General features: G+C 45.2%; 1 protein-coding gene across 1 annotated transcript; it reads right to left on the reverse strand.

Moving 5' to 3' along the window:
- Positions 1-16,733: 16,733 nt before the first annotated feature.
- LOC143940040 (vomeronasal type-2 receptor 26-like) lies at positions 16,734-101,568 on the reverse strand. Its single transcript, XM_077461088.1, has 6 exons — positions 101,231-101,568; positions 91,635-91,926; positions 84,508-85,290; positions 38,741-38,974; positions 27,438-27,561; positions 16,734-17,869 (listed from the first exon to the last, which is right to left on the reverse strand). Exons 1-6 carry the CDS (start codon positions 101,443-101,445, stop codon positions 16,953-16,955), a joined length of 2,565 nt encoding a protein of 854 aa, XP_077317214.1. The 5' UTR covers positions 101,446-101,568; the 3' UTR covers positions 16,734-16,952.
- Between the last annotated feature and the right edge of the window lie 42,611 nt (positions 101,569-144,179).

Genomic DNA, 144,179 nt, shown 5'->3' on the forward strand with positions numbered 1-144,179 from the left:
CCAGACAGTGTTCCTGCTGTGCCACCCATCACACAGTAAGAGGATGAGGAGGAGGAGGAGGAGGAGGAGGAAGAGGATGATTGTGTTAGCATGGAGGTGGATGCTGACACTCAGCATCAGCAGCAGTAGCAGTCTTGTAGGGATGATTTACAGTCCCAAGAAACCCGCAGACTTGTATGTGGCTGGGAGGAGGTAGCTGCGGATCATGTTGTCCTTAGTGACCCAGAGGACTCCGGACCGTATGCATCAGCTAACCTATGCTGCATGGCCTCCCTGATCCTGCAAAGCCTGCGGAAGGATCTTCGTATTCTTCGGATCAAGGAGAGGGTCCATTACTGGCTGGCCACTCTCCTTGATCCACGGTACAAGGGTAAGGTTGCCGACCTTGTCTTGCCATCACAGAGGGAGCAGAGGATGAGACATCTCTGGGAGGCATTGCAGAAAGGTCTGTGCAACGCGTTCCCAGAGACTGGGAGGTTACAAACTCGGTCAGAAGGAGCGGTGGAGAAGGTGGCCGTCTGACCGATGCTTTCAGGCAATTTTTTAGTCCGCAGCCCCAAGGTATGATCGGTTCCAGCAACCATTGCCAGCGTCTGATTTACATGGTGCAGGAATACCTAGGGGCAAGGTCAGACTTGGACACCTTTCCCATCGAAAATCCTCTGGCTTACTGGGTCTTGAGGATGGATCACTGGCCTGAGCTTGCACAGTATGCAATTGAGCTACTGGCCTGTCCTGCATCCAGCGTTCTTTCGGAACGCACCTTCAGTGCTGCTGGTGGCTTTGTTACCGATCACAGGGTGTGCCTGTCCACCGACTCAGTTGATTGACTGACCTTCATCAAGATGAATCAGTCTTGGATCACCCACAGCTACCAAGCACCTGAAGCTGATGTAACCGAATAATTTGTTTTAGAAATATCACATTCCTTCAAGACTGCCTATGCTGATGCTGAGTAACTGTCCTGTTATGTTGATTGTCTATCCTCTTCCTCCTCTGCTGATATGTTGGAAGAACATTTTTGGTTCTGGGTGATGCCACCAGCCCAATTTTTCTGCCCCTGTTTAACAGGGGCATTTAATTACAATGTTGATGCAATGCTTTGCAGCAGGGCTAATACCTGCACTACAACTAGAGTATATGGGAGAGGTTGCAGTGTCGTGGCACCGGCACCAGTGCCTAAGGCCCAATTTTTCTGCCCCTTTTGACAGGGGCGTTTAATTACAATTTTTGATGCAATGCTTTGCAGCAGGGCTCATTCCTGCACTACAACTAGAGTATATGGGAGAGGTTGCAGTGTCGTGGCACCAGCACCAGTGTCTAAGGCCCAATTTTTCTGCCCCTGTTTAACAGGGGCGTTTAATTACAATTTTTGATGCAATGCTTTGCAGCAGGGCTCATTCTTGCACTACAACTAGAGTATATGGGAGAGGTTGCAGTGTCGTGGCAACAGCACCAGTGCCTAAGGCCCAATTTTTCTGCCCTTGTTTAACAGGGGCATTTAATTACAATTTTTGATGCAATGCTTTGCAGCAGGGCTCATTCCTGCACTACAACTAGAGTATATAGGAGAGGTTGCAGTGTTGTGGCACCAGCACCAGTACCAGCAGCCCAATTTTTCAGCCCCTGTTTAACAGGGGTATGTAATTACAATTCTTGATATAATATTCCTGTGCCCACCCAGAGTAACTGTGAGGACTTATAGTGTTGTGGCACCAGCACCACAACCACCAAAGGTCAATTTTTCTACCACTGTTCAACAATGGCATGTAATTACAATTCTTGATATAATCGTTCACAGCAGGGTGCTCCAGCGCCCACCAAGAGTCACTTTGAGGGCTTACAATGTTGTGGAAAAACCAACACCTTGTTCCGCCATTTCTGCAGAGCATATAGGGCAGGCCCCTACTTTCAAACATCCAACTTACAAACATCTCCTACTTGCAAACGGAAGGAGACAACAGCAAGTGAGATGAAAAAAGACGGACGGCAAAACAAATTATACAGGGGTGATAACCCTTCCCTATGTTTTCCAAAAAGCTTAAAAATTGTTTTTTTGACTGGAGCTACACTTTAAAAATGTACAAGTTGAAAATTACAAACAGATTCTACTTAACACAACAAACCTACACAGTCCCTGTCTTGTTTGCACTGCCTGTATACTGCTGTTCTGAGTTTATAGGGCCTGGAGGCCACACGTATTTCCTTTTTTTAATATGGGTATGGGGTTCCCCTTAATATCCGTACAAGACCCAAAGGGGCTGGTAATGGGCAGGGGGGCTACCAATGCCATTTTTCTCAATGATTTTCAACCATATTGCAGGAACCAGATATAACATTAAAACTGCAAGCAGTTTTAAATGACGTTATTTCCGTTAATTGTCATTTTGTGCAGGGAGTGTTCTAAACACGGGAAACACATCACACTTCACAGGCATACTATAGACACCCCCCAGGCATGATATTGAAAAGAATATTTCAATTTTTTTTCACTTTAATCGTCATTAAAATCAGTGCTCCCGCCAAAACGGCCATTTTTAAAAACATTTTAGGCATTGACCCATGTCCCCTGGGGCAGGAGCCAGGTCCCCAAACCCTTTTTAGGACAGTATCTTGCACATTAGCCATTAAAATTAGCACTTTTAATTTCGAACGTTCGAGTCCCATAGACTTCAATGGGGTTCTAACGTTTGTACGAATTCGGGGTCCGTTCGAAAGTTCTGGTGCGAACTGAACCTGGGGGTGTTCGGCTCATCCCTAGTGAGGAGGATTATTGATGGGTAGAATGTGTAGAATCTATGGAGGTTCTATAATTTCATTGAAGTCTCCACAGATAATGATAAAGCAGACTCTCTAAGGTTGAAGTTTATGGATCAAAGATTTGTAAAACGTTTTCTGGTGAGTGTTGTGAGTGCATAGATATTCATGATTCTAATAGGACACAGAGAGAAAAAAGTGACCATTGGGATCCTCTTCTAAGACATGGAGTTGGATGGCAACAATGTCTCCAATAGCTATCATCACTCCTTTGCGCTTGGTTTCTGCATTAGAAAATTAGAGGTTGGAGAATTTTGGGTAGGCACAAGTGGGTGGTTTAGACGCTGCAAAATAGGTCTCTTTGACTCAGAGAATGTCACATTTAGAGGCTAAAGCCTCTTTCCAAATAAGCAATCTTTTATAAGGACTATTAAGCCCTTTAGCATTGAGAGAAAGATTTTAAGAGCCATGGAGTAGGGACATCAATGTATGAAAGTATGCTCATATGACATGTACAGTGAAAAAGACTAAACCCTCTGCAAATATGTACCACAGTGTAATCCCATCACAACTCCTAGCATTGCACTGGCTACAAAAAGTATGTCAAGTGTTATAATGGCTAGTAAAAGGAGAGAAGGATGGAATCAGAGATGAAAGTAAAAGGAAGTCAAGAATAAGAACAAGCACGCCTGTGTTCACTTCAGGGAGGATAGAAAAAAACCTGTACATATAGAGAACCAGTGGTAACATTTAGCCATACATAAAGGAACATTGTTAACAGCAGGTTATGGCCATAAAGGTATGAAAACTAGAACTATCAAGTGTTATCCACTACATGCCAATCTTCGGTGCCATGCCTGGTGGAGCCCTTTGCAGAGTTTCTGCATCTGGAGATGGAGCAAGTCCCCAGTTGTGTAGATGCCTCAGCCCTTGTTTCAAGTGAGGAATGGTCTTGGTTTTACCTTGAAAGGTTGCCAGAAGCTTTGTAGGGAACTCCCATTTGTATGTAATTTTGTTTTCCTATAGGATTTTGGTAACAGGCCCAAATTTCTTTCTCTTCTGTACTGTGGTGGCTGAGATATCTGCATATATTGAAAAGGATGAATATGGTTCTGTAAAGAATTGCATGTTTATGGCAGCAAGCAGGATGTGATTTTTAGCTTGCTAGAAGTACAGGCATGCTAGTACATCATGCTGCTTATCTGCAGTGATATACGGTCGCTTAAAAATTCAGTAGGCACAATCTAGAGGGAACAGCAACGGAATCAATGCCCAAAAAGAATTGCTGTAAATACTGAATTAAGCCGGGAGGTCTCTAATCGACTCTGGAATGCCTCTAATTTTGATATTTGTCTGACAACAACGGTCCTCAAGATTTGCAAGCTTATCCTTAATCAACTGCAAGTCTTCTGAATGATCTTTATGATCATCCACTAGCTCATTATAAGCATCTGTAAAGTCAATGAACTGACTTCCATCCTGTTGGTCTCCTAAATGATCAATTCATGTTTGGAGACGGTTAACTGAGTTTATATATATATATATATATATATATATATATATATATATATATATATATATATATATAGGGCCAGATTAACATAGGGGCTATTGGACCTGCAGCACCAGACCCCTACCATAAAATAGGCCATGTCTGGCCAGAATCACTGTCACTACTTTCTGTAACTTGTAAACACAGAAGCATGGCTTTGCGCTGCACTCAGTGGCATTGGGAGGGGTCAGGGCTATAGCCCTGAGTGGGCCCCCCAAAAGCCCCAGCCTCAGCCTTTATACTGACAATTATTAGCCCCGCATTCCAAGGCCTGGGTTTGGCCAGGAACTCTGGGCTATTGCCTCTGAAGCCAGGGAAGGGGAGGGCACCGCCAGTTTACAGAGCGGGAATCTCCATCTTCCACTTACCCGGTGTGGCAGAGTGACAAATGAGGTCCACCTCCTGGAGCTGTCCATCATAGGAGCTGACCCAGCCAGGAGGTGGGACTCAGTGTGACACTGAATGCGCTGGGTAAGTGGGAGATCCCCAGGGCTTGCTATGTGTAAACTGGATGTGGGCTGCTGCGGCTCTGCTTGATGCCTGGGCACAACCAGATAAGGCTGATGGGATGTGACCAAGTACTGTTGATGAGGCAGCATTAATGGGCACTGATGGCTGGGAACTAATGAAGCTGCATTAATGGGCACTGATGGTATTAATGGTTATTGATGCATTGTTATGTTTTAAATCTTGTTCCTGATCCCCGGGTGCTCTAATCTCCATATGCCATTTATTGAGTGGGTCCAATCTCCAATGGATAGATGTTTACTTACTTCTTCTTTTCTGCCCCATTTCCCCTTTACCCCTAACATCCTCCCCTCCCCCTCCCTTTCCCATCTCTCCCCCCCTTTCCCCTTCAACCTCCCCCCTTTCCCCTCACTCCGATTGCGATTATATAGACCCAAATATATATTTGTTATATATAATTTTAAACATTTTTTTCAGTTACTGCATTGTTTCAGTGTCCCCTTTGTTTGCTGCAGGAGGATTACCCTTTCAAGGTGCCTCAAACTGTGGCACCTGTGATCCTCATTTTGGGCTCCCATTGGTAAGCAATGCCAGACTATAAATTCTCCAAAGTACCAGTCTACTTATTTTGATGTTTAGCATACCCCACTTTCATTATGTGTGACTGTTTAACTTTAAGATTTTATCTCTTTATAGATGTTTAAGGTCAACTTCTCCTGAAGAAGCAAATCATTTTGAGGATCATGCTTTGGACCTACATATTTTGAGGCTCCACTATATTGTGGGGATCAGACTGTTTAGTCTATACTATTTTGTCATAGTACATTGCTTGCATTTATGTGTTTAAATTTTTGTTCTTTATAATAAATGTATATTTTTATACTCAATTGTCCATTCCCTGAGTACCGAGATAGTCCATAAATAATTCCTAATTGTAGTGAGGCATCATTTGGAGTAGCTCCTGACAACCCCTATTCCTTCATCACTTTAGAGCCCCTTTCACACTGGGGCGGTTTTCAGGCACTACATCGCTAAAAATAGCCCTGTGTAGCACCTGAAAAAAACAGCCCCTTTCACTCCAGTGTGAAAGCCGGAGGGCTTCCACACTGGAGCAGTGCGCTAGCAGGACGGTGAAAAAAGTCCTGATAGCGGCATCTTTGGAGCGGGAAGGAGCGGTGAATTCACCACTCCTAAACTACTCCTAAACCTATTCTACCCATTGAAATCAATGGGGCAGCACGGATAAACTGTCGGTAAAGCGCCACTTTGCGGGAGGTTTCAACCCTTTTTGGGCAGCTAGCGGGTTTTAAAACCTCCCTTGAGGTATTACGTTACAGTAAATTTTTTTGTGTCCTGTGAGTACTTTTCACTTCTGGAGGATGATTGACAACCCTAGTCGGGGGGGGGGGGGTCCATACATATGAATATATCATCTCCTGCGCTTGGGAATAATTGGAAAATGTTCTTCCATATTAAAATATAAATAGATTTGTATATGAACATTTGCAGAAAAAATCTTGTTGTTTTATTTTATACTGCCATCAAAAACTTGACAAATGTCGCTCAAAAATACTTCAACATTTAAATTTCTTTTAACATTTGCTTATTAAAACGGAAACCAAAATCATTATTAGAATTTTATTTGTTTGGAGAAAATATGTCCAACCTTTTCCTTTGATTTTTTTTTTTTATTTCTACAGTAAAAAATCTATTTGACTCCATTTACTACTAGAACATTCACTGAACATTCCAAAATCTATTTTTTTACGAAAAGACACTTTGGGTTTAGTATGGGCACATTTCAGAGGCAGGTTTTGTAAGGGGAGGAGAACTTTGACAAAAGGTTACTGGGGGTTAGGGATGAGCAGAACACCCCCCGGTTCGGTTCGCACCAGAACATTCGAACGGACCCCAAATTCATACGAACTTTAGAACCCCATTGAAGTCTATGGGACTTGAGCGTTCGAAATTAAAAGTGCTAATTTTAACAGCTAATATGCAAGATACTGTCCTAAAAAGGGTTTGGGGACCTGGCTTCTGCCCCGGGGGACATGGGTCAATGCCTAAAATGTTTTTAAAAATGGCCGTTTTGGCGGGAGCACTGATTTTAATGACGATTAAAGTGAAAAAAAAGTGAAATATTCCTTTAAATATGGTACCTGGGGGGTGTCTGTAGTATGCCTGTGAAGTGCCACGTGTTTCCCGTGTTTAGAACAGTCCCTGCACAAAATGACATTAAACGGAAATAACATCATTTAAAACTGCTTGCGGTTTTAATGTTATATCTGGTTCCTGCAATATGGTTGAAAATCATTGAGAAAAATGGCATGGGTAGCCCTCCCTGCCCATTACCAGCCCCTTTGGGTCTTGTACGCATATTAAGGGGAACCCCATACCCATATTAAAAAAAGGAAATGCGTGTGGCCTCCAGGCCCTATATACTCAGAACAGCAGTATACAGGCGGTGCAAACAAGACAGGGACTGTGTAGGTTTGTTGTGTTAAGTTGAATATGTTTGTAATTTTCAACTGGTACATTTTTAAAGTGTAGCTCCAGTCAAAAAAACAATTTTTAAGCTTTTTGGAAAACATAGGGAAGGGTTATCACCCCTGTATAATTTGTTTTGTCGTACATCTTTTTTCATCTCACTTGCTGTTGTCTCCTTCCGTTTGCAAGTAGGAGATGTTTGTAAGTTGGATGTTTGAAAGTAGGGGCCTGCCCTATATGCTCTGCAGAAATGGCGGAACAAGGTGTTGGTTTTTCCACAACATTGTAAGCCCTCAAAGTGACTCTTGGTGGGCGCTGGAGCACCCTGCTGTGAACGATTATATCAAGAATTGTAATTACATGCCATTGTTGAACAGTGGTAGAAAAATTTACCTTTGGTGGTTGTGGTGCTGGTGCCACAACACTATAAGTCCTCACAGTTACTCTGGGTGGGCACAGGAACGGGCTTTCCTGTGAAATATTATATCAAGAATTGTAATTACATGTCCCTGTTAAACAGGGGCAGAAAAATTGGGCCTTAGGCACTGGTGCTGGTGCCACGACACTGCAACCTCTCCCATATACTCTAGTTTTATTGCAGGAATTAGCCCTGCTGCAAAGCATTGCATCAAAAATAGTACTTAAATGCCCCTGTTAAACAGGGGCAGAAAAATTGGGCCTTAGGCACTGGTGCTGGTGCCACCACACTGCAACCTCTCCCATATACTCTAGTTTTATTGCAGGAATTAGCCCTGCTGCAAAGCATTGCATCAAAAATTGTAATTAAACGCCCCTGTTAAACAGGGGCAAAAAAATTGGACCTTAGGCACTGGTGCTGGTGCCACGACACTGCAACCTCTCCCATGTACTCTATTTTTATTGCAGGAATTAGCCCTGCTGCAAAGCATTGCATCAAAAATTGTAATTAAATGCCCCTGTTAAACAGGGGCAGAAAAATTGGGCTGATGGCATCACCCAGAACCAGAAATGTTCTTCCAACATATCAGCGGAGGAGGAAGAGGATAGACAATCAACATAACAGGACAGTCACTCAGCATCAGCATAGGCAGTCTTGAAGGGATGTGATATTTCAAAAAAAATTATTCGGTTACATCAGCTTCAGGTGCTTGGTAGCTGTGGGTGATCCAGGACTGATTCATCTTGATGAAGGTCAGTCGATCAACTGATTCGGTGGACAGGTGCACCCTGTGATTGGTAACAAAGTCACCAGTAAGCCAGAGGATTTTTGGTGGGAAAGTTGTCCAAGTCTGACCTTGCCCCTAGGTATTCCTGCACCATGTAAATCAGACGCTGGCGATGGTTGCTGGAACCGATCATACCTTGGGGCTGCGGACTAAAAAATTGTCTGAAAGCATCAGTCAGACTGCCACCTTCTCCACCGCTCCTTCTGACCGATGCCTCAGCAACACGTTGTCCAAGACCAGGAGTTTGTAACCTCCCAGTCTCTGTGAACGCTTTGCACAGACCTTTCTGCAAGGCCTCCCGGAGATGTCTCATCCTCTGCTCCCTCTGCGATGGCAAGATAAGGTCGGCAACCTTACCCTTGTACCGTGGATCAAGGAGAGTGGCCAGCCAGTAATGGTCCCTCTCCTTGATCCGGAGAATACGAGGATCCATCCGCAGGCTTTGCAGGATCAGGGAGGCCATGCAGCGTAGGTTAGCTGGGCCATTCGGTCCGGAGTCCTCTGGGTCACTAAGGACATGATCCGCAGCTACCTCCTCCCAGCCACGTACAAGTCCACAGGTTTCTTGGGACTGTAAATCATTCCTACAAGACTGCTGCTGCTGCTGATGCTGAGTGCCAGCCTCCAACTCCATGCTGACACAATCATCCTCCTCCTCCTCTTCCTCCTCCTCATCCTCTTCCTGTGTGATGGATGGCACAGCAGGAACACTGTCTGGATAAAGGGGGCCTTGAGAGGCAAGGAAGTCCTCCTCTTCTTGCCTCTGTTCTGCCTCAAGTGCCCTGTCCATTATTCCACGCAGCGTATGCTCCAAGAGGTGGACAAGAGGTACAGTGTCACTGATGCATGCACTGTCACTGCTCACCATCCTTGTGGCCTCCTCAAACAGTGACAGGACAGTGCATGCATCCCTGATCATGCCCCACTGGCGTAATGAGAAAAAACCGAGCTCCCCTGACCCTGTCCTGGTGCCGTAGTCGCACAGGTACTCATTGATGGCCCTCTGCTGCGTGTGCAGCCTCTTCAGCATGGCCAACGTTGAGTTCCACCTGGTGGGCATGTCACATATAAGCCGGTTCTTGGGCAGGTTCAACTCCTTTTGGAGCTCAGCCAGCTGAGCACAGGCATTAAATGATCGGCGGAAATGCACACAGACTTTCCTGGCCTGCTTCAGGACATCCTGTAAGCCCGGGTACCTGCCCAAAAACCGCTGCACCACCAGGTTAAGGACGTGAGCTAAAAAGGGCACATGGGTCAGTTGTCCCTGTCGGAGGGCGGAGAGGAGGTTGATGCCATTTTCGCAAACCACCATTCCTGGCTTAAGCTGGCGTGGCGTCAACCACCTCTCGGCCTGCCCCTGCAGAGCTGACAAAACATCTGCCCCAGTGTGGCTCCTGTCCCCCAAACAAACCAGCGCAAGCACGGCATGGCATCGTTTTGCCTGCGTACTTGCGTAGCCCCTGGAACGCCTACAGAGCACCACTGGTTCTGAGGACAGAGCACTGGAAGAGGCCATGGAGGAAGAAGAAGAGGAGGGGGTGGAGGAGAGAGGTGTGTCACAATCAATAGTAACATTTTGTAGGCGTGGTGGCGGAACAACCTCCAACACTACTGCACCTTGTCCTGCATCCTTCCCAGCTGCCAGAAGAGTGACCCAATGAGCCGTGAAAGACAGGTAACGTCCTTGTCCATGCCTGCTGGACCACGAGTCAGCGGTAATATGCACCTTACCGCTGACCGCCCTGTCCAGCGAGGCAAGGACATTGCCTTCCACATGCCGGTAGAGAGCCGGAATCGCCTTCCGTGAGAAAAAGTGGCGTTTGGGGACCTGCCACTGAGGAACCACACATTGTACAAACTCACGGAAGGGGGCCGAGTCTACCAACTGAAAAGGCAGCAGTTGAAGTGCTAGCAATTTAGCCAAGCTAGCATTCAACCGCTGGGCATGTGGATGGCTGGGAGTGAACTTCTTTCGCCGGTCCAGCAGCTGGGGCAGGGACATTTGCCTGCTATAATCGGACGTGGGTGTACTGCTAGCAGAGTGCCCGGAAGCACTTGGCTGTGATACACCTAATTCTACACCTTCATTCCTCTCAGAGCAGGTTTCAGAGAGGACTGAAGGTCTAGTGGGGTTGGAGATGCCAGCTGATGAGGAGTAAGGAGAGGTCCACTTTGTTCTTTGGTGTGGGTCTTTGAGGTACGCTTGCCAACGAGCTGCATGGCAGGTCAACATATGTCTGGTCAAGCATGTGGTGCCCAAGCGGCTGATGTTTTGGCCACGCGAGATACGCTTGAGACATATGTTGCAAATAGCAGCGGTGCGATCTGATGCACTCGTCTCAAAAAAGGCCCACACCAAAGAACTTTTAGAATAACGCGCAGAGGCAGCGCCCTGCACAGGCGGAGCTCTGCGGTGTGATTCAGACGGTGTGCTGCCCCTAAGCTGGCCCCCGGAGGGCATCCTGCCTCGTTGGACATGTGTCTCCTCCTCCTCCTCTTCCTCCTCCTCCTCCTCCTCTCTCCTACCAGGCACCCACGTGGAGTCAGTGCCCTCATCATCCCCTCCCTCTTCATCACTGTAGCGAACCTGGCAATATGCTGCAGCTTGTGGAACATGACTGCCAGATTGCTGTCCTTCTTGAGCATCCCCTCTCTCTGCATTCACGCTACTGCCTTCCTCTAGCTGAGTGTCATCATCAGAGCCTACAAAACACTGGGCATCCTCCTGGAGCATGTACCCAACACTGTGCTCAAAGAGTTCAGGAGACTCCTCAGGAGGACGTGGTGGGTCTAGGGAAGGAGTCGCTGATGATGACATTGAGAGGAGGGAAGACGATGCGTTGGCAGCTGCTTTGCTAGTACCCTGAGACTGGGTGAGAGAGGATGAGGAGGATGAAGAGGGCTTGGTCATCCACTCTACCAAGTCGTTGGCATGTTGCGGTTCAACATGTCCAGCTGCCGAAAAGAAGGACAAGCGTGTCCCATGGCCACGTGCTGATGACAATGCACCGCGTCCACGACCAGCACTGTTGTCTCTTGACACAGAGCCTGCTTGCACTCTTTTATCAGCTCGTGCCTGTCTGCCTCTCCTTGCTGGCCTTCCAGAAATGGTAATGGCCTGAAGGGAGTTGGTTAAAACAGCAGTTGGGTAGTGTATATTGTGCTGGAGGCACACAACACCCACTAACTCCTGCAGATGCCTTTATTATAGAACACCAGAGATAAAAGGGTATACTGTACTGGAGGCACACAACACCAACTAAGCCCTGCAGATGTCTCTATAGGAGAACAGCAATAAAGGGTAGATACAGGTGTATATTGTGCTGGAGGCACACAACACCCACTAACTCCTGCAGATGCCTTTATTATAGAACACCAGAGATAAAGGGGTATACTGTAATGGGGTCACACAACACCCACTAAGCCCTGCAGATGGCTCTATTAGAGAACAGCAATAAAGGGTAGATACAGGTGTATATTGTGCTGGAGGCACAAAACACCCACTAACTCCTGCAGATGCCTTTGTTATAGAACACCAGAGATAAAGGGGTATATACAGATGTATACTGTGCTGTGCTGTAGGCACACACAACTTCCAATAACTCCTGCAGATGGCAAGTGGGCTCAAATAGAGAAGAGCTATGTAGGTGGATATAGCGGTGTGTACTGGGTACAGAGCACGCAGACAGCACGCACAAGCTCCTAACACTACTGACTGCAAGCTCTATTATAAAAGATAGATCACTAGCTATATAGGTGAGGTGAATATAGCGGTGTATACTGCGGTCAGGGCACACAGACAACAACCACTACAGAAGAGCAAGATCGAAAATCGGCCGATAGCGATCGGTGTATACTGTGTTGAAGGTACACAGAACACCCACTAACTGCTTCAGATGCCAACACACTACACAAGGCCGCCGCGCTGGCGGCCTTATATAGTGTGGGGTGTGTACTACACAGCCTGAGCTATGATTGGCCACAGGCATCCTGCAATGCACTGCGATGACGCAGTGCATTTGGGCCGTGAGCGCGACGCGAATTTGGCGCGAACGGCCCATAACATTCAGAATTCGCCAAACGGGCAAACAGCCGATGTTCGAGTCGAACGTATGTTCGACTCGAACATGAAGCTCATCCCTACTGGAGGGTTTATTCAAAAATCTTAATCTGAATATTGTCACACTAAATAGTTTAAGTCCGATATGAGGTTTATTTCAAATATTTAATGGGTAAATACAAAAAAGCAAAACACTGCGCTACTAAAATAAGACTAGCAGCTGATACTCAAACAAACAAAGTTATAATAAATGTCAAAAAACAAAAGCATAGCGCTGATAAAATAGGTCTGAAAACCTAAAAAATGGGCTAACAACAGTTCGTCAGTTTATGCATGGGTCCACTTAAATGGAGAGAGGGTAACAGATCTTCTCCTATGAACTTTAGATCAAGATAACATAGAGACAACCACGACAATCTTTTTGTCTGTAGAGATATCTGTAGATGCAACAATCTGGAATTTATAAGATGAATACTCTTACCAGAACAGTTGGACCCGCATGCCCTAACCTCTTGCTTACTGGGCACTTAAACCCCCCTCCTGCCCAGACCAATTTTCGGCTTTCAGCGCTGATGCACTTTGAATGACAATTGCGCGACCATACAACACTGTACCCAAATTAAATTTTTATCATTTTTTTCCCACAAATAGAACTTTCATTTGGTGGTATTTAATTACAGTTGGGAGTTTTATTTTTTGCTAAACAAACAAAGAAAGATGCAAAAAAAAAAAAAAAATCATGTTTAATAGTTTGTTATAAAATTTTGCAAACAGGTCATTTTTCTCCTTCGTTGAAATGCACTGATGAGGCAGTGCTGGTGGGCACTGATAGGCACAGTTAAGGTGGCACTAATAGGCACAGATAAGGTGGCACCGGTAGGCACAGATAAGGCAGTACTGATGGGCATAGATAAGGCGGCACTGATGGGTGGCACTGATGGGTGGCACGAATGGGTGGCACGGATGGGCACTGATAGGTACCACTGATAGATGGGACTTATGAGCACTGATAGGTGGCACTGATAGTTGGCACTGATGGGCATCACTGATGGGCACTGATGGGCACTGGTAGATGACACTGATGGGCACGGATATGTGGCCCTGAGGTGCAGCACTGTTGAGGCAGATTGTGGGCACTGATAGGTGGCACTGTTGGCACTGATGGGTGGCACTGTGGGCACTGATGGGTGGCACTGATGGGTGTTACTTTTAGCCAATCTTTAGGTGGCACTGGCAGGGGCCAGGTGGGCACTGATGCGCTGGCCTCAGCTCGCCGTGATCGGGACTGAAGTCCCTCTCACGGCCGCTGGTGATCGGCTTTTTTTATAGCTGAATAGCGGGTCTGTTGTGTCACATGATCAGCTGTCATTGGCTGACAGCTGATCACGTGGTAGGGGTCGGGATCAACCCCTTGCTCCGATCTGTGATCAGGCAAGTCTCATAGACTCGCTGATCACAGAGTGCGCTGGGGGCGTGCAGGAACATGGAACAACGTCGTCCGGCATAGCAGGTCCACGCTATAGCCATCATTCGACTATAGCGCGGATCTCAAGCGGTTAATACAAGAAAGGACTTTGCTCACTTAGGAAATCGCAGCTTGGCATTGCATGCTATTATTGAGCTTATGATCTACCAAAACCCCCAGATCCTTCTCCACTATGGATCCCCCCAGTTGTATCCCACTAGTATGTATGATACATGCATATTCTTAACCCCTAAGTGCATAACTTTATATTTATCAACATTAAACCTCATCTGCCACATAGTTGCCCAATTAGACAGTGTATTGAGGTCAGCTTGTAAATTGGAGACATCCTGTAAGGACATTATTCCACTGCATAGCTTGGTGTCATCTGCAAAGATGGAAATGTTACTTTTGATCCCAGACCCAATATCATTTATAAAGATATTAAAAAGTAAGGGTCCCAGCACTGAATCTTGGGGTACACCACTGATAACCTTAGACCATTCAGAGTAAGAAACATTAACCACTACTCTCTGAATTCTGTCTTTTAGCCAGTTTTCTATCCATTTACAAACTAATATTTCCAAACCTGTAGACTTTACCTTACACATGAGCCGTGTGTGCGGAACTGTATTGAATGCTTTTGCAAAATCCAAGTATACCACGTCCACCGCCACCCCTCTGTCCAAGGTTTTACTTACCTCCTCATAAAAAGAAATCAGGTTTGTTTGACAACTTCTGTCTTTCATGAATCCATGCTGTCTGTTGCTTAAAATATTTTATTCTTGCAAGAACTCGTCTATGTGGTCTTTTATTAATCTCTCCAGTATCTTCCCAACTATAGAAGTTAAACTAACAGGTCCATAGTCACTTTGTTCCCTTTTTAAATATAGGCACCACATTGGCCCTGCTCCAATTCAGTGGTACTATTTCTGTCATTAATGAGTCCCTAAAAATTAGAATTGGCTTTGAAATTACAGAGCTCAATTCTTTTAGGATCCGTGGGTGGATGCAATCAGGTCCAGGTTCTTTATCCACCTTAATTCTGTCCGAATATTTCTGGACCATATCACTTTTGAGCTATTGTGGATTTGAGGCTGTGTCACTACCCCCCCCCCCCCCCCCATTATGGACATGAGCTCCCCCATGCTCCTTTATATACACAGAGCTGAAGAAAGTATTTAATAAATTAGCCTTCTCTTTGTCCCCGGTCGCCCACTCTAGCTTATTTTGTAGAGGACCTATATGCTCAGACTTGACCTTTTTATTATTAATATATTTGAAGAAATTTGAGGAATTTGTCCTACTATCTTTTGCAATCTGTCCTTCATTTAGAATTTTTGCATCCTTGATTTCCCTTTTACATATTCTGTTATATTCTTTGTAATATTTAAATGACACTAGTGTTCCTTCATTTTTATATTTTTAAAAAGCTCTTTTTCTTATAGTTTATAGCTTTTTTAACTTTGGCAGTGAGCCGCATAGGTTTTATATTTAGCCTTTTAAACTTATTGCCCATGGGAATATACTTTGCAGTGTGTTCACAAACAGTCTTTTTGAAGTATTCCCATTTCTGTTCTGTGTCCATTGATGCCAATATTCTCTCCCAGTCTTGGAGAGCAGCCCTCATCCTTGGAAAATTGCTCTCTTGAAATTAAGTGTTTTTATCTTTCCCGTATGTGATTTTTGCTTACAGCTAACATCACATGATTATGTAAATGGTTGACCCCACCCCCTCTGACAACACGGTTAAAGCCCCATGCGTCAGAGGGGGAGGGAGTTACCGGGTGGCCCCGCCCTCCATTATATAAGAACTGTCAGCTGAAAAGAAGCGTCACACAGCTAAAGACTCCAACAGAGGAAGATCCTGCAGAGGATGAAGCGGAGAAGAAGCTGGAGGAAGATGCCAGACGAGAAGACTGAAGGAAGATAGAGGAAGAAGCGGGGGGAAGAAGAAGATGGAGGAAGAAGAAGAACACTGAAGTAAGAAAAGAAGATGGAAGAAGAAGTGGGGAAAGAAGAAGAAATTAATAAAGGAATTGTCAAAAACTGTCTTTTGTCTTTTTTAACATTTTTGACACTTTTTTGTCAAATGGCAGGGGTACACTTGTACCCCATCACCAATTCACACAGGGGATATAGGGGTCCCCTTGTCAAAGGGGACTTCCAGATTTCAATAAGCCCCTGCCCACAGACCCCCACAACCACCGGGCAAGGGTTGTGGGGATGAAGCCCTTCTCTCCATCAACATGGGGACAAGGTGCACCCACCCAATGCTGTCAGACTGTTCTAAACACGGGAAACATGCGCCACTTTACAGGCATACTATAGACACCCCTCAGGTATGAAATTTAAAGGAATATTACACTTTTATTGTTTTTTATTGTCACTTTTTTCACATTATTAAAATCACTGCTCCCGAAAAAATGGCTGTTTTCAAAACTTTTTTTGCATTGATACAAGTCCCCCCTGGGGCAGGACCCGGGTCCCCCAGCACTTTTTATGAAAATAACTTGCATATAAGCCTTTAAAGTTAGCACTTTTGATTTTTCATGTTTGTGTCCCATAGACTTTAACAGTGTTCGAACAAAGTTTTTGCCTGTTCGCATGTTTTGGATGCGAACTGAACGGGGGGGGGGGGGGATTTCAGCTCATTCCACACATATTAATTCATCAGTACCTAATTAATCTTGAAAAAAAAGTCATTTTGGACATGCTTGGCTTTCAGAAGCTGCCTATTTACTAATCAAATGCCCTACAAGGAACAAACCAACATAACAATGACATTAATTTGAAAACCACCCATTTCCAGCCCTAGGTTTCATCTCTATCTACATTGAAAATAAAAAATTGCACAAGGTTTACACAACTTTGACCGAGGATTAACAACATTTGAAATTCATTAGATTTGAGTGAAAGCTATTTGATTCTTGTGTGAAAACATTTCTAAACAAATTCCTAGAAGTAGTTATTCATGTCTATTTTTGCTATCAAAGATGATTGTGTATTTAATTCAGGTTTAAATAAGATAATGAAACATTTTGGAAAAAATATACAGCTTAGAAGTCCAGCACTTGAGACCAATATGGCAAATATCTCCACAGCCACCATGTATTTCCCTTTAGTGCTCAGATAGGCCGGGATCATGGCAATCCAGACACTGCAGAAAACCAGCATGCTGAAGGTGATGTATTTGGCCTCATTAAAACTGTCCGGTAATGTCCTCACCATGAAAGCCAGAACAAAACTCACAGCTGCCAGAAACCCCATATAACCCAACACAGAGTAGAACCCGATCACGGACCCTTCATTACACTGAATAATGATCTTGTCCTGATAAGAGTGAGTGTCAATTGCCTTAAAAGGGGGAGAAGAGAACAACCAAATAATACATATTATCACTTGAATGGATGAACACACTGATACTATGGAATTGGCCAGTTTGCTTCCAAGCCATTTCCTCCAGTAGCTGCCAGGTTTGGTGGCTTTGAAAGCGATATAAACCATGATTGTTTTAGCAAGAAGAGAGGAGACCGCTATGGAGAAGATGACTCCAAATGTCACGACACGCAATATACAGGTTATATCCAGTGGCTGACCAAGGAACAAGAACACACAGAGGAAGCTCAACAAAATGGAGACAAGAAGAACAAAACTCAGATTTCTGTTATTAGCTTTGATGATCGGGGTGTTCAGATAGGTAATAAAAATCCCCTTTATTAAAACAGTCACAATGCAGAGTACAGCAGAAACTGTTAAGAATACTTTAGAAATGCCATCATTGTAGGAAAGGAATTCAAGGTGTTTTGGAATACACCGATCTTTCTTCTCATTGGGCCATTCTTCCTCTGGACAATTCATACAGTTCTCACTGTCTGCCAAGAGTAATACATATAACACAGATTAATTTTTATTCTAATTAATTAAACAGTCATTTTTGGAGGCGCAGTGGGGATGTAATTTGTACATATGCAGCACACTACTGAAGGAGCTACTGAGTGGATAAGCCCCCTGAGACTAATCTGGTGGATGGACTATTCATATTATCAATTTAACCACTCTGCCACACTCCTGACAATGAGTTAGAAGACACCAACTTGAGCTGGATCTGTAGTTATATTACCACCAACCACTCAGATCAGCTTAACCGCTTGCCGACCACCTCATGTAGGAGTATGACAGCCCAGTGGCGCTCCTGCACTGGATCACATTATTATATACGTAATCCAGCACTTCCGGGTAGGGGCCGTGCGAGCGCATCACAGCCGTGCCGGTTATTCTGTCATTAGTCACAGCACAAGCTGATCAGTGGGTCCCGGCCAATGGATGACATTTGGCACCTGCTGATTGGAGAAGAAGATGACAGGACAGAGCTCTCTGACTGTGAGCATTACAGAGCTCTGTCCTGTCAGTGGGGATGTGCCAGTTTTTGTTTCTCTGCAAAGCAGGGAATTAAAACCGGCACATCCTTTAGTAAAAGCATCTCAAAGTGAATGTACCAAGGTCTGTTAGGCAAATGTTTAACCCTATGATTGCCCTATATGTTAATCCCTATCCAGCCAGTGTCATTAGTGCAGTGTCAGTGTATATTTTTTAGCACTGATTACTGTATTAGTGTTACTGGTTTTCACAAAGTGTCAGTGTCTGACTGCCCACCATACTATCACAGTCCTGGTATAAGTTGCTGATCACCACCATTACTAGTATTACAAGTTTAAAAAAAAAAATGCTGCATATATACTATTGTTTTAGACGCTATAATGTACGCGCAAAACAATCAATATATGCTTATATATAAAAGACAAATTCCCAGAGAATGAGGGAGAAAAGAATTTAAATTTTGACAGCTTGGTTGGAGCCCTTCTGGTGGTACACAATGATCCTTACCTGTTTAAAGTCAGTAATTGTAGAAGAAGTATCTGGAGGGGTTTAACTCAAATCAGTCACGGAGCTACAATATGTTTGGGACTGGAGGGGAAATTAGCAAAGGAGTAGTATTGTAGGAAGAAGTGAAGCCTTAGGGTGTTAGGACAATAGCTTTGAGAATGGTCTAGATAAGATGGATGACACCCAAAAGGTGGTAGGTAAGGTGATAATGAACTGGAGTGTCAGTGTTTGCTATACAGTACAAGGATGGGGGTAAACAACCCTCTTACCAAACTCAGATGTAGGTACATACACTAATGTGATGACTCTGGAGAACCCAATTGGCCCTTTTGGAACAGCTGGGGCAAACTGGTGACCTAGTTCTGTGTCTATGGGACACAGAGGATGGGCTGGCGATCCTGCTCTGTGTTCCTTGAATGCTGAATGTTAGACTGGTGGTTCCCGTGTCTGTGGTACAGCTGAGGGTGGACTGGCAACTCTGTTCTGTGTTTCTGGAATCGCTGAGGATAGACTAGCAATTCCACTCTGTGTCTATGGAATAGCTTGTGCTGGCAGACAGCACTCTGTCCCAACATTCCTTCCCCGGTCTGGTGCCAAGTGCCCTGGATCTTTCCAGGCAGTTTTGTAAAAGTTTTCTCTTCCACTCCTCCACAGTTTCGGGGAGCTGTTGTTTTTTCCTCAACAGAGAGCAGTCCCACCTAACGGTGATGGAACTACACATCCAGCATGGACATTCTGCAACAGTTTTGTGTAGGTTAGTTAGTTTTTACTTGTAGAGTCTTACATTAACATTTACTGGTGTTTTTCAGTACTGAGTTTGGTTCTCTTTGTTGATTATATAGGGTAAAACAGTTATTTTCATTGCACCATAACAACCAATAATGATCTAGGGCAGTAGGTTTGTAGATCTGATGTGAAGAGGGGCTTTTGATGTGAAATTAATTAATCAAGGTGAGTGACTGCAACATCACAGGCTTGGGTTCCCCATTGATAAGCAACGCATGCATTTTTTACATACTAGATTGGGGTGCCTTGGGATTTTGCATACTTTTAAACAAGGGTGCCATGTCTGCAAAATTTTGAGAAACACTGGGCCAAATGTATTCTCCTGAGGCTGCCCAGTTGTCCACCAACAAGAGGAGAGTCTGCATAAACCCATAAAGGTTAACTGCATATATCTACCCTTTCTTTCATTTTCAATTTTTTTTAAAGATGTTTTTATTGATTATGAAGACAAACTTACATACAGACATAAAGAAAACTGAATGAGGTGGTTATTACAACCAAAGAGTACTAAAGCTACCAGGTAGACCCTTGAGTAAGAGTCAGAGGGCTGGCTATCCATCTGCCCCAAATTGTGGTAGAGAGTCCTTAATTCGTTTCAACCATGTGGATCTTGTTGAGGATTGTGATCCCTTCCATGATAATAATATGGACTTTGCATAAAAGTATAAGATGCAGAGTAGTTTCTTAGCATGAGTGGGAATAGACAGGTCACCAAAAATGCCTAGAAGGCAGTTCTTGGGATTCGGGATATAGGGCAGGCCCAGTGTGGAGGAAATAAAGGAACCAATGTCTGCCCAAAAATGGGGCAGGTCTAGAAGCAGTGTATGAAATCACCAGTTTGGCCACATCCTCTGAAACATTCTGCGGAGGGGGAAACCCCATTTTATACAACTTGGCAGGAGTAATGTGAGAATGATGAAAATTTTTAAGCTGAATAATGCAGTCTCTAGAGGATATATATCTTAACTGAGGATTTATCCCCTTTCTTTAATTTAGATAGACATCTTTGGGAAGTTTGCTATAACTTTAAGTTACTAGATTATCTTGTTATTAACAGATTCAATTTATCATTATTATAATACCCACAGTGGAGTGGACTATCTCATCTCCCGTAGCCCCCATCCAGACAGTTGAAATTTTGCACATAGGAGCGGTGTTAATGGTTTTATTGTATTGGCTGTGGCTTATTGCAAGGCTATACATGTAAACTTTACCATCATATTAAATTAATGTTTTTCATCTTCATGTTTCTTTTTTCTATTAATGTATTGTATGATTGTACAAATACTGTGCTCTCACGAAAAAGTAGGTTCTTGGTTCATGTTGAGAGTTTATTGTATTCCTTTCATTGATCCACACAGTGATAGTATATATTGAGGTAAAAAAATATTGTACAGCTTGTTTTTGAATAATAGGGTACACATGGAGGTATCATAGAATATAGAACGTTAACATACATCAGTCTTTTTACAGGGTTTTATTATGATCTGATAATACAATTTTAGCAATGACACTTGTTTGTACCTGTAAAGTCCCATTTGTTTGTTTTGCTTTTTCTTTTTTTTCTTTTTAGACAATATACCATGAGGGAAAATCTATGGAATCCACGCATAATGAATTTCTTTGTAATCTCAGAAAATGCACTGGGCTTATTTACTAAAACAGTATCAGGTGCAGCCCCCACAAAGAAACCAATCAGCTTCTAGGTTTTGTTTAACCACTTGCCAACCAGCCGCCGTCGTTATACGGCAGAAGGACGGCTGTCCTGCACACATCGCTGTACCTGTAGGGCGGCTCGCGCAGGCGCAAATGCGGGTGGCAGGCTCTCGCTCCCACTGCATGCTGCGGGAGCATGCCCGCAGGTCGGGTGAACTTAAAGTCAGCCAGCGACCCGTGATCACCTAGTACTGAGGCACAACGGGGATCTGCCTTTGTAAACAAGGCGCATGTCCGTTCTGATAGAGGACATGTCAGAGATCTTCTGTTCCCTTTGATCAGGGAAAGTGATCTCTGTCATGTCCCAGTGAGCCCATCCCCCCTACAGTTAGAACACGCTGAGGGGACATAGTTAAACCCTTGATCACCCCCTAATGTTAACCCCTTCCCTGCCAGTGTCATTTATACATTTTATTATTATATATATTTATTGATCAATGTAATAATGTCACCGGTCCCCAAAAGTGTCATTTTGGGTCAGATTTGTCCACCGCAATGTCACAGTCCCACAAAAAATCGCTGAAAGTATTTTTCAAGATAAACGTACTGCATATCTTAAGTCTTGAGCCTTTCCAAGCTGCTTACATACTGTCTAGCCACTGTACAACACGTGATCAGTGGAAGTGGATGCACACGCAGTTGAAATGGAGGATGCACATGCATCTGTCAATGGTTCTGCATGGGGATAGCATTAATAGACCCTCTGAATGAGCGCCAATGCAGAATACAGTGTTGCTGGTCATACCCAAGAAAGCTGTAGTGTTTCATAACATTATATACAGCTTAAAGGCATCTCTCAAGCATTTAGTCCCCATGTCCCCAGTTACAGTGCCCAGCCACCCATGCCTTTTTTTTTTACAACATATTAGCCTATTAACCTACAAAATAGGCAGAATGTAGTATCAAGAATGACCCCCCCCCCCCCCCCCCCCTAGACTTCAGTGAGATCAAATACTGTAATATGTGCAAGTGTATGGAATTCACAGATTCTCCCCTGTAAATCAAATGTGCATTGGAAGCCCTGATTGGCTGAAGGAAATAGAAGGCTTTGCCCAATCAGGGCTCACAGCACTATTAAAGCCATAATTGGACACAGTCATGATGACTCTCTGCAATCATGGCTCATTACTCATAGACCCGCCACTTCCCAGAGCAGCCATTTGCAGCATGATATTGAAGTAGTGAAGTGGAGAGAGATAGAACAGGGCTCTGTTCATTGCTACTAGCGAGTTAGTGTGCTATAGTGTGCTATTGTGATTCTATTACAAGTTTAAAAATCTTTTCTATTCAAATTCAAATTCATTCTATTCGAAATTTGAATTTCATATAAAATAAATTTGAATTTGAATAGAAAAGATTAGAATTATATGAGTCCAGCTGCTCCCAACCCCACAAGCATCTGAGAGAAACATGGTCCCACATACGCCTGATCTGGTGGTGTACCCAGGAGCGGAGGGAACCTTTCAAACGAGCCCCAGAATCAACAGGGGAACCCATTGCCATAGGCAAAGCCATCATACTTGACCCTCTTTGTTCCTATCTGTCTTGGCGTGGGTCGGTGAGTCGACCCCTAAGGCCCTTATCCCTACCCTTCTTCCCCTCCCCCCGCTTCCCCCAACACACCTCCCCTTGTTTCCCCCCCCTCCCCATTTCCCTTTCCCCTTCCTATTTCACCCCAGACACCCCTACAGTTGCCCTCTTGCCCTATGACATGATGCGAAGACGCATAACCCCCATACCCACAGACAGACGACCCCCCTTCCTTGCTTACCGCCAAAAAAAATGTCTACCCTGTACACTAGATGTTCAGAAGAGACCACCCTGCAACACAGGGTTGACCAGACTGAACCCCAACCACACAGACCACCACTTCCTCTTGAATGGGCCTTGTTACAGCATGAATGTTGACCTCAGACAGAGCTCTCAGGTTAAGGGGACTCTTCCCAACGATGTTTACTGATTGATCCAAAGTTATAAGCCTAAGAACATGATTGTTACAAGGTTATTAATGATTGATAATTTAAAATGCACCCCCCCCCCATCCCTATCTGTATAAATATAATCATCTCTTGGGAGAAGCATTTGCAAGGAGCACATTTGCAAATGGGGCTCTTTCTCAAAGTGGGGCTATTTCTATAAGTGAGATCACTTCTGACTCTGCACTTCAGCGAATGCACAAAGCAAATGAACACAAGAAAATGCTTGAAAATACGTGAAAAACACCACCCAGACATCAGGTGACCTTGTTTACCCCTTCACCTCTTTCTCCTTGTAACATGCTCTCTCTTCCACTCCTTTCCTCTATCCTTAAATTAACTCTCTTCACCCCCCCCCACAGCATATATATATATATATATATCTCACCCTCACTTTTGTCCTCTCCTTATTACTGAACCCACCAACTCCTGCTAATTCTAAATCCACACACACAAAAAATCTCCAGGACCCTGGGCCAAATCTCTTCATATAAATCCCACTTCCATGTTGCTTCCCTCACCCTCCTGCTTCTCCTAACCTCTGGAGATATATCCCCAAACCCCGGGCCTCCATCATTTAACTGCACCCCATGCACTCATCATCCTGCACCCTCTGGCAGCAGCTGCAATCAACACAATTTAGTTATCAATTCTATTCTTCCCTAGACCAGACTCTTGTACTCTTTGGAATTCCTGCTCTGTCTGTAACAAACTCACCTCTCTCCATGACCTCTTTATCGCTAACTCATTTAATCTACTCGCCTTTACCGAAATATGGCTTCATGAATCCGACACTGTGTCTTTTGCTGCCCTATCCCATGGTGATCTTCTCTGGACTCACTCCCCCAGATCCAGTGGACATAAGGGAGGAGGTGTCAGAATCCTTCTAGCCCCACGTAGCACCTTTCAGGTACTTCATCCACCTCCCTCTCTGTCCCTCTCTTTCAAAGCACACTGCATTTGTCTCTTCACTCCAGTATTTCTAAGGATAGCTGTGATCTACAGGCCTCCTGGAGCAGTATCAACCTTTCTTGTTGACTTCTGTGCCTGGCTACCCTACTTTCTTTCTTCTGAAATCCCCACAATCATTCTAGGTGACTTCAACATCCCTATTACCACTAACACTCCTGCCACTTCCAAACATCTCAGCCTTTGACCTGAAGCAGTAGATATACGCTCCTACTCACTCTGAAGGCAATATCCTTGACCTTGTTTTCTCTCACCTTTGCACTCCATGCAACCTCTCTATCCAACTATCCATTTCCTCTCTCTAATCCATACCTTATTAGTTTCACTCTCTCTATCTCCACCTCCTCTCCCTACAAGCCCCTAAAAGTTACCTGCAGAAACCTGTGTCATCTCAACCCTTCTCTTCTCTACTCTGCTACCGACAACCTCTATGACAAAATCTCATATCCTATCCTGCACCAACCTAGCCCCTTTTGTCTAGAACGCTTCACTTCTAGCCTCACTGGACTCACTGGCCCCCTCACTACACACAGAATCAGGCCCCGACCCCTTCAACCTTGGCAAACAGATGATACTAGAAGTCTGAAAAAAAACATAGTCGTGCTCACGAGCGCCTGTGGTGTAAGACTAAGTCTTCGAAAGATTTCAACCAATATAAATCTGCCCTCCAAAAATACAATTCCAGCCTCCTCACTACCAAGGAGACCTATTTTAGCACTCTTATTATCAACTTATCATTCCGTCCCATCAACTCTTCTCTACCTTCAACTCTCTACTTCCTCCTCCACTGCCTCCACCGGCCAACTCACTCCCTGCCCAGGAGATCGCCAATCACTTCAAACAGTAAATTGATACAATTCGCGAGGAGATCTCTACTGTTCAGATACCCTCCACACTTCACACTTCATGCCACAGGTACAATCATTACTTCTCTCTTTCAACCCCACCACTATAGATGAGGTTGCTAAACTACTTGATACAGTCCACCTTACCACATGTCCTCTGGATCCCGTTCCCTTGCAAATGCTATGTTCACCCTCTGGCTCTATGCTACACTCTCTAACCCACATCTTCAATCTCTCCATCTCTTCTGGCATCTTCCCCAACTCTCTAAAACATGCACTTGTCAGACCCATACTTAAGAAGCCCTCTCAGGACCCATCCAATCTTAACAACCTATACCCCATTGCTCCCCTTCTTATCCAAAATCCTTGAACGTCTGGTCTACAACCGACTGAGCATCCACCTTCCTGATAATAGCCTTCTTGATCCCCTTCAGTCTGGATTTCATCTTCAACACTCCACAGAATCTGCTCTCCTAAAACTAACAATCAATCTACTAATAGCCAAAACCAATTGACACTTTTCTTTACTCCTACTCCTGGACCTCTCTGCTGCCTTTGATACTGTTGACAACCCCCTCCTCCTCAAAAAACGCCATGCCTTTGGTCTCCGTGACTGTGCTCTTTGCTGGTTCTCTCCCTACTTATCCAACCACACCTTTAGCGTTTCTTACAACTCTACTTCCTCCTCCCCTCTTCCTTTCTCTGTTGGGGTCACCCAAGGTTCTGTTCTTGGACCTCTCCTATTTTCAATCTACACCTCCTCCCCGGGTCAGCTCCCATGGCTTCCAATCAATACCAGCTTTACGCTGATGACACCCAAATCTATTTCTCTACCCCTCAGCTCACTCCCTCCTGTCTCCTCACGTATCACTAATTTACTATCAGATATATCAGTTTGGATGTCACACCACTTCCTCAAAATCAATCTTTTCAAAACCGAACTTATAATTTTTCCTCCCCCATATGCCCCTTTCACTTCCCCTGCTCTCTTTTTTAAAATCGATGGCACAACTATAAGCCCAACCCTGCATGCCAAGGTTCTAGGCGTAGTCCTAGACTCTGAACTCTCCTTTAAGCACCACGTCCAATTATTGTCAAAATCTTGCCACCTCAACCTCCGCAACATCTCCAAAATACGCCCCTTTCTAACCAATGACATAACAAAGCTTTTAATTCACTTGCTGGTCATCTCTTGCCTCGACTACTGCAAATCCCTTCTCATTGGCTTACCTCTACATAGTCTATCACCTCTTCAATCCATCATGAATGCTGTCATCCACTTTACCAATCGCTCTGTGTCCGCTACCCCTCTCTGCCAATCCCTCCTCTGGCTTAAGCCGCGTACACACGTAGCGGTATGTCCGACGTACTTAGTCTGGCGGACTTCCCGCCAGACCGTCCGTCAGACTTTCTGAACGGGCTACTTGCCCACACACGGCACTATCCGCCCTACTTTTGAAATGAACGGACTCGCCCACACACGCAGAGGAAAGTCCGCTTATTTCAAGCGCGTCTCCAGGTAGGTGGGGCCCGCGAAGGAGACGTCGCTGGCCCCGCCGCCTGGTATGGACTTAAAGGGGAACCCCAACGCCGAAAAAAATCGGCGTGGGGGTCCCCCCCAAGTCCACAACAGACCCTTGTCCGAGCACGCTACCCGGCCGGCCAGGAAAGGGGGGGCGAGCGAGCGCCCCCCCCCCCTCCTGAGCCGTACCAACATGCCCTCAACATGGGGGGTGCCTTGGGGCGCGCCCCCCCACCCCAAAGCACCTTGTCCCCATGTTGATGAGGACAAGGGCCTCTTCCCGACAACCCTGGCCATTGGTTGTCGGGGTCTGCGGGCGGGGGGCTTATCGGAATCCGGGAGCCCCCTTTAATAAGGGGGCCCCCGGATACCGGCCCCCCACCCTATGTGAATGAGTATGTGTACCCCTACCCATTCACCTGTAAAATAAAAGTACAAATAAAAGTACAAAAAAAACACAACACACGAGATAAAATACTTTATTGCACAGCTCCGGGGGTCTTCCGTCTTCCGCAAACTGTTGGCACCTGTATAATATATATATATATATATATATATATATATATATATATATATATATATATATATATATCATACCTATACAGTATACTATATATATATGTTACAGCTTTTGCACGTCTATGAATTTCATGTTAAAGTTAAAAACAATTAATATTAAAAACATAGTATATGTATATATATACTGTATATACAGTATGTATATAAAAAATATAAGGTATACCAGTCATATTGGATATCTGCCCTTCTGAACATGGGACACAGTCATAGCAGCAAGAGTGGATTGATGATCCTGGCTTTTTTCTGTATCCGGGCAAACAAGAGTCCACACACCGAGACTCCAGCTTCTAAAAGGAAGTGCAAAAAAAAAAAAATTGACTTGTGTGAAATAACATTGGAGATTAACCCCCCTGACGGTAGTCTGGCTCTGGGTGGAATTTTTATACCAAAAGCGGTAACCCCAAGCCAGACTCGGGACCGCATCGCTGGATCCAGGAGGATGTTTACTTACCTTCTCCCTCAGATCCAGCAATGTCCCCCCCGCTGTACGAGCGAGCCGTGTCTCGCTCGATCTATCACATAACCGATCTCCGTGCCCTGCGAGCATTGCGACGGCGCCAAATTCAAAAAGTAAAACACACACATTACATACAGTATAATGTAATCTTACAGATTACATTGCTGTATGTAATTATTTCACATCCCCTTTGTCCCTAGTGGTCTGCCCAGTGTCCTGCATGCAGTTTTATATTATAACAACTGTTCTTTATGCCTGGAAACTGGAGATTGTCCATAGCAACCAAAACTGTCCCTTTACATCAAAAATGGTTTTAGACCAGCTAGAAAACAGCGATAATAAATTGGAATCACTCGCAGAATTGAGTGATAGCGATTTGTGGGGAGATCCGTCATCAAATACTGAAAAGTAATGACAGTGACAATTCTGCAACTGAGCAAATTTCAGTGTTTTTGATTTGATGACATTATTGAATAATTTTTATTATTGATTACTTGGTACAATTATTTATAATTATTTATTATATTATAATTTATGATTTCATTTTTCAAACTTTATCATACCCGGGATGACTCTGACTCTGACACCTGACTAGGGTTTGGACAGATTTAAGTGAATTATTCCTAAGAATTACAGGACTACAATATAAAACACCAAATTTTCATGCAAAATAATTGTACCGCTTTTAGCACCTAAAATCCTAAATAATCATACCGCCAGCTAGGTTAAATAAGAGTGTGTTGAAAACTGTTTCTGTCTTTCCTTATATGTGTCTTCCATTGCATATTTCTATTTTTCAGTAGAGCTGCCAGCAAGTCTCTCAGTGTATAGACTGGAGATCCTGCCAGGAATAAGACCCCTTTCACACTGGAGGCGTTTTTCAGGCACTACAGCACTAAAAATAGCACCTGCATAGCACCTAAAAAAAGCGGCTCCGTTCACTCCAGTGTGAAAGCCCGAGGACTTTCACACTGGAGCAGTGCGCTGGGAGGACGTCAGAAAAAGTCCCGCCAGCTGCTTCTTTGGAGCAGTGAAGGTGCGGTGAACTCACCGCTCCTCCACTGCTGCTCCCCATTGAAATCAATGGGGCAGCGCTGTGATACCGCTCCGACTGCGTTTTGCGGGCAGATTTAACCCCTTTTCGCCCGCTAGTGGGGGTTAAAACTGTCCCAAAAGTGGCTGAATAGCGTCGCTAAAACTACGGTAAAGAGTCACTAAAAATAGCGCCGCTTTACCACTGACACCCTAGGCAGCGCAGTGTGAAAGGGATCTTACTTTTCTTATTTCAGGCTGACAAGACTGAGCCACCGCCTCACACTGGAGGAGACTTACAATGTTGATGATAATATTGAGGAAGTTGATTAGAGTTGTCAGCCTGCTATAGGAAGTGCTGCTACTGGTGTGATCTCCGGGTAAGAAACTGCAAAGGATTCCCAAAAAAATGAAAACCGAAAACCGTGATATAGTGATGCCTAACATATTGAAAATAATAAATGAAAAAAAAAAAAAAAAAAAATATATATATATATATATATATATATATATATATATATATATATTGTGACAGAGCGAGGCTCTGTCCCTATGAAATTGGAGGAAAACGAGACGCAGACACAGAGTTTGCATATCTCCAGCCCTGTGTCTGGGTCTTGATGTTAACGAGCAGGGTGTGTGCCCAGCTGCATATAAGCCATATAAATGAAGGGCTGTTGGTGTGGAAGGTGGAGGAGTGTGAACAGCTTGCTGCTGGCTGAAGAGTGGTTTGCCCTGTGGGAGACTGTAGTCCGTGTAAGGGACTGGGAAAGGCTGACAACCTTGAGAGTCAGGAAGACTAAGGAATAGTGATGGCCGAACGGTTCGCCCGGCGGTCGTTTCGCGGCGAATTTCCGACATTCGCGGTCCGCACGTTCGAACGCCTTTTTCCGTCGTTCGCCGCGGCGGACTTACGTGTTTAATGTATACAAGAACTTTAACCTTTGGTGACACGTTTATCATGTGATACAGGACAGCCAATTGAGACATGACAGCACATGGACACTTGTACATTCCCCCTAACCTATAAATACACCCGATCCGGTGGCCATTTTACATTCTTTCTTCTGTTACGATAGGGACAGGTTCCTGTGTGGAGTAGGGAGAGATAAACCACTAGCTATTTGGTACACAAAAGTTCTTTTCAGGACTGGTATAGGTGTTAGGTGTTGATAGGTTTGCTGTGCTGCTGATTCTTGCAGCAGCCTGAGTGTCTTTTGTTAGTTTAGAGAAAGGGAAAGGACGGTGTATGCTACAGGGACAGCCAGATTAGTCTTTCATCATCATCATCATCATCATCATCATTAGCTGTTACTATCAAGGTCCACAAAAGAGCTGTTCCAGTAACCACTAATCGTTCTCTTTTTTTGCCAATTTGTATAGGGACAGGAAGGAAGCAGTGTTGTCAGGCAGTGAGGGTAATTTTAAAGACTTGCTGTTATTATTAGTTCCACAAAGGTTCTTTTCAGGACTGGTATCAGTGGTACAGTAATAGGCTTGTACATGTATAATATTCTTTCTTCCAAATATAGAAAGGATATTATACTTGACTGCTGCCCTTCTGCTGCAGTCTGCTAAACATTCACAACTCACTTGTTCCACAAAAGTTCTTATAAGGACTGGTAACTTGGTATAGGGTGCTACGGTACATAGGCTTGAGTGCGGTACAGTCTGCTGTTCTGTAAGGACCGCTATCGGTCCACAATAGATAGGGTTGACGTGCACCACTGCTGACCGCTCACCTATACTGCAGCAGTCCTTCAGCGGTATAGGGACTGACGTACAGTCTGCTAATCACTAACACACAACCTGCTTGTTCCACAAAAGTTCTTATAAGGACTGGTAACTTGGTATAGGGTGCTACGGTACATAGGCTTGAGTGCGGTACAGTCTGCTGTTCTGTAAGGACCGCTATCGGTCCACAATAGATAGGGTTGACGTGCACCACTGCTGACCGCTGCCCTATACTGCAGCAGTCCTTCAGCGGTATAGGGACTGACGTACAGTCTGCTAAACACTAATACACAACCTGCTTGGTCCACAAAAGTTCTTATAAGGACTGGTAACTTGGTATAGGGTGCTACGGTACATAGGCTTGAGTGCGGTACAGTCTGCTGTTCTGTAAGGACCGCTATAGGTCCACAATAGATAGGGTTGACGTGCACCACTGCTGACCGCTCACCTATACTGCAGCAGTCCTTCAGCGGTATAGGGACTGACGTACAGTCTGCTAATCACTAACACACAACCTGCTTGTTCCACAAAAGTTCTTATAAGGACTGGTAACTTGGTATAGGGTGCTACGGTACATAGGCTTGAGTGCGGTACAGTCTGCTGTTCTGTAAGGACCGCTATCGGTCCACAATAGATAGGGTTGACGTGCACCACTGCTGACCGCTGCCCTATACTGCAGCAGTCCTTCAGCGGTATAGGGACTGACGTACAGTCTGCTAAACACTAATACACAACCTGCTTGGTCCACAAAAGTTCTTATAAGGACTGGTAACTTGGTATAGGGTGCTACGGTACATAGGCTTGAGTGCGGTACAGTCTGCTGTTCTGTAAGGACCGCTATCGGTCCACAATAGATAGGGTTGACGTGCACCACTGCTGACCGCTCACCTATACTGCAGCAGTCCTTCAGCGGTATAGGGACTGACGTACAGTCTGCTAATCACTAACACACAACCTGCTTGTTCCACAAAAGTTCTTATAAGGACTGGTAACTTGGTATAGGGTGCTACGGTACATAGGCTTGAGTGCGGTACAGTCTGCTGTTCTGTAAGGACCGCTATCGGTCCACAATAGATAGGGTTGACGTGCACCACTGCTGACCGCTGCCCTATACTGCAGCAGTCCTTCAGCGGTATAGGGACTGACGTACAGTCTGCTAATCACTAACACACAACCTGCTTGTTCCACAAAAGTTCTTATAAGGACTGGTAACTTGGTATAGGGTGCTACGGTACATAGGCTTGAGTGCGGTACAGTCTGCTGTTCTGTAAGGACCGCTATCGGTCCACAATAGATAGGGTTGACGTGCACCACTGCTGACCGCTGCCCTATACTGCAGCAGTCCTTCAGCGGTATAGGGACTGACGTACAGTCTGCTAAACACTAATACACAACCTGCTTGGTCCACAAAAGTTCTTATAAGGACTGGTAACTTGGTATAGGGTGCTACGGTACATAGGCTTGAGTGCGGTACAGTCTGCTGTTCTGTAAGGACCGCTATAGGTCCACAATAGATAGGGTTGACGTGCACCACTGCTGACCGCTCACCTATACTGCAGCAGTCCTTCAGCGGTATAGGGACTGACGTACAGTCTGCTAATCACTAACACACAACCTGCTTGTTCCACAAAAGTTCTTATAAGGACTGGTAACTTGGTATAGGGTGCTACGGTACATAGGCTTGAGTGCGGTACAGTCTGCTGTTCTGTAAGGACCGCTATCGGTCCACAATAGATAGGGTTGACGTGCACCACTGCTGACCGCTGCCCTATACTGCAGCAGTCCTTCATCGGTATAGGGACTAAGAGTTTTGTCACAGGGTCATTTAAAAAATGACAGGCAGAGGAAGAGGCAGGCCCTTCCGCAGGGGTGGTAGGGGTAGGGCAGGAGCAACAGGCTTGAGCCAAAGTGGGAAGTTGCAGAAGGTGCGTTCAATTACTTTAAAGGATGCACCAGACTTGGTTGAGTGGCTCGCTCAGCCTTACTCTTCTGCACCCTCCTCATCCTCTCGATCTGCACCCTCTTCTTCACTCTCTGCTATGTGCACCCCCAAAGACACTACCACCAACAACACGACCACCACCACCACCACCACATACCTTCCGCTTGAGTCACTGGAATTATTTTCCGATCCATATCAAGAGGACATTTCTGATGCGCAGCCACTCTTGGTATTGGATCAGGAAGAGGAGGTAGCAACAAGCGCTACTCAGCAGTCTGACGCCAGTACCCAGATCAGCCCAAGGAGGAGGTTGGTCCCCGGTGTTGCTGCCTACTCCGAGATCTCTACTTATAGCGGTGGGGAAGGTGACGTTGATGATGACGTGTCTAGTGATGTCACGTGGGTGCCCACAAGAGAGGAAGAGGAGGGGAGTTCAGAGGGAGATATGGACCAGCAGATAGGGAGGAGAAGCAGCAATGACTTACATTGCACAGCAGGGACAAAGCAGACTGCAAATGTATCAGGAGCGAGTCATCGACCATGTACGGTCACATCTGGCGCTCCCAGGACACCGGCACATGGCTCCGCAGTGTGGGCTTTTTTTAACGTGTCCGCTGCTGACAATAGCGTTGCCATCTGCAATCTTTGCAGTCAACGCGTTAGTCGCGGTAAGCCCAATACTCACCTAGGGACGACCGCCTTAAGAAGGCACATGAGCAGCCATCACCGAGCCCAGTGGGAGCAACGGAACACACAAAGCCACACTGCAGGCTCTCACCGTCCAGCCTCGTCTTCTACTTCTCCTTCTCCTCTCTCCTCACAATTGTCCTCCACTCCACCTTCCATCACGCCAAGCTCACATTTTTCTGCAAAAAGGCAGGCTTCCGTGGGCCTAATGTTTGAGCGTAAAAAAATGATGACGCCGGATAACCCTCTTGCCCAACGGTTGGCGGCTGGCTTGTCAGAACTCATAGCCCGCCAACTACTGCCATATAAACTGGTGGACTCGGAGGCCTTTCGCAAATTTGTGGCCATTGGAACACCACAATGGAAGGTCCCAGGAAGGAAGTATTTCTCAGAGAAGGGCATCCCAGAGCTATATGGCCATGTTCAGCGGCAAGTGAATGTATCTCTGGCACACAGTGTCGGTGCCAAGATACATCTGACCACAGACACGTGGTCTAGCAAACACGGGCAGGGAAGGTATATCAGTTTTACTGCCCACTGGGTGAACCTTCTGACGGCCGTCAAGCATGTAACCCGTGGCACCCGTGTAGATTTGGTTTTACCGCCACGGATTGCATGCAGGCCTGACTCTTCTTCTCCTCCTCCTACTCCATCCTCCTCCCTCTCCTCCTCAGCTGCCTCCTCCTTTTCCGCTGCTAGCGTCTCTTCCACTGCACCGCCCAAGCTCCCCAGAACCTATTCCACATGCCAGGTGAGACGTTGCCATGCCGTGCTGCGTCTGTTGTGCCTGGAAGCAAAGAGCCACACTGGCCCGGCACTCCTTTCAGCTTTGCGTTCACAGGCAGATGAGTGGCTAACACCGCTCAATTTGACAGTTGGTAAAGTGGTGTGTGACAACGGTGCCAATCTGCTTAGCGCATTGAAACAGGGCAAAATCACGCACGTGCCGTGCATGGCACACGTCTTAAACTTGGTCGTGCAGCGATTCCTTGTCAAATACCCTGGGGTCCAGGACATCTTGCGGCAGGCAAGGAAAATCTCGGCCCATTTCAGAAGATCTTACACGGCCATGGCTCGCCTTGCTGACATTCAGCGGCGACACCATCTGCCGGTCAGACGTCTTATTTGCGATTGCCCGACGCGATGGAACTCAACCTTCTATATGCTTGATAGGCTGCTCCAGCAGAAACGTGCAGTTAACGTCTACCTGTATGAACTCTGCGAAAGAAACGGTTCTGGGGAGCTGGGTTTTTTTTCACCGCGCCAGTGGCTGCTCATGCGCGACACATGCAGACTTCTGCGGCCATTTGAGGAGATCACCAAACTGGTCAGTCGCAGCCATGGCGCCATCAGTGACATGGTACCTTATGCCTTCTTTCTGGAGCGTGCATTGCGTCGTGTCATTGATCAGGCTGTGGAGGAGCAGGAGCGGGAAGATGAGGAAGTCGCAATGCTGGATGAATTCCCAGGGGGGGCTACTCTATCTGAGACAAGTCAACAACAGGAGTCTGATGAGGAGTCAGAGGAGGATGGTGCCGGGGCGGATGAGCAGGAGCAAGAAGAGCATGCTTTAAACCTTTCTGGGATCCCTGTTGTGCGAGGATGGGGAGAGGAGAATGAAGAGGACGACATTATCCTGGATGATGAGCAGGAGCCAGGCCACCACACCGCTTCCACTTTAGTGCAAATGGGGGCCTTCATGCTCCAGTGTTTTAATAGGGACCCCCGTATAAAAAGCATGAGGGTCAAGGACCAGTACTGGGTGGCAACGTACTTAGACCCCCGGTACAAACACAAAATGGCGGAAATGTTACCGCCGTCGCAGAGGGCTGTCAGAATGCAGCACTTCCAGGCCTTGCTTCGAGAAATGCTGCATTCTGCTTTTGCGTGCGCTGGCAGAGGAGCAATTCCCACTCCCAGAGAAGGATTTGCGGGTACCAATCCAACAGCGCCTGCAAGAAGAGGCCGGTTTGAAGATGTGTTGGTGACTTCGGATATGAGGTCATTCTTTCAGCCGACCCATCGACAGGTGTCATCCGGATCCAGCATCAGGGAACGCCTAGACCGTCAGGTGTCCGACTACATTGGGTTAACGGCCGATGTGGACGCTCTGAGGAGTGATGAACCCCTAGACTACTGGGTGGGCAGGCTTGACCTCTGGCCAGAGCTTGCCCAATTTGCAATCGAACTGTTGGCTTGCCCCTCATCCAGTGTCCTGTCCGAAAGGACGTTCAGCGCAGCAGGGGGGATTGTGACCGATAAGCGTACTCGCCTAGCTCACCACAGTGTTAACTACCTCACATTTCTAAAAATGAATGAGGCATGGATCTCGGAGGAATTCAACACATGTGACCAGTAGACCATGTATATGTCTATAAACTATTTTTTTAATCAAGCACACAGACCTTCTTAATTCATTTGGCTCACTTCCTTGACCCAAAAAAGCACACCGTACTATATGCCCCTACCCTCCTCTTTGAAGAGGTTGAGCGGTGTCATATTTCTACTGGGGCTGCTTATGATATCCCTGTGCTGTGCTGACTTCCTCCTGGGGGTTCTTATTATGAAGGGATCACACTATCCCTGTGCTGTGCTGACTTCCTCCTGGGGGTTCTTATTATGAGGGGGTCACACCATCCCTGTGCTGTGCTGACTTCCTCCTGGGGCTGCTTACGGTGCTGCTGTCAGTGCTGTATGTCACGGTGCTGCTGTCAGCGCTGTATGTCACGGTGCTGCTGTCAGCGCTGTATGTCACGGTGCTGCTGTCAGCGCTGTATGTCACGGTGCTGCTGTCAGCGCTGTATGTCACGGTGCTGCTGTCAGCGCTGTATGTCACGGTGCTGCTGTCAGCGCTGTATGTCACGGTGCTGCTGTCAGCGCTGTATGTCACGGTGCTGCTGTCAGCGCTGTATGTCACGGTGCTGCTGTCAGCGCTGTATGTCACGGTGCTGCTGTCAGCGCTGTATGTCACGGTGCTGCTGTCAGTGCTCTGTATTACGGTGCTGCTGTCAGATGCCTCTATCACGGTGCATGTGTCATTCCGGTATGTCACGCTGCTGGTGATCATCTCCTGCACCCTCTTCTTTGCCTACCCTGGTCCCTGACCTTCCCTCTCCTCCATTGCCTTCATTAGCTCCATAGTCCTGAATTGTTAGAACAATTTCCCAAATAAAATAAAAATGCTTGTAGTTATCGATCCCAAATTCACCTCATACATGTATTATGTCATTGTCCAGATGGTGGGACTACGTTTTACCCCCTAATAATTACCACGTGGCCGCAAATTCGACATGAAGGTTTGCAAAGTTCGCCTCCCATTGAAGTCAATGGGGCCCGCGGCGAACGTTCGGTTTCGCGAACGTTTGGGTCCGTTCGCATTTCGCGTTCGCGAAACGTCCCGTCGGAAGTTCGTCCATCACTACTAAGGAAGTCGGTGAGTCCAGGGGGCTGGAAAGAGTTGACAAATCTGTTGGGAGCAAGCAGAGGAACTGTTGACAATTGAGAGCCAGGTGGCTTGGTATGTTCATTTGTGTGCTGAATGAATTTAAACCCCTGCGTGGGATTACTGGATGAACTAAATATTTTTGTTTTCTTATAATAAACGTGGGCTACCAGGCCCTTAACCATAAAACGCCTGCCTGATGTAGACTAAAACGTGCATCTACCAATTGTGCTTAATCACCCCAACATTACAATATATATATATATATATTTCAGGTTTACTTGCACTTGAAATATTTTTTTTCTGTAGACTGGTGTCAGCCTTGCCCTATTTTTTATTTTGTAATTTGAACAGGTATAACAAAATGCTTGTAATTGTATATTTAATAGAGCAAGAGAATTTCACTCTTACGGTTTACAAACATGTTAATTATTTTAACCTGGGGGGACAGAAGTCATTCCCCATGGGGAACCCCATAGTCCATGAGTAAGAGTAAGAAATAATCCCGAAAAATACTTTACTTTCTTTTTTTAACCACATCCTGCCCACACTATAGATGACTACAGCGCAGGATTACTTTGCTGGGAGGTCATCCATGGACAACCTCCTGGGATTGTCCTATTTGATCACTGAGTCCATGGGACTGAGATGATCAAAGATCGGGGTAAAGGGCCAATCACAGTGGCCCTTTTCCAAGTGATCACCTGTGTTCAATGACAGCTGATCACAGGATGTAAACACAAGCTGGTTATGGGCTTTTCTTTCCTCACGCTGACATTGTGAAGAGAGTAGAAGAGAGCCAATAACTGGCTTGTGTTAAAGGGGCATCAGCACTGGTAATCAGGGATGCCAATTAGTGCCCAACAGTGCTGCCAATCAATGCTCATGAGTGCTGCTAATCACTGCCCATCAGTGTTGCCAATCAGTGCCCATCAGTGCTGTCAATCAGTGCTGTCAGTCAGTGCCCATCAGTGTCTCCTCATCAGTGTCACTAATCAGTGCTGCCTATCAGTGCCCATCCGTGCTGCCAATCAGAGCCAATCAGTGCCTCCTCTTCATTGTCACTTATCAGTGCTGCCAATCAGTGTCCATCAGTCCTGCCAATCAGTGCCTCCTCATCGTTGTCACGTATCAGTGCTACCTATCAGTGCCCATTAGTGCCGCCTTATCAGTGCCCATCAGTGTTGCCTATCAGTGCCCATCAGTGCCTCCTCATCATTGTCACTTATCAGTGCCACCTCATCAGTGCCCATCAGTGCTGCATATTAGTGCCCATCAGTGCTTCCTCATCAGTGTCACTTATCAGTGCCACCTCATCAGTGCCCATCAGTGCTGCTTACCAGTGCTGCTATATCAGTGTCCATCAGTGCCACCCATCAGTGCCCATCAGTGCACATCAGTGATGGAGTAAAATTACCTGTTTGCAAACATTTTTCCTAAAAAGAAAAAATGTTTTTGTTTATTTAGCAATCAGTGCCCATCAATGCTGTCTATCAGTGCCGACTCATCAGTGCTGCCTATCAGTGCCCATCAGTGTCTCCTCATCATTGTCACTTATCAGTGCCACCTCATCAGTGCCCATCAGTGCTGCCTATTAGTGCCCATCAGTGCTTCCTCATCAGTGTCACTTATCAGTGCCACCTCATCAGTGCCCATCAGTGCTGCTTACCAGTGCTGCTATATCAGTGTCCATCAGTGCCACCCATCAGTGCCCATCAGTGCACATCAGTGATGGAGTAAAATTACCTGTTTGCAAACATTTTTCCTAAAAAGAAAAAATGTTTTTGTTTATTTAGCAAAAAATAAAAACCCCAGTGGTGATTAAATACCACCAAAAAAAAATTGGATTAAAAATATGATAACATCTATATATGGGTACAGTGCAGCATGACCATGCAATTGTCATTCAAAATGTGACAGCGCTGAAAGCTTAAAAATTACCTGGGCAGGAAGGGGTGAAAAGTGTCTACCGTGCAAGTGGTTAATTTCTGTGTTATTTATACTTATATGTGAAGGGTAGATAAGACTAATATAATATTTGAAGTAATAAAGTTCATGGGGGACATTATGAAATGTCATTGAATGACTATAATTGTTACACATCTGGTGAGAAAACTGTCCATTCGGTAGCCAATGTCATGAAAAGTGAGAGCCTCATGTTCTCCTCCTCACCGTATTATTGTCTTCATCCCATGTTATTTTGTTGGGGTCAATGTGAAGTTGGTCTTCTTCTTTAGCCCATGGTGTGTACAAACCAACATCAGTATCGATTGATCTTATGTGTCTATTAGACTTTGCCCAATTTACTATTTTGTAGTGGAAAGGAAATTCACCATTTTTATCAAACAAGGTCATTCTGTCTCCCGTCTTATATGGATTTTTTATTTGTTTCACATATTTTTGCAACTGGAGGAGACAGAAAAACCTCAAACAAGTTAAAACGGAAGTTTAAACAATTTATATGTTGCTGTCCCTTGTTTCTCCAACTCCCTTTATCAATGTAATATACAGTGTATATATATATATATATATATATATATATATATATATATATATATATATATATATATATATTAGAAATTTTGGAAATTCGTAGATTCAGAAGTGTGAAAATTTGAATTTCAGAATTGTTTCACTTTCATATTTCCGAATATTCGAATATTTGGAAATACTGATTTTTTAAAAAGTTGAAAATTTGGAAATTGGTAATTTCAGGAATTTGGAAATGCGACAATTCGAATTTCTGAATTTTTGAATTTCAAATTTCCAAATTTTCAAAATTCAAAAATTCTGAAATTTGGAATTCAAAATTCCGAAAGTCTGGAAATTCAAAAAGTTCAGAAATTCGAGATCTAAAAATAAGAATGAAAATCCAAAAATTTAAAAGAACAAAAATCCCGGGGGGGGGGCGTGGCTAACCGCCGAGCAGGATGGACGTCTGACTCCTCAGCTCCCGCACCGACCGGACTATCAACCGGAGCCTCGCCGTACAGAGTACACGTACGAACTCCTTACCGCGACAGGGTGACTACCATAGAGCCCAGCTATGCCTCAGACGAACTGAAAGCGGAAGGAATACCGGACGCCGAAGAAATTGACCGACTATTTTACTCAGCCGCCTGACACAGAAATCCAAGATGGCGCCCGCGGCCCTGTCAGAGAATCTTCGGCTTACACTGACCTCCCTGATGCGGACGAATCTGCAATATCCCTCCAGCAGCACTCCCCTGCAATATCTCCACAGAATTCTCCCTCTTCAGCCAGTAACAGCCCTGCCAAAGCGCGGATGCGAATGGATTCTGCGGGGCCTAACTCAGAGGTAAGCCCTGCATCCATCTTACCCACACGCCAGCCCTCAGCTATTGCGGCCTTCCCCACATCAGACCAGCCTGTCCTGGACACTACTATGAAGGAGATGCTCATCTCCTTGCAATCCTCTATACATAATGAACTATCATCCATGTTTACCCAGTTTTCATCTCATATGCTACATATGGGGCAAAAAATCCAACGTATTGAACACCATATGAGTGACCTGACTATTACGGTTAATGACCTAGTGGATGCCCAAGACCACACACATGACAAACAAAAATGGATGAAATCCAAAATGGCGGACCTCGAAGACCGCTCTAGACGTAATAACGTCAAGATCAGGGGTATCCCCGAATCGGTATTACCTCATGACCTTAACACCTATGCCAGGAAAATGATCTCAACACTGCTACCTGACCTGTCACCGATGGAGACCATTATTGACCGCATACACCGCATCCCCAAGCCGTCGCACTTGGCAGACACCATACCCAGGGATGTCCTGATGAGGGTGCACTTTTATCATGCTAAAGATCAGCTAATGTTCAAGTCCCGGCATATGAATAGGCTACCAGAACCATTCTCTGATCTACAACTATTTGCGGACCTGTCTCAACACACCAGACAACTGCGCAAACAGCTGATAACGATTACCAAACCGCTGTTCAACCACAAAATCCCCTATCAATGGGGTTACCCGACTAAACTCATTGTATCCAGGAATGGGTCTAAATACATTATTACATCAGTCCCTGAAGGCATAAAGCTTCTACAACAATGGGATATTCTCCCGGAAGAGCCTACCATACAGTCCAACAACCGCAGAGGGCCTTCTCCGCCTCTTTACCCCAAACAACCGCCTAATGCCCGCTGAATCTTTACTGCTGGCGATGCTCACCCGCTTCAATTCATGTTCTGCACCACATTACTCCGGTTGGTGCCCTGCTCGGGATGTGTTAACCATAAACTTTCACCCCGTATAGTTCCAACAGCCTAGTGTTTTTTTTTGGCTGTTCTACACTACAGTATTAATTACCTCTTTATTGTTCTGCCTACCACTAATGAAGTACTAATTTCTACCCTTTCCTTCCACTGCTCCTGCTTCTCCTCTTCCCTGGTTTGCCTCTGTTTTGAGAACTGCACCTGCTCCGGCTACAGGAACCCGCATCCGGACACCTTCTGACATCTTATAGAGAATCTCGCTCACTATAAGTACCTACCACCAAGCCTGACATCTGCACCTGACCTACACAATGCCGAAATTTCTATCCCTTAACACTAAAGGACTTAACCACCCAGCGAAGAGATCCTCCATGTGGAGGACCGCTCTCCAATCCAAATGTGATGTCCTCTGTCTCCAAGAGACCCACTTCAAAAAGCTAGGCAGCCCCCGCTGTTCCAATCGCCATTTTCCTCACATCTTTCAATCCTCAGGACCTGACAAACGTAATGGGGTTATGATAGCGGTAAAAGACACTGTCACCTTCACCCTCCACAATAGCATGGAGGACGAAGATGGAAGATATATAGCCCTGGATTGTACCCTCAACAAAACCAGATATACTATCGTAAACGTCTACTCTCCCAATACTGGCCAAATTAAATTCCTCTCTAGACTGATGAACAAGCTTAACAAGTTTCGACAGGGATGTCTCATTGTATGTGGGGACTTTAACATAGTTCCAGATAATTTCATGGATGCTTCCTCCCGTTCCTCCAGGCTATCCTCCCCTATGACTACCTTCATACGGAACAACAATTTATACGACATCTGGAGATGCCAACATACCACCGAAAGAGACTACTCCTTTTTCTCCCACAGACATAACTGCTACACGAGAATTGACTACTTCCTTGTAGATAAATGGACGCTGACCAACTCCACCGAATCAGGCATTGGTACGATCACTTGGTCGGACCACACTCCAATCTCACTCACTGTCACCGATCATCTGAACTCTCCACGGCATATGGTATGGAGAGCGAATGCGGACATCATTCACTCTCCGGAACACTCCTTGTACATACGTAACCAGCTTGAAGAGTTTTTTACCCTAAATACTGGCTCAGTCTCCAGTAATACTGTCCTCTGGAATGCTCATAAGGCATTCGTCAGAGGGATTATAATGCAACTCTCTGCTCGAGAGAAGAGGAGGAGATCACAGCGTCTAGACACCTTAATAGCCAAAATTCATGCACTCGATGTTCAAAACCAAACCACACCAGACCCTAATTTAAAAGACCAGTTAGTCCTCCTTAGACAGGAACTTAGAAATTTACTCCTAGAATATCACACTCGCACCAACACGAAATTCAAAGCACACTATTATACTACAGGTAACAAGGCGGGGAAAGCACTTGCTCTAAGGATCAAGGGTCACTATGCTAAATCTAGAATACATCATCTCTTTCATCCAACCACAAAGCAGAAACTTTTAGACCCTCAAGCTATTGCAGATGCCTTTAGCCAATACTACCATACTTTATACAACTTGAAAGATGACCCCAACACCACTCAACCCTCTATTGTTGACATCAATTCCTTTCTTCAAACGATCGACCTACCAACATTATCACAACAACACATCTCTGACCTGAACACCCCTTTCACACAATTAGAAGTTCAAAACATTGTATCAACCTTGCCTTCCCACAAATCACCAGGGCCTGACGGCTTAACTAATGAGTACTATAAACAATTCAGTACTACCTTGGCTCCCTACCTATCCCAAGTGTGCAATGACGCTGCCTCCTCCTCTTCTCTTCCCAATGAAATGCTTAATGCTCTGATAATTACTCTACCGAAGCCAGGGAAAGAGCCCAACACACCACAAAATTTTCGGCCAATATCTCTTCTTAACACCGACACCAAAATCTTCGCTAAACTCATAGCCAATCGCTTAGTCCAAATTATGCCCACTTTGATACACCCTGATCAATCAGGCTTCACGAAGGGTAGACAAACTTATGACGCTTCAAGGAGATTGATAAACATAATTCATCACGCTGAGACTAGCAGAACGCCTTCTCTGCTTCTATCTCTAGACGCAGAGAAGGCGTTCGATAGAGTCCATCGGGCTTACCTAGAAGCTACCCTTAAAAAATTTGGATTCCAAGGCCATATTTTTTCAGCAATTATGGCCCTATATTCTTCTCCATCGGCACAAGTTTACACGGACGGAATAACCTCCCGTGCTTTTCCAATAACCAATGGTACCCGCCAGGGTTGTCCCTTATCACCACTTATCTTTAACCTGATCATGGAACCCCTGGCAGCACATATCAGAAATTGCACAACCATCTCTGGCTTTAAAATAGGCCACATAGAACACAAAATAAATGTATTTGCAGATGATGTCATATTGATGCTTACTAACCCTATGACTTCCCTGGCTTCGGTACAACATGTTTTAACTACCTTTGGCTCCGTCTCTTATTATAAGGTCAATGAAACCAAATCATATATTTTAGAACTGGGCCTTGATGCTGTCACCAGCAATATTCTAAGAAACCAATATGCATACCCTTGGGCCGACCAAGGAATACCGTACTTAGGCATTGTACTCACTAAATCGGTGTCTAGATTGTTTCAAGCCAACTATGTTAAAACCAAACAATTATTAATCAAAGATCTGTCCAACCTCGCCAAATTTGAACTTTCATGGTCGGGTAGGCTCGCTGCGTTTAAAATGCTCACATTACCTAAAATTCTATATCAATTTCGCACCCTTCCCATCCCCTTATCCAAATCATACCTAGCTTCTTTGCAATCTATTCTTAGTAAATACATGTGGCAAGATAAAAAACCTAGAAGCAACTATTCCAAACTTCTCAAACATAAGCATGCTGGGGGTATGGGGATATACAGACATCCGGGACTATTACTTGGCCACCATCCTTTCCCAATTACGGGAATGGACTAACCCCCCCATACTACGCTATGGGGAGATATAGAAAATCGTGCCACACCTGGTCCCGACCTCAAAAGCTGGTTATTTAGCTCCCTAGTCTCGGTGACAAATTTCAACATCTACTCACCCACCATAAAAGCATTGCTTTCTGCATGGAAAATACTTCGCAATAGCAAATGGTCATCCTTCCCTATGAAAGACATACCGGTATCTTTACAGACCCTCCAAATCTTATCACCTGATCTAACCATCCCTACATGGCTCACGTCCAGGGCATCCCACACTAATGATCTTAGGACCCTCACAGATAACAAATCTTTCCCTGAGATCCAGTCCATTTATGGGGCACCCTCCTCAGATTTTTTCAATTATCATAGGTTACGCTCCTGTCTGACCACACACACCCGCATAGAGGGTGCAATACCCTTGAAACTATGGAATTACTATTTCAAACAAGATTCCACATATAAAGGTATATCGATTATTTACCCCCTGTTGCAGGAGAAAAATATCTTCTTCAAATCCAAACCCTTCCTAGATTGGGAATCAGACACACTTCTCCACTTCTTTGACGCCCAATGGCAACAAGCCTTTACTTCTATATACAAAGCCACACGGTGCACAGGCTTATGGGAACTGACGTCAAAAATTACTCTTCGCTGGTATATGACTCCCCATAGACTCGCTAAATTTCAACCCGGCACTGCCCCACTGTGCTGGCGCAACTGCAACCATACAGGAACTTTATTCCACATTCTGTGGCAATGTCCGCATATTAATCTCCTTTGGTCAGACGTTACGAATCTTATTCGGGACGTAAGCAATGTTCCAATCTCTTTGTCACCACAACTTGCTATACTCAACATATTTCCGGACGATGTCCCTCATACATGCCGCACAGTCCTTACTCAGTACTATGTTCAAAGGCACACCCTTGAGTTACACAATGCTAATACCTGTTTTCTGATTTAGATACACCTATGTGCCGTAGTTATTGTTGTTGATATCGTCATTGTTTATGCTGACTATATCTGTATGACATCCAAGAATTGTATTGGATGTAGTTGCTATGCATGCTTTTGTATCTTGTGAAATTTAATAAACATCATTTTGAAAAAAAAAAGAACAAAAATCCCCAAAAAAACAAAAATCCTAAACTTCAAAAGACAGGAAATCTCAAAAATCTGAAATAATAACTAAGTTATAATAACTTATTAAATTATAGGTATTGCAATTTCCTTTCAAATTTGGCTGTTATAAATTTATCCAAAGCTATAAATTATCTGTCATAATGAATGCCTTATCTAAACGAATGGAATGTAAAAAATTAATAATAATAAACAGAGACAGTAATAATAATAATTTATTACTATTTATTATTATTTAGTTTTGTTCCATTTGTTTAGATGCAGCATTCTATATTTTGGATAATTCGTAAATTCAGATAAATTTGTATTTGTTACTAGGGATGAGCTGAACACCCCCCGGTTCGGTTTGCACCAGAACTTTCGAAGGGACCCCAAATTTGTACGAACTTTAGAACCCCATTGAAGTCTATGGGACTCGAACATTCGAAATGAAAAGTGATAATTTTAACGGCTAATATGCAAGATACTGTCCTAAAAAGGGTTTGGGGACCTGGCTCCTGCCCCAGGGGACATGGGTCAATGCCTAAAATGTTTTTAAAAATGGCCGTTTTGGCGGGAGCACTGATTTTAATGATGATTAAAGTGAAAAAAAAGTGAAATATTCCTTTAAATATGGTGCCTGGATGGTGTCTATAGTATGCCTGTGAAGTGCCACGTGTTTCCCGTGTTTGGAACAGTCCCTGCACAAAATGACATTTAACGGAAAAAAGTCATTTAAAACTGCTTGCGTTTTTAATGTAATATCTGGTTCCGGCAATATGGATGAAAATCATTGAGAAAAATGGCATGGGTAGCCCCCCCCTGCCCATTACCAGCCCCTTTGGGTCTTGTACGCATATCAAGGGGAACCCTGTACCCATATTAAAAAAAGGAAATGCGTGTGGCCCCCAGGCCCTATATACTCAGAACAGCAGTATACAGGCGGTGCAAACAAGACAGGGACTGTGTAGGTTTGTTGTGTTAAGTTGAATCTGTTTGTAATTTTCAACTGGTATATTTTTAACCCTTTCATGACTAAGCCTATTTTTGGAATTTGGTGTTTACAAGTAGTGATGGCCGAACGGTTCGCCCGGCGGTCGTTTCGCGGCAAATTTCCGACATTCGCGGTCCGCACGTTCGAACGCCTTTTTCCGTCGTTCGCCGCGGCGGACTTACGTGTTTAATGTATACAAGAACTTTAACCTTTGGTGACACGTTTATCATGTGATACAGGACAGCCAATTGAGACATGACAGCACATGGACACTTGTACATTCCCCCTAACCTATAAATACACCCGATCCGGTGGCCATTTTACATTCTTTCTTCTGTTACGATAGGGACAGGTTCCTGTGTGGAGTAGGGAGAGATAAACCACTAGCTATTTGGTACACAAAAGTTCTTTTCAGGACTGGTATAGGTGTTAGGTGTTGATAGGTTTGCTGTGCTGCTGATTCTTGCAGCAGCCTGAGTGTCTTTTGTTAGTTTAGAGAAAGGGAAAGGACGGTGTATGCTACAGGGACAGCCAGATTAGTCTTTCATCATCATCATCATCATCATCATCATTAGCTGTTACTATCAAGGTCCACAAAAGAGCTGTTCCAGTAACCACTAATCGTTCTCTTTTTTTGCCAATTTGTATAGGGACAGGAAGGAAGCAGTGTTGTCAGGCAGTGAGGGTAATTTTAAAGACTTGCTGTTATTATTAGTTCCACAAAGGTTCTTTTCAGGACTGGTATCAGTGGTACAGTAATAGGCTTGTACATGTATAATATTCTTTCTTCCAAATATAGAAAGGATATTATACTTGACTGCTGCCCTTCTGCTGCAGTCTGCTAAACATTCACAACTCACTTGTTCCACAAAAGTTCTTATAAGGACTGGTAACTTGGTATAGGGTGCTACGGTACATAGGCTTGAGTGCGGTACAGTCTGCTGTTCTGTAAGGACCGCTATCGGTCCACAATAGATAGGGTTGACGTGCACCACTGCTGACCGCTGCCCTATACTGCAGCAGTCCTTCAGCGGTATAGGGACTGACGTACAGTCTGCTAATCACTAACACACAACCTGCTTGTTCCACAAAAGTTCTTATAAGGACTGGTAACTTGGTATAGGGTGCTACGGTACATAGGCTTGAGTGCGGTACAGTCTGCTGTTCTGTAAGGACCGCTATCGGTCCACAATAGATAGGGTTGACGTGCACCACTGCTGACCGCTGCCCTATACTGCAGCAGTCCTTCAGCGGTATAGGGACTGACGTACAGTCTGCTAAACACTAATACACAACCTGCTTGGTCCACAAAAGTTCTTATAAGGACTGGTAACTTGGTATAGGGTGCTACGGTACATAGGCTTGAGTGCGGTACAGTCTGCTGTTCTGTAAGGACCGCTATCGGTCCACAATAGATAGGGTTGACGTGCACCACTGCTGACCGCTGCCCTATACTGCAGCAGTCCTTCAGCGGTATAGGGACTGACGTACAGTCTGCTAAACACTAATACACAACCTGCTTGGTCCACAAAAGTTCTTATAAGGACTGGTAACTTGGTATAGGGTGCTACGGTACATAGGCTTGAGTGCGGTACAGTCTGCTGTTCTGTAAGGACCGCTATCGGTCCACAATAGATAGGGTTGACGTGCACCACTGCTGACCGCTGCCCTATACTGCAGCAGTCCTTCAGCGGTATAGGGACTGACGTACAGTCTGCTAATCACTAACACACAACCTGCTTGTTCCACAAAAGTTCTTATAAGGACTGGTAACTTGGTATAGGGTGCTACGGTACATAGGCTTGAGTGCGGTACAGTCTGCTGTTCTGTAAGGACCGCTATCGGTCCACAATAGATAGGGTTGACGTGCACCACTGCTGACCGCTGCCCTATACTGCAGCAGTCCTTCAGCGGTATAGGGACTGACGTACAGTCTGCTAATCACTAACACACAACCTGCTTGTTCCACAAAAGTTCTTATAAGGACTGGTAACTTGGTATAGGGTGCTACGGTACATAGGCTTGAGTGCGGTACAGTCTGCTGTTCTGTAAGGACCGCTATCGGTCCACAATAGATAGGGTTGACGTGCACCACTGCTGACCGCTGCCCTATACTGCAGCAGTCCTTCAGCGGTATAGGGACTGACGTACAGTCTGCTAAACACTAATACACAACCTGCTTGGTCCACAAAAGTTCTTATAAGGACTGGTAACTTGGTATAGGGTGCTACGGTACATAGGCTTGAGTGCGGTACAGTCTGCTGTTCTGTAAGGACCGCTATAGGTCCACAATAGATAGGGTTGACGTGCACCACTGCTGACCGCTCACCTATACTGCAGCAGTCCTTCAGCGGTATAGGGACTGACGTACAGTCTGCTAATCACTAACACACAACCTGCTTGTTCCACAAAAGTTCTTATAAGGACTGGTAACTTGGTATAGGGTGCTACGGTACATAGGCTTGAGTGCGGTACAGTCTGCTGTTCTGTAAGGACCGCTATCGGTCCACAATAGATAGGGTTGACGTGCACCACTGCTGACCGCTGCCCTATACTGCAGCAGTCCTTCAGCGGTATAGGGACTGACGTACAGTCTGCTAAACACTAATACACAACCTGCTTGGTCCACAAAAGTTCTTATAAGGACTGGTAACTTGGTATAGGGTGCTACGGTACATAGGCTTGAGTGCGGTACAGTCTGCTGTTCTGTAAGGACCGCTATCGGTCCACAATAGATAGGGTTGACGTGCACCACTGCTGACCGCTCACCTATACTGCAGCAGTCCTTCAGCGGTATAGGGACTGACGTACAGTCTGCTAATCACTAACACACAACCTGCTTGTTCCACAAAAGTTCTTATAAGGACTGGTAACTTGGTATAGGGTGCTACGGTACATAGGCTTGAGTGCGGTACAGTCTGCTGTTCTGTAAGGACCGCTATCGGTCCACAATAGATAGGGTTGACGTGCACCACTGCTGACCGCTGCCCTATACTGCAGCAGTCCTTCAGCGGTATAGGGACTGACGTACAGTCTGCTAATCACTAACACACAACCTGCTTGTTCCACAAAAGTTCTTATAAGGACTGGTAACTTGGTATAGGGTGCTACGGTACATAGGCTTGAGTGCGGTACAGTCTGCTGTTCTGTAAGGACCGCTATCGGTCCACAATAGATAGGGTTGACGTGCACCACTGCTGACCGCTGCCCTATACTGCAGCAGTCCTTCAGCGGTATAGGGACTGACGTACAGTCTGCTAATCACTAACACACAACCTGCTTGTTCCACAAAAGTTCTTATAAGGACTGGTAACTTGGTATAGGGTGCTACGGTACATAGGCTTGAGTGCGGTACAGTCTGCTGTTCTGTAAGGACCGCTATCGGTCCACAATAGATAGGGTTGACGTGCACCACTGCTGACCGCTCACCTATACTGCAGCAGTCCTTCAGCGGTATAGGGACTGACGTACAGTCTGCTAATCACTAACACACAACCTGCTTGTTCCACAAAAGTTCTTATAAGGACTGGTAACTTGGTATAGGGTGCTACGGTACATAGGCTTGAGTGCGGTACAGTCTGCTGTTCTGTAAGGACCGCTATCGGTCCACAATAGATAGGGTTGACGTGCACCACTGCTGACCGCTGCCCTATACTGCAGCAGTCCTTCAGCGGTATAGGGACTGACGTACAGTCTGCTAATCACTAACACACAACCTGCTTGTTCCACAAAAGTTCTTATAAGGACTGGTAACTTGGTATAGGGTGCTACGGTACATAGGCTTGAGTGCGGTACAGTCTGCTGTTCTGTAAGGACCGCTATCGGTCCACAATAGATAGGGTTGACGTGCACCACTGCTGACCGCTGCCCTATACTGCAGCAGTCCTTCAGCGGTATAGGGACTGACGTACAGTCTGCTAAACACTAATACACAACCTGCTTGGTCCACAAAAGTTCTTATAAGGACTGGTAACTTGGTATAGGGTGCTACGGTACATAGGCTTGAGTGCGGTACAGTCTGCTGTTCTGTAAGGACCGCTATAGGTCCACAATAGATAGGGTTGACGTGCACCACTGCTGACCGCTCACCTATACTGCAGCAGTCCTTCAGCGGTATAGGGACTGACGTACAGTCTGCTAATCACTAACACACAACCTGCTTGTTCCACAAAAGTTCTTATAAGGACTGGTAACTTGGTATAGGGTGCTACGGTACATAGGCTTGAGTGCGGTACAGTCTGCTGTTCTGTAAGGACCGCTATCGGTCCACAATAGATAGGGTTGACGTGCACCACTGCTGACCGCTGCCCTATACTGCAGCAGTCCTTCAGCGGTATAGGGACTGACGTACAGTCTGCTAAACACTAATACACAACCTGCTTGGTCCACAAAAGTTCTTATAAGGACTGGTAACTTGGTATAGGGTGCTACGGTACATAGGCTTGAGTGCGGTACAGTCTGCTGTTCTGTAAGGACCGCTATCGGTCCACAATAGATAGGGTTGACGTGCACCACTGCTGACCGCTCACCTATACTGCAGCAGTCCTTCAGCGGTATAGGGACTGACGTACAGTCTGCTAATCACTAACACACAACCTGCTTGTTCCACAAAAGTTCTTATAAGGACTGGTAACTTGGTATAGGGTGCTACGGTACATAGGCTTGAGTGCGGTACAGTCTGCTGTTCTGTAAGGACCGCTATCGGTCCACAATAGATAGGGTTGACGTGCACCACTGCTGACCGCTGCCCTATACTGCAGCAGTCCTTCAGCGGTATAGGGACTGACGTACAGTCTGCTAATCACTAACACACAACCTGCTTGTTCCACAAAAGTTCTTATAAGGACTGGTAACTTGGTATAGGGTGCTACGGTACATAGGCTTGAGTGCGGTACAGTCTGCTGTTCTGTAAGGACCGCTATCGGTCCACAATAGATAGGGTTGACGTGCACCACTGCTGACCGCTGCCCTATACTGCAGCAGTCCTTCAGCGGTATAGGGACTGACGTACAGTCTGCTAAACACTAATACACAACCTGCTTGTTCCACAAAAGTTCTTATAAGGACTGGTAACTTGGTATAGGGTGCTACGGTACATAGGCTTGAGTGCGGTACAGTCTGCTGTTCTGTAAGGACCGCTATCGGTCCACAATAGATAGGGTTGACGTGCACCACTGCTGACCGCTCACCTATACTGCAGCAGTCCTTCAGCGGTATAGGGACTGACGTACAGTCTGCTAATCACTAACACACAACCTGCTTGTTCCACAAAAGTTCTTATAAGGACTGGTAACTTGGTATAGGGTGCTACGGTACATAGGCTTGAGTGCGGTACAGTCTGCTGTTCTGTAAGGACCGCTATCGGTCCACAATAGATAGGGTTGACGTGCACCACTGCTGACCGCTGCCCTATACTGCAGCAGTCCTTCAGCGGTATAGGGACTGACGTACAGTCTGCTAAACACTAATACACAACCTGCTTGGTCCACAAAAGTTCTTATAAGGACTGGTAACTTGGTATAGGGTGCTACGGTACATAGGCTTGAGTGCGGTACAGTCTGCTGTTCTGTAAGGACCGCTATAGGTCCACAATAGATAGGGTTGACGTGCACCACTGCTGACCGCTCACCTATACTGCAGCAGTCCTTCAGCGGTATAGGGACTAAGAGTTTTGTCACAGGGTCATTTAAAAAATGACATGCAGAGGAAGAGGCAGGCCCTTCCGCAGGGGTGGTAGGGGTAGGGCAGGAGCAACAGGCTTGAGCCAAAGTGGGAAGTTGCAGAAGGTGCGTTCAATTACTTTAAAGGATGCACCAGACTTGGTTGAGTGGCTCGCTCAGCCTTACTCTTCTGCACCCTCCTCATCCTCTCGATCTGCACCCTCTTCTTCACTCTCTGCTATGTGCACCCCCAAAGACACTACCACCAACAACACGACCACCACCACCACCACCACATACCTTCCGCTTGAGTCACTGGAATTATTTTCCGATCCATATCAAGAGGACATTTCTGATGCGCAGCCACTCTTGGTATTGGATCAGGAAGAGGAGGTAGCAACAAGCGCTACTCAGCAGTCTGACGCCAGTACCCAGATCAGCCCAAGGAGGAGGTTGGTCCCCGGTGTTGCTGCCTACTCCGAGATCTCTACTTATAGCGGTGGGGAAGGTGACGTTGATGATGACGTGTCTAGTGATGTCACGTGGGTGCCCACAAGAGAGGAAGAGGAGGGGAGTTCAGAGGGAGATATGGACCAGCAGATAGGGAGGAGAAGCAGCAATGACTTACATTGCACAGCAGGGACAAAGCAGACTGCAAATGTATCAGGAGCGAGTCATCGACCATGTACGGTCACATCTGGCGCTCCCAGGACACCGGCACATGGCTCCGCAGTGTGGGCTTTTTTTAACGTGTCCGCTGCTGACAATAGCGTTGCCATCTGCAATCTTTGCAGTCAACGCGTTAGTCGCGGTAAGCCCAATACTCACCTAGGGACGACCGCCTTAAGAAGGCACATGAGCAGCCATCACCGAGCCCAGTGGGAGCAACGGAACACACAAAGCCACACTGCAGGCTCTCACCGTCCAGCCTCGTCTTCTACTTCTCCTTCTCCTCTCTCCTCACAATTGTCCTCCACTCCACCTTCCATCACGCCAAGCTCACATTTTTCTGCAAAAAGGCAGGCTTCCGTGGGCCTAATGTTTGAGCGTAAAAAAATGATGATGCCGGATAACCCTCTTGCCCAACGGTTGGCGGCTGGCTTGTCAGAACTCATAGCCCGCCAACTACTGCCATATAAACTGGTGGACTCGGAGGCCTTTCGCAAATTTGTGGCCATTGGAACACCACAATGGAAGGTCCCAGGAAGGAAGTATTTCTCAGAGAAGGGCATCCCAGAGCTATATGGCCATGTTCAGCGGCAAGTGAATGTATCTCTGGCACACAGTGTCGGTGCCAAGATACATCTGACCACAGACACGTGGTCTAGCAAACACGGGCAGGGAAGGTATATCAGTTTTACTGCCCACTGGGTGAACCTTCTGACGGCCGTCAAGCATGTAACCCGTGGCACCCGTGTAGATTTGGTTTTACCGCCACGGATTGCATGCAGGCCTGACTCTTCTTCTCCTCCTCCTACTCCATCCTCCTCCCTCTCCTCCTCAGCTGCCTCCTCCTTTTCCGCTGCTAGCGTCTCTTCCACTGCACCGCCCAAGCTCCCCAGAACCTATTCCACATGCCAGGTGAGACGTTGCCATGCCGTGCTGCGTCTGTTGTGCCTGGAAGCAAAGAGCCACACTGGCCCGGCACTCCTTTCAGCTTTGCGTTCACAGGCAGATGAGTGGCTAACACCGCTCAATTTGACAGTTGGTAAAGTGGTGTGTGACAACGGTGCCAATCTGCTTAGCGCATTGAAACAGGGCAAAATCACGCACGTGCCGTGCATGGCACACGTCTTAAACTTGGTCGTGCAGCGATTCCTTGTCAAATACCCTGGGGTCCAGGACATCTTGCGGCAGGCAAGGAAAATCTCGGCCCATTTCAGAAGATCTTACACGGCCATGGCTCGCCTTGCTGACATTCAGCGGCGACACCATCTGCCGGTCAGACGTCTTATTTGCGATTGCCCGACGCGATGGAACTCAACCTTCTATATGCTTGATAGGCTGCTCCAGCAGAAACGTGCAGTTAACGTCTACCTGTATGAACTCTGCGAAAGAAACGGTTCTGGGGAGCTGGGTTTTTTTTCACCGCGCCAGTGGCTGCTCATGCGCGACACATGCAGACTTCTGCGGCCATTTGAGGAGATCACCAAACTGGTCAGTCGCAGCCATGGCGCCATCAGTGACATGGTACCTTATGCCTTCTTTCTGGAGCGTGCATTGCGTCGTGTCATTGATCAGGCTGTGGAGGAGCAGGAGCGGGAAGATGAGGAAGTCGCAATGCTGGATGAATTCCCAGGGGGGGCTACTCTATCTGAGACAAGTCAACAACAGGAGTCTGATGAGGAGTCAGAGGAGGATGGTGCCGGGGCGGATGAGCAGGAGCAAGAAGAGCATGCTTTAAACCTTTCTGGGATCCCTGTTGTGCGAGGATGGGGAGAGGAGAATGAAGAGGACGACATTATCCTGGATGATGAGCAGGAGCCAGGCCACCACACCGCTTCCACTTTAGTGCAAATGGGGGCCTTCATGCTCCAGTGTTTTAATAGGGACCCCCGTATAAAAAGCATGAGGGTCAAGGACCAGTACTGGGTGGCAACGTACTTAGACCCCCGGTACAAACACAAAATGGCGGAAATGTTACCGCCGTCGCAGAGGGCTGTCAGAATGCAGCACTTCCAGGCCTTGCTTCGAGAAATGCTGCATTCTGCTTTTGCGTGCGCTGGCAGAGGAGCAATTCCCACTCCCAGAGAAGGATTTGCGGGTACCAATCCAACAGCGCCTGCAAGAAGAGGCCGGTTTGAAGATGTGTTGGTGACTTCGGATATGAGGTCATTCTTTCAGCCGACCCATCGACAGGTGTCATCCGGATCCAGCATCAGGGAACGCCTAGACCGTCAGGTGTCCGACTACATTGGGTTAACGGCCGATGTGGACGCTCTGAGGAGTGATGAACCCCTAGACTACTGGGTGGGCAGGCTTGACCTCTGGCCAGAGCTTGCCCAATTTGCAATCGAACTGTTGGCTTGCCCCTCATCCAGTGTCCTGTCCGAAAGGACGTTCAGCGCAGCAGGGGGGATTGTGACCGATAAGCGTACTCGCCTAGCTCACCACAGTGTTAACTACCTCACATTTCTAAAAATGAATGAGGCATGGATCTCGGAGGAATTCAACACATGTGACCAGTAGACCATGTATATGTCTATAAACTATTTTTTTAATCAAGCACACAGACCTTCTTAATTCATTTGGCTCACTTCCTTGACCCAAAAAAGCACACCGTACTATATGCCCCTACCCTCCTCTTTGAAGAGGTTGAGCGGTGTCATATTTCTACTGGGGCTGCTTATGATATCCCTGTGCTGTGCTGACTTCCTCCTGGGGGTTCTTATTATGAAGGGATCACACTATCCCTGTGCTGTGCTGACTTCCTCCTGGGGGTTCTTATTATGAGGGGATCACACCATCCCTGTGCTGTGCTGACTTCCTCCTGGGGCTGCTTACGGTGCTGCTGTCAGTGCTGTATGTCACGGTGCTGCTGTCAGCGCTGTATGTCACGGTGCTGCTGTCAGCGCTGTATGTCACGGTGCTGCTGTCAGCGCTGTATGTCACGGTGCTGCTGTCAGCGCTGTATGTCACGGTGCTGCTGTCAGCGCTGTATGTCACGGTGCTGCTGTCAGCGCTGTATGTCACGGTGCTGCTGTCAGCGCTGTATGTCACGGTGCTGCTGTCAGCGCTGTATGTCACGGTGCTGCTGTCAGCGCTGTATGTCACGGTGCTGCTGTCAGCGCTGTATGTCACGGTGCTGCTGTCAGTGCTCTGTATTACGGTGCTGCTGTCAGATGCCTCTATCACGGTGCATGTGTCATTCCGGTATGTCACGCTGCTGGTGATCATCTCCTGCACCCTCTTCTTTGCCTACCCTGGTCCCTGACCTTCCCTCTCCTCCATTGCCTTCATTAGCTCCATAGTCCTGAATTGTTAGAACAATTTCCCAAATAAAATAAAAATGCTTGTAGTTATCGATCCCAAATTCACCTCATACATGTATTATGTCATTGTCCAGATGGTGGGACTACGTTTTACCCCCTAATAATTACCACGTGGCCGCAAATTCGACATGAAGGTTTGCAAAGTTCGCCTCCCATTGAAGTCAATGGGGCCCGCGGCGAACGTTCGGTTTCGCGAACGTTTGGGTCCGTTCGCATTTCGCGTTCGCGAAACGTCCCGTCGGAAGTTCGTCCATCACTATTTACAAGTTAAAATCCATATTTTTTGCTAGAAAATTACTTGGACCCCCCAAACATTATATATTTTTTTAGCAGAGACTCTAGAGAATAAAATGGCGATTGTTGCAATATTTTATGTCACACGGTATTTGCGCAGTGGTGTTTTAAACGCAACTTTTTGGGAAAAGGGACACTTTCATGAATAAAAAAAAAAAAACAGTAAAATTAGACCAATTTTTTTGCGTAATGTGAAAGATAATGTTACGCCGAGTAAATAAATACCAAACATGTCACACTTTATAATTGTGCGCACTTGTAGATTGACGACAAAGTACGGTACCTAAAAATCTCAATAGGCGACGCTTTAATTTTTTTTTACGGTTACCAGGTTAGCGTTACAGAGGAGGTCTAGTGCTAGAATTATTGCTCTCGCTCTGACGATCGCAGCGATACCTCACATGTGTGATTTGAACACCGTTTACATACGCGGGCGCGACTTCCATATGCGTTTTCTTTGCTTTGCGAGCTCGCGGGGACGGCGGGCGCTTTAAAAAAAATGTTTTATTTTTTTATTTATTTTAAAATGACTAAATTGTTTTTTAAAAAAATTAAAAATTGATCACTTTTATTGCTGTCACAAGGAATGTAAACATCCCTTGTGACAGTAATAGGTGGTGACAGGTCCTCTTTATGGAGGGATCGGGGGTCTAAAAGACCCCCCACCCCTCCTTTACACTTCAATGTATTCAGATCGCCGAAAACGGCGATTCTGTATACCGGATATTTTTTTAAAACCGGCGCCATTGGCAGCCGAGTAAACGGGAAGTGACGTCATGACGTCGCTTCCGTGTTTACAATGAGGAGACTGGAACGAAGCCGATTACGGCTTCGTTCCAGTTCCTCCGCAGCAGCTGGAGGCGTCGGATTGCGGGAGCACCGGTAACAGCGGCGAGAGGCGGCGGGAGGGGGGGACGTCCCCTCCCGCTCCTCCGGCATAACAGCCGAGCGGCTTTTAGCCACATCGGTTGTTATGCCTGGATAGCCAATCGCCTGCTGCAAAAAACGGTACCGGGATGATGCCTGCAGGTGCGGGCATCATCCCGGTATAACCCCCAGAAGCCGAGTACGCATATCTGCGTACGCTCGGTGGGAAAGGGTTAAAGTGTAGCTCCAGTCAAAAAAACTATTTTTAAGCTTTTTGGAAAACATAGGTTATCACCCCTGTATAATTTGTTTTGTCGTACATCTTTTTTCATCTCACTTGCTTTTGTCTCCTTCCGTTTGCAAGTAGGAGATGTTTGTAAGTTGGATGTTTGAAAGTAGGGGCCTGCCCTATATGCTCTGCAGAAATGGCGGAACAAGGTGTTGGTTTTGCCACAACATTGTAAGCCCTCAAAGTGACTCTTGGTGGGCGCTGGAGTGCCCTGCTGTGAACGATTATATCAAGAAAAATTGGGCCTTAGGCACTGGTGCTGGTGCCACGACACTGCAACCTCTCCCATATACTCTAGTTTTATTGCAGGAATTAGCCCTGCTGCAAAGCATTGCATCAAAAATTGTACTTAAATGCCCTTGTTAAACAGGGGCAGAAAAATTGGGCCTTAGGCACTGGTGCTGGTGCCACGACACTGCAACCTCTCCCATATACTCTAGTTTTATTGCAGGAATTAGCCCTGCTGCAAAGCATTGCATCAAAAATTGTACTTGAATGCCCCTGTTAAACAGGGACAGAAAAATTGGGCCTTAGGCACTGGTGCTGGTGCCACCACACTGCAACCTCTCCAATATACTCTAGTTTTATTGCAGGAATTAGCCCTGCTGCAAAGCATTGCATCAAAAATTGTACTTAAACGCCCCTGTTAAACAGGGGTAGAAAAATTGGGCTGAAAAATTGGGCATCACCCAGAACCAGAAATGTTCTTCCAACATATCAGCGGAGGAGGAAGAGGATAGACAATCAACATAACAGGACAGTCACTCAGCATCAGCATAGGCAGTCTTGAAGGGATGTGATATTTCAAAAAAAAATATTCGGTTACATCAGCTTCAGGTGCTTGGTAGCTGTGGGTGATCCAAGACTGATTCATCTTGATGAAGGTCAGTCGATCAACTGATTCGGTGGACAGGGGCACCCTGTGATCGGTAACAAAGCCACCAGCAGCACTGAAGGTGCGTTCCGAAAGAACGCTGGATGCAGGACAGGCCAGTAGCTCAATTGCATACTGTGCAAGCTCTGGCCAGTGATCCATCCTCAAGACCCAGTAAGCCAGAGGATTTTCGGTGGGAAAGGTGTCCAAGTCTGATCTTGCCCCTAGGTATTCCTGCACCATGTAAATCAGACGCTGGCGATGGTTTCTGGAACCGATCATACCTTGGGGCTGCGGAATAAAAAAATTGTCTGAAAGCATCAGTCAGAAGGCCACCTTCTCCACCGCTCCTTCTGACCGATGCCTCAGCAACACGTTGTCCAGGACCAGGAGTTTGTAACCTCCCAGTCTCTGTGAACGCGTTGCACAGACCTTTCTGCAATGCCTCCCAGAGATGTCTCATCCTCTGCTCCCTCTGTGATGGCAAGATAAGGTCGGCAACCTTACCCTTGTACCGTGGATCAAGGAGATTGGCCAGCCAGTAATGTTCCCTCTCCTTGATCCGAAGAATACAAGGATCCTTCCGCAGGCTTTGCAGGATCAGGGAGGCCATGCAGCGTAGGTTAGCTGAGGCATTCGGTCCGGAGTCCTCTGGGTCACTAAGGACAACATGATCCCCAGCTACCTCCTCCCAGCCACGTACAAGTCCACGTGTTTATTGGGACTGTAAATCATCCCTACAAAACCCTGCTGCTGCTGCTGATGCTGAGTGCCAGCCTCCACCTCCATGCTGACACAATCATCCTCCTCCTCCTCTTCCTCCTCCTCATCCTCTTCCTGTGTGATGGGTAGCAAAGCAGGAACACTGTCTGGATAAAGGGGGCCTTGAGAGGCAAGGAAGTCCTCCTCTTCCTGCCTCTGTTCTGCCTCAAGTGCCCTGTCCATTATTCCATGCAGTGTACGCTCCAAGAGGTGGACAAGAGGTACAGTGTCACTGATGCATGCACTGTCACTGCTCACCATCCTTGTGGCCTCCTCAAACGGTGACAGGACAGTGCATGCATCCCTGACCATGCCCCACTGGCATGGTGAGAAAAAACCGAGCTCCCCTGACCCTGTCCTGGTGCCGTAGTCGCACAGGTACTCATTGATGGCCCTCTGCTGCGTGTGCAGCTGCTGCAGCATGGCCAACGTTGAGTTCCACCTGGTGGGCATGTCACATATAAGGCGGTTCTTGGGCAGGTTCAACTCCTTTTGGAGCCCAGCCAGCCGAGCACAGGCATTAACCCCCCTGGCGGTATTCCCGAGTCTGGCTCGGGGTGGAATTTTCATACCAAAAGCGGTAACCCCGAGCCAGACTCGGGACCGCATCGCTGGATCCAGGAGGAGGTTTACTTACCTTCTCCCTCGGATCCAGCGTTGTCTCCCCGCTGTACGAGTGAGCCGCGTCTCGCTCGATGCATCACATCGCCGATCTCCGTGCCCTGCGAGCGTTGCGGCGCACGGGGACGGAGATCGGCGCCAAATTCAAAAAGTGAAACAAACAGTAAACATACAGTGTACAAAGGGTAAACCGCGCTACTCAAACAGCAAAAGAAAGTAACCTATAAGCAGCAACCCTAATCGTAATACTCCGATATCAAACTAAATAGGTGAACAAAATGAGCTGCGCTAAAAACAAAAAATTATATACCTAAAACCTAATCCAAAACTATACCGATAGATATAGAAAAGAACAATATTAAGTGACGAAAATATGATTAGTAAGTAGTATACATAAATGCTATCATATCATCATATAAGTGAATAAAGTGTATACTAGATCTGAGGTGAAATTAACATAAATATTATAGAAAAAACCCCCCCACAAAAATTAATGTATATTAAAACAAAAATTATGTGTGCTAAATCTAAACCAATAAAATTAGCAAAAATGGTATTCAAAAGCAATAAAGAGTTCATATATAATTAAGAAAAATTTGTCCAAAAAATATTGTTGATTCCTCAAAATTGATATTAAGGTGCAAAAATATCCACAAATGCGTGTATATAGGAAATAATCAAAACAATCCTCCACCAGTGAGAAGAGGGGCCGCTTACCAGAGTTTTAGATCCCAGTATTAGTGAGATCAGTAAGGCAACAGCACAGAGGTTTCTGGATAAACCGTCACAGGCACCACACCGTTTGCATCTCCAATACGAAGGCTCCAATCGGGAAACAAAGGTATCGTAGATTGCTGACACCACGCTGCTTCTATCTCCAATACGAAGCCTCCAGTCAGGAAACGAGGGTATCGTGGATCATGTATAAAAAATCAAAGGCACTCGCATAGCGTAAAACCACTTGGTTTAATGAAATAGGATAAAAAAATTTACACTCACATATGTAAAGAAAAAACGATCACATAAAAACCGAGCCGGCCGGACTCGTGTGCCGCCCGCACTTCCTGGTTGGGCGTAGAACGCGGAGACGTCAGAACGCCTATCTCCCTACGCGCGTTTCGTCACGAACGGACGTGTTCACGGGATGCGGGACGGCGTTCTGACGCACCGCCTATATACAAAATCCTAAACAAACAGCCTCGGTCTGAGCTCCATGTTGTCCTCTCAATCCACCATGTTAGGTGAGGGAAAGAGGACTGGAATGCCCATACTATCACCCAGTCCGCCATTTTACATAAGGAAAAAGGGGGTAAAAGTTTGCCCTACCACTACGCAGAGGCAAACCTATATTCATAACCATCCAGATTCTTTAAGAACCATGGATTGAAAACACAAAATTATCATAAGGATACATTAAGAAAAAAAAAAAAAAAATTTCTTTTAAATGCCAATTAAAAAATATATTTATTGAAAAATATTTAGTAAGATAATAAAATAATATTAGACACAAACAAACCAGTCCAAATAGATGGACAAAAGAGCTTTTGTAGTAAGGATATATACTGTTTTGTATGTCCAAATATTGATACATTAATAATTTAAAAAACATTATATACCAGTGGAAATAAAAAACTTTTTTTTGGTGGGACCACAAATACAGAAAAGATGATAGAGGTAAGAACCCTCATCGACGACTCATGGAACTCACACCAAGTTTACAATTAAAAAAACAACAACAGGAAACCTAAGCTATATAAGCCATTCCAACCAATCATATATTGTTCAAGAGTTGTCAATAAACGCATTTACGTCTACTTCAATATTTAGGCCGCGTACACACGCGCGGACTGTTCGCCCAACTTTGTCCGCTGAACAGTGTTTGGGCGGACAGTCCGCTCGTGTGTGGGCTTTCAGCGGACAGTTTCAGCGGACAGTTTGACGAACAAGGTTTTTCGGAAATTCCGTAAAACTGTCCGCTGAAACCTTGTTTGAGCGAACAGTCCGCCCGTGTGTAGGCTTGTTCGTCAAACTAAGTTCCGCGCATGCTCAGAAAGGATTTACACGCCGAAAGTTATAATGCAGTGTATAGGACGTCGTATTCTTCGTCCCGTCGTACGTGCCGTTCACGTCATCGCGCACGGTTTCAGCAAACTGTTCGTTCGTCGTGTGTGGCCATGTCCGTCCATGCTAATTTTGAGCGGACTGTTTGCCGAAACTGTTTGACGGACAAAGTTGGGCGAACAGTCCCCGCGTGTGTACGCGGCCTAAGGCCATGAGGGACGTAACTTTTTAATCTGTGTATCCACATCATTTCAAGCTTGGAAATGCTTCTTACCAAATGGGTTCCCCTCCAATGGGGATTGAACTTGTCAATTCCCATAAAGATTGTGTTGGTAGGGTCTCTATTGTGTGCCAGCAGGTAGTGTTTGGAGACCGAATGCTGGGTATATCCTCTACGGATATTCCCAATATGTTCGTTCAAACGTACATGTAAAGCACGTTTGGTCCGCCCTACATACTGGAGGCCGCAAGGGCACTCCAGCATGTAGACCACTGCCTCTGAACAGCAAGTGATAAAAGGCTCTATGGTGTAAGACCTGGAAGTAACCGTAGATCTAAAGGTAGTACTTCTCCTAGACCGACAGCCATTCAAGCTACATACCGTGCACTTCCTGCATTGATAGTACCCAGTAAGGTTCGAGAAAAAATGCGGACGGTTAGTGGGTGGGTCCAAAGCATTAGGAGCCACCCTGTCCCTCAAAGATGTTACGCCTCTATATACTACTTGGGGTCTGTCAGGAAAAATGGTTCCCAATACCGAGTCGTTCCTAAGTACATGCCAATGTTTTTTAAGTATATGTTTGATCCTAGTGTGTTGGCAAGAATAATTAGTGATGAAGGGGTGACGAAAATTGTTTTGACGACCTCCTTCTCGTTCCTTTAGTAACTCAGATCTTTCAACTTGACTAATCTCATCTATCAAACGTGTCAAGGGTTCAGATGGATAACCTTTATCAATGAACCTCTGAGTGAGAACACGGGCCTGTTGTATAAAAACATCCTGTTCTGTGCAGTTACGTCTCAACCTTAAGAGCTGGCTTCTAGGTACTGATTTAAGCCAAGATGGATGATGGCAGCTAGTGGTAGGTATAAAGGAGTTCCTATCGGTGGTTTTAAAGAAAGTTGATGTAATGAAACGTTCTCCTTTAATAGTGATAGTAAGATCTAAAAAATTAATTTTAGTAAGACTAGCTTCATAGGTGAGGTGTATACCCCTGGTGTTGGCGTTAAGCTCACTCATAAACAAGGAAAGATCTGATTCACTCCCATCCCATAGGAGGAGGATGTCGTCTATGTACCTGGCCCAAAAGGTCAGCTGCGGCCTGACCCGGGCATAGACAACATCCTCCTCCCATTTCGCCATAAACAAATTCGCCAAACTAGGGGCATATTTTGCCCCCATTGCAACCCCTTTAATCTGGCGAAAAAAATCCCCTCGAAACCAAAAAAAGTTATGCGTAGCCGCATAGTCTAAAAGTTTCATAATAAAGACTATTTGTTCTGAAGGAAGATCGGAGAACCTCTCTAGGGAATCCGAGACGGCTTCTAGACCCATATTTTGGGGTATGCTTGTATATAGTGACGCAACATCTGCAGTCACCAGCAGGGTCCCTTGTTTCGGATGGTATCCCCTGAGAAGGTTAATTATATGCCTAGTGTCTTTAATAAATTATGGCATTCGACGCACTAAAGGTTGTAGAAAGAAATCTATATACCTGCCCACCCGGGAAGTGATGGAATCGATCCCACTAATGATGGGTCGTCTCGGGGGGCAGGTAAGACTCTTATGGACCTTAGGTAAGTAATAAATTATAGGGATTCTAGGAGTTTTTGGAACGAGAAAGGCCCTTTCTTTCTTATTTAAGATTCCCTGATCGAATCCTTCTGCAACGAGGGACTCCAAAATTCTTTTATATTGTGCATTCGGATTAGAGGGTAGGGAGATGTATGTAGCCCTATCCCCCAAAATCCGATTCATCTCGCTTATATAGTCATCCTTATTTAGGATGACTATACCCCCCCCTTTGTCCGCTGGGCGGATGACCACATTTTTATTGTTGCAGAGGGATTCAATGCCAGCATCGATCACCTCTTTATTTTTAACTTTTTTTATGCGTAAGTCTTCAAGGTCTTTGAGGGCCAGATCGCGAAAGACTTTTAAAGAGGGACACAGATGTCCAAGTGGATTGAAGAGTCATGAATTGGAAAGTCCCGAGTGACAATAGTCACCAGAGGCATTTCTAAGAAAATTGGTAGGATTTGAAGCTACATATCTTTGGATATTAAGTTTTCTCACATACTTATGAATATCCATGTATGTTTGAAACTTATTCATATTTTTGGCTGGGGCAAACTTGAGGCCCTTATCCAGGACACTCAGTTCGCAATTACTAAGAGTGGCCGAGCTAAGGTTAAAGATACCTGCACCAGTTATGTTCTTGGTCTTTTTGGGCTGAGTACGCCTCCCCCCTCTAGTTCCTCTCTTAGCTCTACCACTCTTTTGATGCCTTGGTTTGGCCTGGGAAAACCCCAATTGTTGTGGCTTGGGTTGGTACCCAAGTTGCCATTACCAGAGTTTCCCTGAATATCAATGTAGGGACCCATATTATTGGGCCTCAGGTTTGTCATACCCTCCATAGGTGGAAACCCAGAATCCTGTAGAGGCAAAAAGCTATTCTGTGTAGGAATATTAAATTGAGATTGGTAGTCCACATCATAATGTACCACTTGGCTGTTATTGTAAGCTGTTGGTGGGTTAGGTTTTGGATATTGAGAAGGGAGGGGTAATTGATTATAAGTAGGAGATGGAAAGTAACCCTGTTTAGAAGCAAGGCCTCCCATCCATCCAGGGGTTGTTTAGGATTTTGTATATAGGCGGTGCGTCAGAACGCCGTCCCGCATCCCGTGAACACGTCCGTTCGTGACGAAACGCGCGTAGGGAGATAGGCGTTCTGACGTCTCCGCGTTCTACGCCCAACCAGGAAGTGCGGGCGGCACACGAGTCCGGCCGGCTCGGTTTTTATGTGATCGTTTTTTCTATACATATGTGAGTGTAAATTTTTTTATCCTATTTCATTAAACCAAGTGGTTTTACGCTATGCGAGTGCCTTTGATTTTTTATACATGATCCACGATACCCTCGTTTCCTGACTGGAAGCTTCGTATTGGAGATAGAAGCAGCGTGGTGTCAGCAATCTACGATACCTTTGTTTCCCGATTGGAGCCTTCGTATTGGAGATGCAAACGGTGTGGTGCCTGTGACGGTTTATCCAGAAACCTCTGTGCTGTTGCCTTACTGATCTCACTAATACTGGGATCTAAAACTCTGGTAAGCGGCCCCTCTTCTCACTGGTGGAGGATTGTTTTGATTATTTCCTATATACACGCATTTGTGGATATTTTTGCACCTTAATATCAATTTTGAGGAATCAACAATATTTTTTGGACAAATTTTTCTTCATTATATATGAACTCTTTATTGCTTTTGAATACCATTTTTGCTAATTTTATTGGTTTAGATTTAGCACACATAATTTTTGTTTTAATATACATTAATTTTTGTGGGGGGGGGTTTTTCTATAATATTTATGTTAATTTCACCTCAGATCTAGTATACACTTTATTCACTTATATGATGATATGATAGCATTTATGTATACTATTTACTAATCATATTTTCGTCACTTAATATTGTTCTTTTCTATATCTATCGGTATAGTTTTGGATTAGGTTTTAGGTATATAATTTTTTGTTTTTAGCGCAGCTCATTTTGTTCATCTATTTAGTAAACATACAGTATAATGTAATCTTGCAGATTACATTGCTGTATGTAAATATTTCACATCCCCGTTGTCCCTAGTGGTCTGCCCAGTGTCCTACATGCAGTTTTATATAATAAAAACTGTTCTTTATGCCTGGAAACTGGAGATTGTCCATAGCAACCAAAACTGTCCTTTTACATAAAAAATGGTTTTAGACCAGCTAGAAAACAGCGATAATAAATTAGAATCACTTGCAGAATTGAACGATAGTGATTTGTGGGGAGATCCGTCATCAAATACTGAAAAGTAATGACAGTGACAATTCTGCAACTGAGCAAATTTCAGTGTTTTTGATTTGATTACATTATTGAATAATTTTTATTATTGATATATTATTATTTGGTATAATTATTTATAGTTATTTATTATATTATGATTTATGATTTCATTTTTCAAACGTTATCATACCCGGGATGTCTGCTAGACTCTGGTTTGGACAGATTTAAGTGAGTTATTCCTAAGAATTACAGGACTACAATATAAAACGCCAAATTTTCATGCAAAATAATGGTACCGCTTTTAGCACCTAAAATCCGAAATAATCGTACCGCCAGGGAGGTTAAATGATCGGCGGAAATGCACACAGACTTTCCTGGCCTGCTTCAGGACATCCTGAAAGCCCGGGTACCTGCCCAAGAACCGCTGCACCACCAGGTTAAGGACGTGAGCTACACAGGGCACATGGGTCAGTTGTCCCTGTCGGAGGGCGGAGAGGAGTTTGGTGCCATTGTCGCAAACCACCATTCCTGGTTTAAGCTGGCATGGCGTCAACCACCTCTCGGCCTGCCCCTGCAGAGCTGACAAAACATCTGCCCCAGTGTGGCTCCTGTCCCCCAAACAAACCAGCGCAAGCACGGAATGGCATCGTTTTGCCTGCGTACTTGCATAGCCCCTGGAACGCCTACGGAGGACCGCTGGTTCTGAGGACAGAGCACTGGAAGAGGCCATGGAGGAAGAAGAAGAGGAGGGGGTGGAGGAGAGAGGTGTGTCACAACCAATAGTAGCATTTTGGAGGCGTGGTGGAGGAACAACCTCCAACACTACTGCACCTTGTCCTGCATCCTTCCCAGCTGCCAGAAGAGTGACCCAATGGGCCGTGAAAGACAGGTAACGTCCCTGTCCATGCCTGCTGGACCATGAGTCAGCGGTAATATGCACCTTACCGCTGACCGCCCCGTCCAGCGAGGCAAGGACATTGCCTTCCACATGCCGGTAGAGAGCCGGAATCGCCTTCCGTGAGAAAAAGTGGCGTTTGGGGAACTGCCACTGAGGAACCGCACATTGTACAAACTCACTGAAGGGGGCCCAGTCTACCAACTGAAAAGGCAGCAGTTGAAGTGCTAGCAATTTAGCCAAGCTAGCATTCAACCGCTGGGCATGTGGATGGCTGGGAGTGAACTTCTTTCGCCGGTCCAGCAGCTGGGGCAGGGACATTTGCCTGCTATAATCGGACGTGGGTGTACTGCTGGCAGAGTGCCCGGAAGCACTTGGCTGTGACACACCTAATTCTACACCTTCATTCCTCTCAGAGCAGGTTTCAGAGAGGACTGAAGGTCTAGTGGGGTTGGAGATGCCAGCTGATGAGGAGCAAGGAGAGGTCCGCTTTGTTCTTTGGTGTGGGTCTTTGAGGTACGCTTGCCAACGAGCTGCATGGCAGGTCAATATATGTCTGGTCAAGCATGTGCTGCCCAATCGGCTGATGTTTTGGCCACGCGAGATACGCTTGAGACATATGTTGCAAATAGCAGCGGTGCGATCTGATGCACTCGTCTCAAAAAAGGCCCACACCAAAGAACTTTTAGAATAACGCAGAGAGGCAGCGCCCTGCATAGGCGGAGCTCTGTGGTGTGATTCAGTCGGTGTGCTGCCCCTAAGCCGGAAGACATCCTGCCTCATTGGACATGTGCCTCCTCCTCCTCCTCTCTCCTACCAGGCACCCACGTGGAGTCAGTGCCCTCATCATCCCTCCCTCTTCATCGCTGTAGCAAACCTGGCAATATGCTGCAGCTTGTGGAACATGATTGCCAGATTGCTGTCCTTCTTGAGCATCCCCTCTCTCTGCATTCACGCTACTGCCTTCCTCTAGCTGAGTGTCATCATCAGAGCCTACAAAACACTGGGCATCCTCCTGGAGCATGTACCCAACACTGTGCTCAAAGAGTTTAGGAGACTCCTCAGGAGGACGTGGTGGGCCTAGGGAAGGAGTCACTGATGATGACATTGAGACGAGGGAAGATGATGCGTTGTCAGCTGCTTTGCTAGTACCCTGAGACTGGGGGAGAGAGGATGAGGAGGATGAAGAGGGCTTGGTCATCCACGCTACCAAGTCATTGGCATGTTGCGGTTCAACATGTCCAGCTGCCGAAAAGAAGGACAAGCGTGTCCCATGGCCACGTACTGATGACAATGCACCGTGTCCACGACCAGTACTGTTGTCTCTAGACACAGAGCCTGCTTGCCCTCTTTTATCGGCTCGCGCCTGTCTGCCTCTCCTTGCTGGCCTTCCAGACATGGTAATGGCCTGAAGGGAGTTGGGTAAAACAGCAGTTGGGTAGTGTATATTGTGCTGGAGGCACACAACACCCACTAACTCCTGCAGATGCCTTTATTATAGAACACCAGAGATAAAGGGGTATATACAGATGTATACTGTGCTGTGCTGGAGGCACACACAACTTCCAATAACTCCTGCAGATGGCAAGTGGGCTCAATTAGAGAAGAGCTATGTAGGTGGATATAGCGGTGTGTACTAGGTACAGAGCACGCAGACAGCACGCACAAGCTCCTAACACTACTGACTGCAAGCTCTATTATAAAAGATAGATCACTAGCTATATAGGTGAGGTGAATATAGCGGTGTATACTGCGGTCAGGGCACGCAGACAACAACCACTACAGAAGAGCAAGATCGAAAATCGGCCAATAACGATCGGTGTGTACTGTGTTGAAGATACACAGAACACTCACTAACTGCTTCAGACGCCAACACACTACACAAGGCCGCCGCACTGGCGGCCTTATATAGTGTGGGGAGTGTACTACACAGCCTGAGCTATGATTGGCCACAGGCATCCTGCCTGTGGCCAATCATGGCTCTCCTCGCTGCTGGCCCTGTGATTGGCCAAGCATGCGGGGTCACAGTGCATGCTTGACCAATCATGAGCCAGCAATGCACTGCGATGACGCAGTGCATTGTGGGCCGTGAGCGCCACACGAATTTGGCGCGAACGGCCCATAACGTTCGGAATTCGAAGCTCATCCCTATTTGTTATATTCACTAACAGCCAAATTTGAAAGGAAATTCCAATATCTATAATTTAATAGTTAGTTATTATTAGTTAGTTAGTCAGTTATCGTTTAGATTTTTTGGATTTTTGGATTTTCGTTCTTTCTAATTTTGAGATTTTCCTTTCTTATTTTCGGGTTATCAAATTTACTAATTCTTGAAATTTCCGAATTTCCAAATTTCCGAATTGTCAAATTTTCAAATTTCATAATTTTTGAATTTCTGAATTCCAAAGTTTTGAATTACTGAATTTCAAAGTTTCATATCTCTGAATTTACAAATTCAGAATTCTCGAGTTTACAAATTTACGAATTTTGAATTTTCAAATTTCCAAATGTTAAAATTTTCACATTTTCAAATTTACAAAATTATGAATTCCAAATTTTCTAATTTATGAATTACGAATTTTCGAATTACAGAATTTACGAATTACGAATTTTCAAATTTTCGAATTTTTTTAATTTTCGAATTTTCGCAAAAAACTAAAAAAAGAATGAAACGAAAATTAACACATTTTTCAGCAGTGCACGTGTCTATTACATACCTTATTTTCGATTCATTGATGTCATCACTTGGGCTCTGTGGCCTTCTATGAAATGAAGGCAGATCACGGCTGGTGGGAGGGACTGGCAGATTGGTACATAGCTTCCTAAAACATCACAGCACTCTGCCTCAAGTCTCTTGGGAGGAGATATGTACATATCAGAATGCCCCGATGGATATCAGTCTGGAGGGGTGGGCATTCCTACGCAGGCTGTATTTGTATGTAGGTAACACCCATATGTGATGCTGAGACTCCATTGTTTACATATGTTTTATGTTTATATTGCAGCTTACCAAATCTTAGGTGTGATGATCTGGTGATCCTGCCAGTAAGCCTGTTTTTTTTTTCAATGGAACAGGCTCTCCTGCAGAATGTATCAGTTTACAAAGATGGGGCAAACCATTTAACACTGGTAGGGGATGCTTACAATGACCAGCTTTTTATATTTATGTAAAACCTTTATCCCAAAAGGAAAAAAAACAACAGTTTGCTGTAACTGATTATAATGCATTCACTGGAGATTAGTTTTAATTTTTTTGCTGTATCTAAATCACCTAACACTCCCCTCTCCCTAGACTGACAATGCTGCTGTCCAAATGTGCCCCCTGTGATCCTTCAACCAAAGTGGGAGGAGCTCTAATACAGGAGGCGTGTCAATGGCAGGATCACCAGGTTAAAACAGAGGAAAGGGAAAGCCAAAGAAAAGAAAATGAATGCAGCCACCACATCTAATGATTGGTAAGATGCAATATATTATGTATTTGCTTTTAGGTTTAACCACTTCAGCCGTGGAAGGATTTAATAACCAGTCCATTTCTTGCGATACGGGACTGCGTCACTTTAACTGACAATTGCGCAGTCATGTGCCACTGTACCCAAACAAAATCGATGTCCTTTTTTCCCCACAAATAGAGCTTTCTTTTGGTGGTATTTGATCACCTCTGCACTTTTTATTTTTTGCGCTATAAACGAAAAGAGAGCAATAATTTTGAAAAATTTTCTTTTTACTTTTTCTATAATAAATACCACCACCAAAAATTGTAAAAAAACAAATGACTTCATCATTTTAGGCCAATATGTATTCTACTACATATTTTTGTTAAAAAAAATGCAATAATAATGCAACATATATTGATTGGTTTGCTCAAAAGTTATAGTGTCTACAAAATAGGGAATAGATTTATGGCATTTTTATTATTTATTTCATTTTTACTAGTAATGGTGGTGGTCTGTGATTTTTAGTGGGACTGCAGCATTGCGGCGGACAGATCGCACACTTTTGAAACATTTTTGGGACCAGTGACAATTATACAGCGGTCGATGCTATAAAAATGCACTGATTACTGTATAAATATCACTGGTAGGCAAGAGGTTAAAACTAGGGGGCGATCAAGAGGTCAAATGTGTTCCCTGGGGGGTATTTCTAACTAAAAACCAGCTTTGTTTACTTCACATGATCAGCTGTCATTAGCTGATAGCTGATCACGTAGTAATGGGTCGGGATATCATAGACCCGCTGATCACAGAGTGTGCTGTGCACACCCTGCAGGGGGCACGCAGGCTGCTTGAGCACAGGAGGATGTCCAGGGAGGCCCTCCCGGCAATTGGAGTCCGCGCTGTAGCTATAGCATGGACGGCAGGTGGTTAAATTAAACTTCACCATTTATTGTAGTATAATATATTTAATTATTCATTCACTTGAATTTGTTGCACAAGTTCACTAGTATGAAAGCATCTAGAGATCTGGAATACATTTTTAGTGTACTGAATTTTAATGTTTTTTATATTATATATCTAGGGATTTGCTGCCTTCTACTATTAGCTTCTTATATCACACTGTTATATTTCATTATATATTAGCACATCCTGTCTACTGGAGGTTGGTTTTGAAAATCCTCAATAAGGAGAAAATGATGAGAGAGAGAGAGAAAGTCTCAGCCACGTGCCCTGTCTATGCTGCTAAATCCAGACCAGAAGGGATTAAGAGACAAGTGCTCCTATGTTTGATAGTTTAAAATGATTGTCCAAAGCTTCTGAGTATATACAACATATTACCAACAGTATTGGGACACCTGCCTTTACACGCACATGAACTTTATTGGCATCCCAGTCCTTAGTGTTCAGTACTGAGTTGACCCACCCTTTGCAGCAATAAACAGCTTCAACTCTTCTGGGAAGGCCATCCACAAGGTATAGGAGTGTGTTTTGACCATTCTACCAGAAGCACATTTGTGAGGCCAGGCACTGATGTCGGAGAGAAGGTCTGCCTCACAATCTCCTCTAATTCATCCCATAAAATTTCTATCATGTTGAGGTCAAGACTCCGTGCAGGTCAGTCAAGTTCCTCCACCCCGAATTGCTCATCTATGTTTTTGGGGACCTTGTTTTGTGCACTGGTCCAAATTATTTGGTGGAGGGGGGATCATGGTGTGAGGTTGTTTTTCAGGGGTTGGGCTTGGCCCCTTATTTCCAATGAAGGAAAACCTTAACAAGTCAGCATACCAAGACATTTTGGGCATTTTGCTCCCAACTTTGTGGGAACAGTTTGGCGGTGGCCCCTTCCTGTTCCAACATGACTGCGCACCAGTGCACAAAGCGAGGACCATAAAGACATGAATGAGAAAGTTTGGAGTGGAGGAACTTGACTGACCTGACTTCATCGCTGGATCTAGCTGGACCTCAGGTAAGTATTAGCCCTTGTACACACAGTCGGACATTCTGACAACCAAATCCGTTGGATTTTTTCCGACGGATTTTGTCTGAAACTGTTATGCCGCGTACACACGGGCGGACTGTATGGCCTACTTAGTCCGCCGAAACACATTTCAGCGGACAGTCCGCTCGTGTGTGGGCTTCAGTGGAATTTTTCAGCGTGCAGTCCGGCGTACTAAGTATTTCTGATTTTTCGAAATACTGTCCGTCGTACTCTCATTTCGGCGGACAATCCGCCCGTGTGTGTGCGCCAGTCCGCCGTACTTTTGAAATGAGCGGACTTTTCCCGCCCGGAGAAAAGTCCGCTCATTTCGAGCGGGTATCCAGGTAGGCGGGGCCCGCGAAGGAGACGTCGCTGGTATGGACTTAAAGGGGAACCCCAACACCGAAAAAAATCGGCGTGGGGGTCCCCCCCAAGTCCACAACAGACCCTTGTCCGAGCACGCTACCCGGCCGGCCAGGAAAGGGGGGCGAGCGCCCCCCCTCCTGAGCCGTACCAGGCCGCGTGCCCTCAACATGGGGGGGTGCCTTGTCCCCATGTTGATGAGGACAAGGGCCTCTTCCCGACAACCCTGGCCGTTGGTTGTCGGGGTCTGCGGGCGGGGGGCTTATCGGAATCCGGGAGCCCCCTTTAATAAGGGGGCCCCCGGATACCGGCCCCCCACCCTATGTGAATGAGTATGAGGTACAATGTACCCCTACCCATTCACCTGTAAAATAAAAGTACAAAAAAAAACACCACACACAAGATAAAATACTTTATTGCACAGCTCCGGGGGTCTTCCGTCTTCGGGGGTCTTCTCGCCGGACTCCTCCGCTATCTTCTTGTAGCTCTTTTGCTAGCGGAGGAGTCCGGCTTTCTTCCTCGCCGCTGGCCTCTTCTCCCGACTTCGGGGGTCTTGTCCCCCTCTTCGGTTCTTCTGCCGGGCCACCGCGCCTTCTTATAGCTCTTTTACAGGTGGTGGCCCGGTCTTCTGTCGCCGCCGCCGCCGCCTTCCGTTCTTCTTCTTCTTCTTCTTCTTCTTCTCCAGGAGATGTTGCCTCGACGATCTCTCCGGCCGGAATGCCAGGGACGCACTGCGCGGCCACTTATATAGGGACAAGGGGCGGTGTCACATGGCTTTATGTCACATGGGTTGGTGTCACATGGTGACCCCACCCCCTTACGATGTCATAGTCCCCATGTGACATCAACCCATGTGACCAACCCATGTGACATAAAGCCATGTGACACCGCCCCTTGTCCCTATATAAGTGGCCGCGCAGTGCGTCCCTGGCATTCCGGCCGGAGAAATTGTCGAGGCAACATCTCCTGGAGAAGAAGAAGAAGAACGGAAGGCGGCGGCGGCGGCGGCGACAGTGGCCCGGCAGAAGAACCGAAGAGGGGGACAAGACCCCCGAAGTCGGGAGAAGAGGCCAGCGGCGAGAAAGAAAGCCAGACTCCTCCGCTAGCAAAAGAGCTACAAGAAGATAGCGGAGGAGTCCGGCGAGAAGACCCCCGAAGACGGAAGACCCCCGGAGCTGTGCAATAAAGTATTTTATCTCGTGTGTTGTGTTTTTTTTGTACTTTTATTTTACAGGTGAATGGGTAGGGGTACATTGTACCCCATACTCATTCACATAGGGTGGGGGGCCGGTATCCGGGGGCCCCCTTATTAAAGGGGGCTCCCAGATTCCGATAAGCCCCCCGCCCGCAGACCCCGACAACCAACCACCAGGGTTGTCGGGAAGAGGCCCTTGTCTTCATCAACATGGGGACAAGGTGCTTTGGGGTGGGGGGGCCGCGCGGCCGGCCGGGTAGCGTGCTCGGACAAGGGTCTGTTGTGGACTTGGGGGGGACCCCCACGCCGATTTTTTTCGGCGTTGGGGTTCCCCTTTAAGTCCATACCAGGTGGCGGGGTCAGCGACGTCTCCTTCGCGGGCCCCGCCTACCTGGAGACGCGCTCAAAATGAGCGGACTTTCCTCCGCGTGTGTGGGCGAGTCCGTTCATTTCAAAAGTAGGGCGGATAGTATGGCGGACTTAGTACGCCGTATTAGTCCGCTCAAAAAGTGGTGTGTGTGGTCAAGTCCGTTCATTCGAAAGTATGACAGACTGTCCATCGGATTGTATGACGGACTAAGTAGGCCATACAGTCCGCCCGTATGTACGCAGCTTTACATACACACGGTCTGACAAAGTTGTCGGAAAATCCGATTGTACATAACGTGATGACGTTATTTCATTACGACGGGACTACGTTCAGGCTAGTAGCCAATAGCTTTGGTCTAGGAATTTGATCTGAGCCTGCGTGGCACTTTGTCCGTCGGAGTAGGCTACACATGATCGGAGTATGTCCGATCGGAGCAGTTTGTCGGAAAATATTTCTGACAAGTTGGAAAATTTGGTCCGACGGAAACAGTCCGATGCATACCATACACAGTCGGAATATCAGGAAAAAACGCTCCGATCGGCCACATTCCGACGGAATCTCCGACCGTGTGTACAAGGGCTAAGAGGGGCTGAGGGAGTTGCTGCACACAGAAGGCTTTTTATCTTAATACATAGAATGCATTAAGATTAAAAAAAAAAACCTTTTGCCTTTTCATCCACTTTATGACTCAATAATCAGCATAGGCTAGTGCCAGGTTCAGAAAGCCAACAGCCACTTCTGGTTGTAAAAGGTTTGGTTGCATGGCAGATTAAAATCCACTAGGGTGCAGAGTAGATAGGATGACTGAGTTCCAGTGCCATACAATGGTTTCTGCTGATGAAAAGCTCAATTCCAGGCTGGTTGTACAATGGCTGGAGGATCTCCTCATCATATCAGATCTTATATTCAGGTCTCAGACACAAAGATGGAACCACATTGGGTTCATCCTCAGAGGCCCCATGAAACTGGACTTTACTGCAACATTCATCCGGATATATCTCTAATAATAACAATATATACCTGGGTATATGTTCACAGAGGTCCTGTCCTGGGTGGAGGCACTACTAACTTTATTATCAAACCCACTCTTCCACTTAATGAAGGTGCTGGTTCTTCTATTTTTTCTACAGGTTTAGAGCAATATTTGGGGACGGCCATTTGTCATAATGTGCTCATTTGGACACACAGATTCTACTGGCTAAAGTAATACTAAATTCTTGTTTCCTTTTACTGAAAAATAACAAACATTTTATACTTACCTCCTCTGTGCAGTGATTTTGCACAGAGCAGCCCGAATCCTCCTCTTCTCAGGTCCCTCCCTCCTTCCAAGCACCCCCACAGCAAGCAGGTTGCTATGGGGGCACCCGAGCCATGCTGCTGCTCTGTGTGTCCATTCAGACAAGGAGCCACGGCGTGGCCCTGCCCCCTCTCTCCTTTGATTGGCTCACTGGAGTCAATGGTCCCTGCTGTGTGTCTCAGACAATCAGGAGGCAGAATTCTGGACAGCCGAGTCCCTCGTGCAACATCGCTGGATCGAGATAGGGCTCAGGTAAGTATTAGGGGGGCTTGGCAGCACACGGAAGTTTTTTTTTTTATCCTAATGCACAGAATGCATTAAGAGAAAAAACCTTCTGCCTTTACAACCACTTTAAATACACTCACAGGCCACTTTATAAGGTGCACCTTGCTAGTACCGGGGTGGCCCTCCTTTTGCCTTCAGAATTGCCTTCATTCTTTGTGGCATAGATTCAACAAGGTGTTGGAAACATTCCTCAGAGATTTTGGTCCATAGTGACATGATAGCATCACACAGTTGTTGCAGATTTATCGGCTGCACATCCATGATGCAAATCTCCCATTCCACCATAACCCAAAGGTGCTCCATTGTATTGAAATTTGGTGACTGTGGAGGCCATCGGAGTACAGCGACCTCATTGTCATGTTCAAGAAATCAGTTTGAGAGGATTTGAGCTTTGTGACATGGTGCATGATTCTGCTGGAAGTAGCTATTAGAAGACAGTAGTCATAAAGGGATGGACATGGTCAGCAACAATACTCATGAAGGCCATGGTGTTTAAACGATGCTCAATTGGTACTAAGTGGCCCAAAGTGTGCCTAGAAATTACCCCCCACACCATTATACCACCAGCCTGAACTGTTGATACAAGACAGGGTGGATCCATGCTTTCATGTTGTTTACGCCAAATTATGACCCTACCATATGAATGTCGCAGCTGATATTGAGACTCATCAGACTAGGCAACATTTTTCCAATCTTCCATTGTTCCATTTTGGTAAGCATGTGGGAATTGTAGCCTCATTTTCCTGTTCTTAGCTGACATGAGTGGCACCCAGTGTGGTCTTCTACTGAAGTAGTCCATCTGATTCAAGGTTCGATTTGTTCTGCATTCAGAGATGGTATTCTGCAGTCCTTGGTTGTAACGAGTGGTTATTTGTATTACTGTTGCCTTTCTATAATCTCCAACCAGTCTGTCTATTCTCCGCTGACATCAACAAAGAATTTTCCCGCTGGATATTTTCTCTTTTTTGGGCCATTCTCTGTAAACCCCAGAGATGGTTGTGTGTGAAACTTCTATTAAATCAGCAGTTTTTGAAATACTCAAACCAGCCCGCCTGGCACCAACAACCATGTCACATTCAAACTCACTTAAATCCCTTTCTTCCACATTCTGATGCTCGGTTTGAACTTCAGCAAGTCATTTTCACCACATCTAAATGCCTAAATGTATTGAGTTGCTGCCATGTGATTGGCTGATTGGCAATTTGTATTACCAAGCAATTGAACACCTATCCCTAATAAAGTGGCCGTGGGTGTATAATTGGTTAAGTATTAGCATATAAAGTTTCATTTCACATTACCCTGATTTCGACACAAATTAAGGATAGGGTTGAAGGACAGTTACTCTGGTCACCTTGGTAGTCATGTATGTACTGTACAAAGATATGGTTTAATGACTGCTCCATAAATGATTCTTAAACATTGATTTCTAAATACAATATTAAATATAGAAAAAACTTACAGTGCCTTGAAAAAGTTTTCATAAACCTTGAAATTGTCCACATTTTGTCATGTTACAACCAAAAACGTAAATGTATTTTATTGGGATGTTATGTGATAGACCAACACACAGTGGCACATAATTGTGAAGTGGATGGAAAATGATAAAAGGTTTTGCTTTTAGGCCAAAAACTTAAATTTTGGTCTCATCTGACCAGAGCAACTTTTTCCACATGTTTTCTGTGTTCGCCATATGGTTTCTGCAAACTGCAAACTGGACTTCTTATGGATTTCTTTCAACAATGTCTTTCTTCTTGTCACTCTTCCATAAAGGTCAGATTTGTGAAGAGCACGACTAAAGCCCTGTACACACTATCAGTTTTTCTGATGAGTTTTTCTTTCAGGTTTACCAAAACCATGTAGTGCAAGGGCCTGCCTGATTGCAGACAAACTGAAACTCCTAAGGTTTTATGCCATATTATATGGTTTTGGTAAATCTGAAGGAAAAACTCAGCAGAAAAAGTGTGTATGGGGCATCATAGTTGTCCTGTGGACAGATCCCCCCACCTGAGCTACCATGGGCCTCTTGGCTGCTTCTCTGATGAATGCTCACCTTTCCTGACCTGTCAGTTTAGGTGGACGGCCATGTCTTGGTAGGTTTGCAGTTGTGCCATACTCTTTCCATTTTCAGATGATGGATTGAACAATGATCCATTAGATCAGGGATATGCAATTAGCGGACCTCCAGCTGTTGCAGAACTGCAAGTCTCATGAGTCATAGAAAGACTCTGACAGCCACAAGCATGACACCCAAAGGCAGAGGCATGATGGGTCTTGTAGTTTTGCAACAGCTGGAGGTCCGCTAATTGCACATCCCTGCATTAGATGTTCAAAGCTTGTTTTGTTTTTTATAATCCTAACCCTGCTTTAAACTTCTCCACAACTTTATCCCTGACCTGCCTGGTGTGTTCCTTGGCCTTCATGATGCTATTGGTTCACTAAGGCTTTCTAAAAAAAAAAAGGTCTTCACCGAACATCTGTATTTATACTGAGATTAAATTACACACAGGTAGATTCTATTACTAATTAGGTGACTTCTGAAGGCAATTGGTTCCACTAGATTTTAGTTAGGGGTATCAGAGTAAAGGTGGCTGAATACAAATGTGCACCACACTTTTCACATATTTGTAAAGAAAACTGAAAAACATTTATTATTTTCCTTCCACTTCACAATTACGTGCTACTTTATATTGTTTATCACATAAAATCCCAATACAATAAATGTAAATTTTTGGTTGTAACATGATAAATTATGTGGTAAATTTCAAGAGGTTGAAACACTTTTTCAAGGCACTGTATGATATGTGTGAATACAGGCATACCCCACTTTTAAGTACACAATGGGGTTTATTTACTAAAGCTAGAAAGTGCAAAATCAGGCTCACTTCTGCATAGAAACCAACAAGCTTCCAGGTTTTATTACCAAAGCTTAATTTAACAACCTGGGGTTAGAAGCTCATTGGTTTCTATGCAGAAGTGAGCCTTATTTTGCACTTTCCAGCTTTAGTAAATAAACCCCATTGTGTACTTAAAAGTGGGGTATGCCTGTACATGTGCAGATCTATCTATCGCAAAAGTTCTGATAAAGAAGTAGAATTCTATGTATTTTGCTAATGATTAAATAACACTACAGTGCTCAAAAGGTAATTTTAGATTGTTTTGAAGAAAGATGTTAGAACACATGGTTCTTCTCTAGATTCTTAGAACGCGTTTTGTTTGTAACATGGAAACAGTTAGGCCGCGTACACACGGGCGGACTGTTCGCCCAACTTTGTCCGCTGAACAGTGTTTCAGCGGACAGTCCGCTCGTGTGTGGGCTTCAGCGGACAGTTTCAGCGGACTGTCTGACGAACAAAGTCTTACGGAATTTCCGACAGTCCGCCCGTGTGTGTGGCAGTCCACTGTACTTTCGAAATGAGCAAACTGTTCCCGCCCGGAGAAAAGTCTGCTCATTTCGAGCGCGTCTCCAGGTAGGCGGGGCCCGCGAAGGAGACGTCGCAGGCACCGTCGCCTGGTATGGACTTAAAGGGGAACCCCAACGCCAAAAAAAGTCGGCGTGGGGGTTCCCCCAAAGTCCACAACAGACCCTTGTCCGAGCACGCTACCCGGCCGGCCAGGAAAGGGGGGCGAGCGAGCGCCCCCCCTCCTGAGCCGTACCAGGCCGCGTGCCCTCAACATGGGGGGTGCCTTGGGGAAGGGGGGCCGCGCGGCCCCCCCCACCCCAAAGCACCTTGTCCCCATGTTGATGAGGACAAGGGCCTCTTCCCGACAACCCTGGCTGTTGGTTGTCGGGGTCTGCGGGCGGGGGGCTTATCGGAATCCGGGAGCCCCCTTTAATAAGGGGGCCCCCGGATACCGGCCCCCCACCCTATGTGAATGAGTATGGGGTACAATGTACCCCTACCCATTCACCTGTAAAATAAAAGTACCCAAAAAAAAACCACAACACACGAGATAAAATATTTTATTGCACAGCTCCGGGGGTCTTCCGTCGTCGGGGGTCTTCTCGCCGGACTCCTCCGCTATCTTCTTGTAGCTCTTTTGCTAGCGGAGGAGTCCGGCTTTCTCTTCTCCCGACTTCGGGGGTCTTGTCCCCCTCTTCGGTTCTTCTGCCGGGCCACCGCGCCTTCTTATAGCTCTTTTAGAGGCGGTGGCCCGGTCTTCTGTCGCCGCCTTCCGTTCTTCTGCCGGGCCACCGCGCCTTCTTATAGCTCTTTTGGAGGCGGTGGCCCGGTCTTCTTCTTCTTCTTCTTCTTCTTCTTCTTCTTCTTCTTCTTCTTCTTCTTCTTCTTCTTCTTCTTCTTCTTCTTCTTCTTCTTCTTCTTCTTCTTCTTCTTCTTCTTCTTCTTCTTCTTCTTCTTCTTCTTCTTCTTCTTCTTCTTCTTCTTCTTCTTCTTCTTCTTCTTCTTCTTCTTCTTCTTCTTCTTCTTCTTTTGACACGACGATCTCTCCGGCCGGAATGCCAGAGCCGCGCTGCCACTTATATAGTGACAATGGGGCGGTGTCACATGGTATATGTCACATGGGTTGGTGTCACATGGGGACTATGACATCGTAAGGGGGCGGGGTCACCATGTGACCAACCCATGTGACATATACCATGTGACACCGCCCCATTGTCACTATATAAGTGGCAGCGCGGCTCTGGCATTCCGGCCGGAGAGATCGTCGTGTCAACATCTGAAGAAGAAGAAGAAGAAGAAGAAGAAGACCGGGCCACCGCCTCTAAAAGAGCTATAAGAAGGCGCGGTGGCCCGGCAGAAGAACCGAAGAGGGGGACAAGACCCCCGAAGTCGGGAGAAGAGGCCGGCGGCGGGGAGGAAGAAAGCTGGACTCCTCCGCTAGCAAAAGAGCTACAAGAAGATAGCGGAGGAGTCCGGCGAGAAGACCCCCGGAGCTGTGCAATAAAATATTTTATCTCGTGTGTTGTGTTTTTTTTTGGGTACTTTTATTTTACAGGTGAATGGGTAGGGGTACATTGTACCCCATACTCATTCACATAGGGTGGGGGGCCGGTATCCGGGGGCCCCCTTATTAAAGGGGGCTCCCGGATTCCGATAAGCCCCCCGCCCGCAGACCCCGACAACCAACGGCCAGGGTTGTCAGGAAGAGGCCCTTGTCCTCATCAACATGGGGACAAGGTGCTTTGGGGTGGGGGGGGCCGCGCGGCCCCCCCTTCCCCAAGGCACCCCCCATGTTGAGGGCACGCGGCCTGGTACGGCTCAGGAGGGGGGGGCGCGCTCACTCGCCCCCCCTTCCTGGCCGGCCGGGTAGCGTGCTCGGACAAGGGTCTGTTGTGGACTTTGGGGGAACCCCCACGCCGATTTTTTTTTCGGCGTTGGGGTTCCCCTTTAAGTCCATTCCAGGCGGCGGAGCCCGCGACGTCTCCGTCGCGGGCCCCGCCTACCTTGACACGCGCTCGGAATGAGCGGACTGTCCTCCGCGTGTGTGGGCGAGTCCGTTCATTTCAAAAGTTGCGCGGACTTAGTACGACGAACTTAGTTTGCCGTATTAGTCCGCTCAAAAAGTGCTGTGTGTGGGCAAGTTTGTTCATTCAAAAGTTTGAGCGGACTGTTTGACGAACTTAGTTTGGGCAGACAGTCCGCCCGTGTGTACGCCGCCTTAATCTTCTTGTTCTGTAACAATAGGGTCGGTTTACTAAAATTGGAGAGTGCAAAATCTGGCAGCTGTGCATAGAAACCCACCAGCTTCCGATTTTTTTTTTTTTTGGTCAAAGCTTAATTGAAGAAGCTGGACTTAGAAAGTGATTGCCTACCATGCACATCTGCACCAGATTTTACATGCTCCAGTTTTAGTAAATCAACCCCAATATGTTGCTTGTGCAAATTCTTAAGTGTAATTTTTAATGTGTAAAATGTCCTTAGAAAACCTTTTATGTGGATATCATGGAGCAAGTTAATCTTCTTGTTCTATTTTAATAACGCTTACACACGATTGGACTTTCTGCCAACAAAACCGAGGATTTTTATTCGATGGTTGTTGGCTCAAACTTGTCTTACATACACATGGTCACACAAATGTTGGTCAACAATTACAAATGTGGGGACGAGCCAAGAAAAAGGAAGTCCAATAGCCAGTGCGGCTCCTTCTGCTTGATTCCGAGCATGCGTGAACTTTTGTGTGACTGACTTGTTTACACACGATCAGACTTTCCGACAACAACGTTTTGCTGGTGGAAATTTTGAGAACCTGCTATCAAACATAAGGAATTTGGAAATCTAGAGGTCTGTCAAGCTGATAAGTTGTTCCAAGATAACAGGAATGCATGTCTCTCTCTGAACAATTTGTTGCTTGTGCAAATTCTTAAGTGTATGCTTTAATGTCTAAAATCTTTATGTTTGAGAGGGCCCTACATGTCCGGCAGCCAATACAGGAGTGTAAAAGCCTCTATGTTAGACCTAAAGACCACATTCTGGATCCTCTAATCTTTTATTTTCTGTATACATGCCCAGATTTATACTCTAAACATCTTGGATGGATGAATCTACAATGACAGCTACTATAGTCGACAGCCGTGCTTGCTGTGGCTGTCTGAATTCAATATCCAGCTGTACAGATTCAGTGCAGAGAAATCTATGCATGAACAATTGGCCATTCACCTTTTTTGTTGTTTCAGTAGAAGTTTGTCAAGGTGCTGACAGGATCACTCACAGCTCAAAGTTAAGCCTATTCCTGCTCTGGTATATGGCCAACTTAATTCTTCTACTAAAAAGATACAGTTTGTTTTGTTGGGGCCCCATTGAAGCTACTATTCAGACAGCGGCCAAAGTAGGACCTGCACTTAGTAAAATATGATAAAATCTGTACCTTTTCCCTGTTCAGACATGAGATCACAAAGTCTGGCAGAGGGAAGTCTCAGAACCAATTCCCTTTGCAGCCCTCAGATGTGGTCAGATGCTAAAAGTTGCAAAATTAATTAATTAATTATAATAATAATTATTATTATTATTATTATTATTATTCATGATCAATATAGCGCCAACAGTTTACACAGGGCTTTACAATGTATAGGGGGGGACAACACAATTACAGTACAGTTCAATACAAAAGGTACAGGAGGGCCCTGCTCATAGAGCTTACATTCTAAAGTGAAGGGGTAGTATAAAAGGTAATAGCTGCAGAGAATGGTTTGATGGGGGTGGCTCGGGGACAGTTAGGTGGGTGTGGGATAGGCTTCCCTGAATACAGTAAATGAGGTTTCAGGGATCTCCTAAAGGTGGACAGGGTAGGGGCTGATCGGACAGACAGGGGCGAGGAGTTCCAGAGGATGGGAGAGGCTCTGAAGAAGTCCTGAAGGCGAGCATGGGAGGAGGTAACAAGGGAGCTAGAGAGCAGGAGGTTCTGGGAGGAGCAGAGGGGACGATTTGGGCGATATCTGCAGATGAGGTTGGTGATGTAGATGGAGGCAATGTTGTGAATGGACTTGTATGTTATGGTTAGCATTTAGAATTTTACACGGTGGGGTAGGGTAAGCCAATGAAGGGATTGGCAGAGAGGAGCAGCAGCAATGAATCGGTTAGTGTATTAGTCTTAGAGATAGCCTGATTAAGGTTAGGCCATTAAGGAGAGAGCTGCAGTAGTCAAGGTGGGAAATAATCAAGGAGTGAATAAGTTGCTTTGTGGTGTCATTAGTTAGGAAGGGCCATATTCTGGAGATGTTGCGGAGGTGAAGGCGGAAGGATTTAGCCAGTGATTGGATATGGTGGCTGAAGGAGGTCAGAGTCAAGGATTACACCCAGGACCTGGCATGTGTGGAGGGACCAATGGTTTTGTTGTTGATATTAATGGTGAAGTCACGGGGGTGGGGGGGACCTTGAAGGAGAAAATGTAACAAGCTCAGTTTTAGATTGAGTTTGAGGATGTGGTGTGACATCCATATCGATATGTCATTCAGTAAGTTTGAGATCCGTGAGGAGAAAAGGGGATGAGTTGAGGAGTGGAGAGATAGATCTGGGTGTCATTGGCATAGAGGTGGTATTGGAAGCCATGGGAGGTTATCAACTGGTCCAGGAAAGAGGTATAGAGTGAGAATAGGAGAGGACCAAGGATGGGGCCTTGGGGTGCCCCAACAGAAAGAGGAAGGGGAGTGGAGGAGATGGAGTTGTAAGTGACACTGAAAGTGCGCTGAGATAGGTAGGAGGAGAACCAGGATAAAGCAGAATCACGGAGGCCAAGGGAGTGTAATTTGCTGAGGAGGAGCAGGTGGTCAACTGTGTCAAAGGCAGCAGAGAGGTCTAAAAGTATGAGTATGGAGTAGTGCCCATTGGTTTTAGCAGTTAGTAGGTCATTGGCGAGTTTTAGTAGGGCAGTTTCAGTAGAATGTCATGGGCGGAAGCCAGACTGTAGGGGTTGAGAAGGTTGCTGTCCGTACAAGGCGTTCAATGAGCTTGGAGGCAAACGAGAGCAGAGAGATGGGTCTTAAGTTATTTAAACAGGTGGGCTCCAGTGAGGGTTTTTTGAGTATGGAGATTACCAGTGCATGTTTGGGCATTGGTTATCCCCAAAAAACGTATATATTTCCTTCGACCATGTCCCCTCTCCAAACTTTTCCTTCAAGATAAATGACACAATCATTAGTCCATCCTCTCATGTCAGCACGCTAGGTGTAATCCTGGACTCTGACCTCTCATTTTGATTCCACAGCCAAACACTGTCCAAATCTTGTTACCTTAATCTCCATAATATCTCCAAAATGCACTCCTTCTTGCAAATGACACCACCAACATACAAATTAACTCTGTTAGTATCCCTCATTTGATTATAACACCTTCCCCTATGCCGTTTTTTTCATAGACTTTTATCTCTATTGCCGAGACCCGACAATTCATTATAGCCGCGAGTAGTTTTAAATTACTTTTTGTGCAGGGACTGTTCTAAACATGGGAAAAATGTGCCACTTTACAGGCATACTATAGACAGCCCCCAGGTACGAAATTTAAAGGAATATTTCACTTTTATTGTTTCACTTTAAGCATTATTAAAATCACTGCTTCCGAAAAAAACTTTTTTTGCATTGATTAATTTCCCCTGGGGCAGGACCCAGGTCCCCAAACACCTTTTATGAAAATAACTTGCATATTAACCCTTAAAATTGGCACTTTTGATTTTTCCTGTTCGTGGCCCATAGACTTTAACAGTGTTTGCGCGTTCGAACACATTTTTTTGCCTGTTCGCATGTTCTTCTGCAAACCGAACCAGGGGGGTGTTCAGCTCATCCCTTGTCAAAGTACCTTCTTACGTTTCTATACAAAAAAATTCTAAAAAATAATTTACATACTATTGCATTATACTGTTTTACCTGCTTAAATCTGTTAATATTAAAATGGTGATTAAACTTGTTGAAAAAATGTATAGCTTCAACCATAGTTTCTACTGCAATATATACTCTTACAGATTCTTCGTGAAGCATACTTCCTTCAATGTGTGTAAAAAAGACTCTTATGAAACTCTGACCAAAAATAGTAACGTTTTGGAAATAAATATTTTTCCCATTTTGAGTTGATGTTATATTGTAAAATGTAATGATCAGATCATCCAGCAACAGTCCAATTTGTGAATGTCTTCTCATTAGATTGTCATCAAACAAACTTTCATCAATAAGAATTTGCGGATTATTCAACTGTAAATACAAACTTGTTATAAAATTTGTGAAAATGGTTATCATCCCGATTTCACCTGAAGTCCAGCCTGGGGGAAGGATAAGCATATTGTTTATATTGAACTTAGAGTATTCATTAAGGTATTCCCGAGCATTGCTTGTGAAGGAACCACAAAATATTAAAACTTTACAATGCACTTTACTAAGTGTGTCTCTCCACTGATATAATGTAGCGGAATTCATGGTCATTCTTTTTTCAAAAGCCACACAAATCTCCTGGGAAACCAAATTTCTCTTCAGAATTTGCACTTCATTCTCTCCGGTATCATTGTCTGAAAAAAGTATTCCAACCCAATTCCAGCCAAAATGTTTCACTAGTTTGGCAATTGCTAAATAATAGACATGATCATTCTGAATGGTCCTGAATACATGCGGGTAAAGGCATCTGTCACTTAAAGAGTAATCGGTGGCTCCATAGCTAATCTGAAAAGAGGAAGATTAATTATTAACAGGCCATAAGAATGGGGAGTGGTGCTGGTGGAGCTTTGATGGTCGCAATGGTGATCCTGCCTGTGCTCTAGTCCAGTGGTCATCAACCCTGTCCTCAGGGCCCACTAACAGGCCAGGTTTGCAAGATAACTGAAATACATCACAGGTGATATCATTTGCTGCTCAGTAATTGCAGTATTCTAGTCTGCATCTCCCCAAGGTAATACATAAAACCTGGCCTGTTAGTGGGCCTTGAGGACAGGGTTGATGACCACTGCTCTAGTCGACTGTGAGACCTTCTTTTCACATTAGGTTTTACACGTTAGCATTCACTGGAATAGATCTCTGTATTTTCCTCCTGTAGCCTCTGAAAGACTGCTTCTCCTCCTTTCCCTCCCATCGGCATTCTGCGGCTGCTGGACGAAAATACAGGGGATCTGTTCCAGTATATGCTGCCCCTCCCACTCCTCCTATCCAGGTTCTACTTCCTTCTGCTGCCCGGACCACTTACTGTATGTGATCCCCTGGTACCCCCACCCAAAGTGCTGCCGGCTTCACCTCTTCTCCCGCCAGTTGCGACGCAGGATTTCTTCAGGATGCAGAACAGGGAAGGGGCTGGTAAATTCATAATTTACTGGCCCCTACCCTTTCTGAATGAAAATAGTGAGTGATCAGTTGGTTTGTGAATGAACAGGGAGGATGTGCTCTTCCTGTTCATTCATGTAGCTAAAGGTGCAGTGATGGAGATTGGGGACTGTGTCCTCAATCTAATTTCTCTGTCTCAAAAATGAGAGATCAGGGGTCTGTTGGTGATATTTGCCAAAAGCTCCTTAACCACTTCCCGACTGGCGCACGCTAATGTACTTCGGCAGAATGGCACAGGCAGGCATATTGGAGTACGGGCATGTCCAGTTTTAAATGCCGCCCTGCCATTGCGAGTGCTCCGGTGGCACGCTCACATGCCGGTCCGGACTCCCGTGAGTCCGGTCGTGGGTCCCGTGGACTCGATCGCCGCGGGGATACCCGCGATCGCCTCACGGGGCGGCTGAATGAGGAGATGCTGTTGTAAACAGCATCTCCCCGTTCTGCCTAGCAACAAGTGACACTGATCTCTGCTCCATGTGATTGGAGCAGAGATCATTGTTCACTAAAACAAAGCCCAGCCCCCCACAGTTAGTAACACACCCCTAGGAACACTTAACCCCTACACTGCCACCCACTGGTTAACCCCTTAACTGTCAGTGTCATTTACACAGGAATCACTGCATTTGTATAACAGTGATTGCTGTATAAATGACAATGGTCCCAAAAATGTGTCAAAAATGTCCGATGTGTCCGCCATAATGTTGCAGTCACAATAAAAATCGCCACCATTACTAGTAAAAAAAAAATATTAATAAAAATGCCATAAAACTATCCTCTATTTTGTGAGCGCTATAACTTTTGCGCAAACCAATCGATAATCGCTTATTGCGATTTTTTTTTACCAAAAATATGTAGAAGAATACATGTATATATGGGCTCCTGCCACGGGACACTTGGATATCACCTTTGCTGTGGAGATTGTTTTGTCACGGATTCACTTTATTATTATATAGCTTCACTTTAAAGTGACACTTTCACTTTGGATTCCATTTATGGACTATTATTTATTTCACTTTAAGTGACATCACCATTTGGTTTATTTATTTATTGTTTTTTTATTTTGTTGTTTATTAACGTATTTATTTATTTATTTATGTATTTTTTTTTCATAGAGACATATTATGCACATCAGCACTTTATTGTTTTTTTGACACAAAGAGACCACTGGTTTTACACTTTTGATTGATCTAATATTAAGGATATATTCCTCTTTATTGTTCGGATATTCATATATTCACTTATGTGTGGGAGCGCAACACCATCTTTTCAGTATCAATATGTAGAAGAATACGTATCGGCCTAAACTGAGTGAAAACATTTTTATATATATATTTTTGGGGGATATTTATTATAACAAAAAGTTAAAAAGAATGCGTTTTTTCGAAATTGTCGCTCTATTTTTGTTTATAGCGCAAAAAAATAAAAACCGCAGGGGTGATCAAATACCATGAAAAGAAAGCTCTATTTGTGGGAAAAAAAGGACGTCAATTTTGTTTGGGAGCCATGTCGCATGACCGCGCAATTGTCAGTTAAAGCGACACAGTGCTGAATCGCAAAAAGTGGTCTGGTCTTAAGTCAGCAAAATGGTCCGATCTGAAAGTGGTTAAAGGGCTAAGAAAAAATTGTTGAAAATAATAAAAAAAAAAAAATAACAAAGGTAAAAACAACCGATACTGTCCACTGCCCTATTGACACCATCCATTGTTCTACTGACTCCATTCTCTGCTTTACTGACAAAGTCTACAGCCATACTGACACTGTCGATTTCTCTATCGACCGTCCACTGTGGGATGGTCAGAACAGAGGACATGGGGTATGCATTGTGCAGAAGGGGGGGCACCAAAAATGCTATTGCCTGTGAAGACAACAATCCTTGCACCGGCCCTGACTATTAACTATAATGTTACTATATTTCAAAGTTCCATTCATATCCATTTGGCACTAAAATTCTAATTAGAGACTGCACTGTACAAATATTTAAAAGTACAACTGATCTTTTAGATGAAATCAGCTAAATACATTTCAGGTGCATTAAAACAAAACATTTATTTCTATATACTGTAGCATGAAGCCGACCCCTACCAGCATGCTGTAGAGAAGGACCCTTGCTCTCTGTGTTGAAACAGTGGTCTACCTGCAGAGGTGGGATACACTCCCAATTGAGTCAGATCTGTGGCTCTCCAGTCAGCAAGGATTATAAGTATTATACATTATAGCTTTGGCTTATCAGTGAACATGTTGGACCTCTTCAGAGAGACCACTGTTTTCACACAGAGAACGGTGACTTTTCTCTGCAACATACTGGCAGGGGACAGGTGTCCCTACTCAGGCTAAATTATACATACCCAGAAAAACTATGCAAATCAGGAGACCAGGCATCAACCTGGCTTTACTTGTGATCTGTTTGCATTGAATCACTGATTGTTTACCCACATTTTCAAAAAGAAGTCAGCAAAAGATAAACTACGTTTCTCTTGGTATATATGCATTAAGATGTAATTTATATTTATAATTACAAACTCTAACACACCTTTGTATTAATTTTGCTTAAAGCCTAGTTGAAGCCTAATTTATGTTTCTGGTGCTCCCTGCTGACAGCTGAATGTAAAAAAACAATGTCAGCAATAAAAAATAAAAATAAAAAAACAGAGCGGGGGTCCCTCCCATTCCATAGCACGCACTTCAGGTGTGGTATCCCACACCAAAAAAAACAAAAACAAAAAACAGCATGAGGTCCCCTCAAAATCCATACCAAACCCTTATCCAAGCATACAGCTTGGCAGACCAGGAAAGGGGGTGGGGTGGGCAAGGGTTCTTCCTCCTGAACCATACCAGCCCACATTCCCTCAACATGGGGGGGGGTACTTTGGAGTAGGAGGCTTCCCTCCAAAGCACCTAGTCTCTGTGTTGATGAGGACAAGGGCCCTTTCCCCACAGCACTGGCACAGTGGTTGTTGGGGTGTGCGGTGGGCCCCCAGATCCAGCCCCCCTATGTGAATGAGTATGGGGTACAAACAGAACACAGTTTTTGACAAGTCCTAAAAAACCAACACCATGTCCCCGGTGTAGATCCATCATCAATCACGATGAACGCTGGTCACTGACCCCCCCAAAAAAAGGTTCTCATGCGATGAAGGCTCTGACAGCTCTGCCATCTCTCACCACTAATAAACGAAAGGGCAGGGGCACCCAGTGATGTCACTGTATAGCCCCCTTATAGCCCCTCCATTTTTTACTAAATAGCCATGGGGGACAGGACCTGGGGGCCTCCTTATTGAAGAGGGCTTCAAGATTCAGATAAGCCCTCTGCCTGCAGACCCCCACAACCACCGGCCAGAGTTTTAGGGAAAAGGCCCTTTGTACTCATCAACATGATGACAAAGTGATTTAGTGATGTCACCATATGGCCCTACCCCTGTTGATGTCATTGACTAAGGCATGCTGGGCAGATGACATCACATGGGGCGGAGTCACCCAGTGATATCATTGGGTGGCCCTGCCTTTTAGTTTTTTTAGTGACGGAGCTGTCAGTCTTTGGAAGCCTTTGTCGGCTGTAGGCTTTTTTTGGGTCAGCAGGCAGCATTCATCGTGATTGACCTTGGATCCACTCCTGGGTCAGTTTTTTAATTTGTTTTTAATAAAGGCCTTGTCAAAAACTGCCCCCTGTGTTTATTTACACACCACTTTTTTTTGGTGAATGAGTAGGGGTACTATTCTCATTCACATAGGGGGGCCATGATCTGGGGGCCCCTTTGTTTATGGGGGCTTCCCGATTCCAATAAGCCCTCCACCCACAGATCTTCACAATCACTGGCCAGGGTTCAACATGGGGACCGTATGGCCCCGCATCCTTGTGATGTCATCGACTTGGGCATGCTGGGCCGATGACATCACAAGGGGTGGGGTCACCCAGTGACATAATCGGGTGGCCCTACCTTTTCATGTATTTAGCAGTGGGAGGTGGTGAAGCTGTCATTCGGCTGGAGCCTTCATCTGGAGCAGACCTTTTTTTTATTTCGGTTAACTGCCATTCATCATGATTGACTTTGGATCTACTCCGGGGCACATTTTTTTTTTCTAATAATGCACTTGTCAAAAGTTGCCTCCTGTCGTTATTTACACAACACTTTTTTTTAGTGAATAAGTAGGGATGTATCCCATACTCATCCACATGGAGGAGCTGGATCTGGGGGCCCCCTTGTTAAAGGGGGCTTCCAGATTCCGATAAGCCCCTCGCCTGCAGAACCCAACAATTACAGACCAAAGTTTTGGGAAGGATGCCCTTGTCCCCATTGTCGCCATTTTAAAAAATTATTAATACAGCCTGCTTTAGTTTTTTTTAGTCCAGTGTTTTTCCAGCATTTTTTTAGCTCCTGGTGTGCATGAAGCCGAACGATGTAAAATGGTACAAAATCCTTAGTGATTGTGCTAGGTGTGTCTTCATTTATCTGACTCACTTTGCATTTTACAAAAACTTTAATTGTTATGCCCCGCACACATGATCGGGCTTGCCGACAACAAAACCATGGAATTTTGTCTGAAGGATGTTGGCTCAAACTTGTCTTGCATACACGCGGTCACACAAATTTTGGCCAACAATTATGAACATAGTGACGTACAAGACGTACTACATGTTTTTTCAGCTCTTTAGCACCACCCTTTGGGTTCCTTCTGCTAATTTCATGTTAGTAGAAGTTTGGTGAGTGTTGATTCGCTCTTTTCTTTTCACGTATTTCATTTCGTGCTTTTCAGTTCGATCCTGAACGCCCATTTGTCAACCAGACATGTTGCGGAATCGGAGGAGATAATGTGTTATTTATTATTGGCCTTGGAGTTATTGCTTTGACATTTTTTTTGCTTGAATAATGATTCGATTTGGTATATTTTCTATATTTTTGGATGCATAGAATTCACATTTTGGTTAAGTTCTATTGGCAGATAGCATGTCTAATTTTTTTTTTTAATGCACAATAGAAAAATTGTGGAGAATGATACTTGGCGATGTGTTTTAGGTTGGGAGTAGGCAGTTACATTTTAAAAAATACAATATAAAATTAACAAGGGACACCAACATAGTTGTATCTTTGTTCTTGAAAACTACGGGATAATGGTGCTGTGGAACTTGCACAAATAAAAAAAAAAAAAATAATAATAATATTATTCTTGATATCACTAGAAAATAAAAGCCTTTGAAAATTTGTTTGCAATAACTCCATCAGTATCACCAGTAAAGCAGCTTCATTATTATCCCATTAAAGAAGAAGAGAATTGTGCGTTGCATTTGGAGATTTCTAATTTGCCACGTCATAAACGTTAATTCTCCATTACGAATGCTAGTTTTACAAGAACGGCCACTTCTGCTTCTGAGCATGTGTGTTTGTACTTTGGATGTTTGGCCGACAGACTTGTGTACACACGATCGGAAAGTCTGACAATGCACATTTGTTGGCGAAAAATTTGAGAACATGCTAGCCAACATTTGTTAGTGGAAACTCAGGCAACAATTGTCCCATGGAGCATACACATAGTTGTATTTTCCGCCAACAACTTCACATCCAACATTTCCCATCGGAAGGCTTTAGAGTTTATATATATGTTAACTTTCACAGACTGTCATGTTTTTTGTAAAATGTATATTTTTTTGTCTGTTGACTTAGAATATTATTACAAATATACAAGTACTTTTTACTCACCTGTGTGTATCTGTACAATCCAAGGATTTGGGCGATTGGGATTGTAGTGGATGAATAGTGATCTCCAATAACGCCAGCCAGCTTGCCTTGTCCTTTACAGGAATAATTAGGAAATGTCCCATTTGGTCCAGATAAGATCTGCAGAACACTCTGTACACCCTTCCTGGGTTCCAACCATGAATCAAATAGATGGAAGCCTAGAGTGATATTGGGTAAGATGTCTGGATCCTGGTTAATAGTATCAATTGTGTAAAGGAAAGCTAGGAGGTTCAAGTAATACCAGAAAGATGGCCTACAAAAAGATTTTTCCAAAACAGTACATTAACAATTTCTATAAAAATACGTCAAATGTTTTACAAATATTCATACATGTGATCAGCATTAAATACAGAGGGAAAGGCTTTTGAGCAATGCTTTCTGGGGAATGAATAAAACAGTAGAAACAATGTTGAGTTAATGATAAGTTTCACAAAGCAGGTCTGTAAATGAAAGTCTCACCACTGAATGTTTAAACCAATCATGTGGCCTTTAAAGATCCAGAACACCTACATGTGGACTGTTTTGGTATATTCTGCATAGCTCTGGCAGGTAGTGATCAGCCAAACTGCCAATATTCAGTTCAGCAGATGTTCGGTGAACTTCATTGAAACCAGTTAAACTGAAAAAGCTAATTTTCTGCTCTAATAGGCAAGAGGGTGTAAAAAAAGGGAGTGGGCGAGTACTGCCTTCGAGAACAATGCAAGGTGAGGCACAATGTCCCCCGATGTAGATCCATTGTCAATCACGACGATTGACAAGATCCCCCCACCTCAAAGCACCCCCATGTTGAGGGCATGTGGCCTGATATGGTTCAGAAGGGGGGCTGCTTACTCATCTCCCCCTTTCCTGAGCTGTCGGGCTGCATGATAAGGGTCTGGATTTGGGGGGGACCCCACTCCATTTTTTTTACATTTTGGCATGGGGTTCTCCTTAAAATCCATAACAGACCCGGAGGGCCTAATATGAATTGGGGTTCCCTCCATGTTTTTTTTTGTTTTTTTTACGTTTTTGTATTGCCGTCATTGTTGTTTTTACATTTAAGCTTCTAAAAGCAACCCCCCTTTTTGAGGACATGTGGCCTGGTATGGTTCAGGGGTGGGGGTGAGGTTCTATACACAGTACAGATGTACCACTTTACAGGCAGACTAAGGGGACCCCACAGGCACTAACTTTTAGGGAATTTTTCACTTTTATTGTTTTACTTTAAGCATCAGTAAAATCACTGCTCCTTTAAAAAAAAAAAAAAAAAAATATATATATATATATATATATATATTTTTTTTTTTTTACACTTTGGCATTGATACATGTCCCTCAGGACAGTAAACATGTCTTCATACCCGTTTTATGGCCAATAACTTGCATATAATCCTTCAAAATGGGGGCGTTTGATTTTTTATGTTTAGGTCCCATAGACTTTAATAAAGTTTGCGGGTCCAAACTTTTTCTCTCTTCGGGAGTTCTGATGCGAATTGAACAGGGGGGTGTTCGGCCCATCACTACCAAGGAAGCAGCTGGCAACACTGCAAAGCATCATTAGCCTGAAAGCGAGTTTGGACCATACTCATCAGTTGAGTGGTGATAAGGAGGTGAAGACCCCAGAACAGTAAAATTGGGGACAGTTATATGGGGTAGAGGGAAAAGTATAAGGGATGCCAGTCCTGAGCTGATACATCCCAATAAATACACCCGGTTGCGTGATATTGGGGACATCAGTCAAGGAGTGGCAGTGCTGGAGCAGAGTGAATCCCTTAGTTGCTAGGGAACAACGCCTCCAGTAAACATGGAGACAAGGATAAAGTCAAGTATAGACAGATTCTGATGGTAGGGGATTCAATTATTAGAAGGACAGACAGGACAATCTGTCACAAAGATCACTGAAAAGTATGTTGTTTAAAGGACAAACGGGTTTAGCACATCATGGATCAGATGGACAGTTTGATGGTTTTGGCTGGGGAGGACGCAGCATTCATGGTACATATTGGTACCAATGACAAAGTTAGAGGAAGACGGAGTGTCCTAAAAAATTCAGGGATTTAGGAGTTATGCAGAAGAAATGTACCTCCGTGGTGGTATTCTCAGAAATACTGCCTGTACCTTGAGCCACACCAGAGAGGCAGCAGTAGATTAGGGAACTTAACAATTGGCTGAGGAACTGGTGCAGGAAAGAGGGATTTGGGTTCCTGGAGAACTAGGCAGCCTTTTTGGTTGGTTACTGGCTCTACAGTAGGGACAGACTGCACTTAAATGGGGAGGGTGCAGTTCTGTTGGGAGAGAAATTGGACAAAAAAGTAGACATTTAAACTAGATAATGGGGGGAGGGATCAGAGGAAGAGATAGCCAGCAGTGGGCAAAGCACAGAGGGTTATACTGGGGGCATTAGTACTAAGGACGAAAAAATATGTGCTTGTACAAAACTAAAAGATATGTACACAAATGCTAGAAGTCTAGCTAATTAAATGGAAAAACTGCAGTTGCTGATACACGAGGAGAATTTCAGCTTTGTGGAAATATTAAAAACTTGGTTTGACAGCTCACAAGGCTGGCATGTCCAGGGGTTCTCCTTGTATCGAAGGGACAGGGAAGGTAGAAGAGGGGGAGAAGTGTATCTGTATATCAAGAATAATTCAATAGTGAATGTGAGGGACAGCATAGCTAATGGGGCAAGGGGGTGGGTGGAATCCTTGTTGCTGGAGCTTCAAAGGGAAATAGCAAATGGGAAACTAATAGTGGGCATATGCTACAGATCCTCTAACTTAGCGGATGAGGAGAAGTCTGATCTATCACAGTTAGAAATGGCAGCAAGGCAGGGCAATGTTATCTTAATGGGAGATTTCCATTACTTGGGCAGAAGGAACTGCTAACTCATTTACAGGACAACTCCATGGATCAATTGGTAGATGCTTTGACTAGCAAGGTCAGCAGAATATTAGCATGCATTATAGAGCTATTTTCTCCAGAGATAAAACTAAAATTCTACCACTTTACAAGACTCTGGTTTAGCCACATCTTGAGTATGCGGTCCAGTTCTGGTCATCAGCCCTCAAGAAATGATGTGCTGCAATTGAAGAGAGTCCAGAGGTTTTATTCAACCTTACAAACTATGAAAATATGATATAAACAAATTATTCAGGGAATAACTGAAGGAACATGCTTGGATCAGGGAGAGAAAGGTGGCCGGGTCAGCGCTCCATGTCTGAATGGACACAGGGAGCTATGGCTCAGCTTGGGTGCCCCCATACCAAGCTGCTTGCCTTGGGGCATTCAACAGGAGGGAAGAGCAAGGAGCACTGAGGAGGGACCAGAGAAGAGGAGGATTGGGGTTGCTCTGTGCAAATCCACTACACAGGGCAGGTACATAGTTAGTCAGGTTGAAAAAAGACACAAGTCCATCTAGTTCAACCATTAAAGAAAAAAATAAAAAAAATATCATACAATCCTATATATCCAATCCTATACCCAGAGTTGATCCAGAGGAAGGAATAAAAAAAACAGAAAAGCAGCATCCAATTTGCTACAGCAGGGGAAAAAATCCCTTCCTGAACCCAGAGAAGCAATCAGAATTTCCCTGGATCAAATTTACCTATAAATGTCAGTACCCAGTTATATTATGTACATTTAGGAATTAATCTGGGCCTTTCTTTACTGCTTGCCAACCAGCCCATGACAATGTCAATGACAATGGCATGGCTGAGCAAATGGCTGTACCTGTACGTCCCCTTTAAGACGTGACTTACTCCGTGACCGTGCCCGCTGGTCCCGCGGACTCGATGTCTGCCGGGGGCCCGCGACCGTGACAAGGAGCGACAGAACTGGGCAATGCTAAACAAGGCATTTCCCTGTTCTGCCTAGCAACATGACAGGGATCTACTGCTCCCTGTCATCGGTAGCAGTGATCTCTGTCGTGTTGTAGTGAGCCCATCCCCTCATAGTTAGAATCACTGCCTAGGACACACTTAACCCCTTGATCGCCCACTAGTGTTTAACCCCTTTCCTGTCAGTGTCATTTACACAGTAATCAGTCCATTTTTATAGCACTGATCGCTGTATAAATGACAATGGTGTCCCGATAAAAATCGCAGATCACCACCATTACTAATAAAAAATAATAATAATAAAAATGCCATAAATCTATCCCCTATTTTGTAGACGCTACAACTTTTGCGCAAACCTATCAATATACGCTTATTGCAATATCTTTTACCAAAAATATGTAGAAGAATACATGTTGGCCTAAGCTGAGAAAGACATTTTTTTAATACATTTTTTGGGGGGATATTTATTACAGCAAAAAGTGAAAAATATTGCTTTTTTCCCCCAAAATTGTTGCTTTTTTTGGTTATAGCGTGAAAAATAAAAACTGCAGAGGTGATCAAATACCACCAAAATAAAGCTCTATTTTTGGGGAAAAAAGGACGTTGATTTTATTTGGGTGCAAGGTCGCACGACCGCACAATTTTCAGTTTAAGTGACACCGTGCTGTACCACAAAAAGTGCTCTGGTCAGGAAGGGGGGAAATTCTGCCGGGGCTGAAGTGGTTAAAGAAATCTACTGAGCTGGCCAGAACCACCTCTGGAGGGAGTCTATTCCACATTTTCACAGATCTTACTGTGAAGAAACCTTTCCATATTTGGAGATGAAATCTCTTTTCCTCTAGACATAAAGAGTGCCCCCTTGTCCTCAGTGTTGACCGTAAAGTGGAATAGGTATTTGAAAGATCTCGTCCCCAGCCAGAAATGTCAACAGAGAGGAACGAGCAGGGGGACTATTATGGTGCACATCACAACGTATAGAAACATTAAGAAGAACAGATATATAAAAATATTATCTCAATTTATTTAAGTATAAAAACACTTAACAATACAAATGATCAAGGGCTCATATAGGAAGTGAAGTATTTTGACTAGTTTCTTTTTCTATAACTTTTGCGCAAACCAATCAATAAAAGCTTATTGTGATTTTTTTTTACCAAAAATAAGTAGAAGAATACGTATCAGCCTAAACTGAGGAAAAAACATGTTTTTTTATATATTTTTTGGGGATATTTATTATAGCAAGAAGTAAAAAATATTGCATTTTTTTCAAAATTGTTGCTCTATTTTTGTTTATAGCGCAAAAAATATAAAACCGCAGAGGTGATAAAATACCACCAAAAGAAAGCTCTCTTTGTGGGAAAAAAAGGACGCCAATTTTGTTTGGGAGCCACATTGCACGACTGTGCAATTGTTAGTTAAAGCAAAGCAGTGCTGAATTGCAAAAAAGGGGCCTGGTCCTTTAGCTGCAAATTGGTCCAGGGCTTAAGTGGTTAACCAGGGCATGTAATTACAAATTTAGATGCAATACTTTGCAGCAGGGCTCATTCCTGCACTCCAACTAGAGTATCTGTGAGAGGTTGCAGTGTCGTGGCACCAGCACCAGTGCCTAAGGCCCAATTTTTCAGTCCCTGTTTAACAAGGGCATGTAATTAAAATTTTTGATGCAATACTTTGCAGCAGGGCTCATTCCTGCACTCCAATTAGAGTTTCTGTGAGGTGTTGCAGTGTTGTGGCACCAGTGCCTAAGGCCCAATTCTTCACCCCTTGTTTAAATGGTGCATGTAATTACAATTCTTGATATAATATTTCACAGCCGGGCCCATTCCAGCGCCCACCAAGAGTAACTGTGAGGACTTACAGTGTTGTGGCTCCAGCACCATCACCAACATAGGCCCAATTTTTCTACCACTGTTCAACAATTGCATGTAATTACAATTCTTGATATAATAGTTCACAGCAGGTTGTTGCAGCACCCACCAAGAGTCACTTTGAGGACTTACAGTGTTGTGGCAACACCAAGACCTTAGGCCCACATTTATGCAGAGCATATAGGGCAGGCCCCTATTTTCAAACATCCAACTTACAAACGTCTCCTACTTGCAAATGGAAAGGAGACAACAGGAAGTGAGATGAAAAAAGACGTATGGCAAAAAAATTATACAGGGGTGATAACCCTTCCCTATGTTTTCCAAAAAGCTTAAAAATAGATTTTTTGACTGGAGCTACACTTCAAAAATGTACCAGTTCAAAATTACAAACAGATTCTACTTAACACAACAAACCTACACAGTCCCTGCCTTGTTTGCACCGCCTGTATACTGCTGTTCTGAGTATATAGGGCCTGGGGGTCCCACGCCTTTCCTTTTTTTTATTTGGGTATGGGGTTCCCCTTAATATCTGTACAAGACCCAAAGGGGCTGGTAATGGGCAGGGGGGCTACCCATGCCATTTTTCTCAATGATTGTCACCCGTATTGCCAGAACCAGACATTACATTAAAACCGCAAGAAGTTTTAAATTACTTTTTTAAACACGGGAAACACGTGCCACTTCACAGGCATTCTATAGACACCCCCCAGGCACAATATTTAAAGGAATATTTAACTTTTTTTTTCACTTTAACCACTTGCTTACTGGGCACTTAAACACCATTCTGCCCAGACCAATTTTCAGCTTTCGGTGCTCTCACAATTTGAAAATTTGAATGACAATTACTCAGTCATGCAACACTGTACCCAAATGAATTTTTTGTCCTTTTTTTCCCACAAATAGAGCTTTCTTTTGGTGGTATTTGATCACCTCTGGGGTTTTTATTTTTTGCGCTATAAATGAAAAAAGACTGAAAATTTTGAAAAAAAACGCATTTTTCTTTGTTTCTGTGACAGAATTATGCAAATTATTAATTTTTCTTCATAAATTTTGGTCACAATTTATACTGCTACATGTCTTTGGTAAAAATAACCCAAATTAGTGGATATTATTTGGTCTTTGTGAAAGTTAGAGCGTCTACAAGCTGTGGTGCGAATCGCACAAAATTGATCACATCTGATGTACTGGTGGCCTATCTCGCTTCTTGTGACACGAACAAGCCAGGAAAGTACAAATACCCCCCAAATGACCCCTTTTTGGAAAGTAGACATTCCAAGGTATTTAGTAAGAGGCATAGTGAGCTTTTTGATGTTGTCATTTTTTTCCCACAATTCTTTGCAAAATTAAGATTTTTCATTTTTTTTTTCTCCACAAAATTGTCATTGTAATAGGTTATTTCTCTCACGTGGCATGTGTATACCACAAATGACACCCCCCAAAAAATTCTGCTACTCCTCCTGAGTATTACAATACCACATGTGTGTGACTTTTCACAGCCTGGCCACATAGAGAGGCCCAACATGCAGGTAGCGCCATCATGTGTTCTAGGAACATAAATTACACATCTAACTTGTTGACTATTTATTACACTTTTGAAGCACCAGGACAATGACACGTGACACTGATGACAGATGGCACTGATACGTGGCAATGATGACACTTATACGTGGCACTGATGACAGATGGCACTAATATGTGGCACTGATGACGCGTGGCACTTATACGTGGCACTGATGACACGTGGCACTAATACGTGGTACTGAAGACACGTGGCACTGAAACGTGGCACTGATGACAGATGGCACTAATACGTGGCACTAATATGTGCCACCAATGACAGATGGCACTAATACATGGCACCGATGACACGTGACACTGATGACAGATGGCACTGATAAGTGGCATTGGTGACACTGACAACAGATGGCACGTGACACTGACAACAGATGGCACGTGACACTGACAGGTGGCACTGATGACAAATGGCACTATGTGGCACTGATGACACGTGGCACTGATGACACGTGGCACTGACGACACGTGGCACTGACGACACGTGGCACTGGGGGCAGGTGGCACTGGGGGCAGGTGGCATTGGGGGCAGGTGGCACTGGGGGCAGGTGGCACTGGGGGCAGGTAGCACTGGGGTGGATGGCACTGGGGGCAGGTAGCACTGGGGGCAGGTAGCACTGGGGTGGATGGCACTGGGGGCAGGTAGCACTGGGGTGGATGGCACTGGGGGCAGGTAGCACTGGGGTGGATGGCACTGGGGCAGATGGCACTGCTGGGGGCGGATGGCACTGCTGGGGGCGGATGGCACTGCTGGGGAGGATGGCACTTTATTTTATTTTTTTACTTTTTTTTTTTCCACAGGCAGAACGGCTGCCGCTGCAGCAGTTCATCTCTCCCCTCTCGCACTGTCTGTGCGAGGAAGGAGAGCGGCGCTGAGAGATGATCTCATATGTTTACATATGAGATCATCTCCCATTGGACACGCCGATCACGCTGTAAACGGCCGCTGTGATTGGGCGTTTACAGCGATCTGTGTTTGCTTGTCCCCGGGGGACACAGCGAACACAGAACTTCCGCGATGCGCGCCCGCAGCGGCGCGCATTGCGGAAGTAAACATCAGGCCGTCCAGGGACGACCGCCCGGACGAACGCGCCGGCTCTACGGCCGTCATTCGGCCATAGGGCGGGCGCGAGGAGGTTAAGCATCATTAAAATCAGTGCTCCCAAAAAAAGGGACAGGGGCAGGACTTTAGTATATGAACTCTTCATGGTGCCCTGTGCTGGAGTTTGTAAAAAAAGGCAAATAACAACACAGATTGTATGTGTGATACTATCAAGAATGGTAACAGAACAATCGGGATTAAAGCAAACATCACACTTCCCCAAAAAACTTCCCCCTGAGTTTTTATGTCCCATCTAGAACATTTTTTTTTGCACACATTTTAAAATATGCATTTTTGGTTAGAAAATTACCTAAATCGGACGGTTATTCTACATACTATAAAAAATTTGCCTCTACTATTACCCCACACCTTACTAAACTATACAATAATATCTTACAAGGTGGCCATTTCCCATCTAAAATGCTTTTAGCTAACATGTCTCTTCTTCCCAAACCAAATAAGGACCACTCCACCCCTCAAAACTACCGCCCAATATCAGTTATTGACAACGATTTAAAAATATTTGGCCGTATTTTGGCAGACAGATTATCTGCGGTTATCTCCCCATTAGTTGATCCTGACCAAACAGGTTTCATTCCTAACAGACAAATAACAGATAATATACAATTGACCTCAAATATCATTCAAGACTAAGGATGAGCTGAACACCCCCCTTTTCGGTTCGCACCAGAACCTGCAAATAGACCTAAACTTCATGTGAACTTTAGAACCCTATTAAAGTTTATGGGACTAGAACGTTCAAAATCTAAAGTGCTAATTTTAAAGGCTAATATGCAAGTTACTGTCCTAAAAAGTGTTTGGGGACCTGGGTCCTGCCCCAGGGGACATGGATCAATGCAAAAAAAAAAAGAAAATGACAGATTGCTCCATCCATACAAACAGAGCCAATGGAGGAATGCCCACACTTTTCAGCTTTAAAGAAAAGACTCTTCAAGCAACTTCTTCAACAGCCTGACACTGTTATAGTTTGTCACTGTCACCCACCCCCTGACACTGTAGCCCACTCCCTGACACTTTCAGCTTGGCTTGCATGTAAACGAAGAGACATTTCATATCCAATATATACATTCTTATAATATTTCCATCACATGTATTTCTTACAAACATTTTGTAAAATCCGATTTGTTGTTCTTTGTCGCCCTGATCACTTTTTCCTCTCCATAGCAAGTAAGTTACATACCTGTATATCTTTTTTTCAGGTGAATATTGATCTTCTTTTGACCTCACAGTGAGCACTCCTCCAATGATCAAATCTCCATCCTGAAAATATTGGAACTCATCAGATACATCAGTAAAATGAAGGGTACAGGCCGGACTCTGCATTCCTGATCTCCAGAGTGTCATACATTGCAGGATCACACAGAACTGGAAGATGTAGATATATGATGCACCCATAGCTCCGATCACTGGGTTCTTCTTTAATTAAAGCCTATAATTCTCCATTTTGACACAGACCTCTACAGCATGGGTATCACAATGGCCATACAATGAGATGGCTTCTCTCCCCTCCTTTTATACAGTTCAGTACCATACATCTCTCTTTGCTCGCATTATACTGACATCATTTTCTATCTACTTTTAGTTGTTTGTACAGGTAGTTTATTTGTGAGTTGTTAAGTTTAGTCCTCTATTATTCATATTCTAACAACTCTAAACCAAGACACATAATTTCTTTAAAATAAACTCCTATTCAGCAAGGATCAGTGCTAAATATTATCATACAATTGAAATACACAGGTAGTACCAATTATTATTTTTTATTGAATGATTTCTGCTCACATTAACAATGCACATAACTGTTCTATATTGTTCTGACCCTGTAAAGTAAGCAAGGCCTGTAAAAGAAAAAAAGTCTTTACTTACCTTTTTTTTCTTTGCCCCTTACCTGCAAACATGTTTAAGTGTGTGAATACCTGCTTCGCCATGTTTTCTGTATTTACACTCATGAAACAGTAATGAAATTTATTTAATGCATTTTTCTTTTACTACAGTAATTGTTTTACTTGGGCTTCCTCTGGAATGATGGCAGTAGATCTACCAGAGTTTTCCCCTTGTATCAAGAAGAGGTGAAATATCTCCCTTGAAACGTCCCACTATATTCCCTGCTGTTGCCAGAATTCCAACACTTCTCCTCCTAATCTTCATCACCCAACACTTCTCCTCCTAACCTTCAGCACCCAAACACTCTTCCTCTTCATATTACACCTTTACCTCCTGCTGCCTTAGGGCATTCCACATACCACAAAATGGCCTTTTGTGCAAAATAAAGACACTGACTTGAACTTGGGTCAAAATAATGATGGTTGGGGGGCGTGGCCGGATGTGGTAAGATGTGCAGTTGCTGAGCTCTGGCACCCATCTGAGCTATTATCCTGACACCGGCCAGTGGAACGACGAACTGAGGTTCTATCATCAGTCCCTGGTGGGCTGCGGAACTGCCAGGGCAGAGCGTCATGCCATCCGCGGCTAAAAAGCAGCAGGGGAAACACTCTTCCCAGCCACCCAAAGGTCAGAGACATCTCCTTTCACAGGGCAGCATGGTGCCTGACCCTGCCCACTCCTTCACTCACTCAGCCCATGGCGCCGCTGCGCAGGGTGCCAAAACGGGGACTGGCAGCATGGAACCACAGGGCGCAGCAAACCCAGAGGCTCCGGAGGAATCGCCCCTCGCGCTGCAGGAAGTGGAGGTAGATACCGCTGCTATTACTGGCCCAATATTGGAAGCCATCACTGCCTCAAAAACAGAGTTGGTTGGGCGCATAGACTTGCTGGCCTCTGAGTGCAACCTTATCTGCCATGAACTTGACAAAATCAGGACTAGGCTGACCTCTGCGGAGGATCGCATCTCGGAGGTGGAGGATACCGCACAAATTCAGGGCTCACAATTGGCAGAGCTTAAGGAGTTGGTTGGTGCACTACAACATAGAGCGGACGACGCTGAGGACCGCCAAAGAAGGAATAATGTACAGGTGGTGGGGCTGCTGGAGGGAGCCGAAGGTTCTGCCACTACCACATTTGCTGAACAGTTTTTCAAATCTCTGTTGGCCTTGGGGGACCTCCCCCCCACATATGTAGCTGAACATGCCCACAGGGTACCCACTGGAACTAGACCACCAGGTGCCCCACCCAGACCTTTTCTGGTTGGGTTTCTCAATTACAGAGACCGTGACATGATCTTGGCGGAGGCGAGGAAACACAAGGAGTTAAAATTTGAAAACGCACGTGTAATGTTATTCCCTGATTTTTCAGATGAAACGCAGAGAAGGCGCCGCTCCTTTACAGAGGTGAAGAAAAGGCTCAGAGACAAGGAATTGAAGTACAGTATGATGTATCGAATCGCCTGCGTATACAATATAAAGGTACTGTCAAATTCTTTGACCACCCTCAAGATGTACTGTAAGTGAATGGTTGGACCGCAATGTCTGATGTCATTTTGTAATCCTGGATTCTGGCCTGGCGCTGTTACTTGGCTTACTTACCCAGCGATTCTTCATTCCTGTTGCCTTTATGGGTAAAGATGATATTCCATTAGAAGATTTTTTGCCTTAATCTTCTCAGTTCAGAAATCTCTGTTGCACCGCTTACCCCTGGCCTGTTATGGGATGGTTGGGGGCCCTTAGTCTCCTGTGGATATTTCAGGACACTGAATATTGGCGCATCCTCATCCTGAGAGACTTACTGCTGCGGTGAGGCTTACTGTGATGGTCATAGTGGGGAAGCCTAACTGTATACTACACCATCTGAGTGCGCTTGTGCGCCGTCCGAGGTCCTGTTTTTTGTTCTTTTGTCAATTTTTTTGTTGTTCTCAGTTTGTTTCCATTGGCTAAGTTCCAACTGGCCGGTCTCTCCCATGCATGTTCCAAGCCGGGAGGCTCATACACAAGAAGTGGACGATTTTTGGATTGTTTTTCTTTTTTGTGGAATGCTGAACTTTCGACACGTCCGGTCGAACTCTCTTGTTTTGAAGTTTTGTTACAGGGTGCAGGCTGCATGCTGGACTTTTTTTGGTTCGGGCCTGTTTTTTAGGCTCTTAGTTTCCAGTATAACAGTGGGGGGGGGGGGGGGGGTTGTTCAATGCCTTCTTATATATGCAATGTTTTGGATGAGTGTACCTATCATGTGTAATCCGTTATGGTTCACTGGCCCAGAGCCACGGCCATTGTTTACATGGGTACTACGAGGGTTATTCTATATGTACAAGGATGATGGATAGTAGGTTAAAAATACGTTCTTGGAATGTGAGGGGGCTCAACAGCAAGTTTAAAAGGGCTGCTATTTTTTAATACCTTAAGGAGATGAGACCACATATTGTCCTCCTCCAAGAGACACACCTGGAGAGGAGTAAAATTCTCTCTCTCTGTAAGCCCTGGATACAGAGGGCATTTCATTCTACCTACTCCTCCTATGCCAGAGGGACCTCTATATTGATTAGTAAAGCCATTGCATGTACTGTCCATCAGGTGATCATTGACCCGGGGGGGAGGGGCGATATGTGGCTCTTGTAATGGAGGTGGGTTTTGGCAAAGTGCTTTTGGTGAATGTGTACCTGCCTCCACCTTTTAAGATACAGCTATTGTATGATCTCTGGGTACTCCTGGCACCTCCTCTAAATCTACCTTTGTTATTATTGGGGGACTACAATGCTATTTTGAATTCAGCATTGGATTCCTCCAATACTGCTAGGCCCGCCTCAGCGGATTTATGCTCCTGGGTATCCATGGCAAGTTTAACTGAAATCTGGAGATGGAAACATCTGGGGGAGGTGTCGTATTCATACCTCTCCTCGACACACAGGTCCTCAGCCAGAATTGACCTGACTTTCGGGAATTCTCTTATCCTTAAGAATGTACATGCGACTGAATATTTGGCAGCTGGAACCTCTGATCATAATCCGCTACAGATCACCCTGGCCTTCCCTTCCGGGGGGGGGGTGGATGGAGATTGCCGTCTGGATGGTTACAGGAGGATCAGGTCGTTGCTCAGGTCCAACTGGCAGTTGACACGTTCTGGGCAACAAATGTACACTCGGCAGATCCACCTGTTGTCTGGGATGCATTCAAAGCCGTCTCTAGGGGCGAGTGCATCTCGGCAATCAGGGCTGCTAAGAAAGACCGTGCTGAGGTGGGGGAGCTCCTTCTGGCTAGGGAAAGGAAGGCTTCATGCCGATTCGCCTTCGGAGGCCAGTTATGCGGCCTTATTAGATAGTAGACAGTTGGTAGCCCTACATTTTACAGACCTGGCACATGCTGATACTAGACAGAGGGTTGAAACTGTCTTTGCCGAAGGGGGCAAAAATGGCAAACTGTTGGCCAATTTGGCTGCTGAACACAGGGTCCCCGTTAGTATACCAGTAATCAACGGTAGGAATGGCCAGATTGTCACTGACCCGGAGGGTATCCTGCAAGAACTCATGCATTTCTACAAACAGTTGTACTCCCCGATAGCTCCCTATGATCTTTCGGAGCTGGAGGGGCTACTGTGTAGTCTTTCCTTCCCCCAGCTTGAGGCCTCAGACAGGGTTACTCTATATGCAGATATTTTGGTAATTGAAATTGAGGCGGCCATAGCAGCGTTCCCTACCCACAAGGCTCCGGGCCCAGATGGGTTTCCTGTAGATTTTTACAAAACGTATATGTCAAGGCTAGCCCATAGATTAAATGCTCTCTATCTACATTGTCGAGAACGGGGGACGTTTTGTCAGCCTCAATGATGGAGGCCTATATGGTGCTTCTTTTAAAACCGGGTAAGGATCGCATGTAATGCTGCTCCTACCACCCTATAGCATTACTCAATACAGACCTGAAGATACTTGCTAAGGTGTGGCGTCAAGGTTGGCCAGGGTCATTTCGACCCTGGTTGACATTGATAAAATGGGTTTTATGCCAGGTATGTCCACTGACATGAACCTACGATGACTGTTCACACACATTCAGTTGGGGGATGCTGACTTCCCAGAGAAAATTATTGTCTCTATTGACATAGAAAAGGCCTTCGACTCCATTGACTGGCAATACATGCATAAGGTATTGGAGGCCATGGGTTTCGGCCCTGGGTTCCGTCAGTGGATTGCGCTTCTATAAAGTACCCCAAGGACGGCTATTAGGTTAGGTAACGTGGTTTCGGATTACTTTGAGGTGGGGAGGGGTACCAGGCAGGGGTGTCCCCTCTCCCCTTTTCTTTTTCGCTAATGATGGAGCCCATTGCTAGAGCTCCTAGACAGTCTCCGGGGGTGGGAGCGATCCGGGTGGGGAATGTAGAGGAATGTATAGCCTTATACGCTGACGACCTGCTCCTGTTCCTGAAGGACCCGGGACCTTCGCTGAAGGCGGCCTTAACGGTTCTAGACAAATTCGCGATGTTTTCAGGGCTCAAGTAAAATGGAGCAAGTCGTCAATCTTGCCATTGGGATCCGGGGCTACTAGTCAGCGGGATGATACCCTTCCAATTCAGTGGGTTTCCTCAATCACATATCTGGGGTTTAAAGTAACTGCTAATGTCCAGGACTATCTGTCCCTCAGCCTTCTCCCATTGATAGCTAGATTCGGATGACATGTGGGACTACCCATTTAAGCACTTGGTTTCGGCTAGGGACTGCCTGATACAGTTTAAATTTCTACATCGGGTTTACTTCACCCCTGCTAGGTTGGCACGCATCTACCCCACCGCCAGTAGTCGGTGCTGGAGGTGTGATTACACCCCAGCTGGTGCAGAGCAAATTTTCTGGAGCTGCCCGCTAATCCAATCATTCTGGTCCAGCATTGTAGACTGTCTGGCTGAGGTACTTAGCATTCCGATACCCAAGACCCCCATAGGGCTAGTGGAAGAAGTGGTCCCATCGTGGGCACATGCACGTTCCTGAACATCACTTTCTTTTATGGCAGGAAGGCTATATTATTGAAGTGGAAGAAGGCGGCGGTGCCTACCTTGTCCTTATGGAAAGGTCTAATTAATAAGGTCATTCCCCTGTACAAAGCAACTTATAGATCCAGAGGGTGTGAGAAGAAATTCCACAGAGTTTGGCAGGCATGGTGGGACTCTCTAGGTACAGTGGGCTAAACTGAGAAAATTGTCATGCTGTGTGGGGTAGTTGTATAGTGCATATTTTGTGATTTCACGTCCCCTATAGATCCATGCTTCTACCCTCTCTGCGGAGGACAGGTTACGTGTCGGTGGCCGGGCAGCCAGGGTGGATACCAATAGAATACTTGTCCTACCAATAGGTACACCAATGGGAGGAGTTGAACTATGTTAGTTCTAAGGCCCACCAGACTGGTGGAGGGGTGGCCACTTAGGGGCTATGTTGTATATATATAGTCTGTGTTGTACTATTTTGTGTATGACTGTACTGTTTTGTTAGGAAAACGAATAAACAGATTTTTCGAAAAAAAATAAATAATGATGGTTGGGTACTTGCTATTGTGTAGTACATGACACAGAAAAAGGGAGGGGGAGGAGGATTAGAACGTGTACACTATCAATAAAAAAAATGACTGATATGTATCCTTGTGCAAGAAGAAAACAAAGAATTAGTAGTCCCAAGTACTGGTTTTAATATGTCTTAACAAAAGAATTCCAAGTATAGCAGCTTGGACCAATGTACCAATGCACATACCATACTCATGGGATCCCTCTACAAGCTGAAGCACAGGACCCGAATTATTGTAGAGATCACTGTAGTAGCAGTGTCTATTACTGTGATCTCCACTCATTTCTAGGTTTTGTGCTGAATGGCTTCCCAGCTGCATGCTAAACACAGGTGGTCAGCCACACAGCAAGGATCTCATTCAGAGAATGTTTTGCATTGCATTTTCATTCGCAAAGCATTCTCTAATTCGATGAGGTGAGGCAGTGATATCACAAACACCTGTGTTTACAATGCAGCAAGGCAGCCACTTGGTACAAGACCCAGAAGCTAGTGCAGATCACTGCAGTAGGGTTGTCTACTAAAGTGAGCTAAAGTGATTTCCAGATTCTAGAGGGATTCCACTGGTATGGTATATGCATCGTTAGATTGGTCCAAGATATGTAAAAAAAATGCCATACCTTGAAGTCTTCTTTTTTAATTTTTTTTATTCTTTATTTAATTTTTTCATTTAAGTTGCGTACAAAACATAATCAAGTATTATAAAAGAAAACCATAGGACCAAAATACATTCATGCCCTTCAATTTTTCACATTATCCTGGTTTTCTTTCTTTACTTCTCGAGTTCTTCTAAAATATCTCCCTCCCACCCCTCTCCCCACCCCTACCGACCCATTACCTCGTTAAAAATCATAGATTGTCTAAAGATTTTCCAGTATTTCCATTTCACATGGAATCTCTTTCTTTCTCTTTCTTCCTCCATTCCCAGCCCTTCAATACTATACATTTCCTCAACTTTTCCTAGCCATTCCTTTACTTTGGGTGCTTCTATTTCTTTCCATTTTTTCGGAATCAGGCTTTTTGCCACGTTTATTAATGAGCTTGTGAGGGAATTCCTATACTCCTTAATTGGGGTATCTACTGCATGGAATAGGCATAACCATGGGTTCTCAGGTAACTGTATTTTAGCTATTACTTCTATATATCTTATTATTTCTCTCCAATATTCTTTAATCTTGGGGCAGTCCCACCATATATGGGCCAAACTTCCCGTTTGTCCACAATTCCTCCAACATTTCCCAGATTGTCCTTCCTGGTACTTTGCCATTATATCTGGGGTCCTATACCATCTTACTAAAATTTTATAATTTGTTTCTATCATCTTAGTATTTTCCGTGGATCTGTGCACCATCTTCAATATTTTTTCTATATTTTGGTTTTCACCCCGTGCTCCTATCTCTTCTTCCCATTTTTTAATGAAAGTTGGTACCTCCGCTTCACATTCCCGTCTCAAGATCTTATAAAACTGGGCAATACCTGCCTTTGGGGTTTTCCCCTCACATATCCGCTCCAAGGCAGTCAAATTTTCTCCATCTCTAAGCGGTTGTGGTAGTCTTGAGACGAAATGTCTAAGCTGCAGGTATCGCCACTCATTCAAATCCATCCAATCATTTTCTCTCTGTAATATTGCTAGTTTTTTCAATTTCCCCTCTTTAATTATGTGTCGTAATTGCATATTATCTTGTTTTATCCATTTCCCTCCTATTGTACTTTTACCAGGTGCAAAAAAATCATTATCTTTTAAATAAATTAAAGGGAAATTATATTTCCACTTGTTATGTTTGTGTATTCCCTCCCATACTCTAAACACATTTTTTGTGACCAAAGGTGTTGTCTTCCCTAGTGATCTATATTTTAAAGGAGTCCAGATTTCTCTACCTAAATTTGTGCCTGATAAACTGTGTTCTATTTTTCCCCATCTTTTTTTATTTTCTAATTTTGCCCATTCCACCACCCGTGTTAACACTGCTGCTTCGTAATATTTTCTAAAGTCTGGGACATTCAGACCCCCCCTCGTCTTTTCCCTTTTGCAAAGTCTTCAGTGGGGTTCTAGGTTTCTTGTTGTTCCAGATAAATTTAGAAATTAAAGAATTTATCATTTTAAAATATAGGGGGGGGGGGGGGATATATATTGGTAATAGCTGAAATTTATAAAGGATTTTAGGTTGAATAATCATTTTTAAGGCATTAATTCTTCCTAACCATGACAGGGGCTTTGTTCTCATTCTCCTTATTTCTTCTCTCAATTCTTCTAGAAGGGGGATATAGTTTATTAGGTAAATTTTTTCTATTGATGCAGTCAGTTTAATCCCTAAATATTTAATTTCTTTTTGCCATAGAAATGGGAATTCTCTCTTAATGTCAAGTTCTTCTCTCGGATTTATATTTACGTTTAAGATTTCTGACTTGCTTGGGTTGATTTTAAAGTTAGATAATTCCCCGTATTCCTGTAAAGCCTTTAACAAGTTTGGCATGGAGATTCGTGGGCTAGATACATAAAACAGAATATCATCCGTGAATGCGGCTGTCTTATGTATTTCCCCCTCTATCTCAACCCCCTTTATATCTGGGTTTCTCCTTATCGTCTCCAGGAGTGGCTCCAATGCCAGAACGAACAATAGAGGGGACAGCGGACACCCCTGTCTTGTCCCATTGTTCATTCTGAAGGCTGTTGATAGTACCTCATTAACTCTTACCACTGCCTTGGGGCTGTTTTATAGTGCCTTTATCCACTTCAAAATTTTGGGACCAAACCCCATTCCCCTTAGGGTACCCATCATGAATCCCCAGTCTACTCGGTCAAAAGCTTTCTCAGCATCTATTGATAGGATTAGACTGGGGATTCTACTCTCCTTCATCCTCTGAAGCAGTAATATTGACCTTACTCCATTATCTTTTCCTTCTCGCCCCTCAATGAATCCCACCTGATCTGCATGGACTAAGCTAGGCATTAATTTCTTTATTCTAGCGGCCAATATTTTTGCGAACAATTTAACGTCCGTATTGAGTAGTGAGATCGGTCTATAGTTTGAGCATATTGTATTCTCTTTTCCCTCTTTCAATATCGTGGAGATTGTCGCAGTGGAGGCCTCCTCGCTCAGTCCATATCTTGTACCTAGTCCATTATAATATGCACATAAAATTGGGGCTAGTATGTCTCCAAACTTTTTTAGATATTCTATTATATAGCCATCAGGCCCTGGACTCTTTCCTCCTTTGGTCTCTTTTATTGCCTGTATTACTTCTTGGACTGAGATTGGATTCTCCAATTCCTGCGCCAATTCCCCCGGTATTTTAGGGATATTTGCTTGAAATATATAGTCTTTGATTTTTCCCCTTCTCTTCTTCTCTTGCTTTTCTGTCTCTTTTTTTCTCACGGAATATAACTGCCCATAATATTCTCTAAAAACTTCTGCTACTTCCTTAGTTTTATAGACCGACTCTCCCTCTTTATTTAATATTTTCTCTATATAATTCTTCGATCTTTTTTTCCTCAATATCTTTGCTAAGATCTTACTATTTTTAATGCCGCTATAATATCTCTCTTTATTAATCCTATTATATATCGTCCTCATTTCCTGTTCCATTAATTCCCCGAGTGCCTCTCTTTTCATAGCCAGTTTATGTAATAGGTCCACTACCTGTCCACTTTCCCTGCCATTTGCCTTTTTATGTTCTTGCTCTAATCCATGGATTTCCTCCCTCAACTCTCTACTCTTTTTAATACCTTCTCTCTTCCTATTTGTACCTAGTGAAATATATATCCCTCTTATATAAGCTTTATGTGTCTCCCAAATAATATTTTCCATATTCTCTTCATTTAAATTAGTGGTAAAAAAAAACTCCAATTCCTTTCTAATTATTTCCTCTCCCTTCTCGTCCAACAGTTCCCTATTCAATTTCCAGGAAAAAGGAGATTTCTGAAATCCTGGGATTTTGATCTTCAGGCATATTGGAGAATGATCAGACAATGTTCTAATTCCTATATCTGTGGATATCACCTCGTCCAGAACCCTATGTTCCACTAACCAGTAGTCGATCCTTGTGTACGTCCTGTGTACCGGGGAATAGAACGAGTAGTCTCGTATCCTTGGGTGCATAGTTCTCCACGCATCCATAAGCTGATACTGATATAGCCTGTGTTTTATTATTCTCCTCTGCTCCTTCCCAATCCCCTGCACACGGGACGAACTATCCATTTGCGGATTCATACAAAAGTTCATATCTCCAGCTATAATTACTCTTCCTCTTTTAAAATCCCATAATTTCTCCAATATTCCTTTCAGAAAAACCGTTGGACTTCTATTTGGGCAGTATATGTTAGCGAGGGTATAGTCTACTCCCCATAGTTTCCCCTTCAGAAAGAGGAATCTACCCTCCGGGTCGACTAATCTATCTTCTATTTTATAGTATACCTCCCGTCCTATACCGATAGCTACCCCTTTTGAGTTCCTTGAGTAAGAATCTCCATAAAACCACACCGGGAACCTAGGGGAGTATATTCTAATCTTGCTTTCGTATGATAGATGGGTTTCCTGTAAGAACACTATACCCGCTTCATATTGTTCTATTTCTTTCAAAATTTTAAACCGCTTTGCTGATTCATTTAGCCCCCTAACGTTATATGACAAACAATTAACTATAGACATAGATTTTAGTCAGGCTGGTTTTTCCTCTTTTCTCACTTAACGAGGTTCTCTGCTGTCGGGTCTTCTTTCTCCCCCCACCCCTCCCACCCCCCCTCCCAACCTCCTCCCAACCCTCCCAGACCCCTCTTTGGTCCTTGTACCTATATCCAGAATATATCCCCATCCTGGAATATGTACCTCACCCCTTGGGGTGAAGCTCCAAGCCCGGCATTCCGTGTCCCTCCACTCCCCCCCGGCCTTAAAGGCCCGGTAGACATAGGGGGGAGAGGAGGGAGCAGATAGTCCAGGGAGGCTCTTCCCGTTTTCACCCATACCCACATTAACTTTTATTTACTTTACCTCTCCCATCTCGTTTCTTTTGTAATAAATTACACCAGCCCCCCCTCCCCCCCTCTCCCCCTACCCCCCCCTACATTAAGCTCTCTGCCCTATTCCCTCTTCAATTAGTCTTTCTTCTCTTTCCGATCGCTTAGGTATACTAATGGTTGGAATCTGTAACTCTGTACAAAAGTCCTGTACTTCTTCCGGAAATTTCAATCTAACCGTCTTTACGTCCCTATGTACTATCAATGCTGCAGGAAACCCCCAACTATATTTAATATTAGCTTGTCTTAAATGTTCTAGTAATGGTTTTAATTGTCTTCTTCTGGATAATGTTTCACTTGACAAGTCCGCAAATACTTGCAAAGTTGTTTGCTCGTATTGCAACAGGTGTCTCTCTCTGAGGTTCCTCCATATTTTCTCCTTATCTGTATACCGATGGAATTTAACAATGACATCTCGTGAGGTCTCCTCCTTCATTCCTAGAGGCTTTCTGATTCTATGTACTCTATCGATCTTTAACTCCTCGTCCTCTTCTCGTCCTAGTAGGGGGTTAAATATTTTCCTTATTTTTTCTTCCAGTTTCTCTCCATTTTGCTCTGGGAGGGCTCTTATTCTTAGATTTTGGCATCTATTTTGATTTTCCTGTGCTTCCATTTTATAAAAGGTATTTCTTTGGTTTATTTGCAGTGCTTTCACTTGAGATTTTAATTCTGCGATTTCTTGTGTTTGTTTCTCAGTTCTCTCCTCAACCTCTTCTACTCTCCGCAGCAAATGGCCCAGATCCATCCGGACATTTGTAATCTCACTCTTAATTAAACTTTCCATCCTTTCAAACATTGCCATCATCTCGATCTTTGTGGGCATTTGAGCTATACTTCGCTGTTCTTCCCCTTCCCCCTCGTAAGTTTCCATCTCTCTCTCTGTTTGTGTTTCTTCTCTTGTTTTATCTCCTTGGGCTCCTTTTAACTTAGCCATTTCCTTTTTTGCGTTTTTGGTTGGCAAGGATGTTTTTTTTTCTACATCTGGGCTTTTTTGGTTACCCTCTTTAGTTGTCAAGTATTTTTGTATTGAACTAGCAGTTACACTAGTATTTAAACTCTCCCTCTGGGTTTTAGGTTCTGTTGTTTTATGTGATCTTCCCCTCATCATGTATCTTGTTCACTTATCTTGTTTGACAAAATAGTTGTCCTGTATAGAGGGGAGTACCTCTCAGTTCCAATCTTTGCTTTTATTGATTTGAATGGAGGGGCAAGGGGAGAGAAGAATATCCTGCCGTTTCACCTCTCAGGCACCCTAGTTTAGATGGAATACTTCTCTTCACTTTTGCTTTAAGAATTGAAAATTCTGCGACTTGATGGATTTTTTTTTTTTTTTTTTACTTTTTTTTTATTAGGGCACCTGTAAAGATCCTGTAAAGGAACAATAAAAAAAAACGTACCCTTCGTCCCTTCCGATCTCTATATAGCGTAAGTCTTCTTGAACCAGTTCCCGACCAGCGCACGTCGATGTACGTCGGCAGAATGGCACGGGCAGGCATATTGGCATACAGGTATGTCCAATCTTTAATGCTGCCCTGCCATCGCGAGCGCGCCGCCAGCAGCAGGCTCTCATGCTGGTTGGGACCCCCGCGAGTCCGGGCGCGGGTCCAGCAGATTAGATCGTCTCACGGGGCGACTGAACGGAGAGATGCCGTTGTAAACAGCATCTCTCCGTTCTGCCTAGCAACTAGTGACGCTGATATCTGCTCCATGTGATTGGAGCAGAGATCAGTGTTCACTAAATGAAAGCCCAGCCCCCAACAGTTAGTAACACACCCCTAGGAACACTTAACCTCTACACTGCCACCCACTGGTTAACCCCTTCACTGCCAGTGTCATTTACACAGGAATCACTGCATTTATACAGCAGTAATTGCTGTATAAATGACAATGGTCCCAAAAATGTCCGATGTGTCCACCATAATGTCGCAGTCACAATAAAAATCGCTGATCGCCGCCATTACCAGTAAAAAAAAAATATTAATAAAAATGCCATAAAACTATCCACTATTTTGTAAGCGCTATAACTTTTGCACAACCAATCAATAATCACTTATTGCGATTTTTTTTACCAAAAATATCTAGAAGAATATGTATTGGTCTAAACTGAGGGAAAAAAAATGTTTAAAATATATATTTAGCTTTATTTGTGGGAAAAAAAGGACGTCAATTTTGTTTGGGAGCCACGTCGCATGACCGCGCAATTGTCAGTTAGAGCGACGCAGTGCCAAATCGCAAAAAGTGGTCTGGCCTTTGGCCAGCAAAATGGTCTGGGGCTGAAGTGGTTAAGGAAAAAGAAGATGAATGCATTAGTACATAAGGCAGGTGCAATGTGGCCTTCTGGCTGTAGATGGCATTTTATCATGGCCACTGTACAGGAGGGAGGAATGGAGAACTTTGTCCCTCTGGAGCTTCCGTCAGTGTCATCAGGGGAGTAGATGTCAGATTGGGCGCTGGAACCCTGGGAGACCTCTGCAGCCATCTTTAGTGACACAAAATGACACACATTTTGTGAAGTGGGCATTGCAGGCATAGAGCTCCTTCTGGTTAGGGACAGTGTGGTAGAGATTAGAGTTGGGCGATTTGGTTCGGCCCGGGGCATGAGTTCTGGCTGAATATTGGGAAACACCCAGATTTTCACAGTGCATTCTGCACTCTGATTGGGCAAAGCTTTGCCAATTCAGGGTGCAATAATGACTGGTTGTTAATGAGCAGGGACGGGAAGTCATCGACTGTCAATGGGCTTCCCCAGTGACAGCTGAATAATAAAATAAATTTGCAAAATTTGGAAAAATAATTGCTCAAATCTACCCTCAGGATGGGAGGAGAAGATTAAAGCCCAATTAGGCCAATGGGAGAAGATGTTCTACAAAGATGACTTTGCTGTGCCAGGACTGCCCAACATCAAATTTGGCTAACTGAAGACAAACCTTTTCATGAAAGGGCCAGGCAGATTCCTTTGTGTGATCTTTCTGTCACCTTAGAGAACAGTTGACCAAGCTGAAGAAGTCTGGGGTCATTAAGGAGTCTAGGAGCCCTTATGTATCCCCAATTGTGATAGTGAGAAAGAAGACTGGGTCACTCTGGATGTGTATTGACTACCGAACCTTGAACAAAAGGACTATCCCAGTACACTACCCCCCACATAGAAAAGGCCCTGCAATGTCTGTTTGGGGCCAAGTGGTTCAGTGTGCGGGATCTAAAGTGCGGATATTACCAGATATCCATGCATCCAGATGACCGAGAAAAAATGGCCTTCATCAGCCCTCTAGGATTTTTCTAATTTGATCGAAAGCCACAAGGATTAGCTGAGGTCCCCACCACTTTCCATAGACTGATGGAGAACACTGTGGGGGATATGAACTTGGTGGAAGTGCTAGTGTACCTTGATGATATCATCATGTTTGGCAGAACATTGGAGGAGCATGAAGCTCGGTTGGAGAAAGTTTTCCAACGGTTACACACAAAGGGACTGAAGCTGTCGCTAGAAAAATGCCAGTTCTACCAGACCTCAGTTACGTATCTTGGGCATGTAGTTTCAGAAGAGGGGATAGCTACTGACCATCGGAAGTTGGAAGCCGTTACTTCTTGGCCCTCGTCTGAGCATTGTCACTAAATTGAGGTCGTTTCTAGGGTTCTGCTGCTATTATAGGATATTCGCAAAGAGCTTCCCACAGTTTGCTAGACCGTTGAATGAACACTTACAAAAACAGATGGAAGGGGACCTGCAGAAAACCCCAAAGGGAGGTCATGGGAATCCATCCAGGAACAATGAACAGTGAAGTGTGAAAGTCCTTTTGAACAACTGAAGGGGAGCCTTGAGGAAGCACCAGTGTTGGCCTACATGTACCCATCCAAGCCTTATGAGTTGCACGTAGGTGCTAGCAGAGATGGCCTTGAGGGAGTGCTGTATCAAGGGTCAGAGGGAAGACTCCATCCGGTAGCTTACATGAGTTGCAGCCCCCTTGAAAAAAACTATCCTGTACACAAATTTTAGTTCTTGGCCCTCAAGCGGGCAGTGGTAGTAAGCTACGTGACTATCTGTACGAGGCCACGTTTGTGGTGAAGAGTGATAATAACCCTTTGACTTACCTATTAACCACTTCCAAGCTGGATGCCACTGGACCTCGATGGCTGGTCACTTTGTCTGAGTTTTGATTCAGTCAGAAGTACTGACCAGGAGTGGGAAATCAGGACACCGATGCCCTTCCCCTAACACCCCATACCAAAAATGCTGGCCAAAAGATTTGGATCCATTTACTTCTGGAAAGAGGATTGGCTGTGTGTCAGGGATTCAAGCACAAGCACATCAAAGTGGTTGTAACTGAAACTGTAGGAGTCACTCTGCTGGAGTGCCCAAATATTATTGTGATTTGTCACAAATGCGCAGTCAAGAATTGCCAAGAAAAGATATGAGGTGGGACCAACCGGAAAATCTGTTGGGAAAGCTTTTGAAGAAGTCCCTAACCATTTAAGACCCTCAGATGCTTTTGAATAGTTCCATTGAGGGAGTAAAAGTAGTCCATAGAGAGTGGGAATGAATGCCATTAGAAGATGGGGTCATATACCGGAGAGCCTCCTCTGAAGAGCCAGAGGGTGTTTGTCAATTGTTGCTCCCTGAGTTAAAGGTATTTAAAAAAATACACTCAAAAGAACACTGCACTGCCTAAAAGCTCTTAAATAAGCAAAATCAAGCAGCTAACACAACAAACAGATACATTTGTTTCTAAAAGTAAATAGGTATATAAAGTATAGCGCTAAATATGATAATCTGGATAGAACATGTCAAGACGCCCAGACTTATAAACGTGCATGAAATGATACCGTAATGAACTGGTGGCATATACTAAAAAAATATCAAATAAAATTACAAAAAAAGTGATAATATCAAATTTAAAAATACACAAAGTAGGCTACTCTCTTTAGATAAAGAAATTAAGGAACTCAAAGAAAAATGTTGACACATAAAAATTCCTTGGAGTACAAATCCCTCTCCTCCAATCTGTTAAACCACCTTGAGAAAGAGAGGATAGGGATCAAAAATACAAGAAACAAAAAAGTACTCTAGGGATGTAGGGAACTATAAAGCAGGTATGGTTTTTGGGTGGCAAAAACGTTTGAATACCTCCCCCACAATGGACACAACTCCCCCTGGGGGTGCGGAGTCTATATTTCCTTCTGGCTCTGTGCCAGTACAGGGAGGTTTAAAGCCACCACTTTCTTATAGTAAAGCAGTCCAAGGTAGGAATGACTTATATAGTAATGACTCTCAGGGTTCACAATCGGTACGTCATTACAGCCCCCATACCCCAAATTTTTTTCCAAGAGGTAGAGGCAATCATTGGGGAAAGCGAGGCGGACGAGGCCAATTTAGAGGTAATTCTTATAATCATGGCTCCCATCTTCAACGTGAGCATGACAATCAACCTTACTATCCCTCTCCATCAAGGGATTGTGTTTTTTTTGACTCATACTATACCAAACCCCAATATCATGCACCTCCGGTCTCCACTTACAATGGATTTTCTCCACTTATGGATGCACGTGGTTTTTAATCTATGAGGAATAATTATGGGCCATATCCCTATACACAAAATCTGCGTAACTCAGATACATATGTTGATCAGGGTTTTCACGAGGGCCCGCATACAATAAAAAAATCAAGTCCAGACCTAAGAGACGGTGCAGAGGGGGGAGGAGAATACAAAGGAGGAAAGAGAAGAAGAGTTTAGCAGGGCAAGGTGTTTTTAATCTAAGCACTAAATCACTGACCCGAGATGAGATATCGGTCCTGGATAAAGGCCTTAAATATGCGCCCCCCAAAAAAATTGAACAAATTCAATACCTTCATTGATGTTCACAAGGTTTTACGGAAGATCAATATCCAGAGGTACTTAGTATCAAATCCTTTTCGAACTAATTACCAAGCTGGGACATCAGGGACTGTCCATTCTGGACTGTCCAATCCGTCCCTTTTCACCCCCCCCCCCCCCCATCCCAGTTGCACCAGCTGTTAAGATCTTTAAAGATTTTGTGCTTAAAGATTTGGCTAAACTTTCAGAGACCTATCCGCCGCCAGCCAGTTTTGGACGTTGGACTCAGATCCTTGTGTGATCGAAAGGATCTGGTCATATGTCCGACGGATAAAGGGTTGCGGTATTGTCATTTTAGACAAAGAACAATATGAACTAGAAGTGTACAGAATTCTCAGCGAACCGGGTACATATAAAGAATTACCCAACAACCCCACCAGTTTATATAAAAGACAATTGGTCGACCTTGTTAATAAGGGTCATGACCTTAACATTTTAAATAAAAAAGAAAATACTTTTTTGATACCCATATCTCCACGGATCCCCACCATTTATTATTTACCCAAAATTCACAAGGATCCGGTGAAACCCCCAGGACGACCTATAGTGAGTGCCATTAATTCGGTCACATCATGTATAAGCCGTTATATAGATTTTTATTTACAGCCTTTAGTTAGAAAAACTCCATCATATTTGAAGGACACGGGTTCTACCATTAGACTACTAGAAAATATTGAGGTACAGGACAATTATTTCATAGCCCCGACAGATGTGGCGTCCTTGTACACATGTATACCACACAAGGAGGGCATAGAGGCTGTCCGCCACTTTTTGGGTCGCGAGCACTCTCTGGGCTCCTTTCAATGCGAGTATTTGAAAAAACTTTTGAAATTCGCTACCAAGCATAGTTACTTTTGGTTTAATGAACATTATTATTTACAACAAAGGGGGTAGCAATGGGGACCAAATTCGCTCCGAGCCTTGCAAATCTTTTCATGGCTAAGTGGGAGGAGGATGTCGTCTATGCCCAACAGAACCCATCATTGGATCTTTGGGCTAGGTATATAGACGACATCCTCCTCCTATGGCGTGGCACCATAGACTCTCTCGAATATTTTTTCGAACTCCTCAATTCCAATGATAGGGGTATTACCCTATCATATGAGGCCAGTTCGAGTAAGATACATTTTTTGGTCTTAGTAATAGAGATGGTCGATAACCATTTCAGGTTTCAAACTTGTTTCAAACCCACAGACCGTAACGGCTTCATCCCTATTGATAGTTGCCACCACAAATCAAGGCTGAGGTCAGTTCCACGGAGTCAGTTCCTCAGGCTCCGTTGAAACTGTACTGATACAGACACATTTAACATGCAGGCCAACATGTTAAGACAGCGATTACTGGATAAGGGGTATGACAACAAGTCCTTAGATTCTGAAATTCACAGAGTCACCAATCTGGACAGGAAGTCCCTACTTGTGGTTAAGTCTAAACAAGAACCAGATGAGAGTTTTAAATGGGCTATGTTGACAACATTTTCAACACAACATAAACAAATTAAAACTATTGTAAACAGACATTGGGAGGTTCTTAAAAGCGATAACCTTCTTGGCGTACTTTTACCGGACCAAGCTAAAATCCTTTTTAAGGGAGTTCCTTCTTTGCAAAATTGTATTGCACCAAACATTGTGAACCCGCCTGTCCGCCCCTCTTTCTTTCATGATTTAATAGGTTATTGTCCGTGCAGGAAATGTCTTGTGTGTCAACACAACACTTCAGGGAAACGCAAAACTTTGGAGTTTACAGTGGTGTGAAAAAGTGCTTGCCCCCTTCCTCATTTCCTGTTCCTTTGCATGTTTTTCACACTTAAGTGTTTCGGAACATCAAACCAATTTAAACAATAGTCAAGGACAACACAAGTAAACACAAAATGCAATTTGTAAATGAAGGTGTTTATTATTAAAGGTGAAAAAAAATCCAAACCATCATGGCCCTGTGTGAAAAAGTGATTGCCCCCTAAACCTAATAACTGGTTGGGCCACCCTTAGCAGCAACAACTGCAACCAAGCGTTTGCGATAATGTGCAATGAGGCTTTTACAGCGTCCTGGAGGAATTTTGGCCCACTCATCTTTGCAGAATTGTCCTAATTCAGTTACATTAGAGGATTTTCGAGCATGAACGGCCTTTTTAAGGTCATACCACAACATCTCAATAGGATTCAGGTCAGGACTTTGGCTAGGCCACTCCAAAGTCTTCATTTTGTTTTTCTTCAGCCATTCGGTGGTGGACTTGCTGGTGTGTTTAGGATCATTGTCCTGCTGCAGAACCCAAGTTCGTTTCAGCTTGAGTACACGAATAGATGGTCGGACATTCTTCTTCAGGATCTCTTGGTAGACAGCAGAATTCATAGTTCCTTTTATCACAGCAAGTCTTCCACGTCCTGAAGCAGCAAAACAGCCCCAGACCATCACACTACCACCACCATATTTTACTGTTGGTATAATGTTCTTTTTATGAAATGCAGTGTTCCTTCTACGCCAGATATACTTGGACACACACCTTCCAAAGAGTTCCACTTTTGTCTCATCGGTCCACAGAATGTTGTTCCAAAAGTCTTGGGGATCATCAAGATGTGTTGTGGAGAAATTGAGACGAGCTTTGATGTTCTTTTTGCTCAGCAGTGGTTTTCTCCTTGGAACTCTGCCATGCAGGCCATTTTTGCCCAGTCTTTTCCTGATGGTGGAGGCATGAACGCTGACCTTAACTGAGGCAAGTGAGGCCTGCAGTTCCTTGGACGTTGTTGTGGGGTCTTTTGTGACCTCTTGGATGAGTCGTCGCTGCGCTCTTGGGGTAATTTTGGGCGGCCGGCCACTCCTGGGAAGGTTCACCACTGTTCCACGTCTTCGCCATTTGTGGATAATGGCTCTCACTGTGGTTCGCTGGATTCCCAAAGCTTTGGAAATGGCTTTATAACCCTTTCCAGACTGATAGATCTCAATTACTTTCTTTCTCAATTGTTCCTGAATTTCTTTGGGTCTCGGCATGATGTGTAGCTTTTAAGGATCTTCTGGTGGACCTTACTGTGTCAAGAAGCTCCTATTTAAGTGATGCCTTGATTGTGAACAGGTGTGGCAATAATCAGGCCTGGGTGTGGCTAGAGAAATTGAACTCAGGTGTGGACAACCACAGTTATAGTATGTTTTAACAAGGGGAGCAATCACTTTTTCACACAGGGCCATGATGGTTTGGATTTTTTTTCACCTTTAATAATAAACACCTTCATTTACAAATTGCATTTTGTGTTTACTTGTGTTGTCCTTGACTATTGTTCAAATTGGTTTGATGTTCCGAAACACTTAAGTGTGACAAACATGCAAAGGAACAGGAAATGAGGAAGGGGGCAAACACTTTTTCACACCACTGTACATCAACAGTAACTAAGAAGAAGTACAAGATTCAACAATTCTGTACTTGTAGTACTAAGTATGTTGTTTACCTGATAACCTGCCCTTGCGGCAAACAATATGTAGGCTGTACAATCAGGATGTTTTCGATGAGAGTTGGTGAACACATAGCTCTCATTAAAAGTAGGGATTCCAAACATACTGTCCCTAGGCATTATAAGGAATTTCACAACAACAACCCTGCTGGCTCACAATTTCTTGCTATAGATAAGTATGTCCCTCCGTGGCCGGGGGGAGGTATGACCGGAGGTGTTTTCCATTTAGAGACATTCTGGATCTATGAGCTCCAGTCCCACTCCCCTTTCGGAATGAATGTGGAGTGGGACACAGGGGCAGACTGACCATTAGGGCTCTCAGGCACAGCCCGAGGGCCCGGGGCCAGCAGGGGGCCCCATGAGAGGCTCCTGGTACTCTATGTTGATCATGGAGCCCAGTGCTGTAACAAGTTCCAGCACTGAGCTCCGGTATCTGGTCCGACAGGGGCACACCAGCATGAGCACTCAGAGTCAGGACACCTTCCCCACATGTGTTGCAGGGTGCCCGGGTTCCCCACGCAGAGATCGTTCCTCTACAGCACTAACAGCCGACACTGTCATCTCTCCCCACTGAGCCTACACACATTACACAGAAAGAGCTCACAGAGGATCCTCCTCCTTGGCTCTGGTGTACACAGACAGTAGGTGGGAGGAGCCGGGAGGAAAGACATCCACTAAAAGAGCTGTGCTGGTCACTTGCGGTATGTATATAGTTTGTTGATAGGGGAGGGGAACACACTGTGACAGTCCCAGTAACCAGGAGGGGGTTAGGATGCACACATTTAGAATTGACGGTGATGGTGGGGGTTGTTTTTGGAGAGCAGTGGACTTGTGCTGCAAGGTGGGGTGGTGTGGGGAGATTTCAAATCCGACCCCCCTATTAGGACAATTCCTTTACCCAAGCCCGATCCAAAAGTATCCCGCAGCACATATCCTGCTACACTCCCCAAAATCAAAGAGATGCTGCTTGCCTATTGTCCCAGGACCCCCTCTCTGCTGTCATCCAGGACCCCCTCTCTGCTGTCATCCAGGACCTCCCTCTCTGCTGTCATCCAGGACCCCCCTCTCTGCTGTCATCCAGGGCCCCCTCTCTGCTGTCATCCAGGACCTCCTCTCTGCTGTCATCCAGGACCCCCCTCTCTGCTCTCATCCAGGACCCCCCTCTCTGCTGTCATCCAGGACCCCCCTCTCTGCTGTCATCCAGGGCCCCCCTCTCTGCTGTCATCCAGGACCCCCCTCTCTGCTGTCATCCAGGACCCCCCTCTCTGATCTCATCCAGGGCCCCCCTCTCTGCTCTCATCCAGGACCCCCCCTGCTCTTATCCAGGACCCCCCTCTCTGCTGTCATCAAGGGCCCCCCTCTCTGCTGTCATCCAGGACCCCCCTCTCTGCTCTCATCCAGGACCCCCCTCTCTGCTCTCATCCAGGACCCCCCTCTCTGCTCTCATCCCAGGACCCCCTCTCTGCTCTCATCCCAGGACCCCCCTCTGCTCTCATCCAGGACCCCCCTCTCTGCTCTCATCCAGGACCCCCCCTCTCTGCTCTCATCCAGGATCCCCCTCTCTGCTCTCATCCCAGGACCCCCTCTCTGCTCTCATCCCAGGACCCCCTCTCTGCTCTCATCCCAGGACCCCCTCTCTGCTCTCATCCCAGGACCCCCTCTCTGCTCTCATCCAAGGACCCCTCTCTGCTATGATCCCTGGGCCCTCTTTCTGCTTTCATCTCAGGACCCCCTCTCTGCTCTCATCCCTGGGCCCCCTTTCTGCTCTCATCTCAGGACCCCCTCTCTGCTCTCATCCCAGGACCCCCTCTCTGCTCTCATCTGTGGGCCCCCTTTCTGCTCTCATCCCAGGACCCCCTCTCTGCTCTCATCCCAGGACCCCCTCTCTGCTCTCATCCCAGGGGCCCATCTCTGCTCTCATCTCAGGGGCCCATCTCTGTCCTTATGTCAGGAGTCCCTCTCTGTCCTCATACCAGGTGTCTTCTAAACACCAACTCTGATAGGGGGCGCAGGACAGTTAGGGCTTGTCTACATTCACAGTTTGGGCTGGTAAAACCTCATAGTTGAGCCCTGTTTTTTTCTCACCCCAGCCACACCCCCTTTAACTGTAGTGGCCAGGGGTTTACACATGTTGCATTTGCAGCAGGAATTATAGGTGTAGTACCTGCCAAGCGTAACCCATTCAAGTAAATGGGTCTGCTCTGCAAAAGGCTGTGCAACCTTGTGCAGTACAGCGAAAAAAAGGGTTAAGATTTGTATTGCCTCTTCATCACCTACTTTAACCGCTTGGATCCCACACTAGCATGCTGCAACTTCGTGCATTGCACAAAGTTGCAAGGTGTTTGGAGAGGGGCCCTATTTACTTGAGTGGGTCACAATCACCCACCAAAAGCAACAGGAGGTATAATTCCTGCTGCAGCATGTGTATATCCTTAGCTGCAGCCACTGTGGCTAAAGAGGGAAGGGACGAACGTATGTAATGTGGGCGCAGTGCAATAAGTGGGTGGTGTTTTGTGTGGCTTGCGTATGGACAGGGACACAGGGGGCCCCATGATCTCCTATTGCCCGGGGGCCCCATAAGTTGTCAGTCCGCCCCTGGTGGGACATTAATGCCTTTATTAATGACTCTTAGGTATATCTCTTCATTACAAATTATCATCGGTGATTTCATTCGTTTTCATAGTTTAATTTCTTTTCTTTATGTCTATAGGCTATTAGATAGCATATTGACTCTGGTGGGTGTTTATTTAGTGGAGCATTTTGTATTGCATACAAATTTACTAAAATAAATTTTTTTATATAATTTTTTTTCATTTATACAATTCTTCTTTTTTAAGTCTGTACAGATGTGAATATTGTGGTGGGTGTTGGGCTACTCTAGGAGAATCCATTCTCGACTGGCGTCCAATGCGATTTTGGCAATAATTTGTTTTCAATGTGCATATTATAGTAGGGTCTTTATGAGAACCTACCCTACAAATCTGTTCAAAATATCATGCAGCCCCTTTAATGTACATTTTGGGGTTCTGAATTACAGCCTAGGGTCCATTATTTTATCCATATAATTTTAATTTTATTAATTATATTGAGTTCAGTAAAGTTTAATATGTAGGCCCAGACATGGACATACCGTCGTAATGCAAGCCAGGTTTCTTATTGGGGCTTGGTATGTATATGCCATCGGAACACAAGCCAGGTTTCATATTGAGGCTTTGTATACGGTTGTAGTTTTCTCCTTATAGATATTTAAATTGTTGTTTCTACATCGATGCTTGGTATAAAGCTCGGTATAGGTGGAACGCCTACGATCGGATGTTACATCATACATCTTCATATCTCTCCCCCATTCCAATGGGATTTGACGTCACCACTAGAGCGTGAACATCAGATACTGTAGATGCTGATGCACATGCACTAGCTCCATATGGCAGAAATTACGTAGTACACCTACACGCTGTTGTCACATCGCCATATTGGATCATCTTTGCTCAACATACACGTAGGGGGGCTTTGCCGCCTCCCAAATAAATGTGGGCAGGACAGCATGCACTATGAACCAGGATGCTCTAGGCAAAGCCTAGGTCGGACAGTTTTGAAGAACCTGGTCCGATATTGTGCGTTAGTCTTACACTATATTGGGCTGAAGTACACTAAAGGTGATTGGTCAAACACCTGCTCAGGGCATCTGTATGGTCACTGATACCAGCAGTTATGGTTTGGCAATGCTCATATAATATACACAAGGAATATCGATTCCACGGTGTTCAGTTAATTAAATCTCTCTATGTACCTCCTCTGGATTTGTCCCAACATCCTTACAAAGCACATCTCTAGATTTCAATTTCCATAGAATAATATAATGCAACAATACATATTCGGACATCAAATTGCATAGGTTAATATTTATCTATATGAATCTAATCTTTCTGGCAATAATATTTTAGTACATATTAGAGGGTGCATTAATATGCCCTGATTAAGTGGGGAATTATTGATAGAATGGTGCTCTCCTATTCACAGAAATGATTTATAACTGAGAGCATCATTCAATCCGGAGTGCTTTAATGCAGACAAGTTGTAATATCCACAAATTTGTGGATATTAAGGGGAACCCTCATCAAATTTAAAATGACGTGGGTTTCCCCCTAAAAATCCATACCAGACCCTTTATCAGAGCACGCAACCTGGCAGGCTGCAGGAAAAGAGGGGGGACGAGAGAGCGCCCCCTCTCCTGAACCTTACCAGGCCACATGCCCTCAACATTTGGAGGATGGTCCCCCCCAAAGCACCATGTCCCCATGTTGATGAGGACAAGGGCCTCATACCCACAACCCTGGCCGGTGGTTGTGGGCGTCTGTGGACGGGGGGCTTATCAGAATCTGGAAGCCCCATTTAACAAGGGGAACCCCAGATCCCCCTTGTTTGAAATGGTAAGGGGGTACAAAAGTACCCCTACCATTTCACAAAGAAAGTGTAAAAGAATGTTAAAAAAGACAAACACACTTTTGAAAAAGTCCTTTATTAATTTTTTTTTTTTTTAAAGATTCCAGTGGTGGTAATCCACTCTTGCTATCCAGCGACGGATGATCATCTCTATGGGGTCCAGCGATGGCTGATCTGATCCAGCGATGGGTGATCTTCATCCTTCCTCTGTCTCCACTGGTGGAGACACTGCGGGATCCCGGCAGCCTGACAATTCTTATATGAGGAGGGCGGGGCCACCCGTCACCTGACCTCACCCCCTCTGACGCAAGTGGGGAAGCCTGGCTTCCCCAATGACGTATGGGCGACCCCGCCCCCCTCTGATGTAACACAGGTTTCCGTTACATCAGAGAGGGGCAGGGTCACCCACAGGAAGGATGGACTGCGCTGTGCTGGAGGGAGAGATCACCCGTCACAGGATCAGATCAGCCATTGCTGAACCCCGGAGAGATCATCCATTGCTGGATAGTAAGAATAGATAACCATTGCTGGAATCTTTTTTTTATTTTTAATAAAGGACTTTTTCAAAAGTGTGTTTGTCTTTTTTAACATTATTTTACACTTTCTTTGTGAAATGGTAGGGGTACTTTTGTACCCCCTTACCATTTCAAATGTTCAAATGGGGGGACTGGGATCGGAGGGTCCCCTTATTAAAGAGGGCCTCCATATTCTGATAAGCCCCCCGCCCGCAGAACCTCACAACCACCGGCCAGGGTTGTGGGGATGAGGCCCTTGTCCTCATCAACATGGGGAAATGGTGCTTTGGGGGGACCCTAAAGCATCCTCCCAATGTTGAGGGCATGTGGCCTGGTACGGTTCAGGGGGGGCGCTCTCTCGTCCCCCCCTATTTTCCTGCAGCCTGCCAGGTTGCGTGCTCGGATAAAGGGTGTGGTATGGATATTTAGGGGGAACCCAACGTCATTTTTTTTTAATTTGACGCGGTGTTCCCCTTAATATCCATACAAGACCTGAAGGGCCTGGTAATTGAATTTGGGGGAACCCCCACGCTCTTTCAATGAGTGCTCTCTGTATTACGAGAGCCGACAATTCATTATAGCCGCGAGTGATTTTAAATGACTTTTTTTCCTGCAGAAATTACACTTTATGCAGGGACAGTTCTAAGCACAAAAACATGCACCCCTTCACAGGCATAATATAGACACATACTATAGACACGACCCGAAATTGAAAGGAATATTACACTTTTATTGTTTCACTTTAAGCATTATTAAAATCACTGCTCCCAAAAAAATGGCCGTTTTTAAAACTTTTTTTGCATTGATACATGTCCCCTGGGGCAGGACCCAGGTCCCCAAACACTTTTTAGGACACTAACTTGCATATTAGCCTTTGAAATTAGCACTTTAGATTTCTCCCATAGACTTGTACAGGGTGGCTTTTCGAATTTGCCGCGCACACCCCAAATTGTTCACTGTTCACCCAACAGGCAATGTTCGAGTCGAACATGAGTCCGACTCTAACTTGAAGCTCATCCCTACCCCAAGGCAGTTCCCTTATGCACCGCATCTGCTAAAAACATTGCCAAAGAGCTGTTTTTTTTCACATCAAAAGCTTTTATTGCAAAATAGAAACATGTGTTGTACAAAAGAAAATAGACAAGAATACAACAGCACAGTTGATAACAATTCTACAAAGAGAAACTTATGATGCACAACGAGATTCTATCTTTACCACGGATCCCTCTGTCGATACGTACTCAGTTCGCTTTAGTTTTATTACATTGACAATAAGAGTTTTTTGAGCAACCAAAACCTTATGCCATTATCACAGCATCACTTTAGAGAAATCCGATCCAATTGCACCATGTGGTATAATAAACTATATAGCCAGAGTAGATCTGACCACTTCTATAGTCAGGAAAAGTAGCAGGGTCAGAAGGAGATTAGTATAAGAAGGAGATACAAGTATAGAAGGAAAAGAAAGAAAGAATGACATGAAAAGGAGGAAGGGTAGTCTGCTAAGAAAAGAAAAAAAAAAAAGGAAAAGAACAAGGAACGACTTAGTGAACCTGAAGCATCTCAGCATGCTGCCTGGAGTATCTGAACACAATCCAGGGAGTCCAGACAGCATGAAAAAAATCCACATTCTCATGAGCTTGAGCTACTGTTTCTTCCATTAGATACATATCTGTCACTCTTTTCAACCATTCTGATACTGTGGGGACTCTGGGAGAGCGCCAATGCAGTGGCACTAACGCTTTTGCTGCATTCAAAAGATGCTTGAGAAGAGAATTTTTATAGCTCTTCCGTGGTGTATCGGTACTGTGTAGGAGGCAACAAGCTGCATCCAACGTGGTAGATGTGCCCGTGATTTGCTTAATTATGGACCTCACTGCGTCCCAGAAAGGTGTTAGTTTTGGGCAACTCCACCAGATGTGCGTTAGTGTCCCTACCTCGCTTTGGCACATCCAGCATTGCTCTGGCACCTGAGGAAACCACCTATGAAGCCTGTCCGGTGTATGATACCACCTGGTCAATAATTTGTAACCCAACTCTTGTGTGTTGGTGTTAACCGTGCATCGGTGCGCCAGTGCACAAGCGCTCCCCCATTGTGAGTCCGTAATCTGTCTACCGAGCTCTCGAGACCACTTACTCCTAGAGTTATCCCCAGGGAGCCTGGAAAGGTTTTGTAGCCAGGAATAGGCCATCGAGGTGGTTTTAACCTGTCTCTCGCCAGACGCACATACCTCCTCAAAATCTGTCAATGGTCTTGTAAATTCCCCCTTGTGTCGTGAGGAGTTAACATAGATCCTGAGTTGGAAATATATCCAAAGAGGAAGGTTGGGTGTTCCCCAGTCTCTCTTAAGAACAGATAGGTCTTTCAGCCTGCCCCCAATGAAGCAGTTCCTTGCCACTCTTGGGGAGTCTAACGTCTGATCGATAAATATAGCATTACCCTTTCCCGGTAGGAAGTCAGGGTTATCCCTTAGCGGAGTCAGAGGGCTATACTGGGTTGTCACTGCTAGGTGTTTCATAGTTATATGAAGTAATGAGAGTGTAGTCTCAGTAAGTGGGTTTAAGCTGGACTCCTCCCTTAGCTTGGGCAAGGGGATCCATGGAGAAAAGTGTAACCTGCGTCCAAGTATGCGTTCTTCTAAACGTACCCAATCTTTATCGTCTCTGTGACAATGCCAGTCCACTATTCTGGTCAGGTGTGCCGCTATCTGGTAATTCTTAAAATTTGGCAGGCCCATCCCTCCCTTATCTTTGGGTTTCGTCAGTAGCGTGAATTTAATCCTAGCCCTCTTTTTATTCCACAAAAAAATCAACGCCAGCGAGTTTAATTTATTAAAGAAACTTCTCGGGATCTTAACTGGTAATGCCCTAAATAAATATATTAGTCTAGGTAGGATTGACATCTTCAGGATTGCTGCTCGTCCAAACCAGGAAAACCATCCCGCCCCCCATTTGCGCAAATCTTCTTCAATCTCTCTTAACATGGGGGGAAAGTTAAGATCGTAAATTGTAGCTATGTTCGGAGCTACCCACACACCCAGGTATTTTAACGCTTTTTCCTCCCACTGAAACGGGCAACTCCCCTTGATCCTGTCAAACTCTTCGGTGGAGAGGCCTATATTCAATGCTTCTGATTTAGCATAGTTGATTTTTAAATTAGATATGTACCCAAATATCCTAAAAGCGTGGAGCAGGTTGGGAAACGTCGTGTGTGGGTCGACTAGATAAAACATCAGGTCGTCGGCGTAAGCTGCCACTTTGAACTTTGAACGGACCACGTGACCTGCGTCGTGACGTCATCCGCCAGCTGACACACTGATCCATGCATGGTACCTTTTATCTGAGCACTCAGCACTGGAGATCAGTGCCTTTAAATGTGAGTGATATTTGTTTTTTATTTGTTTAATAAATTTACATCAACGGAGAGCACTAGATTTGCCTGTTCTTTTTTATATGATATCACATTGATCTGATGATACGGAGGAGAACCTTACCTGAAAATGCTTCCACTTGGTCTGCTGTAACCTTATGATCTACCCTTGATGGGAACATGCGTTTTTGACCTATCTGATTTATCAGAGGTCCACTTGTTGAGGTGAGAGTTCAACTTGCTCAATGGTGAAGGGATCACATCGTCACTTGATATATTGATTGAAGATACATTACACAAGTGGACTCTTTCTGAATATCTCTTTCACTATATGGACTTTTTATTTATATTTTTTTCACTTTATGATATTTATTGTATTATTTTGTATTTGCGCTGTACTGATATATTTTTTGAACTTTGAACTCTCTGTCTTGTATCCTGAAGCCCCTAATCGATTCCTCTCCCTTAACCACCCTTATAAACGGCTCTAGAGATAGAATAAACAAAAGTGGGGACAGAGGGCAACCCTGCCTGGTCCCATTTGTGATCTTCACCGGGTCGGAAAGGGAGCCATTAATCTTAACTCTGGCTGATGGACTCTGGTAGATGGCCGAGATCCAAGACAACATTCTTGTTCTCATCCCCACCCAACTGCACGTGGCCATCATATAGTCCCACGCCACCCAATCGAAGGCCTTCTCCGCATCCGTGGACAGGAGAAGGCCTCCGATCCTTCTCGCTCTAGCAGTCTGAGTCAGCAGGAGTGTTTTAATGATGTTGTCTTTGGCCTCTCTTCCTTGCATGAAACCCACTTGTTCCGGCCCTATCAAACCTGGTAGCAAAGGACCCAATCTATTAGCCAAAATCTTTGTTAAAATGTTTAAATCCAAGTTCAATAGTGATATAGGTCTATAGTTCGAGCAGATAGAAGGATCTTTGTTTGGTTTAGGCAGCACTGTTATGTGGGCCGAGAGGAAATCTGGGGTAACTTGTCTAGGCGTAGACAGAGAGTTCAAGGCTTTCTTTTTTTTTTTTTTGTAAATGGTTTTTATTGAAAGTTTTTCACAAAATTTTACAGTACAATGAAGGAAAAGTCACAAATAATTCTCCCATGATGTCACCATATTACATAGCATAGTACAAGCATATGGTAGGGGAGAAAAGAGAAAAGGCAATCTGGTGGGCATACTGTAGGACAAAAAACAAAAAAAACAAAACAATAACAAACAACATAAAGAAAAAACTCGGAAACAATTGGTCTGTCATATGCCCAAAAGAGAAAGCTTAAGTGCATAAAAGTAGTAATGTAAGTCACAGAAAAATTAGTACCCTGTAACAAGAGAGCTGAACACGAGGGTAAGAGTTCATGGCAGGTGGGAACTCTTATACCATGTATTCCAAATTTTCCAATTGTTATCAAACTGAATTTTTTTCCCCATCCTGAGGGCCAGGACTAGCTCATAGGAGTAATGTAGGGATGTAGTCGACCAAACCTCAGAGACACTGGGGGCCTGGTCATTTTTCCAGAATCTAGCTATCAGAGACCTAGCCACCAGGAGGATGTGGGAAACAACAATTCTGAAGTCAGGTGGATATCTATCAATACCTAAGTTAAGAATTGCCAGGCCTGGTTCGGGGGTAGATAGGAAACCTGTAATCTCTGAGATAGCTCGAAAAATAGCATTCCAAAAGCTTCGGAGATGCTTACAAGACCAAAAAATATGCAGTAAGTTACCCACCTCCCCACAGTTCCTCCAGCACAAGGGGGAGGACTCCGCCAGGCCAAATTTCGAAATCCGAAAGGGAGTGAGGTACCACCGTAGGGCAATTTTCTGGGCAAGTTCCCAGTGTCCAACACACCGAGAGGCCTTATAATTAGCTTTGAGTGCCTGACACCATTGTGCCTCAGAGAAGGCGCGGCCTAAGTCCTCCTCCCAGCGCAGAAAGGGACGAGATTTGTTAAAAACACATTTCTGCTGTAGAAAGTTGTAGAATAGGGATATACCTTTAGATAAGGGGGGATCAGCAGCAAGAAAACGCCAGAGAGATTCGGCTACTGGAACATTGGTGACTCCACCACCCCGAAACAAGTGGGCTATTTGGTAATATTTATATATGTCAATAGGTTTTAGATGGAATTGAGTCCTCAGGGATTGGTATGAAACCATGGAAGGGCCTTGGAAAAGATCTTGCAATGATAGCAACCCCTTCCGGACCCAGTCTCTGACGGAGAAATTGGGAATTAGGAATTCTAAGGATATTAGAGGGATAGGTAGAGATACCGATTTGTGGGTCGAGGGTGTGGATTTAAGAAGATCTCGCCAGGCCTGCAGAGAAGCGCAAACCGTGAGAGGAAGGGACTGTAAGGGCCAGGGTTTAATCGAATCAGTGAGAAGAAGAAGTTTTAGGTCTTGAGTGGGGGTAAGAGCTCGTTCAAGGCAGCACCATTTCGGCTCGCTGGTCGAGTTGAACCAATGAGAGAGCTGTGCCAGCCTGGAAGCAAGGTAATAGTCCTTGAGATCCACCAGTCCCATACCCCCAGCCAACCGGTGCTTCAATAAGAGTGATCTAGAACATCTAGGTTTTTTAGAGCTCCAGATGAATCTATTCATCAAGAGAGTGAGATCATGGAGGTGTTTCCTAGAAGGGGGAACGGGCAATGCTCTAAATATGTACAAAATTTGCGGGAGTAATAACATCTTGAAGGAGGCCAGTCGTCCCGACCAAGAGAGTTCATATTTAGCTAGTCTGTTGGCCTCCTTCGTGAGTTTATCAATAAGAGGAGGAAAGTTAGCCCCCGCTAGTTGGCTCGCGGATTTGCTTAGATTTATGCCCAAGTACGGGATGGTGGAGTCACTCCATTTGTATGGGAACATGGCCATCAATCTTGCTCTGAGGGAGGGACTAAGGCCCGTCTCTAATATTACTGACTTAGAGAAATTCACCTTGTAGTAGGAGATTAGGCTAAATTCGTGGAGTATCTGATGAGCCTGTGGTAGGGAGGAGGATGGGGAGGTCAAAAAAAGGATGATGTCATCAGCGAAAAGGTTAATTTTGTGGGGGCTCTCTTGCGTAGATATGCCTGTGATTAAGGATTGGGATCGAATTTTTTCTGCAAGCGGTTCAATAAGCAGATTAAAAATTGTAGGAGACAATGGGCATCCTTGCCTAGTGCCATTAGAGATGGCAAAGGGCAACGATAACATATTGGAGGTGAAGACCTGGGCAGAAGGGGCCGAATAAAGGGCGAGGATAGCTGATAGAAACGGTCCACCGAAGCCAAACTTCCGAAGGACCTCCTCCATGTATCCCCAATGGATCCGGTCGAACGCCTTCTCCGCGTCCAAAGAGAGGAGCAGAGAAGGCGTTCGACGGGCTTCCGCAAGCTGAAGAACCCCCAAGACGCGTCTAGTGGCGTCTGAGGTTTGCCTGCCAGGAGTAAATCCCGACTGATCTGGGTGGATCAACCGGGGGACCAAGGGGAGGAGTCTTTGGGCAAGAATTTTAGCGTATATCTTGACGTCGGTATTAAGAAGGGATATGGGCCTGAAGTTGGAGGGGGTGTCGGGTTCTTTACCAGGCTTAGGAATCGTAACCACATAGGCCCTAAGCATCTCCGGTGGGAAGGAGGCAGATGAAAATGCTTCCGCATAAGTTTCTGAAAGCACCGGGGAAAGAAGGTCTGCAAATGAACGGAAATAATCATTAGTCAGGCCATCCGGTCCCGGAGATTTACCCAGAGGAAGGGATTGGATACACTTTACAATTTCCTTAGGTGAAATAGGAAGGTTTAGGGATGCCAATTGTTCTTCCGTAAGGGAGGGTAAGTTAATAGAGGAAAGAAAGGATCGTATACTTTCTGTCGTGGGCTGGGGCGTCTCGGGATCTAGCTTCAAATTGTACAGAGAGGAATAATAAGCAGCGAAGGCATCCGCAATCTCTTGCGGGTTAATCCTTTTCTGTTTATCCAAAGGGTGGTAAACATAGGGAATCTTGGCCTTAATTCTAGCAGCCCTCACTCTATTGGCGAGATATTTGCCTGCCCGGTTACTGGAGGAGTAGTGTGACAGCTTCAATGCGTGTACATATTTATCATACCTAGCCAGTAATAGGCGGCGAAGTTCAACACGGAGCTGGGTCAATCTGTGAGCCGTGTTGGAATCCCGCGCCAACTTGTTGGAGGATTCCAAAGACCGAATGTCCGCCAGAACGTCATTCAGTTTTTGGGTTTTAGCTTTTTTATCCCTAGATGAGATTTGGAGCATTATGCCCCGCATAAAGGCCTTGTGGGCACACCAGAGGGTAGTGGGACTCTGCACAGAGTGAGCATTTAGTTTAAAGAATTCCGTCAGATTTTTGGAAATAGCAGCAACATGCGAGGGATTTTGAAAGAGTTGAGAGTTTGCCCTCCAGACATAAGCGGAGCGCGGGGTGTGTTCCTCCACCACCTCGACAGAAACAGGAGCATGGTCTGACCAAGAAATATCGTGGATGGTGGAGGAAGACACCGCCTGCAACAGCAACCTGTCCACCAGGATCAAATCTATCCTAGAGTAAGTGTTGTGTCTCGCAGAGTGAAATGTGAAATCTCGTTCACTCGCATGTTGGCACCTCCATGCATCAAAGACATCTTCAGCAGCAAGTAGAGGCTGAAGCCTCGGCAAAGGCCGACTCGCCCTGGACGTGGTGTCCAGGGCGGAGTCGACCGTTACATTGAAGTCTCCACAAACCACTAGAGACCCTTTACGACATTTGTTAATCTTACGAAACAATCTGTTCAAGAACCTTAGCTGGTGTACATTGGGGGCATACAAATTAACTATAGTATAGGGCCTATTGTTCAGTACAGCTAATAAGATTAAATACCTCCCATCAGGGTCCATAATAGCATCAGTGAGGGAGAAGGCTACTGAGTCTCTGATAGCAATAGCTACCCCTCTTTTCTTCTCAGAGGCAGAAGCCAGGAAAATGTGCGGATAGTTCCTGTGCTGGAAGTATGGATTGGCTTTGTCAAGAAAGTGAGTCTCCTGAACACAAAGAACGTCCGCATCCAACCTCTGAGCCTCCTTCCACAGAGAGTTCCGCTTGACTGGATGGTTGAGGCCGTGCACATTAAAAGAGACGAAGTTAAGTGGCATTGAAGGTGGCATTTAGATGCAAATGAAAAGGGAAGTGGCCAGGGGCACAATGGGACCTCTGGGCTTCCAACAAGACAGGCTTCCAAGGGTAGGCTGAATAAGGCAAACATGTATCAGGGCTGGGCGATGCAAAAACACATGAGCAATGACAGACCGAGTCAAGGCTGCAATGGTGCAGCAAATAGGAACAATAAAACAAGAACCAAAAAAACAGAACAGAGGTAAGTAAAAAAGGGAATCTCTGGTGAGATCCGAAGGCACTATAAATGCCCATTTACTTGGGGGGTAAAGAAGAAAAAGAGCACTGGACGACCTCCAGCGGTCGGGAGATCAAAAACAAATAACAGGTTTCAGCAAAGTTCTCAGGTTGGTCTGGCTTTGGATTTCTTCCGGCGTCTCCTCTGAACCACCTGCCAGTCTCCTTGGTTCTCCAGCCGGCTGGGAGGAGACGATGCCGACGGCCCCACCGGCTCCTCAGGGATGATGTCAAGGGAGCGCAGGAGATCCAGCCCTTCTTGCAGTGTCGAAACCACCGAGGATTTACCTTCGTGAGAGATAAGTAGTTTCAGAGGGTAACCCCATCGGTAAGGGATTCCGTGATTCCGCAGTGCTTTAGTGACAGGAAGAAGAGCTTTGCGTCTCTGAAGGGTGAACTGGGAGAGATCAGCGAACAGTTGCAGGTGGGAGAACCTCTCTGGGAGCTGGGTCTCCTTCCTAAACGCCGAGAGCAGTTGTTCCTTGGCTTGGAAAAAATGGATCCGCAGGAGAACATCCCGCGGAATGTTGTCAGGCAAGTGGGACGGCTTAGGCAACCTATGGATACGATCAATAGTCACATCCTGATCCGATAAATCAGGAAGCAGAGTTCTCATGAGGTCCTGGACGTATGGGGCCAGCTGGGCAGGGAGAACAGTTTCAGGGACCCCTCTGATTTTTACGTTATTGCGCCTGGACCTGTCCTCCAGGTCCGCCATCTTGGATTTAAGCCAAGCGATGTCTTCAGATTGGTCATTGTGCGCGTCAACCAGAGTGTTATGGGCAATCGCAAAGTCCCCCATTTTTTGTTCCACATGATCTAGTCTGCCACCCAGTACACCTACTTCAGCTTTAAAGTTACTGACACATTGCATGAAGTCTTTATGAAGTGATGCACGCAGAGAGACTAACATGTCCTTCAGGGTGGACTCAGAGACAGGCTGATTAGTAGCAGGGAACTCAGCTATATATCCATGCAGTTCTCTGGTATCAGCAGAGGAGTTTTGTTCAGCGCTCACCTGCAGTGCCTCTTCTGAGAGCCTTGGCCTGGACTTTGCTGGGCTGCTGCTAATCGGTGTGGACGTCCCTGGCGATCCCCTTCTCTGAGCAGCTACGTGCGTCGGACTGCCCGAGGAGGCCGACGAGCGACCCGGGGAGGAGCGCGTGCTGCCGCCGGCGCCATCTTGGCCAGGATCGCGGGCCGCGGGCGGAAAGAAATCCGGCAATTTCTTGGGCTGCCCGGACCCTCTCCGCTTCGTCGGCATCTCCGGAGGAAGAGGAGGCTTTCCGGAGCGAGGTAAGGTGTATTCGCCGGTCCAGGGAGTCCGTAATGAGGATCAAATCCCGTCGCTGGAGCGGAGCTTCTCTCCTATGCTGCCATCCACCAGCGCGCGGTAGCCACGCCCCGAGTTCAAGGCTTTCTTGAGTGGGACCGCTATAATGTCACGAAAGGTTTTGTAATAGATGGCCATGAAGCCATCCGGCCCAGGGCTCTTCCCCGGTTTCAGTTCGTTAATGGCCCTCTTCACTTCCTCATCAGAGATCAGTTCATCAAGGGTTCCCCAGTCATTCTCCTCCAGAGTTGGAAGTCTGCTTTTTTCTAGGAAGTCTGTAATAATTTGACGTCTATTTCCAGTCAAGTCAGGAGGTTTGTGTTGAAGAGGTAGGTTGTATAATTCCGTATAGTATTTATGGAAGTGGGCCGCTATGGAGTCATTGTCAACCTCGAGGGAGCCGTCCGAGGTCCGAATTCCACTGATAACCTGACTGGATTAGTGTTCCCGAAGGGCCCTCGCCAGCAGTCGACCAGTTTTGTTGTCCCCTTCATAATATATCTTTCTCTTAAAAAATAATAGGCGTTTGGTTTTATTGTGTAGTAGATCATGCAGTTGTTTTCTGGTTTCCATTAAGTCAGTGGCCGTCTGTGCGCACAGTGTGCGTTTTTGTAGGGTCTCAAGTCTGTTAATTTTGTTCATGAGTTCTCTTACCATCCTGTCCTGCTCTCGTTTACGTTTCACTCCTAGACTAATGAGCACACCTCTGATGGTGCATTTCTGTGCTTCCAAAAGCACCAACGGATCTGTGTCTGGTAAGTCATTGAGTAAGACGTATGTTTTTAGTGCTTCTTCAATTAGAGGTAGGGTGGTCGGGTCTGTCAACAGGGAGGAGTTCAGTCTCCAAGTGGCCGAATGTCGTTTGAGTAGGCTAAAGTCCATTGTCACTGCTATCGGTGCATGATCCGAGATCACCTGCGTGCCTATCTTGGCCTCACTAATCGTCTGTAAGTCTCTCTGCGTCACAAACAGATAATCGATACAGGAATATTTGTTATGTGGTTTAGAGAAATGTGTAAAATCTCTGCCCTCAGGGTTCAACAAATGCCAAGAGTCTATCAGTTGCATAGATTGCAGAAGCTTTTTAATCCGCTTTAATATCTGGAATGTGACGCAAGATTCCCCTGTGGACGTATCTGTCAGCGGGTCCAGAGGAATGTTAAAGTCCCCGCCCAATATAGTACACCCCACTGCAAAACATTGCAACTCTCTAATGAGACGTTTACAAAATTGCAGGTGATTCCTGTTAGGGAAGTAGGTATTGGCCAAAGTTAGAGGTCTACCCTTGTAAGATCCCTTCAAGAACAGGTAGCGGCCACCTGGGTCTGAAAGAGTCTCAGAGACCTCGAACGATGTGTCTTTGCCCAAGAGTATAGAAACCCCCTTCGTCTTAGACATGTCATTTGTCGCATGAAATGCTTTCGTAAAGTATCTGTTGGTCAGCCTGTGCGTCTGGCAAGTGACAAAATGCGTCTCCTGAAGGAAAACACACTGTGGCCTACCTTTCTGTAGCTCCCTGAGGACTGTGGATCTCTTTTCCGGAATATTCAGTTCCTGTACATTATGCGACAGCACGAAGGGCACAGGGCCCAGTTCCGTGTATACCATTGTAAGAGTACTTTGAAGAGGGAGAAAACAAAATATGAGAAACAATAAGTGATTAGAATAGGTTCTTCAGAATAACCGACCTCCCAATCAATTCGGACAAATATGCAAGATTATCAGGTATCTATGACAGAAAGGTGGGTAGAAGGAGGAAGAAGAGGAGAAGAAAAGATGAAAAAAGAAAAATAGAGGAGAGAGGAAGAGAAAGAGAAGAGGAGACTCTAGAAAGGAGGAAATGAGATCAGGAAGCAGCAGATAGGAAGGATCTGCCCCTAAAAGGTAAGTAATTAGAGATAGAACCTCAGTAAGCCAAACACAGCCTACCGGGTTGCAAAGCAGCCTTTCCTTAGATCAGGTGAACTACCCGGTCTGGAAAAGCTTGGTAGGGTCGTGGGGTGATCCGAAAAGCGGTTCGCTTTGTTTGTGGATCTGACCTAGGCGCGCCTCAAACAGTAACACTGTGTAATCCCTAACAAGAAAAAATTGAGAAAACGATCACAGTGTAAAAAAAAAAGGAAAATAATTCAACAAATAACATAGAGAAATGGGATAGAGAGTCAGCAATTAAAAAACCAATGAAATGTAAAAGTCTGTCTTCTTCTTTTCTTCGGTTCAAATTGAAAGGACAAGGGCTCAAACCCCCCCGTGTAATCGTCCTTGGGTCATCTGCCATCTGTATCCATAGTGACGTGCTGTAATCTGTAACTAAGTGAGGTGGGAAGAGTGTTGGCCAAGTTTCAATAGCCCCAAGAATTCCGGAGCCCAGCGGTGACAAGGTGTGATTAGCATGTTGTTAGCCGATCCCCGGTGTAGGCCGTTCTCAACCCACGTGTAGGGAAGGTATGACCTCTCATTAATGGTGCGGCAAAAGGAATGTAGCCAAACTAATCTTGCTCTTGGTGGGATTTGGAATTATGGGACAGTCTGCAATGGTCCCAGCAGTGAACAAAAAGCTCCATAGTCTATACTCCCATCCACCCGTGGTGACAGTCTCGCAACCTTCCCCTTGGCATAGTAATCCATATGTAAAAAGGTGAAACAGATTGTAAATAAGGAGAGGGGCCCAAGGGTAGGCAACATCCCACAACTGTTTGCAATGATGCGATCTGGACACTGAGCCGCGTGTTGGGAAAAGCAGGTCTTGAGTGGCATAATGCCCCCAATTTAATGCGGGTCAGTAGACAGCTCCCGCTACTGCTCCCTTCAGCTAGGCCAAGACTTCCCTCTACTTATGCCAGCAGTCACACAAACAGTACCCAATATAGCCCTTGAACATCACACGGTAAGGTAGAACATAAGCGAATCAATCCCGGTCTCCCCCCCTGATTCTGGAGGGAGTGGGTCTGGGATTAGGAGTACCCATAGTAGAGTGGCTCCCTTTGTTATTTCTCATACGTTTCGGCAGTTGTTTCTCAGGGGTGGAGCAGGCCGAACCATGGGGTTCCTGGGGTCTCACAGGCAAAGCTAATTCCTGATACCACTCCGGTAGGGCTGGTGGTTCCAGGTGTAGAGCGGCACAAAACTCTGGTAAGTCACTTGGAGTACGCAAGGACAACTGTTTACCCCCATGTGTTACCACTAGAGCGAAGGGGAAGCGCCATGTATAACTTATCTCACGCTCTCTGAGTATGTCCAGTAACGGGCGTAGTGCTCTCCGGTTGCGCAATGTGATTTGAGACAGGTCCTGGAAAAGCATAATGGCTGCCCTGTTAAAGACAATGAGGTCATTCCCCCTTGCTCTTCTCATTATGTCCTCTTTTAAAGGGAAGTTCTGGAGGCAGCAAATAATATCTCTGGGGGGTGCAGAATCTGGACCTCTTGCTCTAAGTGCTCTGTGAGCGCGCACAAAATCTATGGCCGAATCTTCCTGCCTGTCTAGGAGACTGTTAAAGAGTCTTTGTAGGGCAGGAATGATCTGGTCAGGTTCCACAGATTCGGGGATTCCCCTTACCCTGATGTTATTCCTCCTTCCCCTATTGTCCAAATCCTCCAAATGGCGATTCATTTCTATGAAATCTTCCTCCTCGCCATGCGGCCGCGCCATCTTGTCAGGGCCGTTCGCCCGCTGCAAGGTCTGAGATTTAAAGATCTCATTGATATTCCGGGCCGCTCCACTGCTCGGATTCCTCCGGGCACTAGCGTGAGGCGTTAGCTGGGTCTTTTTGCCCATGTTTCGCGGTGTAAGAGGGACAGATAAGGCTGTTTGCTGACTCTCTCTCCGGAGCTCTGTTAATGCGCCGCCATCCTCGCCGCCGGCCAAGCCACGCCCCCGCCAAAGAGCTGTTTATGGTGTTCAGTCATGTTGACATCCCTAAAGAAGTCCTCACAGACCAGGGCACCCCATTTATGTCAAGAATAACTAGGGAGCTGTGCAAATTATTTAAGGTGACGCAGTTGCGAACCTCTGTTTACATCCTTAAATGGATGGCTTGGTAGAATGCTTCAATAAGACGTTAAAGAACATGTTAAAAAATTAGATTTTTATATACAGCTTACCTGTAAAATCCTTTTCTTGAGACTACATCACGGGACACAGGAGCTTCATTACATAGTGGGTTATATAGGCACCTCTGGTGATTGGACACTGGTTGACACCAATTAAGGAGAATTCCTCCCCTATATAACCCCTCCCATATGGGAGGCACCTCAGTTTTGTAGCAAAGCAAAGCAATAAGAAACCACGTAAAACCCAAGAGGGGCAGGAGCCCTGTGTCCCGTGATGTACTCTCAAGAAAAGGATTTTACAGGTAAGCTGTATATAAAAATCCAATTTTCTTGATCATACATCACGGGACACAGGAGCTTCATTACATAGTGGGATGTCCCAAAGCAATGCTCAGATTGAGGGGAGGGAGACACAGATCATAATTATAGACCGCTAGGGACCGGAGGACCTAAATTGCAGCCTGCAGTACACTGCGCCCGAAGGCGATATCCTCTTGCCCTCTGACATCCACCTGATAGAATCTGGTGAATGTGTGGACTGATGACCAAGTTGCAGCCTTACAGATCTGAGCCAGGGAGGCCTGGTGATGCACTGCCCAAGAAGCACTTACAGCCCTCGTTGAGTGCGCTTTCACTTGAAAAGGAGGAATCTTCCCCTTTACACTATAGGCCTGAGAAATAACCTGTCTAATCCACCTTGAGAGAGTGGATTTTGACGCTGCCTGGCCCTTCCTAGGGCCTTCCGGCAAAATAAACAGGCAATCAGTTTTCCTTATCTGTGCAGTTGCTTAAAGATATATACTGATTGCTCTAACCACATCCAAAGTGTGCAAAGATTCTTCTTCTGTGGACTGTGGGTCCGGAAAAAAGGTTGGTAGGATTACCTCTTGATTCAAATGGAATCCCGAAACCACCTTAGGTAGAAAGGACCTGTTGGGACGCATGACCACCAGGTCCTTATGAATAATTAGATACGGCTCCTTGCTGGAAAGAGCTGCTAGCTCTGATACTCTTCTAGCCATGGATATGGCTACCAAGAAGACCATTTTTTTAGTCAGGAGAACTAATGAAGCCAGATGCAATGGTTCAAATGGTTGCCCCTGCAAATTCAGATCCCATGGGCATACCGGAGGTTTGACTGGCGGTCTTATCTGCATGGCCCCCTGGATGAAAGCCCGCACCAGGGAATGCGATGCAAGTGGCTTCTGAAAAAACACTGACAGTGCCGAAATCTGCACCTTGATAGTGCTTATGGTCAAATTCATTTCTAGGCCTGACTGGAGAAAGGCCAAGATCCTGCTAATGACATACTTTCTAGGATGCCATTTCTTGAGTTCACACCAGGAAACATATGCCCTCCAGATTTTGTAATAAATAAGCCTGGAGGCCGGCTTTCTGGCATTGACCAGAGTAGAAAGGACTGGCCCTGAAAGGCCACAGTCTCTCAGAATGTGGGTCTCAGCAGCCAAACCGTAAAATTCAGACTGGTAGATTGGACCCTGTGAGAGCAGATCTGGCCGGAGAGGGAGGATCCATGGCCTGCCTATTACCAACTTCATGATCTCTGCGTACTATGGTCGTCTGGGCCAAGCCGGGGCCACCAAAAGGGCAGACTTTGTCTCCCTCTTGACTCTTCCCAGGAACCGCGACAGAAGCGGGCTCGGGGGAAAGGCATAGATCAGATTGTACTGATCCCAGGGAACTGTCAGAGCATCTGACCCCTGAGCAAGTGTATCTCTTGTCCTTGACACAAAATTGTCCAGTTTCCTTTTGAACCTGGATGCAAACAGATCTACGTCTGGAGTACCCCACCTGTGACATATGTTCCAAAACACGTCGGGGTGCAGAGCCCATTCTCCTGGTCACAACTGCTGGTGGCTCAGAAAATCCGCCTGCCAATTTTCCACTCCTGGAATGTAGACTGCAGAAAGACACGGAACATGCTTTTCTGCCCAGACAAGTATGCGATTCACCTCTTTTTGGACCACCAGACTCCTGGTACCGCCCTGGTGATTGATATAAGCCACTGCTGTGGCATTGTCGGACTGAACCCGAACAGGGAGACCTCGTAGTCTGTAAGACCACTTTATGAGAGCCATATAAACTGCCTGGATCTCCAAGACATTTATGGGCAATAGCTTCTCGATCGCAGACCATTTCCCCTGCGAGCACGTCTCCTCCAACACTGCTCCCCAGCCTGTCAGGCTGGCATCTGTCGTGATAATCTTCCATGGAAGAGGAAGAAAAGTTTTGCCCTTCAGCAAATTCTCGGTTTGTAACCACCAGATGAGACTCCTGCGTGCCCCTGGGGATAGACGCATATGAAGATCCAAGGATTGGGGCTTCCTGTTCCAAGCCACAAGGATGCACCTTTGCAGAGGCCTTGAGTGGAACTGGGTGAATGGGACGGCCTCGAAGGAGGCGACCATCTTCCCTAACAGTCTCATGCACAAGCGAATGGGGGAAGACCTCCTGCCCAGAATTAGGCGCACCAGATCCCCAATGGCCAAGGCCTTTGGCCTTGGAAGAAACACCTTGCCCTGAGAGGTGTCGATGATCATACCCAGGTATTCCAACCTGGTAGCAGGCTGTAGGGACGACTTTTCTAGGTTTATGATCCAACCTAGGCGTTCCAGGTGTTCTAGCGTTCTGGTGACGCTGTGGTTCAGAAACGCAGCTGTTTTCTCCATGAGAAGCAAATCGTCTAGATAAGCCATGACGGCTATACCCTGAGCTCTTAGGTTTGCCAAGAGAGGGTCCAGAATCTTTGTGAAGACTCGAGGGACCGTAGCAAGCCCGAACGGCAAGGCCACAAATTGAAAATGGTGCCGCTCTACCGCGAACCTTAGAAATTTTTGGTGTGTGGGAAAAATTGGCACATGGAGATATGCATCCTTGATGTCTATTGATGCCATAAACTCTCCCCCTTGCAGGGAGGAGACCACAGTGTGGATTGACTGCATTCGGAAGGACCGGATGCATAAAAACCGGTTCAGATCCTTCAGATCTAGGATAGGTCTGATACTTCCATTTGGCTTTGGAACAGTGAAGAGATTTGAGTAAAACCCTAAACCCTGTTCTTTTGGGTCCACTTCTACTATCACCCCCTGGGATAGTAAGTGATCTAAGGCCAGAAATTGCGGTTTTTGCTTTACTGGATCCCTGGGGATCCTTGACCTTAGAAAGTGAGAAGGTGGAATCTCCTGAAACTCTAGCCTGTAGCCCAGAGATACCGATGAGATCACACACTTGTCCCGGATCTCTTCCCGCCAGGCTT

Source organism: Lithobates pipiens, unplaced genomic scaffold (genome assembly GCF_037356315.1).
Source record: "Lithobates pipiens isolate NorthernLeopardFrog02 unplaced genomic scaffold, aLitPip1_a1.2 Scaffold_3, whole genome shotgun sequence".
In the NCBI taxonomy this organism is placed as follows: Eukaryota; Metazoa; Chordata; class Amphibia; order Anura; family Ranidae; genus Lithobates; species Lithobates pipiens.

Excerpts from the sequence above, each read along its gene's own strand:
- LOC143940040 (XM_077461088.1), bottom strand. The coding sequence starts at position 101,445 with ATGGGTGCATCATATATCTACATCTTCCAGTTCTGTGTGATCCTGCAA. Across the intron at positions 91,927-101,230 it reads CCTGAAAAAAAGATATACAG|GCCATCTTTCTGGTATTACT; the intron begins GTATGTAACTTA and ends ATCTTTTTGTAG. Across the intron at positions 17,870-27,437 it reads GCAGATATCCAATATGACTG|ACAGTGAGAACTGTATGAAT; the intron begins GTATACCTTATA and ends TACTCTTGGCAG.